Source organism: Salvelinus namaycush, chromosome 4 (genome assembly GCF_016432855.1).
Source record: "Salvelinus namaycush isolate Seneca chromosome 4, SaNama_1.0, whole genome shotgun sequence".
Taxonomy (NCBI): domain Eukaryota; kingdom Metazoa; phylum Chordata; class Actinopteri; order Salmoniformes; family Salmonidae; genus Salvelinus; species Salvelinus namaycush.
In genome coordinates, this window is record NC_052310.1 from 75948430 (window position 1) to 76092608 (window position 144179).

The window sequence follows — 144179 nt, forward strand, 5'->3', positions numbered from 1 at the left end:
TCCTTGGTACAGTAATATATTCAGCTCTAATATTGCTGCAATAGTTATCAGTGTTTAATGCTGTACACAATACAACACTTGTTGGTGTTATATAATATAAATGACATACAGTGCATTCGGAAAGACTCCTTGACTTTTTCCACATTTTGTTACGTTACAGCCTTATTCTAAAATTGATTAAAAAAATAAATAAAGCCTCATCAATCTACACACAATACCCCACAATGACAAAACGAAAACAGGTTTTTAGAATGTTTGCAAATGTATAAAAAATAAAAAAACATACCTTATTTACATAAGAATTCAGACTCTTTGTTATGATACCCGGCATTGAGGTCAGGTGCATCCTGTTTCCATTGATCATCCTTGAGATGTTTCTACAACTTGATTGGAGTCCACCTGCGGTAAAGTCAATTGATTGGACATGATTTGGAAAGGCACACACCTGTCTATATAAGGTCCCACAGTTGACAGTGCATGTCAGAGCAAAAACCAAGCCATGAGGTCGAAGAAATTGAGAGAGAGTTCCGAAACAGGATTGTGTCGAGGCACAGATCTGGGCAAGGGTACCAAAAAATGTCTGCAGCATTGAAGGTCCCCAAGAACACAGTGGCCTCAATCATTCTTAAATGGAATAAGTTTGGACCCACCAAGACTCTTCTTAGAGCTGGCCAAACTGAGCAATCGGGGGAGAAGGACCTTGGTCAGGGAGGTTACCAAGAACCTGATGGTCACTCTGACAGAGCTCCAGAGTTCCTCTGGAGATGGGAGAACCTTCCAGAAGGACAACCATCTCTGCAGCCCTCCACCAATCAGGCCTTTATGGTAGAGTGGCCAGACGGAAGCCACTCCTCAATAAAAGGCACATGACAGCCCGCTTGGAGTTTTCAAAAAGCACTTAACCTGTTTGGCGTGCAAGCCCGACACCGGTACACTTATGACAACAGCCAGCTCAAAGTGCAGGGCGCGAAATTCAAAAGATATTTTTTTTTAATATTTAACTTTCACACATTAACAAGTCCAATACAGCATATGAAAGGTACACATCTTGTGAATCAAGCCAACATGTCCGATTTTTAAAATGTTTTACAGGGAAGACAAAATATGTAAATCTATTAGCTAACCACGTTAGCAAAAGACACAACTTTTCTTACTCCATCAGGTTTTTACTCCATCAGTAGCTATCACAAATTCGACCAAATAAAGATATAAATAGCCACTAACCAAGAAACAACTTCATCAGATGACAGTCTGATAACATATTTATTGTATAGCATATGTTTTGTTCGAAAAATTTACATATTTCAGGTATAAATCATAGTTTACATTTCAGCTACAATCAGAAATTGCACCGAAAGCAGCCATAATATTTACAGACACCAACGTCAAATACCTAATTACTCATCATAAAACATTTCTGAAAAATACATAGTGTACAGCAATTGAAAGACAAGCATCTTGTGATTCCAGACAATATTTCCGATTTATCAAGTGTTTTACAGCGAAAACACAATATAGCGTTATATTAGCTTAGCACAATAGCAAACATAACAACAGCATTGATTCAAGGCAAAAATAGCTATAACGTATAAACCACCAAAATATATTAATTGTTTCACTAACCTTCTCAGAATTCTTCAGATGACAGTCCTGTAACATCATATTACACAATGCATATAGAGTTTGTTCGAAAATGTGCATATTTAGCGGCACAAATCGTGCTTAGACAATGAGAATAGTGTCCATAACGTCAATCAATCTGTCCGGCGCCATCTTGTAAAGGCACCTTTTCTTATCGAATACTATTCATAAACTTGACTAAAAAAATACAGGTTGGACAGCAATTGAAAGACAAATTAGTTCTTAATGCAATCGCTGAATTACATTTTTTAAATTAACCTTACTGCGCAATACAGGCTGCGATAACGCAAGGCTACACTGCAGGAAATGGCGTCTTATGCATTTGACATTTTTCAACAGAACAATGAATTATCAGCATAAATAGTTCTTACTTTTAGATGAACTCCCATCAGAATCTTGGGAAATGTGTCCTTTGTCCAAAAGAATCGTTGCTAGGTTGGAGAACGTCGTCTTCAACGTTGCAATTAGCAATAAACAATAGCCATGTGGGCCAGAGATACCCAACTTCCTAAAACGTCACGAAAATAAATACCCGAAAATCGCAATATACTGACATAAACTGATATAATTCGGTTTAAAATAACAACATTACGATGTCTTCAACACCTATATCGAATAAAAACAGAGCCGGATATATCTAGGAGATAATACGGGAGCTTCTAAAATGACATGCCAAGACCCTTCCTGTGTCAGAGCGAAGAGTGGAAAGATGGGACACTTCGGTTCCAAGCAATTTATAACCTTTGGGACCTACGTAGAAACTCCATTTCAACTCTCCCTATTCGCTGACACCCAGTGGAAGGCGTATGCAGTGCATCTCAACCAATAGAGGACAGGCAAATTAATACACAGGTCTCAGAACAGCCAGCAAAATTCTGCATTATGACATACACATAGGAAAATTGCTCTAAGTCCAGTTCTGTTTCACCCACAGATATAATTCAAACGGTTTTAGAAACTAGAGAGTGTTTTCTATCCAATAGTAATAATAATATGCATATTGTACGAGCAAGAATTGAGTACGAGGCCTTTTTGAAATGGGCACCTTTTATCTGGCTACTCAATACTGCCCCTTGAGCCCAAAGAGGTTAAAGGACTCTCAGACCATAAGAAACAAGATTATCTGGTCTGATGAAACCAAGATTGAACTCTTTGGCCTGAATGCCAAGCATTTTGTCTGGAGGAAACCTGGCACCATCCCTACGGTGAAGCACGGTGGTGGCGGCATCATGCTGTGGGGGTGCTTTTTTTTCATGCTGTGGGGATGTTTTTCAGCGGCAGAGACTGGGAGACTAGTCAGGATCGAGGCACGATAAACGGAGCAAAGTACAGCGAGATCCTCGATGAAAACCTGCTCCAGAGTGCTCAGGACCTCAGACTGGGGTGAAGGTTCATCTTCCAACAGGACAACGACCCTAAGCACACAGCCAAGACAACACAGGAGTGGCTTCGAGACAAGTCTCAATGTCCTTGAGTGGCCCAGCTAGACCCAGACTTGAACCCGATCTAAAATCTCTGGAGGGACCTGAAAATAGACGTGCAGCGACGCTCCCCAGCGACGCTCCCGACAGAGCTTGAGAGGATCTGCAGAGAAGAATGGGAGAAACTCCCCAAATACAGGTGTGCCAAGCTTGTAGCGTCATACCCAAGAAGACTCAAGGCTGTATTCGCTGCCAAATGTGCTTCAACAAAGTACTGAGTAAAGGGTCTGACTACTTAGTGGAAAGAAAAAGTATGCAAAACCTTTGGAAATACCTGGATTTCTGCATAAATTAGTCATACAATTTGATCTGATCTTCATCTAGGTCACAACAATAGACAAACACAGTCTGCGTAAACTAATAACACACAAACAATTATACGTTTTCATGTCTTTATTGAACACGCCGCGTAAACCTTCACAGTGCAGGGTGGAAAAAGTGTGTGAACCCTTGGATTTAATAACTGGTTGACCCTCCTTTGTCAGCAATAACCTCAACCAATCGTTTTCTGCTGTAGTTGCGGATCAGACCTGCACAACGGTCAGAAGGAATTTTGGACCATTCCTCTTTACAAAACTGTTTCAGTTCAGCAATATTCTTGGGATGTCTGGTGTGAACTGCTCTCTTGAGGTCATGCCACAGCATCTCAATCGGGTTGAGGTCAGGACTCTGACTGGGCCACTCCAGAAGACGTATTTTCTTCTGATGCCATTATGTTGTTGATTTACTTCTGTGTTTTGGGTCGTTGTCCTGTTGCATCACCCAACTTCTGTTGAGCTTCAATTGGCGGACAGATAAGTAAAATGTTAGGCTGTCTACTTTTTACTTAACACTTAAAGCATTGTTGGTTAAGGGCTTGTAAGTAAGCATTTTACTGTAAGGTCTACACCTGTTGTATTCGGCAAATAACATTTGATTTGATTTGACATTCTCCTGCTGCAAAATGTCTTGATAAGCTTGGGAATTCATTTTTCCGTCGATGATAGCAAGCTGTCTAGGCTCTGAGGCAGCAAATCAGCCCCAAACCATGATGCTCCCTCCACCATACTTTACAGTTGGGATGAGGTTTTGATGTTGGTGTGCTGTGCCTTTTTTTCTCTACACATAGAGTTGTGTGTTCCTTCCAAACAACTGAACTGTAGTTTAATCTCTCCACAGAATATTTTGCCAGTAGCGCTGTGGAACATCCAAGTGCACTTTTGCAAACTTCAGATGTGCAGCAATGTTTTTTTTGGACAGCAGTGGCTTCCTCCGTGGTGTTCTCCCATGAACACCATTCTTGTTTAGTGTTTTACGTATCGTAGACTCGTCAACAGCGATGTTAGCATGTTCCAGAGATTTCTGTAAGTCTTTAGCTGACACTAGGATTCTTCTTAACCTCACTGAGCATTCTGCGCTGTGCTCTTGCAGTCATCTTTGCAGGACGGCCACTCCTAGGGAGAGTTGCAACACTGCTGAACTTTCTCCATTTATAGACAATTTGTCTTACTGTGGACTGATGAACATCAAGGCTTTTAGAGATACTTTTGTAACCCTTTCCAGCTTTATACAAGTCAACAATTCTTAATCTTAGGTCTTCTGAGATCTCTTTTGTTCGAGGCATGGTTCACATCAGGCAATGCTTCTTGTGAATAGCAAACTCAAATTTTGTGAGTGTTTTTTATATGGCAAGGCAGCTCTGACCAACATCTCCAATCTCGTCTCATTGATTTGACTCCGGGTTAGCTGACTCCTGACTTCAATTAGCTTTTGGACAAGTCATTGGCCTAGGGGTTCATTAGCCTAGGCTAATGGCCTACACTGTGAATGTTTAAATTATGTATTCAATATAGACAAAAAAATACAATAATTGGTGTGTTATTAGTTTAAGCACACTATGCTTGTCTATTGAAGATCAGATCAGATTTGATGACCAATTTATGCAGAAATCCAGGTAATTTCAAAGGATTCACATACTTTTTCTTGCCACTGTATATAAATGTGATATTTCAGGGGGGTTTTATTCATACATTTGCAAAATTCATAAGGCACTCGCACATCTGAGCTATCTTATCTCAAAACCTGAATATGAATAACTTTGCTGTAAATGTGCAGCAAAGTTATTTAGGCCCAACAAGTGGCAGTAGTTGTTGAAGCATCCTCTGAAGCCCCCTCCTGCTGTTTAAATACCAGTCACTGGCATTTTCTACAAGAAATCTGCCTCCAGAAATAAAAGCTTCTCCGAAGTGGGTGTGACACCTACTCCCGTTACCTGCTGCACTGCTGCTTGGATTCCACCTGGTGATCTGTACACCGTCTGCCCTGGCCTCTCACCCCCTGTCTAGTACAGGTAACCCTCCACACTCACCCCTCTCTCCCGAGCTTTCACTCGCCTCCAGCACACAAGCACTGTTGGGGCGAGTGACTCTGAACTTACAATGGCTAGCCCCAAGTCATTATATATACTGTATATTTTTTTTCTTGTGCATTTTGTTATTTGCCTCATGACTCATGACATTTTGCTATTTGCCTCATACTTTGTTGACTACAAACTTTCTTTACCCAACCGTGGGACAGACTGTTTGTTCCCACACTCGGGACTCTGACTCTCTATTGGTTACACAGACTTTTGGCCTCCCATCCCATTCTAACCACCTCTTGCTGGCTTTGTATTCATGTTACCTGATGAAATTGCTGTACAATATGATCTTGTTGCCATCTGATGCACATTCAGATGTCATAAATCAGCAATGCAGAGCTCTCCCTGTCCTCTGCCATGCCTTGATTGTATTACTGTTGATGATATCTGGAAATGTGCATGTACACCCTGGCCCATCTACTGTTGCTTGCTGCAATTCTGACTTGTGCTCTGATATCTGCTTCACTGATTTCTGCTCTCGTAAAAGCCTGGGTTTTCTGTTTGTTAACACTAGAAGCTTATTACCTAAAATTGATCAATTGAAAGTGTGGGTTAACTGCTCCAATCCAGATGTGTTGGTCATTACTGAGACGTGGTTAAGGAAGAGTGTTTTGAATACTGATGTTAACCTTTCTGGTTATAACCTTTTTTGGCAAGACAGATCTTCCAAAGGTGGGGGAGTGAAAATCTTTACCAAGGATCACCTTCAATGCTCGGTTGTCTCCACCAAGTCTGTCCCCAAACAATTTGATTTGCTGGTTTTAATCATTAAACTTTCAAATAACTCTTTGTTGACTGTTGCTGGGTGCTATCGTCCTCCATCAGCACCGGCCTGTACCCTACCTGCCCTAAGCTCTCTCCTGGCCCCTTACACTAAGTCTGAATTTGTCCTGCTAGGTGACCTAAACTGGGACATGCTTAAACCACCTGACCAAGTCCTAAAGCAATGGGACTCCCTAAATCTTTCTCAGATTATTACCAATCCCACAAGGTATGACTCCAAGTACCCAGAAAAGGCTACTCTCCTCTATGTTATCCTCACCTATATCCCTGATAGGTATGAGTGTGGTGTTTCTTTAATGACCTTAGTGATCACTGTTTTACAGCCTGTGTTCGTAATGGCTGCTCAGTGAAATGACCTGTCCTGATTTGCCATAGACGCTTGCTAAAAAAACTTTAATGAGCAAGCCTTCCTTCATGAACTGGCCTCTGTAAAATGGTATAGAATCAGCTTGATCCCCTCTATCAAAGACGCTTGGACCTTCTTTTTTGATATTTTCAGTGGTATTGTTAACAAACACGCTCCCATAAAGAAAATGAGAATTAAAAACAGGTTCAGCCCCTGGTTGGACCGTAATCTTGCAGAGTTACTCCCTCTCAAGAATTGCATTTGGCTAAAGGTTCGGCACACGCATACTCAGGCTGACTGGCTATCGTTCAGGCAATTGAGAAATAAGTGCACTCAGGCTATCCGGAAGGCCAAAGTTAGTTACTTTAAGGAGCAGTTCTCTCTCTGTGGGTCTAACCCCAATAAGTTCTGGAAAATGGTTAAAGACCTGGAGAATAAACGCTCCTCCTCACAGCTGCCCATGTCCCTTAATGTTGATGTGGTTGTTACTGACAAGAAGCACATGGCTGAGCTCTTTAATCACCACTCCAATAAGTTAGGATTCCTATTTGACTCAGCCATGCCTCCTTGCCTGTCCAACATTTCTTAATCTCCCACCCCTTCTAATGCGACTATCCCCGATGCTTCTCCCTCTTTTTCCTCTGCCCCGCTACAAAGTTTCTCCCTGCAGGCAGTCACTGAGTCTGAGGTGCTAAAGGAGCTCCTTAAACTTGACCCCAAAAAGTAATCTGGGTCAGATGGTTAAGATCCTTTCTTCTTTAAGGGGTCTGCTCCTATCATCGCCAAGCCTATCTCCAACCGTTTTAACCTGTCTCTCCTTTCTGGGGAGGTTCCCGTTGCTGGAAGGCAGTCACGGTTTGTCCTTTAAATAAAGGGGAGATCAAGCTGATCCTAACTGTTATAGGCCTATTTCTATTTGCCCTGTTTATCAAAAGTGTTGGAAAAACTTGTCAATAATCAATTAACTGGCTTTCTTGATGTCTATAGTATTCTCTCAGGTATGCAATCTGGTTTCTGCTCAGGTTATGGATGTGTCACTGTAACCTTAAAGGTCCTCAATGATGTCACCATTTCCCTTGATTCTAAGCAATATTGTGCTGCTATTTTTATTGACTTGGGCAAAGCTATTGATATGGTAGGACATTCCATTCTTGTGGGCTGGCTAAGGAGTATTGGTGTCTCTGAGGGGTCTTTGGGCTGGTTTGCTAACTACCTCAAAGAGTGCAGTGTATAAAGTCAGAATCTGCAGTCTCAGCCACTGCCTGTCACCAATGGTGTACCCCAAGGCTCAATCCTAGGCCCCATGCTCTTCTCAATTTACATCAACAACATAGCTCAGGCAGTAGGAAGCTCTCTCATCCATTTATATACAGATGATACAGTCTTATACTCAGCTGGCCCCTCCCCTGATTTTGTGTTAAATGCTCTACAACAAAGCTTTCTTAGTGTCCAACAGGCTTTCTCTACCGTTAACCTTGTTCTGAACACCTCCAAAACAAAGGTCATGTGGTTTGGTAAGAAGAATGCCCCTACTCCCACAGGTGTTATTACTACATCTGAGGGTTTAGAGCTTGAGGTAGTCACCTCATACAAGTACTTGGGAGTATGGCTAGACGGTGCACTGTCCTTCTCTCAGCACATATCAAAGCTGCAGGCTAAGGTTAAATCTAGACTTGGTTTCCTCTATCGTAATCGCTCCTCTTTCCTATTTATAGATAGGCAGGTAAGGGTGCTCTCGAGCGGCTAGATTTTCTTTACCATTCGGCTATCAGATTTGCCACCAATGCTCCTTATAGGACACATCCCTGCACTCTATATACCTCTGTAAACGGGTCATCTCTGTATACCTGTCGCAACACCCACTGGTTGATGCTTATTTATAAAACCCTCTTAGGCCTCACTCCCACCTATCTGAGATACCTGCTGCAGCCCTCATCCTCCACATACAACACCCGTTCTGCCAGTCACATTCTGTTAAAGGTCCCCAAAGCACACACATCCCTGAGTCGCTCCTCTTTTCAGTTCGCTGCAGCTAGTGACGAACGAGCGGCAGCAAACACTCAGACTGGACAATTTTATCTCAATCTCTTCATTCAAAGACACAATCATGGACACTCTTGCTGACAGTTGTGACTGCTTTGTGTGATGTATTGTTGTCTCTACCTTCTTGCCCATTGTGCTGTTGTCTGTGCCCAATAATGTTTGTACTATTTCTTTGTGCTGCTACCATGTTGTGTTGCTACCATGTTGTTGTTGTTATGTTGTCTTGCTACCATGCTGTGTTGTCATGTGTTGCTGCCTTGCTATGTTGTCTTAGGTCTCTCTTTATGTAGTGTTGTCTTTCTTGTTGTGATGTGTGTTTTGTCCTATATTTATATTGTATTTATTTATTTATTTTAATCCCAGGCCCCTGTCCCCGCAGGAGGCCTTTTGCCTTTTGAAAGCCTTTATTGTTCTTAACTGACTTGCCTAGTTAAATAAAAAAAATAAAAAAAGACCCACTAGTGCTAAAGAACAATCTGTAATGTTCACAACCACTTTCAACTCGCGAAAAATGGGAGATGCTGTCAAGAAACACTGGCATGTTTTATCATCGGACCCAGCTTTTCCACCTGAATTTATGAATCCACCACTTATTGTATATAGGAGAGGTCGCAATTTATGAGATAAATTGGTCCATGCCAACTGCCAGCCTCAAAAGAAAATCAGCCAGGCTCTTTTACGCCCTCTTCCGAATGGTAGCTATAAATTCAGAGGTTGCGCACAGTGCAACGATATAATGAAGTGTAAATAGTTCTGCCACCCACATACAGGAAAACGGTTATAAATAAATGACATTATTACATGCTCCACCACCCATGTTATTTACATTATTAAATGTCCATGTGGGCTCTGCTGTGTAGGTAAAACCTCCCGTTCTCTCAAACAGAGAATCTGTGAACATGAAGTTCAATTAGGAGAAATTAGAGGAATTATCCAGTCGCAGTACATTTGAATGACCTAAAACATGACATTTCTACCTTTAGATTTTGTGGCATAGAGAAAGTTAAGATATCAGGATATCAAGATAACCCTCCAGACATTATTTCCTAAAGGTCTTAATGATGAAATGCCTACGTGTGTTATGTTGTAAATTTTAACATGAATTATGCCCCTATTTCAGATGACTCTGACGTCTTTCTTGCGCTGTACCCAATGATTTATGAAAACTTTCTTGGTAGGTCTATGTCCTCATTGTGGTTTTACAGACGTGTTTAATACATTTTATGTACACACTTTATTCGAATATTGATGAAATGCATATTGTTATATTTGGTAGCACTTATTTATTTTCCCTCGACTCCAACTCCATTCGTTGCGTGGAACGGATGTGGGTGGGGCTAGGTCTACATAAGGGTGCTAATTTTAAAAAACTCACAAAAGTTCTGATGAAGGCCGTGAGGCCGATAAGTAAAGCTTATTAAAGATTAGTGATACTATCAAGAGCAGTGTGCGGGTTTCCTCTTTTTTCTTTTCTCATTTTATTCATTCGTTTGTAAAAATTTCTACAAACCAGTTTTTGCTTTGTCATTATGGGGTACTGTGTGTAAATTGACAAGGATTATTTTAAAATAAATTCATTTCAGAATAAGATTAACGTAACACAGTGGAAAATGTCATGGAGTCTGAATACTTCTGAATACTTTCTCGAATGCACTGTACAGTGTATTTTGTGATAATTGCGTTGTTTGCTCTATAACCCATTTGTTCATACACCACGTGATATACAATAAGGCCATACAACAAAAGGACAACCGACACACAGTGGCAGAATAAATTCAACTGCGCATACGTTTGTTTAATCCCAAAACCGGAGAGCAACATCTGTCAGGTGCATGCAATATTTGCTTTGACTAAAAACAGCTATCACCTGCTGCATGTGTAACGGATGTGAAATGGCTAGCTAGTTAGCGGGTACGCGCTAGTAGCATTTCAATCAGTTACGTCACTTGCTCTGAAACCTAGAAGTAGGGTTGCACCTTGCTCTGCAAGGGCCGTGGCCTTTGTGGAGCGATGGGTAACGATGCTTCGTGGGCGACCATTGTTGATGTGTGCAGAGGGTCCCTGGTTCGCGCCCGTGTCGGGGCGAGGGGACGACGTAAAGTTATACTGTTACATTGATGCTGTTGACCCGGATCACTGGTTGCTGCGGAAAAGGAGGAGGTTGAAAGGGGGGTGAGTGTAACGGATGTGAAATGGCTAGCTAGTTAGCGGGTACGCGCTAGTAGCATTTCAATCATTTACGTCACTTGCTCTGAAACCTAGAAGTAGGGTTGCACCTTGCTCTGCAAGGGCCGCGGCTTTTGTGGAGCGATGGGTAACGACGCTTCGTGGGTGTCAGTTGTTGATGTGTGCAGAGGGTCCCTGGTTCGCACCCGTGTCGGGGCGAGGGGACGGTTTAAAGTTATACTGTTACACATGGTCAAACAAGTTAATGTTTTCGACAGTTTACTAAACAACTACTGATTTAGAACCACAGAGTTACCACAAGTCAACTCAAAGACAACAGGAGCACCGCTATTCCAGCACTATTTCAATTTAAACATCATTAAATCAATAAGGCTATATATGCTTAGTTTAATACACTGAAAGCAAACTTAAATATACCACAAACAATTTAGCCCAATCAATATTGCTAAATATCATGTGAATCTTCATGGTACTGATTTCTGTGTGTGTATTCACACAGTAATTAAAAAACATTTTTAGACTCAAACCCTACTTGTAGAGTAGTTGAACATGCCATCCTCTCTTTCATGTTCGCAAAACGATCTATGGCTCTCTCATACAGTACACATGTGAAACTGCAATATATATTTTTTTAAATAAACATGTTTTTCTCTTCACATGTGAAAAGGTGGTGTTAACATGTGAAATTTAAGCTCAACATATGAACAGTTATTTCACATGTTTTTTTTATACTGGTGATTAAATAGGCCTTCTTATCCATAGATACCACCTTTAACTTTTAATGATCACTTCACTCCATATTGTTACATAAACATAGCCAATGAAATGTACTTTATTCTTTGTAATGGATGACTACCAAGTGATGAGAGTGCTGGAAATACAGAACAAACACAAGATCCTCCTCATTCTAGGAGTACATGGCCTGGATAAGGTTTACAGCAAGCATAGTAAAAACTCTGAAATTCCTTTTTTCTTACACTTTGTTTGAATGTTTGCCTTCTCCTTACATTTTCTAAAACAAGGCACACAATACTTTTCCAACAAATACAGTATTACTAAGTAAACCCCAGAAATATTGCTAGAATGAAGACTCTCACTATCTTGATAAACAGTGGACATGTCTCCTCAATCACCACTTAATGACACACTATAAACCCAAAACGATTTCTGTACATGTACATTGAAAGTGAATTGAGAATGCTTTTCCTTACCTTGTGGATGGCTTGCTGATGCTGTAGCCTAACTGAGATCACCAGTGGACTTGCTTTCTGTTTTAACAAATTAAGTCACCCCCCTGAGTTACTCTTTAACCATTGAGTCACTGAGTATTCTGTGGTGATCCAGAGTCTTTTCCCACATGAAAAATACTACAGTTTACTATAGCATACTACAGTACTTACTATAGAATTCTATAGTAAACTGTAGTACACTGTAGTATCCCTCAATCATGTATAGTACGTACTATATAATGTTGTAGAATACTACACTAAATACTACAGTATTATCCACACAAAAAACTGTAGTAAATACTACAGTAATGTCCAAAAACACTACAGTCTGCAAAAACACTACACTTGTTTAACTATAGTAAATACTACAGTATTCAATTTACATATACCCTGCCCATTCCCCTCCCCCAAATCACATTTTGTGCCACCCAGGTTATAGAAAAAAGCAGAAGTGCTGAACTGTCCATGCAGACCCCAGTCCTACCGACATACAGGTTATGGAAAATTAGCTCTTTCAGTATTTCTCCAGTAGGTTTCTTGAAGAAGAAAACCTTCACTTCTATATCAAAGATAACAAAACAAAAACACCTGTCACGGGTGTCGTCGTCGGATGAGGAGTAATCTGACCAAAGCGCAGCGTGGTAAGTGTTCATGCTTTTTATTTAAACTGAACACTATAACAAAAATAACAAAGAGAATGAACGAAACCGAAACAGTCCTGTCAGGTGCAGAAACACAAAACAGAAAATAACTACCCACAAAACACAGGTGGGAAAATGCTACCTAAGTATGGTTCCCAATCAGAGACAACGATGGACAGCTGTCCCTGATTGAGAACCATACCCGGCCAAAACAAAGAAATACAACAAATAGAAAAATGAATATAGAATGCCCACCCAAATCACACCCTGACCAAACCAAAATAGAGACATAAAAAGCCCTCTAAGGTCAGGGCGTGACAACACCATAGTAAATATTACAAATAAGTCTGCAAAAACACTACAGTAAATATTACAGTATACTACAGTCTGTAAAAACACAACAGTAATTACTATAGAGTACAGTGCCTTCAGAAAGTATTCAGACCCCTTGACTTCTTCCAAATTTTGTTACGTTATAGCCTTATTCTAAAATTCATTACATTTTTTGCTCATCAATCTAAACACAATACCCCATAATGACAAAGCAAAATCAGGTTGTTAGAACATTTGGCAAAATACGATTGGCATTCAAGCCAAAGAGTCGAATCTTGGAGATGGTTGTCCTTCTATAAGGTTCTCCCATCTCCACAGAGGAACTCTAGAGCTCTGTCAGAGTGACCATCGAGTTCTTGGTCCCCTCCCTGACCAAGGCCCTTGCTCAGTTTGGCCAGGCGGCCAGCTCTAGGAAGAGTCTTGGTGGTTCCAAACTTCTTCCATTTAAGAATGATGGAGTCCACTGTGTTCTTGGGGACCTTCAATGCTACAGACATTTTTTGGTACCCTTGCCCAGATCTGAGCCTCAACACAGTCCTGTCTCTGACCTCTATGGACAATTTGCTTCGACCTCATGGCTTGGTTTTTGCTCTGACATGCACTGTCAACTGTGGGACCTTATATAGACAGGTGTGTGCCTTTCCAAGTCATGTCCAATAAATTGAATTTACCACAGGTGGACTCCAATCAAGTTGTAGAAACATCTCAAGGATGATCAGTAGAAACAGGATGCACCTGAACTCAATTTCGAGGCTCATTGCAAAGGGTCTGAATACATATGTAAATAAGGTATTTCTGTTTATATATATTTTTTAAATTTGCTAAAATGTCTAAAAACCTGTTTTCCGCTTTGTCAATATGGGGTATTGTGTGTAGATTGCTGAGGATTTTTTATTTATTTAATCCATTTTAGAACGTAACAAAATGTGGAAAATGTCAAAGGTTTCTGAATATTTTCTGAAGGCACTGTATACTACAGTCTGTAAAAACACTACAGCAATTACTATAGCATATACTACAGTTTTCTTTTACTACAGTATTTATACTATAGTTAAGTGCAAATACTACAGTACACTACAGTACACTTTAGTCCGCAAAACACTACAGTGAATAGTATGGTATTTATAACAGAGGCTGCTGGGAGGAGCTACATGAGGATGGGCTCATTGTAATGGCTGGAATGGAATAAAGCCATTACAACGAGCTTGTCCTCCCATCGCTCCTCCCACCAGCCTCCTCTGATTTATACCATAGTATACTATTTGCTCTTTTCATGTGGGTTGTACTTGCTGATAAATAAATGGGTCAGAGCAGAAGACCACCCGGTTGTCCTTGTGCCCAATGTACAGTAGCTACTCAAAACATGACCCAAGCAGGAGTTTGGTTTTGACAAGAGGAAACCAGAAAATTGTGTCAAAGCCAGGTTTTCTATATCTTGGGTTGGAGTCACAACGTGTGTAAGAAGAATACAGCATGTTTGTGTATATCTGTGGTAGGAGTGTTATTGAAAAATTCCACACGTTCTTGGTTCATTGCTGCAAACCTTTATAGGAAAAGGTCAACATTATAGTTTGGCTACCCCCTCTGAATATCTATTGTACTTACATCAAAAAAACACTTTGTTGTCAGCGCCCTAAAAAGGTTTATATCACGCATTTTATTTATCGATATAATACCTGCCAATGTCAGCTTATGTCAACCACTACATGTTATGCATTACTTATTAAATAATTTGTAAAATAGCCCCAGAAGGGCCCCAATAAGTGTCACACAAAATTGTTATAATAATAACTGTCAAAAATCTGACTCTTTTTGCTGAAACAATACTGCCACCAAATGAATTGTTTTGGTAACTTCACTTGTGGCAAATTATACCACAATTAAAATGGCAGGCCTAAATCCCTTATTGATAAAATTATTGTAATATAAAATTGGGTTATGGTGGATTATGTTAATAGTTTAGGGTGGATTATGTTATTTTGTCTTTATCACTAATCTAGATATTATGACTCAGAAACATTAATTTAAAGCCTACACGTGACAAGCAGGATATTCTCTGTAAAATTGTTCTTTGAATAGACAGGCCCACTCTCAACATTGTATCAACAACAATCTTCTAGGGCGGAACAGCAAGTGAAGGAGGGGTGTTGCTATATATTTATTTATTTGGTCATTTTTTTTAGACAGATCATATTCCCTCTCTCATATCTTCTTAATTCCCAACTTTATGACACACTATTAACCCAAATACTGTATTTTTGTACAAGTACATTGAAAGTGAATTGAGTGAATTCTACAGCAATCTTCTAGAGCGGAACAACAAGTCGAGGGGAGGGGTTACTGATCTTCTAAAAAGCTGTCGCTGTCCCCTGTCACTTTCAGCACACCCCACAATACTGTATATATCGCTCGGTGTTCTATCGATCAGATGGCCAATGAAGACAGTTTCCCCGATTTGAAGACGTTCTCTCCGATTTGCAGAGTTCGTTCTCACAGTGACACTTCTGGTTTCAGGTCGAGAATATTGTTCAGACTGCGAGGCGCACGTTCAGGTGAGTATTTCAATAGCCTACACGCGCCAAATATGTATAACCTCGTCCATATTTCGCAAATTTTGTTTTGTTTGCTTAAGTTTAAATAATCGTTAATTATTGCAGTCAAAATGAAAAAGATAGAACTTAATGAAACACACTGAAAATGGTTGTACCACAGATGAAAGCAGAGTTAGTTAAAAGTGTATTTGGAAGAAATTGAATGGCAGGGCTTGACATGCATAGGATTCATAATTCAAGTTTTTGAATGCATTATGCTACACCTCTCTGTGATCAAATGAGGATATGCAGTCATTTTCATTGTGGCTTTATTATTATTATTATATATTTACATACAGTTGAAGTCGGAAGTTTCATACACTTAGGCATATGTTTTTCAACCACTCCACAAATTTCTTGTTAACAAACTATAGTTTTGGCAAGTCGGTTAGGACATCTACTTTGTACATGACACAAGTCATTTTTCCAACAATTGTTTACAGACAGATTATTTCACTTATAATTCACTGTATCACAATTCCAGTGGGTCAGAAGTTTACATACACTAAGTTGACTGTGCCTTTAAACAGCTTGGAAAATTCCAGAAATGATGTCATGGCTTTAGAAGTTTCTGATAGGCTAATTGACATAATTTGAGTCAATTGGATGTGTACCTGTGGATGTCTTTCAAGGCCTACCTTCAAACTCCGTGCCTCTTTGCTTGACATCATGGGAAAATTAAAAGAAATCAGCCAAGACCTCAGAAAAGAAATTGTAGACCTCCACAAGTCTGGTTCATCCTTGGGACCAATTTCCAAGTGCCTGAAGGTACCACATTCATCTGTACAAACAATAGTACGCAAGTATAAACACCATGGGACCACGTAGCCGTCATTGCTCTGGAAGGAGATGCGTTCCTAGAGATGAACGTACTTTGGTGCGAAAAGTGCAAATCAATCCCAGAAAAACAGCAAAGGACCTTGTGAAGATGCTGGAGGAAACAGCTACAAAAGTATCTATATCTACAGTAAAACGAGTCCTATATTGACGTAACTTGAAAGGCCAATCAGCAAGGAAGAAGCCACTGCTCCAAAACCACCATAAAAAAGCCAGACTACGGTTTGCAATTGCACATGGGGACAAAGATTGTACTTTTTGGAGAAATGTCCTCTGGTCTGATGAAACACAAATAGAACTGTTTGGCCATAATGATCATCGTTATGTTTGGAGGAAAAAGGGGGAGGCTTGCAAGCCGAAGATCACCATCCCAACCGTGAAGCACGGGTGTGGCAGCATCATGTTGTGGGGGTGCTTTGCTGCAGGAGGGACTGGTGCACTTCACAAAATAGATGGCATCATGAGGCAGGAAAATTATGTGGATATATTGAAGCAACATCTCAAGACATCAGTCAGGAAGTTAAAGCTTGGTCGCAAATGGGTCTTCCAAATGGACAATGACCCCAAGCATACTTCCAAAGTTGTGGCAAAATGGCTTAAGGACAACAAAGTCAAGGTATTGGAGTGGCCATCACAAAGCCCTGACCTCAATCCTATAGAAAATGTGTGAGCGAAACTGAAAAAGCGTGTGCGAGCAAGGAGGCCTACAAACCTGACTGTTACACCAGCTCTGTCAGGAGGAATGGGCCAAAATTCACCCAACTTATTGTGGGAAGCTTGTGGAAGGCTACCCGAAATGTTTGACCCAAGTTAAACAATTTAAAGGCAATGCTACCAAATACTAATTGAGTATATGTAAACTTCTGACCCACTGGGAATGTGATGAATGAAATAAAAGCTGAAAGAAATCATTCTCTCTACTATTATTCTGACATTTCACATTCTTAAAATAAAGTGGTGATCCTAACTGACCTAAAACAGGGACTTTTGACTCGGATTAAATGTCAGGAATTGTGAAAAACTGAGTTTAAATGTTTTTGGCTAAGGTGTATGTAAACTTCCGACTTCAACTGTAAATATATATATATATAATTGTTTAAACATGCAAGGCATCTGATGCTCCCCATTGTAATTCCAGTCACAAACTTCAACTTTAAAACACCTACGTTTATGTTTTCTATCTAATATAGGCAGGCCTCGACCTAAAAAGATCAACAATGTGTTGTTGCTGATTAACAATCAATCATGAAAATATGATTTCCCTTATACAGTGGTGTAAAGTGAACAAAAATACTACTTAAGTCATTTTTTGGGGTATCGTAACTATACTTTACTATTTATATTTTCGACTACTTTTACTTTACTACATTCCTAAAGAAAATATTGTACTTTTTACTCCACACGTTTTCCTTGACACCCAAAAGTACTTGTTACATTATTAATGCTTAGCAGGACAGCAAAATAATGAAATTCATGCACTTATCAACCGAACATCACTGGTCATCCCTACTGCCTCTGATCTGGCGGACTCACTAAACCGACATGCTTTGTTTGTCAATTATGTATGAGTGTTGGAGTGTGCCCGTGGCTTTCCATAAATTAAAAATTAAATAGTGCCATCTGGTTTGCTGAATACAAGGAATTTGAAATTATTTATACTTTTATTTATACTTTTGATACTTAAGTATATTTTAAACCAAACACTTTTATACTTTTACTCAAGTAGAATTTTACTGGGTGACTTTTACTTTTACTTGAGTCATTTTCTATTAAGGTATCTTTACTTTTACTCAAGTATGACAGTTGGGTACTTTTCCCACCACTGCCCTCATGTTTTTCAATGAATGGATGTACTTGATATCATGAACTGACAATGACAAAGATAGCATAATGAGATCACGTTTCCAAGAGAGAAGTTGCTGAGGCCCCTTCTCTAGAATGGCCCTTACATAGAACTAAGGTGCCCAATGCTGCAGTGGTTTCCTGTTGTCATTTCTGCAAAGTGCACAGACCTTCAAAGAGCTATAATGCCTCTAGTCTTGATGTCCTATGGAGCTGTGTTCCTCTGAGGTTTAATAGGCTCTGGTGAGAAGGGGCTGTTCATCGTCACAGTAAAGGCCATGTTCTTTATTCCACATAGATTATTTCCTATAGAAGAAGGACTTTGTTTGTGAGATATTCCATATCGTTCAGAAGTGCATTATGAACACCATATCCGTATTATTTCTTAACTGTCACAGCTGTGTGGGTTTAATGTTCACATATTTCACATTGATGTGGTCATAAGGTTCTCATACAGTACGTACAATGTCAAGGCTTTCGCAAACAATTTACTGACATTAGTCCCCAGCTTTACCATGCCTCCTCTATCAAATGTCACATCAGTACATTATGTCTACTGACAGTCCACTTCCTGTCATCAGTCAACTTTGTTTTCCACTTCCGTCCATCTGCCCTTTCAGAGTAGTCTAGTTAAGTGGATCTTGAATTCATGCATGCTACAGTACAGCTGTAGGATCTTAATTTGAGCCAGTTTGCTACAGCAGGAAAAGAATCCTGCAGCAACAGGAAATGTGAATGATTATGTGGATTATACATTTTGTAGGGGTTGATACATTTTTCCTAAGGGAAAATCAAGTCAGAAATGTCTAAATGTAAATTACAAACTTCAGAAGTCCTTTTAAACCTCAAATACACAACATGTTTTAAATGTCCTGCATTGCAGGTAACTCCTCCTGCAACAGGGTGTTTAATTTAAGATTCTACATCTGTATATTATCATAGTCTGTATCTAGCCAAAGTCTGCCGATTGGTGTCTGTGTGATATTGCCTTGCCTTGTTAATAAAATAACTTGAAACTAAATTATCTAGATCACATTACCTAGAAATATTTTGCAGACAAAAGTTGTGTTGTGTATTGCCATCATTCATTCTTTGCACTTTATTGCAGCAGGAAGTGTGATAGCACATGTAGAGTAATGGCAGGAAATGCTGGCTATTGTCTGGTAGTTTCTCAAATAGCCACAAGAGGGGGGGAAAGCTCCTAGAAGGCCAGCATCCCAGAGTAGCCTCTTCACTGTTGACGTTGAGACTGGTGTTTTGCGGGTACTATTTAATGAAGCTGCCAGTTGAGGACTTGTGAGGCGTCTGTTTCTCAAACTAGACACTCTAATCTACTTGTCCTCTTGCTCAGTTGTGCACCGGAGACTCCTACTCCTCTTTCTATTCTGGTTAAAGACAGTTTGTGCTGTTCTGTGAAGGGAGTAGTACACAGTGTTGTACGAGATCTTCAGTTTGTTGGCCATTTCTCGCATGGAATAGCCTTCATTTCTCAGAACAAGAATAGACTGCCGAGTTTCAGAAGAAAGTTTTTTGTTTATAGCCATTTTGAGCCTGTAATCGAACCCACAAATGCTGATGCTCCAGATACTCAACTAGTCTAAAGAAGGCCAGTTTTATTGCTTCTTTAAATCAGCACAACAGTTTTCAGCTGTGCTAACATAATTGCAAAAGGGTTTTCTAATGATCAATTAGCCTTTTAAAATGATATACTTGGATTAGCTAACACAACGTGCCATTGGAACACAGGACTGATGGTTGCTGATAATGGGCCTCTGTACGCCAATGTAGATATTCCATAAAAAATCTGCCATTTCCAGCTACAATAGTCATTTACAACAATGTCTAAACTGTATTTCTGATCAATTTTATGTTATTTTTATGGACCAAAAATTTGCTTTTCTTTAAAAAACAAGGACATTTCTACGTGACCCCAAACTTTTGAACGGTAATGTATATTAAAGCAATAAGGCACGAGGTGGTGTGGTATATGGCCAATATACCATGGCTATGAGTTGTTCTTAAGAGTGCCTGGATACAGCCTTTAGCCATGGTCTGTTGGCCATACACCACAAACTCCTGAGGTGTCTTATTGCTATTATAAACTGGTTACCAATGTCATTAGAACAGTAAAAATAAATGATTTGTCATATCCGTGGTATACGGTCTCATGTACCACAGCTTTTAGCCAATAAGCATTCAGGGCTGGAACCACCCAGTTTCTCAATATATATACAGTATGTGGTCTTCTAATAAATATAACAGTACAGGGCCACACATCACCACAATAAAGGCCTACATGGAAATGATCTAGTTAATATACCATTTATATATTGTTTTGCTTAATAAGAACTTGTCTTGAAAGCGTAATCTTTGTCTCTCATTTGAGTACCTCTGACCTTTCCAACTCAGAGTTGTTACGCTCTCTCAAATAATAATGGAAGGGGTTTCCGACTCTTAGAGAAGCTCTGGGAAGTAATGATTTGTTGTGATCATTATAGGTTTTTGCCCCTTCAGAATCAGTGAGGGGTTGAATACTGTTCCTCCCTACACTCAATTAGTCATGTAATTACACTGTAAGGGAGCTAGGCAGTGTAGCACGCTGTGCACATTGTACCCTTTCTGGACAATACTCCCAAAATAGACATTCAGTTTGAATTTGACACTCCAAATTACTATGTATCACACTTTCTGTGCCCTTTACTACTGCCTGTGTTTAACACAATGCAGCTGGTCATAATTGTGTTTCCAACATATCCAGCATTGCATTCAATCATAGCCAGGTCATTAACAATATACAGTACCAGTCAAAAGTTTTAGAACACCTAGTGATTCCAGGGTTTTTCTTTAGTTTTACTATTTTCTACATTGCAGAATAATAGTGAAGACATTAAAACTATGAAATAACACATATGGAATCATGTAGTAACCAAAAAAGTGTTAAACAAATCAAAATATATTTTATATTTGAGATTCTTTAAAGTAGCCACTCTTTGCCGTGATGACAGCTTTGGGCTCTCTTGGCATTTTCTCAACCAGCTTTATGAGGTAGTCACCTGGAATGCATTTTAAATAACAGGTGTGCCTTTTTAAAAGTTAATTTGTGGAATTTCTTTCCTTCTTAATGCGTTTGAGCCAATCAGTTGTGTTGTGACAAGGTAGGGGTGGTATCCAGAAGATAACCCTATTTGGTAAAATGCCAAGTCCATATTATGGCAAGAACAGCTCAAATAAGCAAAGAAAAACGACAGTCCATCATTACTTTAAGACATGAAGATCAGTCAATACGGAACATTTCAAGAACTTTTAAAGTTTCTTCAAGTGCAGTCGCAAAAACCATCAAGCGCTATGATGAAACTGGTCTCATGAGGACCGCCACAGGAAAGGAAGACCCAGAGTTACATCTGCTGCAGAGGATAAGTTCATTAGAGTTACCAGCCTCAGAAATTGCAGCCCAAATAAATGCTTCAGAGTAACAGACACATCTCAACATCAACTGTTCAGAGGAGACTGCGTCAATCAAGCCTTCATGGTCGATTTGCTGCAAAGAAACCACTACTAAAGGACACCAATAAGAAGAAGAGACTTGCTTGGGCCAAGAAACACAAGCAATGGACATTAGACTGGTGGAAATGATGATCTCTAAATGTGTGGTTCCCACTGTGAAGTATGAGGGAGGAGGTGTGATGGTGTGGGGGTGCATTGCTGGTGAAACTGTCTGTGATTTATTTAGAATTCAAGGCACACTTAACTAGCATGGCTACCACAGCATTCTGCAGCGATACGTCATCCCATCTGGTTTGCGCTTAGTGAGACTATCATTTGTTTTTCAACAGGACAATGACCCAAAACACACCTCCATGCTATGTAAGGGCTATTTGACCAAGAAGGAGAGTGATGGAGTGCTGCATCAGATGACCTGGCCTCCACAATCACCCGACCTCAACCCAGTTGAGATGGTTTGGGATGAGTTGGGATGAGTTGACCACAGAGTGAAGGAAAAGCAGTCAACAAGTGCTCAGCATATGTGGGAACTCCTTCAAGACTGTTGGACAAGCATTCCAGGTGAAGCTTGTTGAGAGAATGCCAAGAGTGTGCAAAGTTGTCATCAAGGCAAAGGGTGGCTACTTTAAAGAATCTAAAATCTATTTTGATTTGTTTAACACTTTTTTGGTAAATACATGGTTCCATATGTGCTATTTCATAATGTTGACGTCTTCACTATTATTCTACAATGTAAAAAATAGTCAAAATAAAGAAAAACCCTTGAATGAGTAGGTGCGTCCAAACTTTTGACTGGTACTGCATATCATGTAAATGATTCTCAGACTACATTCTGAGAGAGTTTGTACTGTAGCAGTCTTGTTGGTTTCTCAACAAGGCTAACTGGTCTGGTAAGGTAGTATCAGTGAACATCAAAACATGCTATGTTTGTGTGTTAATTACTATGGTTACAACTGGATTAGTTAAGGTAACCCCATTTTCTGGGAAAGTACAACCCTTCACAAGGACCTGTAGTCACTGCAGTGTTGGTAGAGTGGAGCCAAGGGAAGTGATCTTCCTCTGACACTAATCAATCTCTAGACTGGGAAGGAACTGAAAGTGAAAGAGGGGTAATCTAAGCAGTTGGCCATAAAAATATAATTAGAACGTGATACAGTATCTCTATGCAGGCAGCTGTGTGGGTGCAGATGGCTGCCTCTAACTAAGATCAGTTCAGAGTGATTCCGACTGAAGCGCAATATTAATTTGTCTCTAGCTGACTGGGACTATTTCAATGCCGCTGAACAACATCACATAATTCCCTTCCCCTGAAATGATCTTCCCTCAGATGTCGATCATATCCGCTCATCGATTTGAGCACTTGGCTGATATTCATTCCAGATCCATTCCATTCCTGTTACATTGTCAATATTTTGGAGTCATATCCTCATCTTGAGTTGTGATGATCAACACATATAGAGGGAAGCTTCTGGAATAAAGAGTTCAAACTTAAATATCTCCTCTGTTTTGAATGGCCTGCCATTATGAAGTATTCTGTCTCCCTGCATAACGTTACAGTAAATAAGTATTTTTGAGCCTGTACCTCAGGCAGCAACATGAGAAGACATGTATTCCTGGCTTTACCCCCACTGACCTGTGGGGGAGGCAGGGAAACACCTCGAACATCTTCCTTGCTCATCTTTCCAAGCCTAAAGTGCTCCCTGAATGCAAAATCGTGGCCCTGTGAGACGGCGATGCCAAAAGACTCAGCATCAAACACACAAAGGGTCACTTTGTAAGAGGGGTCTTTCATCACTGATTTCCATGCTGCCCTGGTTATCTTTGTAACCAGGGTAGCAGTCTGGGTTTAGTACAGTGTGACAGTATATGAAGTAACAGACCAGTCTGGGTTTAGTACAGTGTGACAGTATATGAAGTAACAGACCAGTCTGGGTTAAGTACATCATCACTGATTTCCATGCTGCCCTGGTTATCTTTGTGAGAGGGGTCTTTCATCACTGATTTCCATGCTGCCCTGCTTATCTTTGTGAGAGGGGTCTTTCATCACTGATTTCCATGCTGCCCTGGTTATGTTTGTGAGAGGGGTCTTTCATCACTGATTTCCATGCTGCCCTGCTTATCTTTGTGAGAGGGGTCTTTCATCACTGATTTCCATGCTGCCCTGGTTATGTTTGTGAGAGGGGTCTTTCATCACTGATTTCCATGCTGCCCTGGTTATGTTTGTGAGAGGGCTCTTTCATCAGTGATTTCCATGCTGCCCTGGTTATGTTTGTGAGAGGGGTCTTTCATCACTGATTTCCATGCTGCCCTGGTTATGTTTGTGAGAGGGGTCTTTCATCACTGATTTCCATGCTGCCCTGGTTATGTTTGTGAGAGGGGTCTTTCATCACTGATTTCCATGCTGCCCTGGTTATGTTTGTGAGAGGGCTCTTTCATCACTGATTTCCATGCTGCCCTGGTTATGTTTGTGAGAGGGCTCTTTCATCAGTGATTTCCAATCTGCCCTGGTTATGTTTGAAAGCCGATAGGATATTTTCCCTTATGTTTTTCAGTTGCTTATAAAAGGTTTATTTTGCTTTGATGTCTTTATAGATATATAGTTATGACTCGTCATCATGGGTCTGCATCTATTCTGCGGCCACACACTTTGTCCAATGACCATGGGTTATAAGTTCCAACATGGTAAAACTCAACCTTTAATACGGTACGGTGTGACTTTAAGTTACACAACAACCTGACTGTGCCAGGTCAGTGGCTCACTGTGTTTATCATTCCTTAAAGAGTCTAAAAATAAAAAGTTGTTTCCGCTGTCACTTTCAAAACTATGTAAATGAAATTTCCATCCCAGTCGAGCTGACCTAGTTATCAAACAGTAACCCAGCTCAGTTAATGTCACACTGTTGGTCATTAATATCCGCAAGACCAAAAGGACATAGAGGATATTGTCAACATAACTTGTAATAATGCTGTTCACACAATAATGATTAAATACATTCAATTACATCATGTGTTGAAACACTGGCAGAAATTTAACATGGACTTTGACTCTGAAATATGACCTATGTGAGTATTGGGTATATGCAGCTCCTTTAATAATGCAGTTCAGTTGTAGCACCATCAGGGAGAGTTAGCAGGGCACAAGTTTGCACCTTGTTCGGATTGCTATAATTTACTTGACGTTCTAAATTAGTCATCAAGCTTGTTAGGGGCCAAAAAGGGCTAAGGACTTGTTAGGACCATAAAGGGCTAAGGATTTGTTAGGACCATAAAGGGCTACGGATTTGTTAGGACCATAAAGGGCTACGGACTTGTTAGGACCATAAAGGGCTACGGACTTGTTAGGACCATAAAGGGCTACGGACTTGTTAGGACCATAAAGGGCTACGGACTTGTTAGGACCATAAAGGGCTACGGACTTGTTAGGACCATAAAGGGCTACGGACTTGTTAGGACCATAAAGGGCTACGGACTTGTTAGGACCATAAAGGGCTAAGGACTTGTTAGGACCATAAAGGGCTAAGGACTTGGCAGCTTTTGGAAGCCTTGGAGGCCTCTTCTCATCTCAACCCCCATGGCTCTTTAGCTACTAGCTACCTTATCAGGTGCTGGTTCCTGGGAGACTAGACAGGTTGTGAGTGAAATACATAAGTGGCAGCACTTGGAGTCGTTATCTTGTCAATAGCCGAACAATAATCTAGGACACCAGGAACTAAAATCTTGCATTATTGCGTAAGATTCTTGATTAGGTTACTTGCATCTGTCCATGAGAGATTATCCTAACAATGAAATGTACTATTACCTGCCCAGGCTTCATACTGTATGCTTGCTCAGTTCTATAGTGCAATGCCATTACAGCCTTCTTATAGACTCCTGGCTGAGCCAGAGATCTAAATACCCTCAAGTGTTTTTTCTCTGAAAGCCCACTCTGAAGTGTCTGCTGCCAGAGAAGAAAATATCAGCTACTATGACTCATTCCTTTTAGAACGTTGGCTAATTTCAACACTGCGCTTCAAAATAGACTGAACTGTTTTTTTCAGAGATTTTCCACACAGCCCTTAAAACCCACTTGTTCACCGACTTCAACCTCACATAACTTTCCATTCTGCCTCTGAACGTCGTGATGCGTATTGACACATGGAGTCTGGAGTGCAGAGAGAATATATTTTTTTTTAGGTGAATAGCAGTAATGAAATTAGTCTGGCTTTAATGATGGTTGCAGAGCCCCCCCCCCCTCTCTCCATCTTCCTCCCTGTGGCCTCAGGTTGCAGCTAAAAGCCTCAGTGGACAGGGAGGCTCCATTTGATGGTTCCAGACTGGCTCAATCAAGCCTTGCTAATGGAGGTAATGGTTGTTGTGTCCCCTGACTGTGCTCACTGGGCTGCTTCATGTACAGGAGGTTGTTGGCCCCTTAATTGGGGAGAACAGGCTCGTTGTAATGGCTGGAGCGGAATCAGTGGAATGGTATCAAATACATCAAACATGGTTTCCATGTGTTTGATGCCATTCCATTTGCTCCATTCCAGCCATTATTATGAGCCGTCCTCCCCTCAGCAGCCTCCACTGGCTTCATGGTCAGGTCCACTGCAGAGAGGCATGCAGCAAGGAACACTGATGAACATTAGAGAGCCAGCTCCCTGCACAGGAAGGGTTAGAGGGAGAGAGGGAGGGAGGTAAAGAGAGAGAGAGAGGAGGAGGAGAGAGGGAGGGAGAGATAGAGGGAGGGAAAGAGGAGGAGGAGAGAGGGAGGGAGGGAGAGATAGAGGGAGGCAAAGAGAGAGGGCTAGGAGGAGAGCGAGAGGGAGGGAAAGAGGGAAAGAGAGTTATGAGGAAAAGAAAGGATCAGCTCACAAGGGTGATCATTTTCTTCCAGTCATGGAGCATGCTCGTGAGTCCCCTTTAGTCTGTGTGTCTGTGTCTGTGTCTGCGTGTCTATGTTTCTGTGTGTCTTTGTTTCTGTGTGTGTCTATGTTTCTGTGTGTGTCTATGTTTCTGTGTGTGTCTATGTTTCTGTGTGTTTCTGTGTGTGTCTATGTTTCTGTGTGTTTCTGTGTGTCTATGTTTCTGTGTGTGTCTGTGTTTCTGTGTGTGTCTGTGTATTTGTGTGTGTCTGTGTTTCTGTGTGTATTTGTGTGTGAGAGAGAATTTATTGTCTTTGTGATTGTTGTGTGTGTGCTGTTACAGTAGTTGGTAGTAGGAGTTCTCTAAATGTTCTATGTTGGATACATTGCCCCTGGACTATACATGTAGAGGGTTGCCTAGAGACGGTTGGGATTGCTATCTACCCTACTAATTGAGGGGAAACCTTTTGACTTTCCCTCTGTGTATTCAGATCAGCTGTTTAGGGAACACTGCCAGGCAAAAACCCATTCCTGTAATGTCATTTTGTTGGATTAGAGTTGTTTAAATAACTTAGCTTGTGCCTAAATTGTTTAAAAACCTGGTTTGTTTTGTACTTATTTGATTATTTAAAGATACACATAAAGCCTTATCACTTAGAGATTACCTCTAAGAATATTATATTCATCATCTCATAACATATTATATAGTCACAGCTAGTGACAGGGTAGTCACAGCTAGTGACAGGGTAGTCACAGCTAGTGACAGGTTAGTCACAGCTAGTGACAGGTTAGTCACAGCTAGTGACAGGTTAGTCACAGCTAATGACAGGTTAGTCGCAGCTAGTGACAGGGTAGTCGCAGCTAGTGACAGGTTAGTCACAGCTAGTGACAGGGTAGTCGCAGCTAATGACAGGTTAGTCACAGCTAGTGACGAGTTAGTCATAGCTAGTGACAGGGTATGAAGTAACAGACCAGTCTGGGTTTAGTACATTGTGACAGCATATGAAGTAACAGACCAGTCTGGGTTTAGTACAGTGTGACAGCATATGAAGTAACAGACCAGTCTGGGTTTAGTACAGTGTGACAGCATATGAAGTAACAGACCAGTCTGGGTTTAGTACAGTGTGACAGCATATGAAGTAACAGACCAGTCTGGGTTTAGTACAGTGTGACAGCATATGAAGTAACAGACCAGTCTCAGTCCAAACAGTGCAAATAGCCAAAGTAACTGTAAGAATCGTGAAAGTCAATGACACTAAGCCGACGGTTTTGAGCCAATCCACATCTTTAATGTACAACACATCAATAAGCTTAGCAGCATGTCTGAACAAGAACAATTGGATTCTAATTGAGGAAAATCAGATCTGTCATTTGCTACAGATAGTGGTAGCGATTTTTCAATGAAGACAAACAGTCCGACATCGTCATGGTTTATTTTGATGTGGATGAGCAATGGGTGGGTAGACCTCTGTCTCTGGCTGTCTGCTGCTGCTCTCCTCTCTCTCATATTGAACCTTTATGTGATCATCAGCCCCGATGTCGCTGCACTGTGAAATATAATGCTCTCGATTCGCTCTGCAATGAGCTATTTATAAATAGCCTAGATTTCAAAATAAGAGCCATCCAGACCAGGGAAAATAAGCTACTTACTGACAGGATGATGCATTGAATTGTATACAGTACATACAACATTTCAGTGTAGGAAATGAAGTGGTCCAGTAATGAGAGATACCTGCTATCCAAACAAAGTAACAAAGTAACTGATATCAGTTTCAATAATAGTTTGCTTGTGGAGAAGGTCAAATCTAATCTGTGTATAAAGTAACCCATTCTGATATGTCAATGTTAAGGTTTTCTCAACATACTGTACAATACCATACATACAGTATTTGTATGTAATCACTTTTGATTTGTGTATGTAAAATTATATGAAAAGTTGAGGTTGCAGCATACTTTGAATTGTCCGACAATGGTGAGACAATTCAAACTATGGTGCAAATTGCACATCCAAAACATACAATTGTTTCAATTTTATGACATAAAAAAAAAAAAAGTGTTTCATACATAACTACCATCAAGTCTCTACCACTGGGATGAGGACATGCTTGTACCTCTCTGTCTCATATTATGATAGTCATTTTTGCCTTTTACCTGTGGCTAGCTATGGAATGGCATGCAGCAGTGGTATGTATCATTTCTTAAAAACCTCCATAACAGATCATATTAGCTGGGTCCATCACATACATTCACATCAATGTGTACTGTACTGCAGCCGGTAATCTGAATGTACTCAGTGACTAACAACTACTAACAACATCCCATTATTTCCCAGTGCTTGATAGAGAAGCTAGACCTTTGCTCTTCAGATCTAATTACCTGTATGGACAAATGGCCCTGTCTGCTCCACTTAATCTATATGCAGAACAGATCCTATAGTATATCTGAATGTATCAAATGTTGTTATGAAAATATTCGCCTTAATGTAGACTACATCAAAGACAAAGTATGATACTCTCTACTCTACAATACAGATTAGAAGTATGGTTTTACTGTCATTTTAGACAGATACAGTCTAGGTAATATAAAACACAGTTTACCAACACTTTGGAACGCACCTCGAAGTTTGAGGTTAATAAAGAAATCATCTAAAAAGAGGAAGAACTAAGAACCACCACATAAACAATAATTACCTTTGATTTTTGCTGAGATTGCTGGTTAATCATTTATGACTCTTTCCCTTTTTCCTCCACTTGAACATCCTGTTACCTTTTTGATCAATGAGTGAGGTATACTGTAACAACATAAAGACATATATACATTAGTCAATGAGTGGGGTATACTGTAACAACATAAAGACATATATACATTAGTCAATGAGTGAGGTATACTGTAACAACATAAAGACATATATACATTAGTCAATGAGTGGGGTATACTGTAACATCGTAAAGACATACAGTACCAGTCAAAAGTGTGGACACGCCTACTCATTCCAGGGTTTTTCTTTATTTTTACTATTTTCTACATTGTAGAATAATATTGAAGATATCAAAACTATGAAATAGCACATATGGAATCATGTAGTAACCCAAAAAGTGTTAAACAAATATATTTTAGATTTGAGATACTTCAAAGTAGCCACCCTTTGCCTTGATGACAGCTTTGCACACTCTTGGCATTCTCTCAACCAGCTTCATGAGGAATGCTTTTCCAACAGTCTTGTGGTCCAACTCATCCCAAACCATTTCAATTGGGTTGAGGTCAGTTGATTGTGGAGGCCAGGTCATCTGATGCAGCACTCCATCACTCTCCTTCTTGGTCAAATAGCTCTTACACACCCTGGAGGTGTGTTTTGGGTCATTGTCCTGTTGAGAAATAAATGATAGTCCCACTAAGCGAAACCAGATGGGATGACGTATCGCTGCAGAATGATGTGGTAGCCATGCTGGTTAAGTGTGCCTTGAATTCTAAATAAATCACAGACAGTGTCAACAGCAATGCACCCCCACACCATCACAACTCCTCCTCCATGCTTCACAGTGGGAACCACACATGCGGAGATCATCCGTTCACCTACTCTGCATCTCACAAAGACACGGCGGTTGGAAAAATCTCAAATTTGGATTCATCAGACCAAAGGACAGATTTCCACCGAATGAATGTCCATTGCTCGTGTTTCTTGGCCCAAACAAGTCTATTCTTCTTACTGGTCTCCTTTAGTAGTGTTTTCTTTGCAGCAATTTGACCATGAAGGCCTGATTCATGCAGTCTCCGCTGAACAGTTGATGTTGAGATGTGTCTGTTACTTGAACTCTGTGAAGCATTTATTTAGGCTGCAATTTCTGAGAATGATAACTCTAATGAACGTATCCTCTGCAGCAGATGTAACTCTGGGTCTTCCTTTCCTGTGGCGGTCCTCATGAGAGCCAGTTCCATCATAGCGCTTGATGGTTTTTGCGACTGCACTTGAAGAAACTTTCAAAGTTTTAGAAATTTTCTGTATTGACTGACCTTCATGTCTTAAAGTAATGATGGACTTCGTTTCTCTTTGCTTATTTGAGTTGTTCTTGACATAAATGTACTTACCAAATAGAGCTATCTTCTGGATACCACCCCTACCTTGTCACACGCATTAAGAAAAAAGAAATTCCACAAATTAACTTTTAAAAAGGCACATGTGTTAATTGAAATGCATTCCAGGTGACTACCTCATGAAGCTGTTTGAGAGAATGCAAAGAGTGTGCAAAGCTGTCATCAAGGCAAAGAGTGGCTACTTTGAAGAATCTCAAATCTAAAATATATTTTGATTTGTTTAACACTTTTTTGGTTACTACATGATTCCATATGTGTTATTTCATGGTTTTGATGTCTTCACTATTATTCTGCAATGTAGAAAATAGTAAAACTAAAGAAAAACCCTTGAATGAGTAGGTGTGTCCAAACTTTTGACTGGTACTGTATATCCATTATCCATTTCCCTTCCTACTATTGGACCTTCTTCGTAATGAATAACTAGGATTATACTGAGTAGCAATTGATACTAGAATAGTGATTAGGCCATACAGAACTACCTTTCACGTATTGAAACAATATACTTTTTGTACGGATTATAACCTAGTATTTAAAGTATTTACCTAGTGATTTGTAAAAGTAGGCTATGTGTTGCCAACATCTCCTATCAATAGATTAAGGAACTGAAGGAAGGCACCGGGGATAAGTAGTGAGGCTGTATTAGCATTGATAGATTCATAGGGCTGTATTTGGGTTCTTGTGGAGAGGTTGAGTGGTAGAGGATCTAGTCTGCCATATGCACTTAGACTGCACTTTGGTTATAGTCATTAGTGATTTCCTCCCTATGCCACGGCAGGCTTGCATCTCAAGAGCAATGTGCCACTTTACTTAAAGCTGACTGCCAATGCTTTGATAATATAAGGCTAATGTTATGTTTCTCTATGTACTTTGGGACATTTTGGTAAGACTTTTCTTAAAGATTTTGCCTTTTACCTAAAGATTTGTCCGTACCTTTTTGCCGTTAAATTGATTGATGGTGTGGTTTCTAGAATATCAATGTTGACAGAATGTTCATTGAACAGTAGATGTCAGCCTTGCACCTAAACCAAACAGTCTGCAAAGGTCAATGGATTTTTACAACCTCTCTCAGATACTCTGTATTTATCAACTCACCATAGACCCTACTGTGTACATACATTCATGTCATTAATCATGATTATAATGATCCCTCTTGTCAATATTACAATAGTTATTTAAATGAGCTTCTATATATAGTAGTTTGCACATTACAATGTATCTACACTCACAGTTTCCCTATATGTACAATGGCAATGCTCTTACTCAACATGTAGGCTGTAATCAGTGTGTGCGACAGTGCTGGATGGAATATATATCCATGTATATCCATGTTTTGGTATGTAAAAGTATTTTATCTCCTGATAACACACATCACACAGCTAGAGTGTCAGCTGAGCCCCTGCCATAGGGCCCCTGCGACTACTATGACATCAGAATGGTATCGCCCATGTCAAAAGCTGGAGTTCACTGCAACAGAGATACACTCAGGGGTTGAGCCTCATGCCTCGAAAGGAAATAGAGCCAGCCATCTTTGGTGTATTTTTAAGTGGTGTGAACAAGCTCAGGGCCGGTGATCTTTTAGTTTAGTATTAGCTTTTAGGGCCAAAGTAACAGCATATGCTCATTGTACAGTGCTGCCTTTGTGTGCTGTAATAACAGAGATACTGTACACGGTTTAGTAGGACGGTTTAGGAGGTGGGAGGACGAGGAGATGGGTTATGGTGAGGCGTTCACAGTGTAGCTGCCTGTGACAAAATGCTCAGGGAGGGTCTGGAGGCAGGAGAGGGCTGGTTTCCGTCAGCTCTGGGCAGGAATTGGAGATCTTTCCTGAGAGGGCCCCACCCACTGACCATAAAGCTCACTCAGGGCTTTGTTCTTCTTCTCAGGAAACCGTAGCCTAAGAGGAACAATTCAGATGGCTGTAACAGTGTAAGAAAGTTTTGCAGGTAGCCATAATATGTAGATTTAAGATTTCCATTGGCCAAATATAGTATTAAACTAACTTTCTATTCAGTTTTCAAAGACCTGTTTGAAGATGTGTGTTGATTTTATATGTATTACTAAGTTACTAAAACTATGCCATGATTATTTGGATTTTAGAAATGTATGTTTGCAAACATCAAACTGCCATGAATTTCAAGATCTTGAACACTGGAATGATATTGTGGTGTCAGTAACTGTGTGTTAGAAAAATGTCTCTAAACTGTATGGATGAAATCCTGGAATCTACATCTCAGTTGAAGGCTGTTGGGGAGGTAGGCTACAGAGACTTCCTCCCCTCGACCTCTGACGGGTAGTAGACTCATCTGCATAAAGGAATGACAGGCATTCTTGAGCTGAATCAGTGGTTTTGAGACCCAGCGGGTTTTTTCAAGAGTTTTATCACAACAATTGTCTACTGCCTGAAGTAGGTGAAATGAACTTTAGGATTAGGCGATGGCTACGATTTTGTGGTGAAAAAAAAAGTTCCTCGGGGACCGCGTGATTGTTGCTTTTTCGGTCAATTGAAGACAGAATGGGCCAGACGTCTGTCTCTACCTTGTCTCAAAATGCGAGCGGTGGTGAGTCTGCTTTCCTCGTTCAAGCCCGTACCGCTATCTTATTGTTTAGGAAGTCGATGTCTGACAATTTTCACTCGTTATATAATTTTTTCTAACTTTACCCCTATTGAAATGTAGCTTTTCAACAAGTTTGAGTTGGTTTGCCGGAAAGGATTTGTCTTATTTTCCATCACTCCAATGTCCTCGTGCATATGCAGCTACATCATTGCAGCTGATTCTGAATACATGTACATGTAACAAGCTGCTGGAAGTAATTGTCTTCCATCAGGCGAAACGAAAGTAACATTTACTTTTACAAGAATCGGATATCACTAACGGTTACGTTTTGGTCATCAGTGATGGACTCAACAATTACTAATATTTGAACCCTGTTTAATATAGACACAACTAAATGACAATGCAAACTGGAAGACATGCAAAACATTGATTGTAGTGAACTAACCCTAACCCGTAAAAAATCGAGTACAACACAGCTCTGGCTCGGCGGACGTACGTGTTGTACTCGATTTTTTTTTACCGCGCAATAACAGTTCACTATTGAACAAACAATCAATGTTTTGCACTTCAATCTGGCCCGCGAGACAAAAAAAAAAAATACAAATATTTATAATCGAACCCGGGTCTGTAGTGTCACTTCAAGCACTGCGTTAAAGTGCCTTAGACCGCAGTGCCACTCATGAGGCCCCAGCAAACTGATTTTAACAAATAATTGGTCACCCAAAAAATGTGGCCTTCCGTTGAATTTCACAATCTCGATGTGGCCCTTGAGCCAAAAAGTTTGCCCACCCCTGGGCTATAGCGCTATCAACTACATCTTTAATGGAAGTGATACTGATCAACACATCTGTTGTCTTTTCAAAAGAGAGCAGGGACATATAGGTTTGGTGAACAAGCTATCCTACACAAAAGTAACCTAACCTTGACTGAGACCTAAGAGCTTATGCCTTAAGGCTATTTAGCCCAGTGGGATAACACAGTAGTCTTGCCGACAACCTAACCTGGGTTCAATACCCAGTCGGTCACACATGCCCAAGCAAACAGACATTACTGTATTGATGTCAAAGTTGGTATGTGAGTGGTGTTGAATAATGGTCTGTATTGGCACAGTTAATGCAGTGGGAGATGTTCAACAGGGTGGATCAGGGATGCAACTTCTGTAGTATACTAACCACAAAGCTTACTTAAAGGCCCAGTGCAGTCAGAAATGCACTGTTGCGCCTTCTTCACCACACTGTCTGTGTGGGTGGACCATTTCAGTTTGTCTGTGAGGTGTACTCCAAGGAACTTACAACTTTCCACCTTATCCACTGCTGTCCCTTCGATGTGGATAGGGGGTTGCTTCCTCTTCTGTTTCCTGAAGTCCACGATCATCTCTGTTTTGATGACGTTGAGTGAGAGGTGGTTTTCCTGACACCACACTACGAGTGCCCTCACCTCTTCCCTGTAGGCCGTCTCGTCGTTGTTGGTAATCAACCCCACTACTGTTGTGTCGTCTGCAAACTTGATGATTGAGTTTGAGGCGTGCATGGCCACGCAGTTGTGGGTGAACAGGGAGTACAGGAGGGGGCTGAGCACGCACCCTTGTGGGGCCCCAGTGTTGAGGGTCAGCGAAGTGGAGATGTTGTTTCCTAACTTCACCACCTGGGGGGCAGCCCGTCAGAAAGTCCAGGACCCAATTGCACAGGGCGAGGTTGAGACTCAGGGCCTCCAGCTTGCTGATGAGCTTGGAGGGTACTATGGTATTGAATCACAGTAAAGTACTTAATTGTTACCCAGAAACAATTTGATATTGAGAAAAAACAACAACAATAACATTACTAACAAGTTAATGCATGCCTGACTTTTCACTTCTCCAGGGCCTGAGTAAGCTTATAATGCAGCCACATTGGGGCTTCCGAGTGGCGAAGCGGTCTAAGGCACTGCATCTCAGGGCTAGAGGTGTCACTACAGACCTTGGTTCTATTGCAGGCTGTATCACAACCAGCCGTGATTGGGAGTCCCATAGGGCGACGCACAATTGGCCCAGCGTCATCTGGGTTAGGGTTTGGCTGGGGTAGGCCGTCATTGTAAATAAGAATTTGTTCTTAACTGACTTACCTGGTTAAATAAATAAAACATAACCTAAGGTGTTATAGTTATGAGTTTACCTTGCAAGGCAAGTATTCTCTTTAACAAAATTGTTCTCTCCCTGTTCTCTTCCTGTTCTCTTCCCTCCTATAAGCAATCATAGTCCATCATTTTCACTATTCGTAATAACAATGTCAGCTTTTCACATGTTTGGTCAATTACACAAAATGTGAGAAAATTCTTATATGTCAAATAGCATGTGATCTTAAAAACCTTGGCGTTTAAGTGTGTAAGCCGTCCACAGTGACTGGATAAACCCTCCCCAGTGGCTTCAACTGAGGAAACCTCTCCCTATTTCCCCTTGACCAAATGTTTTTCTTGTTGCCCGTGGCACATAAAGAAAGACAATGGGAAAAACATCTGGTGAGCAAACAGCATGGCTGATCGCATTTAAAGCAAACAGATGGATGTGAATTAATGCTTTTTGATTCGGTGTGTAGTTTCATCATATGTTATTCGGCTACTCGAAGTTCTGTTTTTCGAAGGCCCAAACAGTATTGGTGTTTTTGCTTATGAGACTCTTTTCCAATGACGTCATCACAGAACTAGAATCCCGTCAGTATGAGTCACAGCCTGGAGTTTACAAAAAGTGTTTACTAAACTGTATGGCAAGTGCATCAGTAAACACATAGGACCGGACATGTGTTTTGACCCTCCTAATGTAGCATTGTGGAAGTATCAATTTCATACTATTCATGATTTCTGTGTACTCCATCTGTGATGTTTATTTTGGCTGATTCTCTAGATACCTCATAAACATTAATTATCAGCCTGACTGAGGCATGCTGGTCCTTTTTTGAAAGTCTTATAGGCCTTTTGTTTTCTCTGAAATGTCTTGATTGGTGTCTCATTACAGCTGAAGCTGATATAGAACTACTGATGACATGTAAGTCATCTCAAATCTTAGATGGATTCTGTATAGTCCCAGTCATTCATTTGTCTATGGAGGAAATTTACACAGACAGCCCAATTCCACATTTTTTTTCTTCACTAATTGGTCTTTTGACCCATCAGATCAGTTATTTTGCCAATAATTGGGAAAAAGATCGGAATTGGCTCCCTGTGTAAACGCAGCAATAGACAAATGTAGTGGAGCGGGTCGAGAGTTTCAAGTTCCTTGGTGTCCACATCACCAACAAACTATCATGATCAAAACACACCAACACAGTCATGAAGAGGGCATGACAACATCTTTTCCCCCTCAGGAGACTAAAAAGATTTGGGTCCCCAGATCCTCAAAAACTTCTACAGCTGCACCATCTATTCTAGAGCATCCTGACAGGTTGCATCACCGCCTGGTATGGCAACTGCTCGGCATCCGACCGTAAGGCACTACTGAGGGTAGTGTGTACGGCCCTGTACATCACTGGGGCCAAGCTTCCTGCCATCCACGACCAATAGTGGCTTGCGAAATTATTCAACCCCTTGGCATTTTTCCTATTATGTTGCCTTACAACCTGGAATTAAAATGGATTTTGGGGGGGTTGTATCATTTGATTTACACAACATGCCTACCACTTTGAAGATGCAAAATATTTTTTTATTGTGAAACAAACAAGAAATAAGACAAAAAAACAGAAAACTTGGGCGTGGATAACTATTCACCCCCCCAAAGTCAATGCTTTGTAGAGCCACCTTTTGCAGCAATTACAGCTGCAAGTCTCTTGGGGTATGTCTCTATACGCTTGGCACATCTAGCCACTGGGATTTTTGGCCATTCTTCAAGGCAAAGCTGCCCCAGCTCCTTCAAGTTGGATGGGTTCCCGCTTGTGTACAGCAATCTTTAAGTCATACCACAGATTCTCAATTGGATTGAGGTCTGGGCTTTGACTAGGCCATTCCAAGACATTTAAATGTTTCCCCTTAAACCACTCAAGTGTCGCTTTAGCAGTATGCTTAGGGTCATTGTCCTGCTGGAAGGTGAACCTCCGTCCCAGTCTCAAATCTCTGGAAGACTGAAACAGGTTTCCCTCAGTAATTTCCCTGTATTTAGCGCCATCCTTCAATTCTGACCAGTTTGCCAGTCCCTGCCGATGAAAAACATCCCCAAAGCATGATGCTGCCACCACCATGCTTCACTGTGGTGATGGTGTTATTGGGGTGATGAGAGGTGTTGGGTTTGCGTCAGACATAGCATTTTCCTTGTTGGCCAAAAAGTTCAATTTTAGTCTCATCTGACCAGAGTTCCTTCTTCCATATGTTTGGGGAGTCTCCCACATTCCTTTTGGCGAACACCAAACATGTTTGCTTATTTTTTTCTGGCCACTCTTCCGTAAAGCCCAGCTCTGTGGAGTATACGGCTTAAAGTGGTCCTATGGACAGATACTCCAATCTCTGCTGTGGAGCTCTGCAGCTTCTTCAGGGTTATCTTTGGTCTCTTTGTTGCCTCTCTGATTAATACCCTCCTTGCCTGTGAGTTTTGGTGGGCGGCTCTCTCTTGGCAGGTTTGTTGTGGTGCCATATTCTTTCCATTTTTTAATAATGGATTTAATGGTGCTCCGTGGGATGTTCAAAGTTTCAGGTATTTTTTATAACCAACCCTGATCTGTACTTCTCCACAGCTTTGTCCCTGACCTGTTTGGAGAGCTCCTTGGTCTTCATAGTGCCCCTTGCTTAGTGGTGTGGCAGACTCTGGGGCTTTCAGAACAGGTGTATGTATATATACTGAGATCATGTGACAGATCATGTGACACTTAGATTGCACACAGGTGGACTTTATTTAACTAATTATGTGACTTCTGAAAGTAATTGGTTGCACCAGATCTTATTTAGGGGCTTCATAGCAAAGGGGCTGTATACATATGCACACACCACTTTTCAGTTTTTAACTTTTTATAATTTTTTCATTTCTTTTCAATTTTTTCAGTTTCCTTTCACTTCACCAATTTGGACTATTTTGTGTATGTCCATTATATGAAATCCAAATAAAATCCATTTAAATTACAGGTTGTAATGTAACAAAATAGGAAAAACACCAAGGGGGTGAATACTTTTGGAAGGCACTGTATATACTAGATAGTATATACCTAGTATATACAGGTATATACTACCTATATACAGGTATATACTACCCCCCCCCCCCCCAATTACCTCGACTAACCTGTACTCCTGCACATTGACTCGGTACCGGTACCCCCTGTATATAGCCTTGTTATTGTTATTTTATTGTGTTACTTTTTATTAAATTTTTTACTTTAGTTTATTTTATTTTGTAAATATTTTCTTAACTCTTTTTCTTGAACTGCATTGTTGGTTAAGGTGTCGTAAGTAAGCATTTCACGACAAGGTCTACACCTGTTGTGTTCGGCGCATGTGACAAAGAAAATTTGATTGATTTGATGTATGACTGGGGCTATTCTGAGGTGCCATTTTCTGTGACTCATATGGCTCCAAGCCATTCTCCTTGGGCAATGCAAGAGCCGAGGACTATTCACTTTTTTTCTGCATCTGTGTCCCTAAACCATTTTCTCCCCTGTCCAGCAGCTGTTTGAATTATTGTTGTCCTGCAGTACGTTGTTTGATACTGTGTGTGAGTTATACCTCCACCTCAACATGAAAGCTGCTGCCTGGACTATAACAGAGATTAACGCTGCACAATTTTAGGCTTTGTATACTGAATGTGCTAGCAGATCCACATGACAACACATAATTTATTATGTTGTTCTCCTAGCAGATGGGCATTTATCTGTATATGGCCTAGATGTTTGTGCTGTCAGTGCAGTCTCAATCATTGTTTGGTTGGTTTAGCACCATCAATTAATTCACAAGACAATCCAAACAAAAATTGAGAAGGGCTACTGTTTCCTCTGTCAATGAAGTTAGCTTGTCTAAGAATGGAAGAAAGGTGACATGACAGTAGTGACAGCGGAATGCCCATCTGCTAGGAGAACAACATTATTAATGACTTGATGTCATGTGGATATAAAGCTGTGTCCTAAATCAGTTCTTCCTAATAGTCAACCTCTCTAAAACTCTCCACTAAGCAGCAACAAGTGAAGCCACTGTCCATTTTCTCCCAGGCAGTTCTAGTCTTTTTATTGAAGAGTCTAATGGTGATAATTGTGAACATTAGTGATTTTCCTGCCATTAACCACACAAAGAACCTGCTGTAACGTTCCCATTGTTCTTAGTTTATATCAATCTGGAAATTAAACCATGGTATCGGAAGTTTGGAGTGCAGCTGGCCCCTCATGGGCCACACCTCTTTCATATTTGTTTGTTAGCTTGATTAATTGAGGCTACATGTGATAACTGCGGAAGGACATTATGAGTCCTTCTATAGGCTTAACCCAAAATGCCCCAAACAGTTTGGCGTAGCTGTTTGGAGTATTGAGTGTCATTCTGGGAAATTTGTAGGACCTGATTAACAACTACTTCAGTGTCCACTGTTTTGTCCCTCCCTTATGCTAGGGAAAAATATATTTCTAATAAAACTTTGATTTGCATCAGAAATTAACATTCACTTAAAATTCCTTGTCAGAGTTGAGGAGCAAAGTCTGATAGGAAGGTATTAACTGATCTACTGTAGTGGTGTATGATATGTTCCTGCACTATTCAATGCTCATCACCTAAGGCCTTTTTAATATTGAATGTCAGGCCTCAGGCAAGAACTTGTTATCCCTGCTGGTCTGGTCATTCATGGGAATAATCATTAGTTATCATGGTTGTGTGTTTTTATTTATCGTATCAATGTTTGGTAACTGCCATCTGCAATGATATATATATATATATAGTTGTATAGTTATCTGTTTTTATATAGCTAATCAGTTTTTATATGGGTAGGATGTTTAAACTTGGAACTGGAGCTCTGTTGGAAAGATGATTAGAAATTGGAAATTATATGTCGCCTGTGTAAACACAATTTGGGCTATAAAGCTGCCTGATCGCTTTAAATGTTGTTTTCATTGCAATGACATAACAAGGTATTATTAGCCTTAGAATGATGGACAATTATGTCGTGTTCAAATCAAAACCCTGCGCTCAAACAGTGTCACAAAAGCTTGTTAGACTTAAACAAGCTCAGCTGAAATGGAGGTGTTAGCTCAAGCTGTTGGAAATCACACTTGCCTCATGCTGTACTTCTCTTCACATTGAAACTCTTGCCATATATAACCACTGTCTGAGACATAATGATTATTTCTTTAGCTTGTTACCGGTCATTTGTTCACTCAATGTCATGCAGACATGATACAGTTCAGACCTATCAAATACATCTGTCTTCGATTCTACTCTATATACATATTATTTTTTTGTAATTTATCAGATGCTCTTATCCAGAGCAACTAGGGTTAAGTGCCTTGCTCAAGGGCACATCAACAGATTTTTCAGCTGGGTGATTCAAACCACCAACCTTTCAGGTACTGACCCAACACTCTTAACCACTAGGCCACCTGCCAGATGTATTCTACTAGGTTCTATAGATGTGTTCTACTAGGTTCTGCTCTATAGACATATTCTACTCTATATATGTATTCCAGTAGGTTGTACTCTATAGATGTATTCTACTAGGTTGTACTCTATAGATGTATTCTACTAGGTTCTACTCTATAGATGTATTCCACTAGGTTTTACTCTACAGATGTATTCCAGTAGGTTCTACTCTATAGATGTATTCCAGTAGGTTCTACTCTATAGATGTATTCTACTAGGTTCTACTCTATAGATGTATTCTACTCTATAGATGTATTCTACTAGATTCTACTCTATAGATGTATTCCAGTAGGTTCTACTCTATAGATGTATTCCAGTAGGTTCTACTCTATAGATGTATTCCAGTAGGTTCTACTCTATAGATGTATTCCAGTAGGTTCTACTCTATAGATGTATTCCAGTAGGTTCTACTCTATAGATGTATTCTACTAGGTTGTACTCTATAGATGTATTCTACTAGGTTGTACTCTATAGATGTAGTCTACTAGGTTGTACTCTATAGATGTATTCTGCTAGGTTCTACTCTATAGATGTATTCTACTAGGTTCTACTCTATAGATGTATTCTACTAGGTTCTACTCTATGGATGTATTCTACTAGGTTGTACTCTATAGATCTACACTACTAGGTTCTACTCTATAGATGTATTCTACTAGGTTCTACTCTATAGATGTATTCTACTAGGTTCTACTCTATAGATGTATTCTACTAGGTTGTACTCTATAGATGTATTCCAGTAGGTTCTACTCTATAGATGCATTCCACTAGGTTCTACTCTATAGATGCATTCCACTAGGTTGTACTCTATAGATGTATTCCACTAGGTTGTACTCAATAGATGTATTCCAGTAGGTTCTACTCTATAGATGTATTCTACTAGGTTCTACTCTATAGATGTATTCTACTAGGTTTTACTCTATAGATGTATTCTACTCTATAGATGTATTCTACTAGGTTGTACTCTATAGATGTATTCTACTAGGTTGTACTCTATAGATGTATTCTACTAGGTTGTACTCTACAGATGTATTCCAGTAGGTTCTACTCTATAGATGCATTCCACTAGGTTCTACTCTATAGATGTATTCTACTAGGTTGTACTCTACAGATGTATTCCAGTAGGTTCTACTCTATAGATGCATTCCACTAGGTTGTACTCTATAGATGTATTCCACTAGGTTTTACTCTATAGATGTATTCTACTAGGTTCTACTCTATAAATGTATTCTACTAGGTTCTACTCTATAGATGTATACTACTAGGTTCTACTCTATAGATGTATTCCAGTGGGTTCTACTCTATAGATGTATTCCAGTGGGTTCTACTCTATAGATGTATTCCAGTGGGTTCTACTCTATAGATGTATTCCAGTAGGTTCTACTCTATAGATGTATTCCAGTAGGTTCTACTCTATAGATGTATTCCAGTAGGTTCTACTCTATAGATGTATTCCAGTGGGTTCTACTCTATAGATGTATTCCAGTGGGTTCTACTCTATAGATGTATTCCAGTGGGTTCTACTCTATAGATGTATTCCAGTGGGTTCTACTCTATAGATGTATTCCAGTGGGTTCTACTCTATAGATGTATTCCAGTAGGTTCTACTCTATAGATGTATTCCAGTAGGTTCTACTCTATAGATGTATTCCAGTAGGTTCTACTCTATAGATGTATTCCAGTAGGTTCTACTCTATAGATGTATTCCAGTAGGTTCTACTCTATAGATGTATTCCAGTGGGTTCTACTCTATAGATGTATTCCAGTGGGTTCTACTCTATAGATGTATTCCAGTGGGTTCTACTCTATAGATGTATTCCAGTGGGTTCTACTCTATAGATGTATTCCAGTAGGTTCTACTCTATAGATGTATTCCAGTAGGTTCTACTCTATAGATGTATTCCAGTAGGTTCTACTCTATAGATGTATTCCAGTAGGTTCTACTCTATAGATGTATTCCAGTAGGTTCTACTCTATAGATGTATTCCAGTAGGTTCTACTCTATAGATGTATTCCAGTAGGTTCTACTCTATAGATGTATTCCAGTAGGTTCTACTCTATAGATGCATTCCAGTAGGTTCTACTCTATAGATGCATTCTACTAGGTTCTACTCTATAGATGCATTCTACTAGGTTCTACTCTATAGATGCATTCTACTAGGTTCTACTCTATATATGCATTCCACTAGGTTGTACTCTATATATGCATTCCACTAGGTTGTACTCTATATATGCATTCCACTAGGTTGTACTCTATAGATGCATTCCACTAGGTTGTACTCTATAGATGTATTCTACTAGGTTCTACTCTATAGATGTATTCTACTGGGTTGTACTCTATAGATGTATTCTACTAGGTTCTACTCTATAGATGTATTCTACTAGGTTGTACTCTATAGATGTATTCTACTAGGTTGTACTCTATAGATGTATTCTACTAGGTTGTACTCTATAGATGTACTCTACTAGGTTGTACTCTATAGATCTACACTACTAGGTTCTACTCTATAGATGTATTCTACTAGGTTCTACTCTATAGATGTATTCTACTAGGTTCTACTCTATAGATGTATACTACTAGGTAGAGGTCGACCGATTATGAATTTTCAACGCCGATACCGATTATTGGAGGACCAAAAAAAGCAGATACTGATTAAATCGGCTGATTAAAAAAAATATATATATATTTTTTTGTAAATGTTTAAATAATGCAAAAACACAGTGTTGGAGAAGAAAGTAAAAGTGCAATATGTGCCAACGTTTAAGTTCCTTGCTCAGAACATATGAAAGCTGGTGGTTCAATATTCGCAGTTCTTCAATATTCCCAGTTAAGAAGTTTTAGGATGTAGTTATTATAGGAATTATGACTCGTCGACTATTTCTCTGTATACCATTGGTATTTCATATACCTTTGACTATATGTTCTAATAGGCACTTTAGTATTGCCAGCCTAATCTCGGGAGTTGATAGGCTTGAAGTCATAAACAGCGCTGTGCTTCAAGCATTGCTAAGAGCTGCTGGCAAACGAAGTAAAGTTTGAATGAATGCTTACGAGCCTGCTGCAGCCTACCACCGCTCAGTCAGACTGCTCTATCAAATATCAAATCATAGACTTAATATAATAAACAGAAATACGAGCCTTTGGTCATTAATATGGTCAAATCCTGAAACTATAATTTCGAAAAAACAAAAGTTTATTCTTTCAGTGAAATACGGAACATTCCATATTTTATCGAACGGGTGGCAACCCTAAGTCTAAATATTGCTGTTTGCTTATTTTTTTCTTTAAGCAATGTATTTTTTCCGGCCACTTTTCCGTGAAGCCCAGCTCTGTGGAGTGTACTGCTTAAAGTGGTCCTATGGACAGATATTCCAATCTCTGCTGTGGAGCTTTGTAGCTCCTTCAGGGTTATCTTTGGTCTCTTTCTTCCCTCTCTGATTAATGCCCTCCTTGCCTGGTCCGTGAGTTTTGGTGGGCGGCCCTCTCTTGGCAGGTTTGTTGTGGTTCCATATTCTTTCAATTTTTTAATAATGGATTTAATGGTGCTCTGTGGTATGTTCACAGTTTTGGATATTTTTTTATAACCCAACCCTGATCTGTACTTCTCCACAACTTTGTCCCTGACCTGTTTGGAGAGCTCCTTGGTCTTCATGGTGGCACTTGCTTGGTGGTGCCCCTTGCTTAGTGGTGTTGCAGACTCTGTGGCCTTTCAGAACAGGTGTATATATACTGATTAGAGGTCGACCGATTATGATTTTTCAACGCCGATACTGATACCGATTATTGGAGGACCAAAAAAAGCCGAAACCGATTAATCGGACGATTTTTAAATGTATTTATTTATTTGTAATAATGACAATTACAACAATACTGAATGAACAGTTTTATTTTAACTTAATATAATGCATCAATCAAATCAATTTAGCCTCAAATAAATAATGAAACATGTTCAATTTGGTTTAAATAATGCAAAAACAAAGTGTTGGAGAAGAAAGTAAAAGTGCAATATGTGCCATGTAAAAAAGCTAACGTTTAAGTTCCTTGCTCAGAACATGAGAACATATGAAAGCTGGTGGTTCCTTTTAACATGAGTCTTCAATATTCCCAGGTAAGACGTTTTAGGTTGAGGTTATTATAGGAATTATAGGACTATTTCTCTCTATACCATTTGTATTTCATATACCTTTGACTATTGGATGTTCTTATAGGCACTTTAGTATTGCCAGTGTAACAGTATAGCTTCCGTCCCTCTCCTCGCCCCTACCTGGGCTCGAACCAGGAACACATCGACAACAGCCACCCTCGAAGTATTGTTACCCATCGCTCCACAAAAGCCGCGGCCCTTGCAGAGCAAGGGGAACAACTACACCAAGTCTCAGAGCAAGTGACGTTTGAAATGCTATTAGCGCACACCCCGCTAACTAGCTAGCCATTTCAGATCGGTTACATCAGCCTAATCTCGGGAGTTGATAGGCTTGAAGTCATAAACAGCGAAATGCTTGAAGCATTGCGAATAGCTGCTGGCAAACGCACAAAAGTGCTGTTTGAATGAATGCTTACGAGCCTGCTGCTGCCTACCACTGCTCAGTCAGACTGCTCTATCAAATATCAAATCATAGACTTAATTATAACATGATAACACACAGAAATACGAGCCTTACGTCATTAATATGGTCAAATCCGGAAACTATAAAATCCGGAACCGTTCCGTATTTTATCTAACGGGTGGCATCCATAAGTCTAAATATTCCTGTTACATTGCACAACCTTCAATGTTATGTCATAATTACGTAAAATTCTGGCAAATTAGTTCGCAACGAGCCAGGTGGCCCAAACTGTTGCATATACCCTGACTCTGCGTGCAATGAATGCAATAGAAGTGACACAATTTCCCTAGTTTAATATTGCCTGCTAACATGAATTTCTTTAAACTAAATATGCAGGTTTAAAAATATATACTTCTGTGTATTGATTTTAAGAAAGGCATTGATGTTTATGGTTAGGTACATTTGTGCAACGATTATGCATTTTTTGCAAATGCGCTTTTGTTAAATCATCCCCCGTTTGGCGAAGTTGGCTGTCTTTGTTAGGAAGAAATAGTCTTCACAGTTCGCAACGAGCCAGGCGGCCCAAACTGCTGCATATACCCTGACTCTGTTGCACAGAACGCAAGAGAAGTGACACCATTTCCCTAGTTAAAAGAAATTCATGTTAGCAGGCAATATTAAATAAATATGCAGGTTTAAAAATATATACTTGTGTATTGATTTTAAGAAAGACATTGATGTTTATGGTTAGGTACACATTGGTGCAACGACAGTGCTTTTTTCGCGAATGCACTTGTTAAATCACCCGTTTGGCGAAGTAGGCTATGATTCCATGATAAATTAACAGGCACCGCATTGATTATATGCAACGCAGGACAAGCTAGATAAACTAGTAATATCATCAACCATGTGTAGTTAACTAGTGATTATGTTAAGATTGATTGTTTTTTATAAGATACGTTTAATGCTACCTTGGCTCCTTGCTGCACTCGCATAACAGGTAGTCAGCCTGCCACGTAGTCTCCTCGTGGAGTGCAATGTAATCGGCCAAGATTGGTGTCGAAAAATGCAGATTACCGATTGTTATGAAAACTTGAAATCGGCCCTAATTAATCGGCCATTCCGATTAATCAGTCAACCTCTAATACTGAGATCATGTGACAGATCATGTGACACTTAGATTGCACACAGGTGGACTTTATTTAAATAATTATGTGACTTCTGAAGGTAATTGGTTGCACCAGATCATATTTAGGGGATTCATAGCAAAGGGGCTGTATACATATGCATGCACCACTTTTCAGTTTTTTATATTTTTGAATTTTTTCATTTCATTGACATTTTTTCAATTTCCTTTCACTTCACCAATTTGGACTATTTTGTGTATGTCCATTATATAAAATCCATTTAAATTACAGGTTGTAATGAAACAAAATAGGAAAAACACCAAGGGGGGTGAATACTTTTGCAAGACACTGTATATGTCTAGGTTATACTCTATAGAGGTATACTATTAGGTTATACTCTATAGCTCTATACTACTAGGTTGTACTCTGCGCACACTGTACATAGATTTTTCTATTGTGTTATTGACTGTACGTTTGTTTATGTGTAACTCTGTGGTGTTGTTTTTGTCGCACTGCTTTGCTTTATCTTGGCCAGGTTGCAGTTGTAAATGAGAACTTGTTCTCAACTGGCCTACCTGGTTAAATAAAGGTGAAATAAAAAATAAAGAAATAAAATATATTCTACTAAGTTGTACTCTGTAGATTTATACTACTAGGTTCTACTCTATAGATGTATGTATAAGGTTGTGTGTGACTGAATGAACGGAGTGAACAAGGATGATCTGATCAATTGAAATGCCATTATCTTTCTGCTTGTCTTTTCCTTGTGACTGTTCCTTACCTTGAACCAAATTATGTTTTAGTTCAAGGTAATGTCATATTGAAAGAAATAAGGTCACATTTTACAGCCTAGGAATCTGAAAGCAACCTAGATCAGCAGTGGGTTGTTTACATAGAGATATATAGAGGACTCTAGTGCCCAAATGCCAGAGCATGGGCAGGGCCATTGAGGACTGTCTCCATTTTAAAGTAGTCAACTGGATGGGACTTCCTATGGGTTAAGGAAGGATCACATTATAATCATGAGCAAACATTCCAAAACTGAAATTGGCAGTAAATCACCAATCTTGGCATTATACCTGTTCAAACAACACACTCCAGGTGGCAGTATACACCCTTTCAGTTTGTTTACCAACTCATAGAAGTAGTAGAATAAGAAAATGGATTACTTCAAAATGAAGATGGCCTCATTGGCGCTGCCCATGCTCTCACAGACACTATAATGGGACGAATACAATGTTGCATCCTCTAACTATCTCTATGGTTGTTTACAGGCAGGTGAATTGACTGCTCACTAGATCTTGGGGGAGTGTCCTTGGGAGGGAATGTGGGTGTGTTCCTCTCAGACTGGTGTGGAGGAGTGCTGCTTAGTCTCCATGTCTGACCCCTCACACAGCATAGAACCACTAATGAAATCTATCATAAGGTGGCGGTCACAAGGTTCCTGGTAATGACGTTGTTAGGGAAAAGATACCCTAGAGGGCTATACAACAAAGCAGAATCAATGAGTTAGCCAGCTAACTCTGATAAACAACCAGAAATAACCACTTATTTTCTGGTTAATTTAGAATGCTAATCTTAGAGATGTGCTTTTGGTTGTTGAGTCAAGTAGATCATGTCCATTTCAAGCTTATCTTTCTAAAAAAAAAAAAAAGTTATTTCTGAATATTTTGGCAAGTAAGCTGGCTAACTCATCGATCCTGGTTTGTAGTATTCCCCTCTGGTCTCGCATGATCTTTGGAGAGCCAATCCTCCTGAGGTAATAATGTTAACCTATATAGCCTTTTTTGATGCTCAAGTTGTCGCCTCCAGAAATCGACCTTTGAACCTACCTTCTGCTTTTGAATACTTGAGAACATTTTACTTACATTTTACTTACAGGCATCATCATTTTGCACTGAACAACAGTGAACAGCACTGAACAGCAAATCAAACAATGAAGTATAAAGTGTAACAGAGACGTTGGTGTGCTGTAAGTACCATGGCTTGAATTTTTGACACTTCCTGATTCTCAAGCACATTATTTTACACTGTCTTGTCGATGTTTCCTTTGTTTCAATGGGAACCTTCCATGTTTTGCTGTGTCAATGGGAACCTCCCATGTTTTGCTGCGTCAATGGGAATCTCCCATGTTTTGCTGTGTCAATGGGAACCTCCCATGTTTTGCTGTGTCAATGGGAACCTCCCATGTTTTGCTGTGTCAATGGGAACCTCCCATGTTTTGCTGTGTCAATGGGAACCTCCCATGTTTTGCTGTGTCAATTGGAATCTTGCATCTTTTTCTGTGTCAATGAGAACCTCCCATGTGTTGCTCTTGTGTTTCCTTTATTTGGACAGGCCTTCATCCACTTCCCCTCCATCAGACAGAGACCAACGGTTTCATAATCATTAGTTCTGCTTATTTACAGCTACTTGGACATTAAATTGAACTGAGCTTGCATTGTTCTCGAGATGGTCTGGGATTCTATCCCACAATGTGTTCAAACACCCCTTTATTCTTTCCTTCAGTTTGAATGAATCAGTTGTATGGTATTAACAGTCCTGAGCAAGGATCTGCTCTTTCAGCAATCAAAACAAACATCAAACAAACTGTAATACTAATAATAAATTGCCTTTGTGGAGCGCTTTTCACTTACAGGCGGAAATTGCAAAGTTATTTACATTCAGAGCAACCATTTAAAGAAAAAAACTTTATTAAAAAGGCTTAAAAAAAACATTAGGCGAGAAATTAAAAGATAGCTAGTGGCCTACAGTAGTACTATACAAGATACATTAAATAATACAGGAGGCAACAAGGACAAAATAATAGACCTTGAAACTAACGGACATGACCAACAGACAACACAACGTAGATCACATTAAGCTGAAGACAGTTTGAAGAAGTGATTCTTGAGTTCCAGTGCCGGTGGCCGATACCGTAGAACGTGTCTTTGGGACTGCAAGGAGACTGGATTGAACGTGTTTGCGGCTGAGGAGTTCACTGAGGTATTAGGGACCAGAGGCACTGAGGGTTTTGAAGACTAACATGAAGATGTTGAAGTTGTTTCTGGATGAGTAGCCAGTGGAGAGAGACTAGAATGTGGGTGATGTGGACAGACCTCTGGGTTCCTGCAAGGACCCTGGCAGCGTTGTTCTGCACAAGATGCAGCCTGTGCATGCTTTTTGAGGGGAGACCACCAAGGAGGGTATTGCAGTTGAGTCGGGAGGTGAAGAAGGAATTCACCAGTTTTTCCAGATTAAATTTGAAAGAACAGGACGGAGCCGGGTGATGTTTCTGAGGTAAAATTAAAAAAAAATTGTGGTCAGAGAAAGTGAGGGAGGGGTCCAGTAACAATCCAAGGTTGGAGACAGAGGAGGACAGTGGGATGGAGTGGCTGCCAAGGGTAAGGGTGGTGAAGGAACTGGTTGTGGTGTGATGGTGTGGGCAGATGAGGACTGCTTCTGCTTTAGTGTTGAGTTGTAGGAAGTTGTCATCCAGGCCTTGATGTCATCCAGACAGCTGCTGAGGGTGTTTCTGAATGAGAGGGAGTCCGGGGTTGTTTTATGTAGATACAGTGCATTCTGAAAGAATTCAGACCTCTTGACTTTTTCCACATTTGGTTACGTTACAGCCGTATTCTAAAATGGATTAAATTGTTTTTTCCCCCCTCATCAATCCGCACACAATACCCCATAATGACAGAGCAAAAACAGTTTTCTTGAAAATTTTGCACATATATTAAGTAAAAACAGAAATATCACATTTACGTAAGTATTTACTCAATACTTTGTTGAAGCACCTTTGGCAGTGATTACAGCATTGAGTCGTCTTGGGTATGGCGCTACAAGCTTGGCCCACCTGTATTTGGGGAGTTTCTCCCATTCTTCTCTGTAGATCCTCTCAAGCTCTGTCAGGTTGGATGGGGAGCGTCGCTGCACAGCTATTTTCAGGTCTCTCCAGAGATGTTCGATCGGGTTCATGTCCGGGCTATGGCTGGGCCACTCAAGGACATTCAGAGACTTGTCCCGAAGCCACTCCTGCGTTGTCTTGACTGTGTGCTTAGGGTTGTTGTCCTGAACGTTCAACCCAGTCTGAGGTCCAGAACGCCCTGGAGCAGGTTTTCATCAAGGAACTCTCTGTACTTTGCTCCATTCATCTTTCCCTTGATCCTGACTAGTCTCCTAGTCCCTGTCGCTGAAAAACATCCCCACAGCATGATGCTTTCACCACCATTCTGTATTTTATTTTTTATTTCACCTTTCTTTAACCAGGTAGGCTAGTTGAGAACAAGTTCTCATTTACAACTGCGACCTGGCCAAGATAAAGCAAAGCAGTTCGATACATACAACAACACAGAGTTACACATGGAATAAAAAAACATACAGTCAATAATACAGTAGAAAATAAAACGAGTCTATATACAGTATGTGCAAATGAGGTAGGATAAGGGAGGTAAGGCAATAAATAGTCCATGGTGGCGAAGTAATTACAATACAGCAATTAAACACTGGAGTGATAGATGTGCAGAAGATGAATGTGCAAGTAGAGATACTGGGGTGCAAAGGAGCAAGATAAATAAATAAATACAGTATGGGGATGAGGTAGTTGGATGGGCTATGTACAGGTGCAGTGATCTGTGAGCTGCTCTGTCAGCTGGTGCTTAAAGCTTGTGAGGGTGATATGAGTCTCCAGCTTCAGTGATATTTTCACTGTGCTGTAGGGATGGTGCCAGGTTTGCTGTAGCTGTAGCTTCACTGTGGGGATGGTGCCAGGTTTCCTCCAGACATGACACTTGGCATTCAGGCCAAAGATTTCAATCTTGGTTTTATCAGACCAGAGGATCTTGGTTCTCATGGTCTGAGAGTCCTTTAGGTGCCTTTTGGCAAACTCCAAGCAGGCTGTCATGGGCCTTTTACTGAGGAGTGGCTTCCGTCCGGCCACTCTACCATAAACACATGATTGGAGGAGTGTTGCAGAGATTGTTCTCCATCTGGAAGGTTTTCCCATCTCCACAGAGGAACTCTGGAGTTCTGTCAGAGTGACCATCGGGTTCCTGGTCACCTCCCTGACCAAGGCCCTTTTCCCCGATTGCTCAGTTTGGCCGGGCGACCAGCTCTAGGAAGAGTCTTGGTGGTTCCAAACTTCTTCTATTTAAGAATGATCTGTGTTCTTGGGGACCTTCAATGCTGCAGACAATTTTTGGTCCACTTCCGCAGATCTGTGCCTCAACGCAATCCTGTCTTTGAGCTCCACGGACAATTCCTTCCACCTAATGGCTTGGTTTTTGCTCTCACATGCACTTTCAACTGTGGGACTTTATATAGACAGGTGTGTGTCTTTCCAATTCATGTCCAATCAATTTTATTTAGCACAGGTGGACTGCAATCAAGTTGTAGAAACATCTCAATGATTAGCAATGGAAACAGGATGCACCTGAGCTCAATTTCGACTCTCATATCAAAGGGTCTGAATACTTATGTAAATAAGCTATTTTTTTAATATTTTTTTTATACACTGCTCAAAAAAATAAAGGGAACACTAAAATAGCACATCCTAGATCTGAATGAATGAAATATTCTTATTAAATACTTTTTTCTTTACATAGTTGAATGTGCTGACAACAAAATCACACAAAAATTATCAATGGAAATCAAATTTATCAACCCATGGAGGTCTGGATTTGGAGTCACACTCAAAATTAAAGTGGAAAACCACACTACAGGCTGATCCAACTTTGATGTAATGTCCTTAGAACAAGTCAAAATGAGGCTCAGTAGTGTGTGTGGCCTCCACGTGCCTGTATGACCTCCCTACAACGCCTGGGCATGCTCCTGATGAGGTGGCGGACGAGGTGAGGTGGCGGAACTCCTGGACAGTCTGTGGTGCAATGTGGCGTTGGTGGATGGAGCGAGACATGATGTCCCAGATGTGCTCAATTGGATTCAGGTCTGGGGAACGGGCGGGCCAGTCCATAGCATCAATGCCTTCCTCTTGCAGGAACTGCTGACACACTCCAGCCACATGAGGTCTAGCATTGTCTTGCATTAGGAGGAACCCAGGGCCAACTGCACCAGCATATGGTCTCACAAGGGGTCTGAGGATCTCATCTCGGTACCTAATGGCAGTCAGGCTACCTCTGGCGAGCACATGGAGGGCTGTGCGCCCCCCCAAAGAAATGCCACCCCACACCATGACTGACCCACCGCCAAACCGGTCATGCTGGAGGATGTTGCAGGCAGCAGAACGTTCTCCACGGCGTCTCCAGACTCTGTCACGTCTGTCACATGTGCTCAGTGTGAACCTGCTTTCATCTGTGAAGAGCACAGGGCGCCAGTGGCGAATTTGCCAATCTTGGTGTTCTCTGGCAAATGCCAAACGTCCTGCATGGTGTTGGGCTGTAAGCACAACCCCCACCTGTGGACGTCGGGCCCTCATACCACCCTCATGGAGTCTGTTTCTGACCGTTTGAGCAGACACATGCACATTTGTGGCCTGCTGGAGGTCATTTTGCAGGGCTCTGGCAGTGCTCCTCCTTTCACAAAGGCGGAGGTAGCGGTCCTGCTGCTGGGTTGTTGCCCTCCTACGGCCTCCTCCACGTCTCCTGATGTACTGGCCTGTCTCCTGGTAGCGCCTCCATGCTCTGGACACTACGCTGACAGACACAGCAAACCTTCTTGCCACAGCTTGCATTGATGTGCCATCCTGGATGAGCTGCACTACCTGAGCCACTTGTGTGGGTTGTAGACTCCGTCTCATGCTACCACTAGAGTGAAAGCACCGCCAGCATTCAAAAGTGACCAAAACATCAGCCAGGAAGCATAGGAACTGAGAAGTGGTCTGTGGTCACCACCTGCAGAACCACTCCTTTATTGGGGGTGTCTTGCTAATTGCCTATAATTTCCACCTTTTGTCTATTCCATTTGCACAACAGCATGTGAAATGTATTGTCAATCAGTGTTGCTTCCTAAGTGGACAGTTTGATTTCACAGAAGTGTGATTGACTTGGAGTTACATTGTGTTGTTTAAGTGTTCCCTTTATTTTTTTGAGCAGTGTACATTTGCAAACATTTATTTTTTATTTAATCCATTTTTGAATACGGGCCTAAGATGAAGCTTTGAGGGACACCACAGGTGATCGTGGTGGGTTCTGACTTGTCATTTCCTATGACAACATATTGTGTGCATTTGGAAAGGTAGGAGGTGAACCAGTGTAGGACGATACTGTCGAGACCTATCTTTTCCTTCAATCGACCCAGGAGGATGCTGTGGTCAACCGTGTGGAGGCGGCACTGAGGTCAAGGAGGATGAGGATGTTCGGAAGTCCACTGTCAGCTGACATGAGGAGGTTGTTTACCACGCTGATGAGGGCCATTTCTATGGCCTGGACGATACCAGTATTGCAATATTTTTCCATGGCAAAACTGAAAACACGAAGCAGACCAAACTTTTTGATCCTTAAAAACCTGCCTTATGTAAAATATTGTGTGATATAGCTTGGAAAATAAATAATTGTGAATTTGGATGATGTTTGTTTCCAACATTTTTCCTAGAGAAGTTAAATCTACTTTGTGTTTTGTTACATTGCCACGATACTAAAATGTATCGCAATACAGATATCGTCCCGGTCCTAGCTGTTTCTCTACATTGGTTAGGCCTGAAACCGGATTGTAAATTCTCATAGTCTGAGTTTACATAGGCGATGATTGCACTTCTTGTGGTGTTAATCTTTTTGAAGAAGTAGGTGGAGAATCTTCCGCAGTCCTCTGTGGCAGTACTCTGTGGCAGTACTCTGTGGTAGTGTCTGTGGCAGTCCTCTGTAGTAGTCCTCTGTGGTAGTCCTCTGTGGCAGTTCTCTGTGGCAGTCCTCTGTGGTAGTCCTCTGTGGTAGTCCTCTGTGGTAGTCCTCTGTGGTAGTCCTCTGTGGTAGTCCTCTGTGGTAGTCCTCTGTGGCAGTCCTCTGTGGCAGTCCTCAGTGGTAGCAGTGTTGTATGTACAGTGTGAATTAATGGTGCAGATAAAACATTCAGCAGCCATGGGCCATAGAACCTCCCTATTCCTGAAAAGTGAGGCATGAGTAAATGCCACACCTTATCTTTCCCCTCCAGCCTCAGAGTTTCCGGTCTGTTTCCATTCCCCGGGCTTCTTACTCTCAAACAGGAAAGAGAAGAATTAGGGAAGGACAAGAATCTGGTCCCTAAGCAAGTGAATCACTGTGAAAACCCTGATGCAGCGCTGTATCAGAAGACTTCATTTTCTACCCTAGTACAGCACTGTATGAGAAGACTTCATTTTCTACCCTAGTACAGCACTGTATGAGAAGACTACATTTTCTACCCTAGTACAGCACTGTATGAGAAGACTACATTTTCTACCCTAGTACAGCACTGTATGAGAAGACTTCATTTTCTACCCTAGTACAGCACTGTATGAGAAGACTTCATTTTCTACCCTAGTACAGCACTGTATGAGAAGACTTCATTTTCTACCCTAGTACAGCACTGTATGAGAAGACTACATTTTCTACCCTAGTGCAGCACTGTATGAGAAGACTACATTTTCTACCCTAGTGCAGCACTGTATGAGAAGACTACATTTTCTACCCTAGTGCAGCGCTGTATGAGAAGACTACATTTTCTACCCTAGTGCAGCGCTGTATGAGAAGACTACATTTTCTATCCTAGTGCAGCGCTGTATGAGAAGACTACATTTTCTATCCTAGTGCAGCGCTGTATGAGAAGACTACATTTTCTATCCTAGTGCAGCGCTGTATGAGAAGACTACATTTTCTACCCTAGTGCAGCGCTGTATGAGAAGACTACATTTTCTACCCTAGTGCAGCGCTGTATGAGAAGACTACATTTTCTATCCTAGTGCAGCGCTGAATCAAAAGACTACATTTTCTACCCTAGTGCAGCGCTGAATCAAAAGACTACATTTTCTACCCTAGTGCAGCGCTGTATGAGAAGACTACATTTTCTACCCTAGTGCAGCGCTGAATCAAAAGACTACATTTTCTACCCTAGTACAGCACTGTATGAGAAGACTACATTTTCTACCCTAGTGCAGCGCTGAATCAAAAGACTACATTTTCTATCCTAGTGCAGCGCTTTATGAGAAGACTACATTTTCTATCCTAGTGCAGCGCTGTATCAAAAGACTACATTTTCTATCCTAGTGCAGCGCTGTATCAAAAGACTACATTTTCTATCCTAGTGCAGCGCTGTATCAGAAGACTACATTTTCTATCCTAGTGCAGCGCTGAATCAAAAGACTTCATTTTCTACCCTAGTGCAGCGCTGAATCAAAAGACTACATTTTCTATCCTAGTGCAGCGCTGTATGAGAAGACTACATTTTCTACCCTAGTGCAGCGCTGTATGAGAAGACTACATTTTCTACCCTAGTGCAGCGCTGAATCAAAAGACTACATTTTCTATCCTAGTGCAGCGCTTTATGAGAAGACTACATTTTCTACCCTAGTGCAGCGCTGTATGAGAAGACTACATTTTCTACCCTAGTGCAGCGCTGAATCAAAAGACTACATTTTCTATCCTAGTGCAGCGCTTTATGAGAAGACTACATTTTCTATCCTAGTACAGCACTGTATGAGAAGACTACATTTTCTACCCTAGTGCAGCGCTGTATGAGAAGACTACATTTTCTACCCTAGTACAGCACTGTATGAGAAGACTACATTTTCTACCCTAGTGCAGCACTGTATGAGAAGACTACATTTTCTACCCTAGTGCAGCGCTGTATGAGAAGACTACATTTTCTACCCTAGTGCAGCGCTGAATCAAAAGACTACATTTTCTATCCTAGTGCAGCACTGTATGAGAAGACTACATTTTCTACCCTAGTGCAGCGCTGAATCAAAAGACTACATTTTCTACCCTAGTGCAGCACTGTATGAGAAGACTACATTTTCTACCCTAGTGCAGCGCTGTATGAGAAGACTACATTTTCTACCCTAGTGCAGCGCTGAATCAAAAGACTACATTTTCTATCCTAGTGCAGCACTGTATGAGAAGACTACATTTTCTACCCTAGTACAGCACTGTATGAGAAGACTACATTTTCTACCCTAGTGCAGCGCTGTATGAGAAGACTACATTTTCTACCCTAGTGCAGCGCTGAATCAAAAGACTACATTTTCTATCCTAGTACAGCGCTGTATGAGAAGACTACATTTTCTACCCTAGTACAGCACTGTATGAGAAGACTACATTTTCTACCCTAGTGCAGCGCTGAATCAAAAGACTACATTTTCTACCCTAGTGCAGCGCTGAATCAAAAGACTACATTTTCTATCCTAGTACAGCGCTGTATGAGAAGACTACATTTTCTACCCTAGTGCAGCGCTGAATCAAAAGACTACATTTTCTATCCTAGTGCAGCGCTGAATCAAAAGACTACATTTTCTATCCTAGTGCAGCGCTTTATGAGAAGACTACATTTTCTATCCTAGTACAGCACTGTATGAGAAGACTACATTTTCTACCCTAGTGCAGCGCTGTATGAGAAGACTACATTTTCTACCCTAGTGCAGCACTGTATGAGAAGACTACATTTTCTACCCTAGTGCAGCACTGTATGAGAAGACTACATTTTCTACCCTAGTGCAGCACTGTATGAGAAGACTACATTTTCTACCCTAGTACAGCACTGTATGAGAAGACTACATTTTCTATCCTAGTGCAGCGCTGTATGAGAAGACTACATTTTCTACCCTAGTACAGCACTGTATGAGAAGACTACATTTTCTACCCTAGTACAGCACTGTATGAGAAGACTACATTTTCTACCCTAGTGCAGCGCTGTATGAGAAGACTTCATTTTCTACCCTAGTGCAGCACTGTATGAGAAGACTACATTTTCTACCCTAGTGCAGCACTGTATGAGAAGACTACATTTTCTACCCTAGTGCAGTGCTGTATCAGAAGACTTCATCTGTTATTTTGCTCTGCTATGGAGATTATAATTTGTTTTGCAAAGAGGAGAAATTACTAAATGCACCAAAGTTGGGATAATCGTTGACAGAATTATTGGCTTAGAAAGTCAAATTAAAGTACAGTTTATTACTGATATGTACTGAAGTGAATATACCATTGTTCAATATCCACTATTTCTAATTTTGTGTTCAGTGATTCTTGAAGCCTTATGTTCCACATAGTAATGAACAGTAAATATGTTCATTATTTCTGATCAGGTGTTCTTGTGTGATTCCCCACAGTTGACGGACTGGAAAAATGTTCTCTTGCCAGCTGTGATGTTGTGGTGGGCAGCACCCAGACTCCTCCACTTAAGCAGAAGGGGAAGCTCTCCACTATAGGGAAGATCTTCAAACCCTGGAAGTGGCGCAAGAAGAAAACCAGCGACAAGTTTCAGGACCTATCCATATGTATGTCTGATGTAGCCTCGTCACATACTGCTTCATTATGCTGTAGCCAAGTCTTTCATCGTTGTCATTCCACATGTTTTCATGTATTATGCTGTAGCCAACTCTTCCATCGTTGTCATTCCACATGTTTCCATGTATTATGCTGTAGCCAACTCTTCCATCGTTGTCATTCCACATGTTGTCATGTATTATGCTGTAGCCAACTCTTCCATCGTTGTCATTCCACATGTTGTCATGTATTATGCTGTAGCCAACTCTTCCATCGTTGTCATTCCACATGTTGTCATGTATTATGCTGTAGCCAACTCTTCCATCGTTGTCATTCCACATGTTGTCATGTATTATGCTGTAGCCAACTCTTCCATCGTTGTCATTCCACATGTTGTCATGTATTATGCTGTAGCCAACTCTTCCATCGTTGTCATTCCACATGTTGTCATGTATTATGCTGTAGCCAACTCTTCCATCGTTGTCATTCCACATGTTGTCATGTATTATGCTGTAGCCAACTCTTCCATCGTTGTCATTCCACATGTTGTCATGTATTATGCTGTAGCCAACTCTTTCATCGTTGTCATTCCACATGTTGTCATGTATTATGCTGTAGCCAACTCTTCCATCGTTGTCATTCCACATGTTGTCATGTATTATGCTGTAGCCAACTCTTCCATCGTTGTCTCTTCCACTCTTCCATCGTTGTCATTCCACATGTTGTCATGTATTATGCTGTAGCCAACTCTTTCATCGTTGTCATTCCACATGTTGTCATGTATTATGCTGTAGCCAACTCTTCCATCGTTGTCATTCCACATGTTGTCATGTATTATGCTGTAGCCAACTCTTCCATCGTTGTCTCTTCCACTCTTCCATCGTTGTCATTCCACATGTTGTCATGTATTATGCTGTAGCCAACTCTTCCATCGTTGTCATTCCACATGTTGTCATGTATTATGCTGTAGCCAACTCTTACATTGTTGTCATTCCACATGTTGTCATGTATTATGCTGTAGCCAACTCTTTCATCGTTGTCATTCCACATGTTGTCATGTATTATGCTGTAGCCAACTCTTCCATCGTTGTCATTCCACATGTTTTCATGTATTATGCTGTAGCCAACTCTTCCATCGTTGTCATTCCACATGTTGTCATGTATTATGCTGTAGCCAACTCTTCCATCGTTGTCATTCCACATGTTGTCATGTATTATGCTGTAGCCAACTCTTCCATCGTTGTCATTCCACATGTTGTCATGTATTATGCTGTAGCCAACTCTTCCATCGTTGTCATTCCACATGTTGTCATGTATTATGCTGTAGCCAACTCTTCCATCGTTGTCATTCCACATGTTGTCATGTATTATGCTGTAGCCAACTCTTCCATCGTTGTCATTCCACATGTCATGTATTATGCTGTAGCCAACTCTTCCATCGTTGTCATTCCACATGTTGTCATGTATTATGCTGTAGCCAACTCTTCCATCGTTGTCATTCCACATGTCATGTATTATGCTGTAGCCAACTCTTCCATCGTTGTCATTCCACATGTTGTCATGTATTATGTTGTAGCCAACTCTTCCATCGTTGTCATTCCACATGTTGTCATGTATTATGCTGTAGCCAACTCTTCCATCGTTGTCATTCCACATGTTGTCATGTATTATGCTGTAGCCAACTCTTCCATTGTTGTCATTCCACATGTTGTCATGTATTATGCTGTAGCCAACTCTTCCATCGTTGTCATTCCACATGTTGTCATGTATTATGCTGTAGCCAACTCTTCCATCGTTGTCATTCCACATGTTGTCATGTATTATGCTGTAGCCAACTCTTCCATTGTTGTCATTCCACATGTTGTCATGTATTATGCTGTAGCCAACTCTTCCATCGTTGTCATTCCACATGTTGTCATGTATTATGCTGTAGCCAACTCTTCCATCGTTGTCATTCCACATGTTGTCATGTATTATGCTGTAGCCAACTCTTCCATCGTTGTCATTCCACATGTTGTCATGTATTATGCTGTAGCCAACTCTTCCATCGTTGTCATTCCACATGTTGTCATGTATTATGCTGTAGCCAACTCTTCCATCGTTGTCATTCCACATGTTTTCATGCCAAACATGACATGAAACTTGTGCCATTCGCTATCCCCTCACATGATTAACATCCCCACAAAGTTTTAATCTATTGGTTTGCATCTTGCGTGACTGCCATGACGGGCAAGCTACATAGTGTATACCCTAACTAAAGTACATCTTGTGGTTTTGACATTTATGTAAAAATTTGAAGCTTGATTAAAAGACTATCAGCAGGCTAGGGGCAGGTTTGACAGGAGTGAGTGTAATCATGGGTTTAATTTCTCAAGCATCCTCCACTGTTTCTGTACTATGTATGATGTGACACAGAACTAAATGAAGTGATATCTGATCATCATATGCAATCATGTTGAGCTATTCATGTCATACTAGACCTGGCTTCAAATAGTTTGTTTTATTTCAAATAGTTTGACCATTTGATTGAGCCTGTCTGAATGCCTGGGTGGGATAGCTGGGTGGAATAGCTATTTAAAGAAAACAATACTATTGGAACCCAATTCTGTCGTCTGTCATAGCTGTCTGGCTAGTAGTAGGAAGGCCTTCTCAAGTTCATCTCTTGGTGTGATAATTGACTTTTGAACACAAATGCTGTTATTATTATTATTTTTTACATAATTTACATATTTAATGGTCTACTTTCCCTACTGCATCATGGCTCCATGACCCTAAGCTGTCCATCTGTCACATGGTCTGTTCTAATTTTATTCCTCTGTGTCATTTTTCCTGGACTTTTATTTCATCCCTGACGTACATATAGTGCGTGTGTGTGTGTACACACTGGGTAATATCCTACCCTGTCATTGCAAAGATCACAGAATGAATGACTGCATCTGGCCAATGATTAACTCTGCCTTGCTCATCTCCATAGTTCTGGAGAGGAAAATCTCCACGAGGCAAAGTCGAGAGGAGCTGATAAGACGAGGAGTCCTCATTCCGGATCAAGGTGAGAGTTATGGTGGGAAAATGAATGTAATTAACAGTGTGCATTTGTTAAAGGCCCTGTTTCCCTCTGTGGCATTGTCATGCCAAAAACCACTCTCACAAGAGCTGCTGTCCTCTACTAACAATTTACCTGCATCAACAAGTTTGTGTTTTTATAACCAGTGGAAAACTCCCTGATGTTAGCTGTTGCTACGATGGGGAAGAAACCCAAACTTCAGTACCATCTACGTTGTTTGTCCTCCTGGTAGTCACTGAAGAGCAAGAGTAATGAGGCCCAGGAGAGGACCCTGTTGCTGCCCTCACTAACACCCCCCTCCCCCTACATTGTTATATTCTAATGTAACATTACCTAAAATCTGCAAGGATGAAAAATGACATTTTGTACTTAACTTCTCTGGGATAGGTGGCAGTATTTTCACGTCCGGATGAAAAGCGCGTACAAAGTAAACTGCCTGATACTCAGGCCCAGAAGCTAAGATATGCATATTATTAGTAGATTTGGATAGAAACCACTCTGAAGTTTCTAAAACTGTTTGAATCATGTCTGTGAGTATAACAGAACTTATTTGGCAGGTGAAACCCCGAGGACAAACCATTCTGATGTTTTTTTTTAGGTCACTCTTTTCAATGGGATTTCATTGGGAATCCAGATTTCTAAGGGACCTTCTTGCAGTTCCTATCACTTCCACTGGATGTCAACAGTCTTTAGAAATTGGTTGAGGTTTTTCCTTTGAGAAATGAAGAAGTAGCACTGTTCAGAATGAGGGTAGATAGAAGTGTACTCTTTATTAGAGGCGCATGACCTGAAAGCTCGCTACACTTTGTTTTCCTCCGGTATTGAACACAGATCATACCGTCTTAAATTTTATCGATTATTTACGTAAAAAAATACCTAAAGTTGTATTAGGAAAGTAGTTTGAAATGTTTGGACAAAGCTTACAGGTAACCTATGAGATATTTTGTAGTCACGTTGCGCGAGATGGAACCAGTGTTTTTCTGGATCAAACACGCCAAATAAATGGACATTTTGGATATATATCGACGGAATTAATCGAACAAAAGGACCATTTGTGATGTTTATGGGACATATTGGAGTGCCAACAGGCTCGTCAAATGTAAGGCATAAATTATATCTTTATTTCTGTGTTTTGTGTCGCGCCTGGAGGGTTGAAATATGATTGTCTGTGTTTGTTTGCTGGGGTGCTATCCTCAGATAATAGCGTTGTTTGCTTTCGACGTAAAGCCTTTTTGAAATCTGACACGTTGGCTGGATTCACAACAAGTGTAGCTTTAATTTGGTGTATTGCATGTGTGATTTCATGAAAGTTAAATTTTTATAGTAATTTATTTTGAATTTGGCGCTCTGCATTTTCACTGGATGTTGGCCGGTGGGACGCTAGCATCCCACATATCCCAGAGAGGTTAAGGGAGTTAATCTCATGGTAAACGTAAATGTCTCAAGCCAGAAGCCTCCTTCTTGTATTTCTCGTATGTACTGTATACTGAGTGGATGTAAAATAGTAAAATAGCTTCATATCACCCCCTGCTAACTGTTAAATGTTTCCTTAGGACCAGAGGACCCAGTGAACCCTGAGACTCTAAATGGCCACGCCACGCTTAGTCTGGGGTCAGAGGAGGTCAAAGTTGACATAGAGTCTCCTGAAACGCCTTCAGAGGAGAAGACCGAAGAGTCAGAGAATTCTGAAGACAAAGCAGGTATACTGGAATGCTTTTAACATGTTTGTCTGCAAGCAGGCCAAAGCTAAATGAAATGGCATGGTCTAAATCCATTCAGTGATTGATTGAATAATGTGTCCACTAGCGTTTCCTATTTTGGCTTTGACCTCCAAGCATGAGTCTGAACAGAGCAATAACCCATCCACTGATGGCCAATATTACCCTGTTAGACCTGCAGGAGTATTGCCATCTGAAGCTTTTAAAGTGTTGTGGGGGTTTCTCAATTCAATTTGTATTGGTTTTTCCATCCCATATCCATTAAGATGTCTCCATCGCTGTTAATCTTTTAGCAGATGGCTGATCGGCACAAGGCTGCACACTCCAGCAGAATGTATCCAGATACACCTTCTATGTTAAATCCCCTTGATGCTTGGATAGAGAAATGAAAGAGTAGAGACACCTATTCTTAAGACCTGCAGGTCAAAGGAGTCTGTCACTTCTGCAATGATCAAATGCCTTCTGTACTCTACTGATCATACCACTGGAGCCAGAGCTCTGGCCTCTTCAGATCAATAGTAAGCCACTCCACTGCTCCCCACTTAAGACCAAAGACAAACTGGAATGACCGGCTAGATCTCTCTCCAACGACACATTCAGAGTGGTTCAGCTGGTCAATGCAGGTCAGGAGAACTGATTCAATTGAGTTCTCAGTTCATTACAGAGCCATTTGGCGCCCTGTCAGGGCAGATACCCAGACTGTGCCTCATCTACAGTGCCCGAGCACTGAGGGCACTGCCTGGCAATAATAATGTGCTGCTTTACTGAATGCATCGAGAGCATGGTCGTGTCAGCTCAGATGAGTAAGAATGTGGAGAGAAATTCTCCTATGTTGACCACATAAGATATACTTTATTAGTCCATACTAGATGGACATTTGTCCCCTCCGATATAAACACACACGTTAGGTTGGAGGTCAAGTCACATCATAAAGGTTTGTTAGACCTTTCTTCATACCTCCGATATACAGGGGCTTGCGAAAGTATTCACCCCCCTTGGCATTCTTCCTATTTTGTTGCCTTACAACCTGGAATTAAATTTTCCTGCTGGAAGGTGAACCTCCGTCCCAGTCTCAAATCTCTGGAAGACTAAAACAGGTTTCCCTCAAGAATTTCCCTGTATTTAGCACCATCCATCATTCCTTCAATTCTGACCAGTTTCCCAGTCCCTGCCGATGAAAAACATCCCCACAGCATGATGGTGTTCTTATCTAACCAGAGTATCTTTTCAAATCAAATTTTATTTGTCACATACACATGGTTAGCAGATGTTAATGCGAGTGTAGCGAAATGCTTATGCATCTAGTTCCGAACATGCAGTAATATCTAACAAGTAATCTAACCTAACAATTTCACAACTACCTTATACACACAAGTGTAAAGGAAAGAATAAGAATATGTACATAAAAATATATGAATGAATGATGGCCGAACGGCATAGGCTAGATGCAGTAGATGGTATAGAGTACAGTATATACATATGAAATGAGTAATGTAGGGTATGTAAACATTATATAAAGTGGCATTGTTTAAAGTGGCTAGTGATACATTTATTACATAAATGTTTCCATTATTAAAGTGGCTAGAGTTGAGTCAGTATGTTGGCAGCAGCCCCTCAATGTTAGTGATGGCTGTTTAACAGTCTGATAGCCTTGAGATAGAAGCTGTTTTTCAGTCTCTCGGTCCCCGCTTTGATGCACCTGTACTGACCTCGCCTTCTGGATGATAGCGGGGTGAACAGGCAGTGGCTCGTGTGGTTGTTGTCCTTGATGATCTTTTTGGCCTTGCTGTGACATCGGGTGGTATAGGTGTCCTGGAGGGCAGGTAGTTTGCCCCCGGTGATGCGTTGTGCAGACCTCACTACCCTCTGGAGAGCCTTGCCGTTGTGGGCGGAGCAGTTGCCGTACCAGGCGGTGATACAACCCGACAGGATGCTCTCGATTGTGCATCTGTAAAAGTTTGTGAGTGTTTTTGTTGGCAAGCTGAATTTCTTCAGCCTCCTGAGGTTGAAGAGGCGCTGCTGCTCCTTCTTCACCACGCTATCTGTGTGGGTGGACCATTTCAGTTTGTCCGTGATGTGTACGCCGAGCAACTTAAAACTTCCCACCTTCTCCACTACTGTCGGGTCAATGTGGATAGGGGGCTGCTCCCTCTGCTGTTTCCTGAAGTCATCTGCTTTGTTTTGTTGACATTGAGTGTGAGGTTATTTTCCTGACACCACACTCCGAGGGACCTCACCTCCTCCCTGTAGGCCGTCTCGTCGTTGTTTGTAATCAAGCCTACCACTGTAGAGTCATCTGCAAACTTGATGATTGAGTTGGAGGCGTGCATGGCCACGCAGTCATGGGTGAACAGGGAGTACAGGAGAGGGCTGAGAACACACCCTTGTGGGGCCCCAGTGTTGAGGATCAGCGGGGTGGAGATGTTGTAACCTACCCTCACCACCTGGGGGGTGGCCCATCAGGAAGTCCAGGACCCAGTTGCACAGGGCGGGGTCGAGACCTAGGGTCTCGAGCTTAATGACAAGTTTGGAGGGTACTATGGTGTTAAATGCTGAGCTGTAGTCGATGAACAGCATTCTTACATAGGTATTCCTCTTGTCTCCCACATGCCTTTTGGCGAACACCAAAAGTGTTTGCTTATTTTTTTCTTAAGCAATGGCTTTTTTCTGGCCACTCTTCCGTGAAGCCCAACTCTGTGGAGTGTACTGCTTAAAGTGATCCGATGGACAGATACTCTAATCTCTGCTGTGGAGCTTTGCAGCTCCTTTAGGGTTATCTTTGGTCTCTTTGTTGTCTCTCTGATTAATGCCCTTCTTGTCTGGTCTGTGAGTTTTGGTGGGCGGCCCTCTCTTGACAGGTTTGTTGTGGTGCCATATTCTTTCCATTTTTTAATAATGGATTTAATGGCTCTCCGTGGGATGTTCAAAGTTTCGGATATTTTTTTATAACCCAACCCTGATCTGTACTTCTCCACAACTTTGTCCCTGACCTGTTTGGAGAGCTCCTTGGTCTTCATGGTGCCGCTTGCTTGGTGGTGCTCCTTGCTTAGTGGTGTTGCAGACTCTGGGGCCTTTCAGAACAGGTGTATATCTACTGAGATCATGTGATGCTTAGATTGCACACAGGTGGACTTTATTTAACTAATTATGTGACTTCTGAAGGTAATTGGTTGCACCAGATCTTATTTAGGGGCTTCATAGCAAAGGGGGTGAATACATATGCACGCACCACTTTTCAGTTTTGAATTTTTTTTGAATTTTCTTTTCACTTCATCAATTTGGACTATTTTGTGTATGTCAATAACATGAAATCCAAATAAAAATCAATTTAAATTACAGGTTGTAATGCAACAAAATAGGAAAAATGCCAAGGGGGTGAATACTTTTGCAGGGTTTGAATACTTTTGCAGGGTTTTGCAGGACCTTTCTTCATTCCTCCGATATGCACATAATGCACCGACTTTATGTTCCCCACTTTTACGATTATTAGTGAGACTGTGTCTGTCTGACTCCATCCATCTGGGGGTTGGTAAATGACAGGAGAGGTTGCTCTGCTCCCCCTCCTCTACCCTCGTAGTGACAAATGAAAACAAAGCTACTCCAAATGGGTACCAGGCCAGAACGAACCAGGCCAGAATGCGGGAGGCCCCCCAAAAAAGCCCTACCACTGCACCTCCCAAATCAGCTGGTGGGGTTACAGCAGGGCGCAGGGACGGGACCACGGGCGGTAAAAAGCTGGCCAAAAGCACAGGCAAGCAAGCTTCTGCTCTGTCCCACAAACAAAACCATCGAAACAATTACCGTGGGAGCGGTGAGTATCAGTGGTGCTGGTTGGTTGGGAGAGAGAAGCCTGTTTGCATGCAAAACCCGTCTTCGCATGTGGAAGGCCTCCCTCCGTCCATCAGTCCATCCATCCTTGTCCCCCCTCAGGAATGAATGGTAGTGTCCATACTAGAATAGGCTGAGGATTTACAGTAGTTGAAAGGTTGTTTTTTTCTTGTAGTAAAAAGGGAAGTGAGAAGAGTGTGTACAGAGTGTTGCCTGCAAATACTTTTACACAGCAGAGCACTACAATGAGACAATGTGTCCCATTTGTGTTCCCCTGCTTGCTGTCTGCCTGCTGCCTACCTGCTGCCTTCCTACTGCCTTCCTTCTGCCTGCCTGCGCCTGTCTGCTGCTTGCCTGCCTGCCTGCTGCCTTCCTGGTGCCTGCCTGCCTGCTGCCTACCTGCTGTCTGCCTGCTGCCTGCCTGCCTGTCGCCTGCCCTCTGTCTTTCTTCTGCCTCTGAGAACCCTTGCTCATGTGGTTTCTTTTTGTCTTTGGTGCATGAGGATCTGGTTCATGGAGCGTTTGGTTCCCCAGGTCCTGCGTGGCCATTTTGTGTTTGTGTGTGTCTGGTTGTATGTGTGTATTTGTCTCTGTCTGTCTGTGTGCCAGCGTCTGTGCACATGTCTCATTTGACCCCATTAGAATAAACTATGCTACTCAGGGCCAATAGTGTTGCATGTGATGGGCATGCCTGCCAAACTTGTTTTTTTATTAGTTTCTGTAAAGAAATGCCATATTTTGGCCTCTCCATATTTCTGTTTTATGTCCATTGTTATCCTCTGGCTATAGTAATCTTTAAGTTCGCATTGTCCTCTTGTTGAGTGACAGTTTTTTGAGTTCGCATTGTCCTCTTGTTGAGTGACAGTTTTTTGAGTTCGCATTGTTCTCTTGTTGAGTGACAGTAGTTTATTGAGTTCACATTGTTCTCTTGTTGAGTGACAGTAGTTTATTGAGTTCACATTGCTCTCTTGTTGAGTGACAGCAGTTTATTGAGTTCACATTGTTCTCTTGTTGAGTGACAGCAGTTTATTGAGTTCACATTGTTCTCTTGTTGAGTGACAGCAGTTTATTGAGTTCACATTGTTCTCTTGTTGAGTGACAGTAGTTTATTGAGTTCACATTGTTCTCTTGTTGAGTGACAGTAGTTTATTGAGTTCACATTGTTCTCTTGTTGAGTGACAGTAGTTTATTGAGTTCACATTATTCTCTTGTTGAGTGACAGTAGTTTATTGAGTTCACATTGTTCTCTTGTTGAGTGACAGTAGTTTATTGAGTTCACATTGTTCTCTTGTTGAGTGACAGTAGTTTATTGAGTTCACATTGTTCTCTTGTTGAGTGACAGTAGTTTATTGAGTTCACATTGTTCTCTTGTTGAGTGACAGTAGTTTATTGAGTTCACATTGTTCTCTTGTTGAGTGACAGTAGTTTATTGAGTTCGCATTGTTCTCTTGTTGAGTGACAGTAGTTTATTGAGTTCGCATTGTTCTCTTGTTGAGTGACAGTAGTTTATTGAGTTCACATTGTTCTCTTTTTGAGTGACAGTTTATTGAGTTCACATTGTTCTCTTGTTGAGTGACAGTTTATTGAGTTCACATTGCTCTCTTGTTGAGTGACAGTAGTTTATTGAGTTCACATTGTTCTCTTGTTGAGTGACAGTAGTTTATTGAGTTCACATTGCTCTCTTGTTGAGTGACAGCAGTTTATTGAGTTCACATTGTTCTCTTGTTGAGTGACAGTAGTTTATTGAGTTCGCATTGTTCTCTTGTTGAGTGACAGTAGTTTATTGAGTTCACATTGTTCTCTTGTTGAGTGACAGTAGTTTATTGAGTTCGCATTGTTCTCTTGTTGAGTGACAGCAGTTTATTGAGTTCACATTGTTCTCTTGTTGAGTGACAGTTTATTGAGTTCACATTGCTCTCTTGTTGAGTGACAGCAGTTTATTGAGTTCACATTGTTCTCTTGTTGAGTGACAGTTTATTGAGTTCACATTGCTCTCTTGTTGAGTGACAGTAGTTCATTTGGTTTTGAATAGCTTCTGTATATCTACCAAATGGTGTATCCACAATACAACCTCTATCCACAATACGGCCTGTATCCGCAATACGGCCTCTATCCGCAATACGGCCTGCATCCGCAATACGGCCTGCATCCGCAATACGGCCTCTATCCGCAATACGGCCTCTATCCGCAATACGGCCTCTATCCGCTATACGGCCTCTATCCGCAATACGGCCTGCATCCGCAATACGGCCTGCATCCGCAATACGACCCCTATCCGCAATACGACCCCTATCCGCAATACGACCCCTATCAGCAATACGACCCCTATCAGCAATACGACCTCTATCCGCAATACGACCTTTGGAGCACCTTAAATGAAATTTGAGGTAAAAAGGCAAATTCCCACTTCCATCATTCACTGAATCAGATTGCTCAATCAGATTAGCAAATTTAGGCATGACATGCCAGCAACAAACGCTGACACTACACATTCAAGTATATCTGACAAAATTATGAAAGACAAGTAATATTTAACTCTGTAAAGTGAGTGTGGAAGAGGTGAACAAATTATTGTTGTCTATCAAAAATGACAACCCACTGGTGGTCTGACAACTGGGAAAGAAAATTACTGAGGATAATAGTGGACGATATTGCCACTCCCATTTGCCATATCTTCAATTGAAGCCTACTATAAAGTGTGTGCCCTCAGGCCTGGAGGGAAGCAAAAGTCAATATCTCACCTAAGAACAATAAAGGCCCTTTAACTGGCTCAAATAGCCGACCAATCGGCCTATTACCAAACCTTAGTAAACTTTTTGAAAAAATGGTGTTTGACCAGATGCAATGCTATTTTACAGTAAACAAATTGACAACAGACTTTCAGCACACTTATAGGGAAGGACATTCAACAACCACAGCACTTACACAAATGACTGATGATTGGCTGAGAGAAATTTATGTTAAAAAGATTGTGGGGGCTGTTTTGCTAGACTTCAGTGTGTCTTTTGACATTAACGATCATAGTCTGCTGCTGGAAAACATATGTGTTATGGCTTTACACACCCTGCTATATTGTGGATAATGAGTTACTTGTCTAACAGAACACAGAGGGTGTTCTTTAATGGAAGCCTCTCCAACATAATCCAGGTAGGACATTTGAACTAGGATTAAATGTCAGGAATTGTGAAAAACTGAGTTTAAATGTGCAGGTGAAGTCGGCAGTTTACATACACCTTATCCAAAGACATTTAAATTAAGTTTTTCACAATTCCTGACATTTAATCCGAGTAAAAATGTCCTGTCTTAGGGCAGTTAGGATCACCACTTTGTTTTAAGAATGTGAAATGTCAGAAAAATAGTAGAGAGAATGATTTATTTCAGCTTTTATTTCTGTCATCACATTCCTAGTGGGTCATAAGTTTACATACACTCAATTAGTATTTGGTAGCATTGCCTTTAAATTGCTTAACTTGGGTCACAAGTTTCAGGTAGCCTTCCACAAGCTTCCCACAATAAGTTGGGTGAATTTTGGCCCATTCCTCCTTACAGAGCTGGTGTAACTGAGTCAGGTTTGTAGGCCTCCTTGCTCGCACACGCTTTTCCAGTTCTGCCCACAAATGTTCTATGGGATTGAGGTCAGGGCTTTATGTTGGCCACTCCAATACCTTGACATTGTTGTCCTTAAGCCATTTTGCCACAATTTTGGAAGTATGCTTGGGGTCATTGTCCATTTGGAAGACCCATTTGCGACCAAGCTTTAACATCCTGACTGATGTCTTGAGATGCTGCTTCAATATATCCACATAATTTTATTTTCTCATGATGCCATCTATCTTGTGAAGTGCACCAGTCCCTCCTGCAGCAAAGCACCCCAACAACATGATGCTGCCACACCCGTGCTTCACGGTTGGGATGGCGTTCTTCGGCTTGCAAGCCTCCCCCTTTTTCCTCCAAACATAACGATGGTCATTATGGCCAAACAGTTCTATTTTTGTTTCATCAGACCAGAGGACATTTCTCCAAAAAGTACAATCTTTGTCCCCATGTGCAGTTGCAAACCGTAGTCTGGCTTTTTTATGGCGGTTTTGGAGCAGTTGCTTCTTCCTTGCTTAGCGGCCTTTTAGGTTATGTCGATATAGGACTTGTTTTACTGTGGATATAGATACTTTTGTACCTGTTTCCTCCAGCATCTTCACAAGGTCCTTTGCTGTTGTTCTGGGAATGATTTGCACTTTTCGCACCAAAGTACGTTTATCTCTAGGAGACAGAACGCGTCTCCTTCCTGAGCGGTATGACGGCTACGTGATCCCATGGTGTTTATACTTGCGTACTATTGTTTTACTGATGAACGTGGTACCTTCAGGCATTTGGAAATTGCTCCCAAAGATGAACTAGACTTGTGGAGGTCCACCATTTTTTTTCAGAAGTCTTGGCTGATTTATTTTGATTTTCCCATGATGTCAAGCAAAGAGGCACTGAGTTTGAAGGTAGGCCTTGAAATACATCCACAGGTACACCTCCAATTGACTCAAATGATGTCAATTAGCCTATCAAAAGCTTCTAAAGCCATGGCATTATTTTCTGGAATTTTCCAAGCTGTTTAAAGGCACAGTCAACTTAGTGTATCTAAACTTCTGACCCACTGGAATTGTGATACAGTGAATTGTAAGTGAAATAATCTGTCTGTAAACAATTGTTGGAAAAATGACTTGTGTCATGCACAAAGTAGATGTCCTAACTGACTTGCCAAAACTGTAGTTTGTTAACAAGAAATGTGGTGTGGTTGAAAAACGAGTTTTAATGACTCCAACCTAAGTGTATGTAAACTTCCGACTTCAACTGTATGTGGTAGTAGAGTAGGAGCCTGAGGGCACACACTTAATGGGTTGTGAAATATGTTGTGAATGTTTTGTCATGTTTTTAAAATTGTATAACTGCCTTAATTTTGCTGGACCCCAGGAAGAGTAGCTGCAGCCTTAGCAGCAGCTAATGGGGATCCATAATAACTACAAATACAAATACCTCTATCCACAATACGACCTCTGTCAACAATACGACCTCTGTCAACAATACGAACTCTGTCCACAATACGAACTCTGTCCACAATACGAACTCTGTCCACAATACGAACTCTGTCCACAATACGAACTCTGTCCACAATACGAACTCTGTCCACAATACGAACTCTGTCCACAATACGAACTCTGTCTACAATACGAACTCTGTCCACAATACGAACTCTGTCCACAATACGAACTCTGTCCACAATACGAACTCTGTCCACAATACGAACTCTGTCCACAATACGAACTCTGTCCACAATACGAACTCTTTCACAGCCACTAATAATCTTACCCTGACCCTGGCCGTGACCCCACTCTCCGAGAGTGTCTCAAGGAGAGGGAGGGAGGGAGAGTTGGGATATGCAAAAAATGCGTGCCTATAATACACCCAAATTATTATTATTATTATTATTATTATTATTATTATCTTACTCTTCTATTTCTATCACATGACCATAACATTCTATAGAACGTATATATATATTTGTTATATCATTGACTGTTAATGTTCCAGATTTAAACAAAAGGCTCATGTCTGAAGTCCCTAGGCTCGTCATTTAAAATGACAGCAAAAACAAAAGCGCATAAAATACAACAGGACATCAGCCAGTTTTTGCTGTTGTTTAAAATAAACCTAATGAAGTTTCCTCTCCTCTTAGCCAAATCCTCTCATCCTAAGAAAACTGGAGGCACATCCAAGACCACTGCCCAGTCCTCATCCTCCTCATTGTCCACACCGTGTACCAGAAAGATCTCGAAGGACAGGCCTGCCAATCCAACCGGGACAGAGAAGACCAACAAGCGCGAGCTCCAACTAGCAACTGACCCTTCCCGCTTCTCTGGAGCCCCCAAGGCCTCCCCAGACACAGACAGCCTACCAGGTGAAAGATGGCTCACGGGTCCTGGGGATGGGAACCAGGGGGGTAAGGAGGATCCCTCTTCTGGCCCAGATGGCAGGCCTGCTGCTCAGGATGACTCCTCTCTGCCTGGGGTGGATAAAGACAATGCCTCAGGTGCTGGCCCTCAGGACCCTGGAGAGAAAGCGCCCCTTGTCAACAGCACCACTGAGGACACTTCCTTCACTGAGTCTCAAAACGAGAGCTCCACGGAGGAAGCCCTGGGGACTGGGAAAGATGGAGGTGACCATGAGCAACAGTCGGCGGACGAAGACCATGACTTAGAGAAAAATCTGAGGTATGTCTCTAGTGCAGAAAAGCCATTTTATGGGGTTTCAGACAGAGAAAAAACAGCACAGAAAATGTTATTGTTCAGCAATGCCACAAAGCCACTTCATAAGGGTATGAACAACAGAATTAGAATGACATTTATATTGTATGAACATTCTTGCAGACAAAACCATATAGTTGAAGTTTCATTATTTTTGAAGTATGTTCCCAGGCTGTACTGTGGTATTCTGCTAGCTACTGTACTCCAAACACCTACTGGAGCAGCTGAACAGATGCTTGCTGAAAATCTATATTGAGGCATGGCAATGTTCGTTCATCATCTCAGAGAACGACATTTATCAGAAAAGGTTGAGAGTTTTGAGACGCATCTGATTTAAGCATGGCCTTGTTAATCATGAGCATCCTGCTACAGATGTAGGGTCTTAATTTGATCACCCTGTTACTTGAGAACTTTCTTACAATGCAGGACATTTTAAACTTATAGTGTACTTGAGGATTAAAAAGTATTCTGAAGTTTGTAATTTCCACTTAGAAATGTCAGACTTGATTATCCCTTACGAAAGATGTATCAACCCCTACAAAAATGTCCATTAATTATAATCCACATAATATTTCACATTTCCTGTTGCTGCAAGATTTTTTTCCTGCTGTAGCAAACTGGCTCAAATTAAGATCTTACATCTGTATGCGGGAAACACACTCCGTCATATTGTACATGCAGGAATGGAAGGGAAACTAGTTCTAGCTGTCTCCTGCTACAAGGCTTTTGAGTTGTGCACTTTGGGTCCATATAGCAGGTCTGAGTTCATAAAGTGAAGCAGACCTGGGTCAAACGCAGAAATATTTCAAAGTATATGAGGTACACTTGATGTAGCTTGAATTCTGCACTTTTGGGATCATTCCATTGGTTCTATCAAACCAGGCCAATTAAATCAAGCGCATTTCAAGTATTTGAAAGTAGTTGAGTTATATATTTGACCCAGGCTGGTAGTAACTGAAGAAAATAAAAGGGTGTCTTACATCATGATTGCTCTTGCGAAACTTTGGAATGAAATTAGGTGGTATTGGTGGGAAAGCTCTTTACCGCAATCACGATTACCATAATAATACAGTATCCTTTACAAAACTCCATTGAAGGCATGATGTAAGTCGTACTGCACGTGTAAATGGATCAGACAGTTCCAACAGGATTACGGGATGGAGCATGGTGTGACAACCTACCCAATAACAACATTGTTCCCTCATTGTCAGTGTTTTCCAGCTTGAGATGGTTAGCAGCATTGGGAGTTAAACAGTACTGCAGATTCAGAAGACAGCACAGCAGTGTAAAAAGCTATTCTGTGTGGAATATTGTACTGTATAATTTACTGATATACACTTATTCTCCCAGAGAAGCTGGATCATTTCCCAGGGGTATTGCACTTGGTCATGCGTGGGATGTTCCCCAATGCTGGAAGGGGGGCTTGAGTGAAAAGTTTGGGAACCCCTGCTGTAAGTCACAGAACCCTGTCTGTGATGTATGCCTTCAACCATTGGAAAGAGGATAGTTTATCTTGCATGATGCCAGGTTCATGAGGAAAAACCTTTTGGGAAAGAAAAGGCCTGTTTTCACCAGCGTTTTGGTCTATACACCCTTCATCTGATTTTTTAATCGCCGTTTTCCATTATGCAACAAGGACAACAATGGACATGATAAATCAATCAATAGACAAGAATCAATCAAGTAAGAACGCTTTATCAGAGTTTTGATGATATGATTCCAGGCCTACCAATGGGATTGGTGAGAAGCTCCACAGTGTTAACCTGGAGAGCCCAGAGGTTACAGTCATCCCAGACAGCACTACGGAGTCTGACTACCACTCCACAGTCAGCGACTCCGACTCAGATGGGCCCATCCTCTACCGAGACGAAGAAGAGGACGAGGATGACGAGGACGAGTATACCACAAGTAAGGAATCCGTCGCAGATATAGAAGCTTACAGCTAATTGTATTCTAGCCTTTAGTCAGTCAGTCTTCATTTATGCTGTACAGCCTTTGCAACAAATTAATCCATAGCCACTAGTGCACTCACTGCAAAAAGTGAAATCTAAGCAAGCATAAATATCTTATATTGAGGGATAATTCACTTCAAATAAGTGTTGTTCTTTTCTTACCAAGCTAAATTATCTTACGGCAGATCTTTTTGCTTATTTTATTTTATTAACCAAGATATTTGAATCGTCTTAAGGTAAAATATCTTGAAACATTTCTTAATTTTGCTTATTTTAATTAACAACAACAAATTATCTGCCAATGATGTGAGATAATTTAGCTTGGTAAAAAAACAAAAAAAACATTTTAAGTGAATTATCCCTCTATAAGATATTTAGGCTTGCTTAGATTTCACTTTTACAGTGCTAGAAATAAGGAAAACACCCTTGAAACAAGACTAGAAACAAGGACTAGACACATGGACTAGAAACAACCAAAACACAGTTGAAAACAATGTCACTTCTTGTGTTTCTTTCTGGGAGGTTTTATATGTACTATTATATGTACTGCACAGAACACTTTCCTACAGTATAAAACTGGGGGGCTAGCTGGATTTACATGATTATTATTGGTTTTGTAGGCTCTCTAGCCAGTAAGATCCGCCGCAGGGACACCCTGGCCATCAGACTTGGCAACCGGCCCAGCAAGAGAGAGCTGGAGGAGAAGAACATCCTGCCTCGCACCTCTGAGACCGAGAGGCAGGAACTCCGCCAGCAGATTCACTCCAAGCTAGTGAGGTACAGAGTACACCCCTGGAGTCATGCACATATACACACACAGACACACACACACCGGTGTTTCCGCTGCACTCATTTTCCTGTGGTGCTGCGCAACGGCAAAATCATTGCCGCCACGCAACAATGGAACATGAATTCCTGTGAAAACAAAATAAACAATTAATAGAAAAATCGAAAAACCCCATAGTAGAATAGTTCATCTATTTACCTAGTCGGCTATATAAATCTATTTACCTAGTCGGATAAATAAATATTCCTCTCGTGGTGCATTCATGTTATAAGTGCCACAAGGAGGGAAACATGCATTCTGACAAGTAGTCAATGCACAACAATTCTTGCAATCGTGAAAACAACAGTTTTTAATGGCTTTTGTTTGGGAATCCCAGCTTTACATTCCTACTTTATTTATTTCTCAACTCATAAATATGCACGGAATACGCCATTTTAAACCTGGGGTTTTTAACAGACACATGGTTACACATTACCACTCCGCAATTCACAGTGTGCATAGGGGAGAGTGGGGCTAAATGTAACACTGGTTAGTTGTAGGCCTCTACCTCAAAATAATTTATTTGGAATGACATAAAAAATTGTGATGAGAGATAATATTTTTTGTTGAGCAAGAGTAGTGGAAACAGGGTAAGTGTTGGGGGAAAAATTGTGACATGAAGTGGTTTCTGTGAGAAGTACAGGCAGGGGGCTTTTTACCCCAGGTGGCAAGTTACCCTAAGTTACCCTAACAGGTAGGCCTACATTATATTCAGTGTTTATGCAAGTTTTTTGGGACATAAAATGAATCAATATGATAATAACTAGTTAAAAGATCACATTTGAGATCTGGCTAATGATTAGCCCAATAGGGTAAATGCAGATAGGCAAACCCATGCTTCAGCCTATTTATTTGTGCTTGGCAGCATCAGTTGGGCTAAAGGTGATAATGTTTATTGCTAATAGCATAGCTGGTAATATGGACCATGCATAGGCTATATACTGTACAAGGCCCAATATGTTAAAATCATTTTACTAATGTGTTATTGGGCTAATTTCTGGAGGTGGAAATTCTATTTTAGATGGTGTCAGCATAATTATTTGAATTAATCCTTTTAAAAAGTCACCAGAACTGAGCTCCTCAGTCCTTCTACATAAAAATTATAGGAGGGACCCACCCCCCTCCGCAACCTTTTCCCCTCGCAACCTTTTCCCCTCACTCCTTTTTCCCCCACTGCTACACATGTTTCCAGAGGAAACACTGACACACACCACTGTCTGAAGCAGCAGTAGGTGTCTCTAGCTTTGGTATCCACCACTCCAGAAGACCCGGCATGCCTTGCTGTGGGTATAACCCGAGGCTTCTTCTAAGATTCCACTCATCAGTGGGGGGTTGATAACATTACCCTGGGCTATTAAAGTTGTGGATAGAATAATGAGTTGTGATGGAGCCAAGTCTCCAAAACCTACAGTATGTGTTTGTCATCAAGATTGTATCTAATCTGAAATAACTGTTCTGGTGTGAGATTCCTGAAAATTTGGTAGCACTAAAATCATCTTTCATCTAAGGGACTTAAAATTATCCTAGTGCTACAAAGCTTTTGGGTAACAAATCACAGTGGTGTTGTCTCACTTCCTTCTCCCTCTCTGTCCCTCACAGACGACTTAGTCAGAGGCCCAGTACTGAGGAACTGGAGCAGAGGAACATTCTGAAACGTGAGTGATCACAGACGGACAGCACCACAGACGGACAGCACCACAGACAGACAGCACCACAGACTGCACCACAGACTGCACCACACTGGCCCCAGTCAGACAAGAACAAACTGGTCCCAGTCAGACCACAGACAGACATGACCACACTGGCTCCAGTCAGACCACAGACAGACAGGACCACACTGGCCCCAGTCAGACCACAGACAGACAGGACCACACTGGCCCCAGTCAGACCACAGACAGACAGGACCACACTGGCCCCAGTCCCTGTTTGTCTTTGGTCATTATAGATCAGTTCAGTTCCACATGACCTTAATAGGCTGATGACGTTATCCCATTCACTCAAAGGTTGATGCTAGACTAGTGGTCCTCTAGTTTGCAATGCCAGGATAGTTGGTTCGATTCCCGGGACTACCTCAATCTAGCCATTAATATGGCCGGCTCATAATAAGTTGTTATTCTGGATTGTGCATCAAGGTCTAATGTTGCATTGCAGTGGAGGCTGCTGAGTGGAAGACGGCTCATAATAATGGCTGGATTGAGGTAGTCCCGGGAAAAATGCATGTGCGCATGACTTTCATCCAAAGCGACTAACAGAACCTAGAGTATATAGTTAGGTTTTCATAAGGAGACGGTGTATGCATTAGCCTTACAGGTTTTCATAAGGAGACGGTGTATGCATTAGCCTTACAGGTTTTCATAAGGAGACGGTGTATGCATTAGCCTTACAGGTTTTCATAAGGAGACGGTGTATGAGTTAGCCTTACAGGTTTTCATAAGGAGACGGTGTATGAGTTAGCCTTACAGGTTTTCATAAGGAGACGGTGTATGAGTTAGCCTTACGGGTTTTCATAAGGAGACGGTGTATGAGTTAGCCTTACGGGTTTTCATAAGGAGACGGTGTATGAGTTAACCTGTAAGGCTTTCATAAGGAGACGGTGTATGAGTTAGCCTTACGGGTTTTCATAAGGAGACGGTGTATGAATTAGCCTTACGGGTTTTCATAAGGAGATGGTGTATGAATTAGCCTTACGGGTTTTCATAAGGAGACGGTGTATGAATTAGCCTTACAGGTTTTCATAAGGAGACAGTGTATGAATTAGCCTTACGGGTTTTCATAAGGAGACGGTGTATGAGTTAGCCTTACGGGTTTTCATAAGGAGACGGTGTATGAGTTAGCCTTACAGGTTTTCATAAGGAGACGGTGTATGAATTAGCCTTACAGGTTTTCATAAGGAGACGGTGTATGAATTAGCCTTACAGGTTTTCATAAGGAGACGGTGTATGAATTAGCCTTACGGGTTTTCATAAGGAGACGGTGTATGAATTAGCCTTACAGGTTTTCATAAGGAGACAGTGTATGAATTAGCCTTACGGGTTTTCATAAGGAGACGGTGTATGAGTTAGCCTTACGGGTTTTCATAAGGAGACGGTGTATGAGTTAGCCTTACAGGTTTTCATAAGGAGACGGTGTATGAATTAGCCTTACAGGTTTTCATAAGGAGACGGTGTATGAATTAGCCTTACAGGTTTTCATAAGGAGACGGTGTATGAATTAGCCTTACGGGTTTTCATAAGGAGACGGTGTATGAATTAGCCTTACAGGTTTTCATAAGGAGACGGTGTACACTACCGGTCAAAAGTTTTAGAACACCTACTCATTCCAGGGTTTTTCTTTAGTTTGACTATTTTCCACATTGCAGAATAATAATGAAGACATCCAAACTATGAAATAACACATATGGAATCATGTAGTAACCAAAAAAGTGTTAAACAAATCAAAATATATTTTATATTTGAGATTCTTCAAATAGCCACCCTTTTCCTTGATGACATCTTTGCACACACTTGGCGTTCTCTCAACCAGCTTCATGAGGTAGTCACCTGGAATGCATTTCAATTAACAGGTGTGCCTTGTTAAAAGTTAATTTGTGGAATTTCTTTCCTTCTTAATGCGTTTGAACCAATCAGATGTGTTGTGACAAGGTAGGGGTGGTATACAGAAGATAGCCCTATTTGGTAAAAGACCAAGTCCATATTATGGCAAGAACAGCTCAAATAAGCAAATAGAAACGACATTCCATCATTACTTTAAGACATGAAGGTCAGTCAATATGGAATATTTCAAGAACTGAAAGTTTCTTCAAGTGCAGTCGCAAAAACCAGCAAGCGCTAGGATGAAATGAGGACCGCCACTGGAATGGAAGACCCAGAGTTACCTCTGCTGCAGAGGATATGTTCATTAGAGTTACCAGCCTCAGAAATTACAGCCCAAATAAATGCTTCAGAGTTCAAGTAACAGACATCTCAACATCAACTGTTCAGAGGAGACTGTGAATCAGGCCTTCATGGTCGAATTGCTGCAAAGAAACCACTACTAAAGGACACCAATAAGAAGAAGAGACTTGCCTGGGCCAAGAAACACAAGCAATGGACATTAGACCGGTGGGAATCTGTCCTTTGGTCTGGAGTCCAAATTGGAGATTTTTGGTTCCAACCTTCGTGTCTTTGTGAGACATGGTGTGGGTGAACGGATAATCTCCTCTGTATTTCCCACCGTAAAGCTTGGAGGAGGAGGTGTTATGGTGTGGGGGTGTATTGCTGGTGACACTGATTTATTTAGAATTCAAGGCACACTTAACCAGCATGGCTACCACAGCATTCTGCAGCAATACGCCATCCCAGCTGGTTTGGGCTTAGTGGGACTATCATTTGTTTTTCAACAGGACATTGACCCAAAATACCTCCAGGGTGTGTAAGGGCTATTTTACAGAGAAGGAGAGTGATGGAGTGCTGCATCAGATGACCTGTCCTCCACAATCCCCGACCTCAACCAAATTGAGATGGTTTGGGATGAGTCGGACCACAGAGTGAAGGAAAAGCAGCCAACAAGTGCTCAACAACTCTGTTGGAAAAGCATTCCAAGTGAAGCTGGTTGAGAGAATGCCAAGAGTGTGCAAAGCTGTCATCAAGGCAAAGTGTGGCTATTTGAAGAATCTCAAATGTAAAATATGCTTTGATTTGTTTAACACTTTTTTGGTTACTACATGATTCCATATGTGTTATTTCATAGTTTTGATGTCTTCACTATTATTCTACAATGTAGAAAATAGTAAAACTAAAGAAAAACCCTTGAATGAGTAGGTGTTCTAAAACTTTTGACCGGTAGTGTAGAAATTAGCCTTATAGGTTTTCATAAGGAGAGGTTGTATGTGAATGAATTAGCCTTACAGGTTTTCATTAGAAGACATTGTATGTGAATGAATTAGCCCGGCTAGAATCCAAGACTAAGGTGAAGTTGTTCTTCTGGCTTGGATAGTTGTGTATCAAAGTCTATTGGTGCATTGCTGTAGAGGGTGCTGAGTGGTGGACGGCTCATAATAATAGCTGGAACGGAGCAAATGGAATGGCATTAAACCATGTGTTTGATGTATTTGATACCATTCCACTGAAACCGCTCCAGCCATTACCGCGAGCCAGTTCTCCCCAATTAAGGTGCCACGTACCTCCTGTGGTCCATTGATATGGAGGGGGGCCAGTTATCGACTGATGGCCCATCTGCTTGCCCAGTTTATTGGTTAGTAAATCAATGTGGGGAAACACATTGCGCCAGATTGAGCATGACCAGTCAAAATAAAACAATTTGAGAGGACAACATCTTGAGCTCTTATTGTGCCAGACAGTTAAAACATTGTTGGTCAGAGAATGGCAGGATAAAAGTCAATAGGAATGTGTTCTTTACAGATCTAGAATCTTAACTTGATCACCCAGTTGCAGTAGAACTTAGTGCATATTAGGTTTTAAAAGGCTTCTGAAGTTTGTAATTTCCACTTTGAAATTTCTGATTGATTTTCCCTTACGAAAAATGTATCAACCCCTAGAAAAGTGTCTATTAAGTGTAATCCACATGAGGATGCACATTTTCTGTTGCTGCAGGATTATTTTCCTGCTGTAGCAAACTGGCTCAAATAAAGATCCTACATGTATGTTTACCTGATCATTCTCTATATCTGCTAGAAGCTAACTTTGTTCTAATCAAATCAAACTTTATCTGAAGTGCATCGGAACACTTCACAGAAAAATCCTAATACCAGTTGATGAATAGGCACAAACATGTTCCTGTAATACGGTCAATGTTCACATGGAGACTTCCTGTCTATTAAACAGGAAGCAGTGAAAGGGGGCCATTTTGTTGTTGTCATCTTGCTTTCGGTGTTACTGCATTATTTATGAGATCTTTATGGTGGAATCATAATACATGTGGCTAAGAGAGAGAACCGTTAACTGGCTGTTGCCTTATTGAAAGCAGATGAGTAGCCCTCCAGCGGAACCGCTAACGGCGAAGGTCGCATAGCCTCTCAGGGACGCTATGCACATCTGTTAGACTCTCAACAACTACCTGTTGAAGAATAGAACAATGGTCTATGCTGGGCTCGGGTTTAAAGGGTTGACTATGTATGGTTAACAAAATACAACTCTAAAATCAAAGTTTGTAAGATGTTTTCAGACCTCAAAAGCAGACTTCTGTTGAGATAATTCCATATTCCAGGACATCTGTTTTGTAGATGTAGCCATAAGGCACACTCCAACATCAATTGGAAAGATAAGCACCGTATAATTTCCAGATCTATCTTTTCCATCCATTTGTAGATGACCACATTGCTTAATTAATAATCGCTATATTGGGTAGTAAAGTACCACCCCAGCCTACTTACAACTTCTTTTTAATTTCACTGCAGAGACAAATGATGCTGATCAACATGAAGCCATACAAGAGATTAAAAGGAGGCTCTCCCGAAAGGTACTGTCATTTATACTATGTTTAGGTAAGCCTGCTGAATGTCTGCATCTCATTGATTTTATGTCTGATGACTTGTGTTGATATTTGTGGTACACATATCCATCTGGTGGACATAACCGGAACTGAATAAACTGGAACCAAACACATTTCAAACTCATTCACTGAATTACCAGATAACGTCTTAGTTTCTGAATTACCAATAAAATGTCAATCTCATTGACTGAATTACCAAACAATTTCTTAATTTATGAATTACCAAACAAATGTCAAACTCATTTAGGGTTATACAATGTGAGGGGGTGCACACATGGTCACATTCAGAACCCACATTGAAGGTGGAGGCAGATTATTGTGTTTATTCCATTGTTTAAAAAAGTATAATAGAAAATAACAAACTCATAATTTTAGAGTTTTTTGACAAGCCAAAATACAGCAACTGTATGACTCAGTTGCCACAGTGCATACTGTAGGGCATTCCAGCTCTGTGTGAGAAGCATGCCTCAGTGTAGTATCAGGCTGCTTGAAATTCCTCAGATTGCTCGCCCCTGTGGTGGCAGGGGGAAGAGGGAATTTTCCAGGGTTAGGCCAACACTGCTTGACCTTAGATATAATGAGAACTGGAGTGTAGTTTCAACACAATGCTCCTGTATGGCATTGTGGAAGGACTTAAACTCTTCCAACAACTCTCTATCCATCTCCCATGCCGCAGCTGTCTTGTCTAGAAGTCACACTTTACAGTTGTCAATCACTGGCTACTTACACTGAGTATGCCAAACATTAGGAACACCCCCTCAAAACAGCTTCAATTCGTCAGGGCATGGACTCTACAAGGTGTCGAAAGCGTTCCACAGGGATGCTGGCCCATGTTGACTCCAATGCTTCCCACAGTTGTGTCAAGTTGGCTGTATGTCCTTTGGGTGGTGGACCATTCTTGATACACACCAAGCAACGTTGCAGTTCTTGACATATACTGATGCACCTGGCACCTACTACCATACCCCGTTCAAAGGCACTTCAATCTTTTGTCTTGGTCTTTCACCCTCTTAATGGCACACATACACAATCCATGTCTCAATTGTCTCAAGGCTTAGTCCTTCTTTAACCTGTCTCCTCCCCTTCAGCCACACTCACTGAAGTGGATTTAACAAGTGACATCAATAAGGGATCATAGCTTTCACCTGGATTCACCTGGTCAGTATGTCATGGAAAAAGCAGTTGTTCCTAATGTTTTGTCCACTCTGTATATTTCGTGTGTGTTTGTATAGTTGAGTGTGAGGCCGACAGTAGCAGAGCTGGTGGCTCGGCGGATTCTGCGCTTCAATGAGTACGTGGAGTGCACAGATGCTAAGGACTATGACCGTCGCGCAGACAAACCCTGGGCCAGGCTCACGCCAGCTGACAAAGTGGGTTCCAGACTCCTACTGTATAATGTTATTGCTAAAGCGACTAAAACACTTGACATTCACAATGCCATTAAATACTTGGAATAAGAGAGGTTATAAAAAGGCATAATTAAAAAACTTTTTGTTAGCATTTTCTTCCTCATGTATTCCAGCTACCTGAACAATGCTATAAATATATTATTCACAGATAATGAGTTATCTACCATTTCATCTTCAGTTAAATTAAATATGTTGCCTGTCTGAAGCTATTGATGGTCTGATAGTTTGACAATGAATCCATAAATTTGACAATTAATCTATGAATCCCTCAGGCTGCTATCCATAAAGAACTGAATTTGTATATTCCCTCAGGCTGCTATCCATATAGAACTGAATGTTTATATTCCCTCAGGCTGCTATCCATATAGAACTGAATGTTTATATTCCCTCAGGCTGCTATCCGTAAAGAACTGAATGTTTATATTCCCTCAGGCTGCTATCCATATAGAACTGAATGTTTATATTCCCTCAGGCTGCTATCCATATAGAACTGAATGTTTATATTCCCTCAGACTGCTATCCATATAGAACTGAATGTTTATATTCCCTCAGGCTGCTATCCATATAGAACTGAATGTTTATATTCCCTCAGGCTGCTATCCATATAGAACTGAATGTTTATATTCCCTCAGGCTGCTATCCATATAGAACTGAATGTTTATATTCCCTCAGGCTGCTATCCGTAAAGAACTGAATGTTTATATTCCCTCAGGCTGCTATCCGTAAAGAACTGAATGTTTATATTCCCTCAGGCTGCTATCCGTAAAGAACTGAATGAGTTCAAAAGCAAAGAGATGGAAGTTCATGAAGAGAGCAAGCAATTTACCAGGTAATGACAACTTGAACGTTATTGATCCCCAGCCATTACACTTCATTATGAGTCACACAAGATAATAAACTGCTGTTTGATTTAGGCCTAGTAACAGTGTGCTATAAGGTGCAGACTGCAGTTCTGATCCAACAGTGTCTGTTTCCCTGTGCCTTGGCAGATTCCATCGGCCCTGAGGCATTTCTCTCTCCAGTGGGGGTGCTGGTCGGCGGCCGGCACTGCCTAAAGACTCTCTCTCTCCGCTGCGGGCTTCACCATCGGGCTTTTCCCCGGAGCCTGGGGCCTGGATGCCCCTAGGCACGGACACATGGACACCGTCTCCCAGGGCCAACCTGTCTCCAGCTCTACAGATCAATAGAGGTTGATTACATTGGGCCACACCTGCTTACACAGACCAGACTGGGCTTTAGTGCTGTGTGAAAAGTGACGGAGAGAGAGGCCAGTATCCATGAAGGACAAAACTGTTGCACTTTGTAACACAGCACTGATTTCATTACCCACATACTTTTTGGCTTCCCTAAAGCACCTTAACAGGCCTTGACCAAGTCCCCATGGACTGGAAGGGAAATGGTTTTGCAACTATGACAATGTTGTAGGTTAGGCAAGTCCAGCCAAAGGTAACAGTAATCAAATCAATGTTTATTTGTGATATGCACAGGATATAACGTAAACCGTGCAATGCAATGCTTACTTGCAAGCTTCCTCAACAGTGCAATGACAAATATAACCAAATCAGACACATAGTCCTTAACTTAACGTAATCATGGAAGTGCATGGCAAGGTGTTAGGAAGAAATGGTTACGTTTACCGCCACGTGGTCTTGATGGTGGAAATTAAGGTGTTTGGGTCTTGTTTTAAGGGGTGATTGTTGATGCTGATCTCAAAGTGGCTGGGACAACATGAATTTTGCCTAGATAGTAAGGAATATGTATCGTTACTGTTTTTGTCATGTTTTCTGGAACACTTACCATTATTGAGCATATCTTTTACAGAGACAGAGCAGAGTGAACCCTATTGATCTATGTAGGCTATTCTTCCATTCTCTCTTTCCAAATTTAGAGCAAGTTCAGAACACATTGGTCTGCCCTTCAGATTGGTTGAGCTGTTAATAATGGATGGTCTGTGTAGTTTGAAAGTATATGATAAATGTTAGTATTTTACGGTCCCAGATGAATCCATTGAGCTTTTTTCCTGGTCATAAAATGTGAAGCATTTCTTTGATATTTCTGTGATGAGGTGCACCAATCAATTTACATTCATTTCAGACTGCTAAGGTCAGCTGTAGAATATAGGAGGGGAACCATAGTATTCATGCCAATGTTTTTCTCATTCTATGGATTTTTTGTACATAATGTATATCAGATGCATGATCACAAGTTTACTGCCAATTACCCGATAGATTTTTACATGTGATGTGATGTACAGGATTAGTTTCGTATTGATGGCGCTATGTGCTGTTCATATGTGAGTACTGTATCTTTGAATTATGCCTGTACATAATATTCATGTATATACAGTACCAGTCAAAAGTTTGGACACACCTGCTCATTAAAGGGTTTTCTTTATTTTTACTATTTTCTACATAGTAGAATAATAGTGAAGACATCAAAACTATGAAATAACACATATGGAATCATGTAGTAACCAAAAAAGTGTTAAACAAAATCTAAATATATTTTTGATTTTATATTAATCAAAGTAGCCACCCTTTGCCTTGATCACAGCTTTGCACATTCTTGGCATTCTCTCAACCAGCTTCATGAGGAATGCTTTTCCAACAGTCTTGAATGAACCAAAAATCTCACATTTAGACTCATCAGACCAAAGGACATATTTCCATCGGTCTGATGTCCATTGCTCATGTTTCTTGGCCCATGCAAGTATCTTCTTCTTATTGGTGTCCTTTAGTACTGGTTTCTTTGCAGCAATTCGACCATGAAGGCCTGATTCACGCAGTCTCTTCTGAACAGTTGATGTTGAGATGTGTCTATTACTTGAACTCTGAAGCATTTATTTGGGCTGCAATTTCTGAGGCTGGTAACTCTTATGAACTTATCCTCTGCAGCAGAGGTAACTGTGCGTCTTCCTTTCCTGTGGCAGTCCTCATGAGAGCCAGTTTCATAGCGCTTGATGGTTTTTGCGACTGCAATTGAAGAAACTTTCAAAGTTCTTGGACTGTCGTTTCTCTTTGCTTATTTGAGCTGTTCTTGACATAATATAGACTTGGTCTTTTACCAAATAGGGCTATCTTCTGTGTACCACCCATACCTTGTCACAACACAACTGATTGGCTCAAATGCATTAAGAAGGAAAGAAATTCCACAAATGAACTTTTAACAAGACACACCTGTTAATTGAAATGCATTCCAGGTGACTACCTCATGAAGCTGGTTGAGAGAATGCCAAGAGTGCAAAGCTGTCATCAAGGCAAAAGGTGGCTACTTTGAAGAATATTAAATATATTTTGATTTGTTTAACACTTTTTTGGTTACTACATATGTGTTATTTCATAGTTTGGATGTCTTCATTATTATTCTGCAATGTGGAAAATTGTCCAAATAAAGAAAAACCCTGGAATGAGTAGGTGTCCAAACTTTTGACTGGTACTGTACATGTATTGCCACTCCCATATCCATCATGCATATAGGAGGTCTATATGTGCATTATATGCCTCTAAATTGCTTTATTGTTCCGTTGTTGATCACATACATAGATACCATTTATGCGAACCATCAACGGTGTATGCTCAGGAAGAAGATGCCATAACCCTTCAGTATTAGCTACATAGAATAAAAGTGACCCCATGGCCACTGAAATGGTGTAATATGTTGACTTAGGGCTCTATTCAATCAGATCTGCTTAAAAATTTAAAAATTCACACTGAATTCACACACTGCAGTGAAATGTGTTGTTTTACAGGGTCAGTCATAGTAGTACAGTGCCCATGGAGCAAATGAGGGTTAAGTGCCTTCCTCAAGGGCATATCGACAGATTTTTCACCTTGTTGACTCGGGTATTTGAACCAGTGACCTTTTGGTTACTTGCCCAACGCTCTAACTACTAGGCTACCTGCAAAAGCTTCTAATAACCTGTTTTTGCTTTGTCATTATGGGGTAGTGTGTGTAGATTGATGAGGGAAAAAAGTAATTTAATCAATTTTAGAATAAGGCTGTAACGTAACAAATGTTGAAAAAGTCAAGGTGTTTGAATACTTTCCGAATGCACTGTATATATTTATATATAAAAATATGTATGTGTATATATGTGTATGTGTATATATATGTGTGTGTGTGTGTGTGTGTGTATATATATACAGAGTTGAAGTTCAGAAGTTTACATACACCTTAGCCAAATACATTTAAACTCTGTTTTTCACAATTCCTGACATTTAATCCTAGTAAAAATTCACTGTCTTAGGTCAGTTAGGATCACCACTTTATTTTAAGAATGTGAAATGTCAGAATATTAGTAGAGAGTGATTTATTTCAGCTTTTATTTCTTTCACATTCCCAGTGGGTCAGAAGTTTACATACTAATTGAGTGTATTTGGTAGCATAACCTTTAAAATTGTTTAACTTGGGTCAAACGTTTCAGGTAGCCTTCCACAAGCTTCCCACAATAAGTAGGGTGAATTTTGGCCCATTCTTCCTGGCAAAGCTGGTGTAACTGAGTCAGGTTTGTAGGCGTCCTTGCTCGCACATGCTTTTTCAGTTCTGACCAAATATTTTCTATAGGATTGAGGTCAGGGCTTTGTAATGGCCACTCCAATACCTTGACTTTGTTGTCCTTAAGCCATTTTGCCACAACTTTGGAAGTATGCTTGGGGTCATTGTCCACTTGGAAGACCCATTTGTGACCAAGCTTTAACTTCCTGACTGATGTCTTGAGATGTTGCTTCAATATATCCACATAATGTTCCTGCCTCATGATGCCATCTATTTTGTGAAGTGCACCAGTCCCTCCTGCAGCAAAGCACCCCCACAACATGATGCTGCCACCCCCGTGCTTCAGGGTTGGGAGGGTGTTCTTCGGCTTGCAAGCTTCCCCCTTTTTCCTCCAAACATAACAATGGTTATGGCCAAACAGTTCTATTTTTGTTTCATCAGACCAGAGGACATTTTTCCAAAAAGTACGATCTTTGTCCTCATGTTCAGTTGCCTGGCTTTTTTGGAGGTTTGGAGCAGTGGCTTCTTGCTGAGCAGCCTTTCAGGCTATGTCAATATAGGACTCGTTTTAATGTGGATATAGATACTTTTGTACCTGTTTCCCCCAGCATCTTCACAAGGTCCATTGCTGTTGTTCTGGGATTGATTTGCACTTTTCGCACCATGGTACGTTCTTCTCTAGGAGACTGAACACGTCTCCTTCCTGAATGGTATGACGGCTGCATGGTCCCATGGTGTTCATACTTGCGTACTATTGTTTGCATAGATGAACATGGTACCTTCAGGGGTTTGGAAATTGCTCCCAAGGATGAACCAGACTTGTGGAGGTCTACAATTTTCTTTCTGAGGTCTTGGCTGATTTGTTTTGATTTTCCCATGATGTCAAGCAAAGAGGCACTGAGTTTGAAGGTAGGCCTTGAAATACATCCACAGGTACACCTCCAATTGACTCAAATCATGTCAATTAGCCTATCAGAAGCTTCTAAAGCCATGACATCATTTTCTGGAATTTTCCAAGCTGTTTAAAGGCACAGTCAATTTACTGTATGTAAACTTCTGACCCACTGGAATTGTGATACAGTGAATTATAAGTGAAATAATCTGTAAACAATTGTTGGAAAAATGACTTGTGTCATGTACAAAGTAGATGTCCTAACCGACTTGCCAAAACTATAGTTTGTTAACAAGAAATTTGTGGAGTGGTTGAAAAACGAGTTTTAATGACTCCATCCTAAGTGTATGTAAACTTCCGACTTCAACTGTGTGTATATATATATATACACTGTGTTTCACCATCATTGTGTATAGTTTTGTGTATTGACAGAACAAACCATGAAAACACAAGTTTATATTATTATTTTTTTTGTCGGACTGCTTCTGTCCCATTGTACATAATCGATTTAAAGTGGTCAGGATCCAAATGTTGTAGAAGTGTGTTTGTGTTGAATATCATCTGTGCAGTGGAAAGTACTTTGTCTGCCTGGCCTTAGTCCACCTTGCAGTCAACTGTGAAGTCATTGAATGGTTCAATAAAAAGCTAAGCAGGAGAGGTGCACTCAGTTCCAATGGCATGTCTTTGTCTCTGGTCCTTGGCCATTGATCACAGTTGAAAAGCACCTCTGTGGATCTAGGCAGCAGCAAGTGCCAAAAGCAAAACGTTCAGTCTCTTAGAAGGGTCAAAGTGACAGGCAGGACCCTTGAACAAAGACCACACGTCTCAAATAATATTAATTGTGTAATATTTTGAAGCAGCATATCTCTGTGAGGGAAATATGAGTAGCTAATATGTTTGTGGAAAAAACTGTATGTGAACATCTACTGGAGTGGGTTACTGGCCAGCCTTTTGTGACAACTGCTAAATCCACATTTTATGGAAACAGATGGTTTAAAACTCACTTAAATGTCTAATTTTACTAGAAGTATCCTAAGGTAGATGGAGTATGTCAATTTGTATCACTTTCCATTGGGTTACAGCAATAAAACTCGGATGGGGTTGGGGTTTATTGGTTTCAGGTTAATGTGGGAGAAGCAGTCAAACAGACATTGCCTGCACTTACATTAGTGTACATATGTCACATTTTCCACTGGTTGCCAAGCTCAGCAATATAACATCATCATACGGTACACAGCCAGGTGACTTCCTGTTTACAGCCATGAACAACAACAGAGTGGGTGAGCTCATTTTGCACAGCCGGGGCACCCTGAACTATGTAAGCGGCGAAGGCAGAGTTTGCCGTTGTAATCGAATGCTGTAGACCCGGGGGCGGCAAATGTTGGTCACTAACTAAAACACGACAAATAATGACAAACTGTCAGACAGATCAAATAAGCAAGACTTGCTTCTCAGACACAGCCATGACACTTCCAATTGTCTATAATGCAAATGGCTGTTAATGTTTGTCAATCAATGATTAGAAGTTGGTTTGTATCCACCACCCCTGATAGCTGACCTTGTCGTCGATGGTCAGTGTACACCGCCGGGCCCCTAAAGCCCTGTTTATACCTGGTTCTAACATGCGTCCTTTGTTCTGATCTTGTCAACATTCTGATTGTGCGCACATTTTTAGGCAGGTGTAGATGATTAAGTCTCATTGTGATCAGATCTTAAGGTAGTCAGGGATCCATTGTGTCTGGATATCTTACAAGTGTAGATGGTTTTAGACAGTGAAACCATTTAAATCATCATTATCCCGTCTTCTAAAATCTTTGCCCTGTGACGCCATTGACTTATGGCATCAATATATGTCTTAAAATGAATAATTAAATATTATTTTAGAATATGTCAAATAATTTGCATACGGGGGGACCCGATATCTGATTACAATGCTGGCACAATGGAGGGAAATGAGACACATTTGTGCAACAGATACAATGTGGGCACAATCAGAATGTGGACTATATCAGGACAAAGGTTGCATTTTAGCACCAGATATAAACAAGGCTTTAATTGCAGTCCCCCCCCCCCCCCCCCCCCCGCAGTCCCCAACAACCAGATGTTCCGGTTTTCAGGAGAAATGGAAATAATGGAGAGAGCCTGTGACGCAACTTTTTTTTCTTCTCGTCAAGACCAGAATATAGGGCATGGTTTCCCAAACATGGTCCTGGGGACCCCAAGGGGTGAACATTTTGGTTTTAGCTCTAGCACTACACAGCTGATTCAAATAACTAATTGTCAAGCTTTGATCATTTGAATCACCTGTATAGTGCTAGGGCAAAAAACAAAAGATGCACCCAGGGGGGTCCCCAGGACTGAGTTTGGGAAACGCTGCTCTAAGGGATCTAGCTTCAGGCGTTTATTTTACGCCTGTTATGTTACGCTATGCAAAACAAGCTCGCCCAATTCAAAACTGTCTCTATTGCCTGGGTCGTTCCACCAATTCAGTGCCTTTTGAAGAGCGTAACTTGGTAAAAAAAAAAAATTGATTTCACCTAATTAACATCCTGTCATAAAGAGCATATGTTCAACTTAATAAAAAAAGAGTTTTCCCATCTCAAAGGGTTAAATAAAAAATATACTATAAGTTCCTATTAATGCCAAATAAAGTAACAGGGTTGACCATAAATGGGTTGACCCTAACAGGGTTGACCTTAACAGGCTTGAACGTAACAGGGTTGACGATGATCTTAAATCAGCCATAAATCCCCTTCTGAAAGGGGGAATGGAAGCTTGTTGTGTGCAACAAGGAGTGGCAATTATTGAGAATTCAGAGTGGTTAAGTGGGTTAAAATCTTCCTGAAAGTCAGAGGGTGCAGGGAGGGACACTTTAGCAAGTCTTTCATCTTCTTTTTTTTAAAGATGTGAAATATCAGAATAATAGTAGAGAGAATGATTTATTTCAGCTTTTATTTCTTTAATCACATTCCCAGTGGGTCAGAAGTTTACATACACTCAATTAGTATTTGGTAGCATTGCCTTTAAATTGTTTAACTTGGGTGAATTACCAGTCTGATGACTTTTGTTGATATTTGTGGTACACATATCCATCTGGTGGACATAACCGGAACTGAATAAACTGGAACCAAACACATTTCAAACTCATTCACTGAATTACCAAACAATTTCTTAATTTATGAATTACCAAACAAATGTCAAACTCATTTAGGGTTATACAATGTGAGGGGGTGCACACATGGTCACATTCAGAACCCACATTGAAGGTGGAGGCAGATTATTGTGTTTATTCCATTGTTTAAAAAAGTATAATAGAAAATAACAAACTCATCATTTTAGAGTTTTTTGACAAGCCAAAATACAGCAACTGTATGACTCAGTTGCCACAGTGCGTACTGTAGGGCATTCCAGCTCTGTGTGAGAAGCATGCCTCAGTGTAGTATCAGGCTGCTTGAAATTCCTCAGATTGTTCGCCCCTGTGGTGGCAGGGGGAAGAGGGAATTTTCCAGGGTTAGGCCAACACTGCTTGACCTTAGATATAATTAGAACTGGAGTGTAGTTTCAACACAATGCTCCTGTATGGCATTGTGGAAGGACTTAAACTCTTCCAACAACTCTCTATCCATCTCCCATGCCGCAGCTGTCTTGTCTAGAAGTCACACTTTACAGTTGTCAATCACTGGCTACTTACACTGAGTATGCCAAACATTAGGAACACCCCCTCAAAACAGCTTCAATTCGTCAGGGCATGGACTCTACAAGGTGTCGAAAGCGTTCCACAGGGATGCTGGCCCATGTTGACTCCAATGCTTCCCACAGTTGTGTCAAGTTGGCTGTATGTCCTTTGGGTGGTGGACCATTCTTGATACACACCAAGCAACGTTGCAGTTCTTGACATATACTGATGCACCTGGCACCTACTACCATACCCCGTTCAAAGGCACTTCAATCTTTTGTCTTGGTCTTTCACCCTCTTAATGGCACACATACACAATCCATGTCTCAATTGTCTCAAGGCTTAGTCCTTCTTTAACCTGTCTCCTCCCCTTCAGCCACACTCACTGAAGTGGATTTAACAAGTGACATCAATAAGGGATCATAGCTTTCACCTGGATTCACCTGGTCAGTATGTCATGGAAAAAGCAGTTGTTCCTAATGTTTTGTCCACTCTGTATATTTCGTGTGTGTTTGTATAGTTGAGTGTGAGGCCGACAGTAGCAGAGCTGGTGGCTCGGCGGATTCTGCGCTTCAATGAGTACGTGGAGTGCACAGATGCTAAGGACTATGACCGTCGCGCAGACAAACCCTGGGCCAGGCTCACGCCAGCTGACAAAGTGGGTTCCAGACTCCTACTGTATAATGTTATTGCTAAAGCGACTAAAACACTTGACATTCACAATGCCATTAAATACTTGGAATAAGAGAGGTTATAAAAAGGCATAATTAAAAAACTTTTTGTTAGCATTTTCTTCCTCATGTATTCCAGCTACCTGAACAATGCTATAAATATATTATTCACAGATAATGAGTTATCTACCATTTCATCTTCAGTTATATTAAATATGTTGCCTGTCTGAAGCTATTGATGGTCTGATAGTTTGACAATGAATCCATAAATTTGACAATTAATCTATGAATCCCTCAGGCTGCTATCCATAAAGAACTGAATTTTTATATTCCCTCAGGCTGCTATCCATATAGAACTGAATGTTTATATTCCCTCAGGCTGCTATCCATATAGAACTGAATGTTTATATTCCCTCAGGCTGCTATCCATATAGAACTGAATGTTTATAATCCCTCAGGCTGCTATCCATAAAGAACTGAATGTTTATATTCCCTCAGGCTGCTATCCATATAGAACTGAATGTTTATATTCCCTCAGGCTGCTATCCATAAAGAACTAAATGTTTATATTCCCTCAGGCTGCTATCCATATAGAACTGAATGTTTATATTCCCTCAGGCTGCTATCCATATAGAACTGAATGTTTATATTCCCTCAGGCTGCTATCCATATAGAACTGAATGTTTATATTCCCTCAGGCTGCTATCCATAAAGAACTGAATGTTTATATTCCCTCAGGCTGCTATCCGTAAAGAACTGAATGTTTATATTCCCTCAGGCTGCTATCCATATAGAACTGAATGTTTATATTCCCTCAGGCTGCTATCCATATAGAACTGAATGTTTATATTCCCTCAGGCTGCTATCCATATAGAACTGAATGTTTATATTCCCTCAGGCTGCTATCCATATAGAACTGAATGTTTATATTCCCTCAGGCTGCTATCCGTAAAGAACTGAATGTTTATATTCCCTCAGGCTGCTATCCATATAGAACTGAATGTTTATATTCCCTCAGGCTGCTATCCGTAAAGAACTGAATGTTTATATTCCCTCAGGCTGCTATCCATATAGAACTGAATGTTTATATTCCCTCAGGCTGCTATCCATATAGAACTGAATGTTTATATTCCCTCAGGCTGCTATCCATATAGAACTGAATGTTTATATTCCCTCAGACTGCTATCCATATAGAACTGAATGTTTATATTCCCTCAGGCTGCTATCCATATAGAACTGAATGTTTATATTCCCTCAGGCTGCTATCCATATAGAACTGAATGTTTATATTCCCTCAGGCTGCTATCCATATAGAACTGAATGTTTATATTCCCTCAGGCTGCTATCCGTAAAGAACTGAATGTTTATATTCCCTCAGGCTGCTATCCGTAAAGAACTGAATGTTTATATTCCCTCAGGCTGCTATCCATATAGAACTGAATGTTTATATTCCCTCAGGCTGCTATCCGTAAAGAACTGAATGTTTATATTCCCTCAGGCTGCTATCCGTAAAGAACTGAATGTTTATATTCCCTCAGGCTGCTATCCGTAAAGAACTGAATGAGTTCAAAAGCAAAGAGATGGAAGTTCATGAAGAGAGCAAGCAATTTACCAGGTAATGACAACTTGAACGTTATTGATCCCCAGCCATTACACTTCATTATGAGTCACACAAGATAATAAACTGCTGTTTGATTTAGGCCTAGTAACAGTGTGCTATAAGGTGCAGACTGCAGTTCTGATCCAACAGTGTCTGTTTCCCTGTGCCTTGGCAGATTCCATCGGCCCTGAGGCATTTCTCTCTCCAGTGGGGGTGCTGGTCGGCGGCCGGCACTGCCTAAAGGCTCTCTCTCTCCGCTGCGGGCTTCACCATCGGGCTTTTCCCCGGAGCCTGGGGCCTGGATGCCCCTAGGCACGGACACATGGACACCGTCTCCCAGGGCCAACCTGTCTCCAGCTCTACAGATCAATAGAGGTTGATTACATTGGGCCACACCTGCTTACACAGACCAGACTGGGCTTTAGTGCTGTGTGAAAAGTGACAGAGAGAGAGGCCAGTATCCATGAAGGACAAAACTGTTGCACTTTGTAACACAGCACTGATTTCATTACCCACATACTTTTTGGCTTCCCTAAAGCACCTTAACAGGCCTTGACCAAGTCCCCATGGACTGGAAGGGAAATGGTTTTGCAACTATGACAATGTTGTAGGTTAGGCAAGTCCAGCCAAAGGTAACAGTAATCAAATCAATGTTTATTTGTGATATGCACAGGATATAACGTAAACCGTGCAATGCAATGCTTACTTGCAAGCTTCCTCAACAGTGCAATGACAAATATAACCAAATCAGACACATAGTCCTTAACTTAACGTAATCATGGAAGTGCATGGCAAGGTGTTAGGAAGAAATGGTTACGTTTACCGCCACGTGGTCTTGATGGTGGAAATGAAGGTGTTTGGGTCTTGTTTTAAGGGGTGATTGTTGATGCTGATCTCAAAGTGGCTGGGACAACATGAATTTTGCCTAGATAGTAAGGAATATGTATCGTTACTGTTTTTGTCATGTTTTCGGGAACACTTACCATTATTGAGCATATCTTTTACAGAGACAGAGCAGAGTGAACCCTATTGATCTATGTAGGCTATTCTTCCATTCTCTCTTTCCAAATTTAGAGCAAGTTCAGAACACATTGGTCTGCCCTTCAGATTGGTTGAGCTGTTAATAATGGATGGTCTGTGTAGTTTGAAAGTATATGATAAATGTTAGTATTTTACGGTCCCAGATGAATCCATTGAGCTTTTTTCCTGGTCATAAAATGTGAAGCATTTCTTTGATATTTCTGTGATGAGGTGAACCAATCAATTTACATTCATTTCAGACTGCTAAGGTCAGCTGTAGAATATAGGAGGGGAACCATAGTATTCATGCCAATGTTTTTCTCATTCTATGGATTTTTTGTACATAATGTATATCAGATGCATGATCACAAGTTTACTGCCAATTACCCGATAGATTTTTACATGTGATGTGATGTACAGGATGAGTTTTGTATTGATGGCGCTATGTGCTGTTCATATGTGAGTACTGTATCTTTGAATTATGCCTGTACATAATATTCATGTATATACAGTACCAGTCAAAAGTTTGGACACACCTGCTCATTAAAGGGTTTTTCTTTATTTTTACTATTTTCTACATAGTAGAATAATAGTGAAGACATCAAAACTATGAAATAACACATATGGAATCATGTAGTAACCAAAAAAGTGTTAAACAAAATCTAAATATATTTTTGATTTTATATTAATCAAAGTAGCCACCCTTTGCCTTGATCACAGCTTTGCACATTCTTGGCATTCTCTCAACCAGCTTCATGAGGAATGCTTTTCCAACAGTCTTGAATGAACCAAAAATCTCACATTTAGACTCATCAGACCAAAGGACATATTTCCATCGGTCTGATGTCCATTGCTCATGTTTCTTGGCCCACACAAGTATCTTCTTCTTATTGGTGTCCTTTAGTACTGGTTTCTTTGCAGCAATTCGACCATGAAGGCCTGATTCACGCAGTCTCTTCTGAACAGTTGATGTTGAGATGTGTCTATTACTTGAACTCTGAAGCATTTATTTGGGCTGCAATTTCTGAGGCTGGTAACTCTTATGAACTTATCCTCTGCAGCAGAGGTAACTGTGCGTCTTCCTTTCCCGTGGCAGTCCTCATGAGAGCCAGTTTCATAGCGCTTGATGGTTTTTGCGACTGCAATTGAAGAAACTTTCAAAGTTCTTGGACTGTCGTTTCTCTTTGCTTATTTGAGCTGTTCTTGACATAATATAGACTTGGTCTTTTACCAAATAGGGCTATCTTCTGTGTACCACCCATACCTTGTCACAACACAACTGATTGGCTCAAATGCATTAAGAAGGAAAGAAATTCCACAAATGAACTTTTAACAAGACACACCTGTTAATTGAAATGCATTCCAGGTGACTACCTCATGAAGCTGGTTGAGAGAATGCCAAGAGTGCAAAGCTGTCATCAAGGCAAAAGGTGGCTACTTTGAAGAATATTAAATATATTTTGATTTGTTTAACACTTTTTTGGTTACTACATATGTGTTATTTCATAGTTTGGATGTCTTCATTATTATTCTGCAATGTGGAAAATTGTCCAAATAAAGAAAAACCCTGGAATGAGTAGGTGTCCAAACTTTTGACTGGTACTGTACATGTATTGCCACTCCCATATCCATCGTGCATATAGGAGGTCTATATGTGCATTATATGCCTCTAAATTGCTTTATTGTTCCGTTGTTGATCACATAAATAGATACCATTTATGCGAACCATCAACGGTGTATGCTCAGGAAGAAGATGCCATAACCCTTCAGTATTAGCTACATAGAATAAAAGTGACCCCATGGCCACTGAAATGGTGTAATATGTTGACTTAGGGCTCTATTCAATCAGATCCGCTTAAAAATTAAAAAATTCACACTGAATTCACACACTGCAGTGAAATGTGTTGTTTTACAGGGTCAGTCATAGTAGTACAGTGCCCATGGAGCAAATGAGGGTTAAGTGCCTTCCTCAAGGGCATATCGACAGATTTTTCACCTTGTTGACTCGGGTATTTGAACCAGTGACCTTTTGGTTACTTGCCCAACGCTCTAACTACTAGGCTACCTGCAAAAGCTTCTAATAACCTGTTTTTGCTTTGTCATTATGGGGTAATGTGTGTAGATTGATGAGGGAAAAAAGTAATTTAATCAATTTTAGAATAAGGCTGTAACGTAACAAATGTTGAAAAAGTCAAGGTGTTTGAATACTTTCCGAATGCACTGTATATATTTATATATAAAAATATGTATGTGTATATATGTGTATGTGTATATATATGTGTGTGTGTGTGTGTGTGTATATATATACAGAGTTGAAGTTCAGAAGTTTACATACACCTTAGCCAAATACATTTAAACTCTGTTTTTCACAATTCCTGACATTTAATCCTAGTAAAAATTCACTGTCTTAGGTCAGTTAGGATCACCACTTTATTTTAAGAATGTGAAATGTCAGAATATTAGTAGAGAGTGATTTATTTCAGCTTTTATTTCTTTCATCACATTCCCAGTGGGTCAGAAGATTACATACACTCAATTAGTATTTGGTATTATTGCCTTTACATTATTTAACTTGGGTTAAACTTTTCGGGTAGCCTTCCACAAGCTTCCCACAATAAGTTGGGTACATTTTGGCCCATCCCTACTGACAGAGCTGGTGTAACTGATTCAGGTTTGTAAGGCCTCCAGAATCACAGTTCTGCCCACAAATTATTTATAGGTTTGAGGTCAGGGCTTTGTGATGGCCACTCCAATACCGTGGCTTTGTTGTCCTTAAGCCATTTTGCCACAACTTTGGAAGTATGCTTGGGGTCATTGTCCATTTGGAAGACCCATTGCGACCAAGCTTTAACTTCCTGACTGATGTCTTGAGATGTTGCTTTAATAATCCACGTCATTTTCCTTTCTCATGATGCCTCATGAAGTGCACCAGACCCTCCTGCAGCAAAGCACCCCCACAACATGTTGCTACCACCCCCGTGCTTCACGGTTGGGATGGTGTTCTTCGGCTTACAAGCCTCTCCATTTTTCCTCCAAACATAACGATGGTCATTATGGCCAATCAGTTCTATTTTTGTTTAATTAGACCAGAAGACATTTCTCTAAAAAGTACGATCTTTGTCCCCATGTGCAGTTGCAAACCGTAGTCTGGCTTTTTTATGGCGGTTTTGGAGCAGTGGCTTCCTCCTTGCTGAGCGGCCTTTCAGGTTATGTCGTAATAGGACTCGTTTTACTGTGGATATAGATACTTTTCTACCTGTTTCCTCCAGCATCTTCACAAGGTCCTTTGCTGTTGTTCTGGGATTTATTTGCACTTATCGCCCCAATTACGTTCATCTTTCGTAGACAGAATGCTTCTCCTTCCTGAGCGGTATGACAGCTGCGTGGTCCCATGGTGTTTATACTTGCATACTATTGTTTGTACAGATGAACGTGGCACCTTCAGGCGTTTGAAAATTGCACCCAAGGATGAACTAGACTTGTGGAGGTCTACAATTCTTTTCCTGAGGTCTTGGCTGATTTGTTTTGATTTTCCCATGATGTCAAGCAAAGAGGCACTGAGTTTGAAGGTAGGCCTTGAAATACATCCACAGGTACACCTCCAATTGACTCAAATCATGTCAATTAGCCTATCAGAAGCTTCTAAAGCCATGACATCATTTTCTGGAATTTTCCAAGCTGTTTAAAGGCACAGTCAATTTACTGTATGTAAACTTCTGACCCACTGGAATTGTGATACAGTGAATTATAAGTGAAATAATCTGTAAACAATTGTTGGAAAAATGACTTGTGTCATGTACAAAGTAGATGTCCTAACCGACTTGCCAAAACTATAGTTTGTTAACAAGAAATTTGTGGAGTGGTTGAAAAACGAGTTTTAATGACTCCATCCTAAGTGTATGTAAACTTCCGACTTCAACTGTGTGTATATATATATATATACACTGTGTTTCACCATCATTGTGTATAGTTTTGTGTATTGACAGAGCAAACCATGAAAACACAAGTTTATATTATTATTTTTTTTGTCGGACTGCTTCTGTCCCATTGTACATAATCGATTTAAAGTGGTCAGGATCCAAATGTTGTAGAAGTGTGTTTGTGTTGAATATCATCTGTGCAGTGGAAAGTACTTTGTCTGCCTGGCCTTAGTCCACCTTGCAGTCAACTGTGAAGTCATTGAATGGTTCAATAAAAAGCTAAGCAGGAGAGGTGCACTCAGTTCCAATGGCATGTCTTTGTCTCTGGTCCTTGGCCATTGATCACAGTTGAAAAGCACCTCTGTGGATCTAGGCAGCAGCAAGTGCCAAAAGCAAAACGTTCAGTCTCTTAGAAGGGTCAAAGTGACAGGCAGGACCCTTGAACAAAGACCACACGTCTCAAATAATATTAATTGTGTAATATTTTGAAGCAGCATATCTCTGTGAGGGAAATATGAGTAGCTAATATGTTTGTGGAAAAAACTGTATGTGAACATCTACTGGAGTGGGTTACTGGCCAGCCTTTTGTGACAACTGCTAAATCCACATTTTATGGAAACAGATGGTTTAAAACTCACTTAAATGTCTAATTTTACTAGAAGTATCCTAAGGTAGATGGAGTATGTCAATTTGTATCACTTTCCATTGGGTTACAGCAATAAAACTCGGATGGGGTTGGGGTTTATTGGTTTCAGGTTAATGTGGGAGAAGCAGTCAAACAGACATTGCCTGCACTTACATTAGTGTACATATGTCACATTTTCCACTGGTTGCCAAGCTCAGCAATATAACATCATCATACGGTACACAGCCAGGTGACTTCCTGTTTACAGCCATGAACAACAACAGAGTGGGTGAGCTCATTTTGCACAGCCGGGGCACCCTGAACTATGTAAGCGGCGAAGGCAGAGTTTGCCGTTGTAATCGAATGCTGTAGACCCGGGGGCGGCAAATGTTGGTCACTAACTAAAACACGACAAATAATGACAAACTGTCAGACAGATCAAATAAGCAAGACTTGCTTCTCAGACACAGCCATGACACTTCCAATTGTCTATAATGCAAATGGCTGTTAATGTTTGTCAATCAATGATTAGAAGTTGGTTTGTATCCACCACCCCTGATAGCTGACCTTGTCGTCGATGGTCAGTGTACACCGCCGGGCCCCTAAAGCCCTGTTTATACCTGGTTCTAACATGCGTCCTTTGTTCTGATCTTGTCAACATTCTGATTGTGCGCACATTTTTAGGCAGGTGTAGATGATTAAGTCTCATTGTGATCAGATCTTAAGGTAGTCAGGGATCCATTGTGTCTGGATATCTTACAAGTGTAGATGGTTTTAGACAGTGAAACCATTTAAATCATCATTATCCCGTCTTCTAAAATCTTTGCCCTGTGACGCCATTGACTTATGGCATCAATATATGTCTTAAAATGAATAATTAAATATTATTTTAGAATATGTCAAATAATTTGCATACGGGGGGACCCGATATCTGATTACAATGCTGGCACAATGGAGGGAAATGAGACACATTTGTGCAACAGATACAATGTGGGCACAATCAGAATGTGGACTATATCAGGACAAAGGTTGCATTTTAGCACCAGATATAAACAAGGCTTTAATTGCAGTCCCCCCCCCCCCCCCCCCCCCGCAGTCCCCAACAACCAGATGTTCCGGTTTTCAGGAGAAATGGAAATAATGGAGAGAGCCTGTGACGCAACTTTTTTTTCTTCTCGTCAAGACCAGAATATAGGGCATGGTTTCCCAAACATGGTCCTGGGGACCCCAAGGGGTGAACATTTTGGTTTTAGCTCTAGCACTACACAGCTGATTCAAATAACTAATTGTCAAGCTTTGATCATTTGAATCACCTGTATAGTGCTAGGGCAAAAAACAAAAGATGCACCCAGGGGGGTCCCCAGGACTGAGTTTGGGAAACGCTGCTCTAAGGGATCTAGCTTCAGGTGTTTATTTTACGCCTGTTATGTTACGCTATGCAAAACAAGCTCGCCCAATTCAAAACTGTCTCTATTGCCTGGGTCGTTCCACCAATTCAGTGCCTTTTGAAGAGCGTAACTTGGTAAAAAAAAATATTGATTTCACCTAATTAACATCCTGTCATAAAGAGCATATGTTCAACTTAATAAAAAAAGAGTTTTCCCATCTCAAAGGGTTAAATAAAAAATATACTATAAGTTCCTATTAATGCCAAATAAAGTAACAGGGTTGACCATAAATGGGTTGACCCTAACAGGGTTGACCTTAACAGGCTTGAACGTAACAGGGTTGACGATGATCTTAAATCAGCCATAAATCCCCTTCTGAAAGGGGGAATGGAAGCTTGTTGTGTGCAACAAGGAGTGGCAATTATTGAGAATTCAGAGTGGTTAAGTGGGTTAAAATCTTCCTGAAAGTCAGAGGGTGCAGGGAGGGACACTTTAGCAAGTCTTTCATCTTCTTTTTTTTAAAGATGTGAAATATCAGAATAATAGTAGAGAGAATGATTTATTTCAGCTTTTATTTCTTTAATCACATTCCCAGTGGGTCAGAAGTTTACATACACTCAATTAGTATTTGGTAGCATTGCCTTTAAATTGTTTAACTTGGGTGAATTACCAGTCTGATGACTTTTGTTGATATTTGTGGTACACATATCCATCTGGTGGACATAACCGGAACTGAATAAACTGGAACCAAACACATTTCAAACTCATTCACTGAATTACCAAACAATTTCTTAATTTATGAATTACCAAACAAATGTCAAACTCATTTAGGGTTATACAATGTGAGGGGGTGCACACATGGTCACATTCAGAACCCACATTGAAGGTGGAGGCAGATTATTGTGTTTATTCCATTGTTTAAAAAAGTATAATAGAAAATAACAAACTCATCATTTTAGAGTTTTTTGACAAGCCAAAATACAGCAACTGTATGACTCAGTTGCCACAGTGCGTACTGTAGGGCATTCCAGCTCTGTGTGAGAAGCATGCCTCAGTGTAGTATCAGGCTGCTTGAAATTCCTCAGATTGTTCGCCCCTGTGGTGGCAGGGGGAAGAGGGAATTTTCCAGGGTTAGGCCAACACTGCTTGACCTTAGATATAATTAGAACTGGAGTGTAGTTTCAACACAATGCTCCTGTATGGCATTGTGGAAGGACTTAAACTCTTCCAACAACTCTCTATCCATCTCCCATGCCGCAGCTGTCTTGTCTAGAAGTCACACTTTACAGTTGTCAATCACTGGCTACTTACACTGAGTATGCCAAACATTAGGAACACCCCCTCAAAACAGCTTCAATTCGTCAGGGCATGGACTCTACAAGGTGTCGAAAGCGTTCCACAGGGATGCTGGCCCATGTTGACTCCAATGCTTCCCACAGTTGTGTCAAGTTGGCTGTATGTCCTTTGGGTGGTGGACCATTCTTGATACACACCAAGCAACGTTGCAGTTCTTGACATATACTGATGCACCTGGCACCTACTACCATACCCCGTTCAAAGGCACTTCAATCTTTTGTCTTGGTCTTTCACCCTCTTAATGGCACACATACACAATCCATGTCTCAATTGTCTCAAGGCTTAGTCCTTCTTTAACCTGTCTCCTCCCCTTCAGCCACACTCACTGAAGTGGATTTAACAAGTGACATCAATAAGGGATCATAGCTTTCACCTGGATTCACCTGGTCAGTATGTCATGGAAAAAGCAGTTGTTCCTAATGTTTTGTCCACTCTGTATATTTCGTGTGTGTTTGTATAGTTGAGTGTGAGGCCGACAGTAGCAGAGCTGGTGGCTCGGCGGATTCTGCGCTTCAATGAGTACGTGGAGTGCACAGATGCTAAGGACTATGACCGTCGCGCAGACAAACCCTGGGCCAGGCTCACGCCAGCTGACAAAGTGGGTTCCAGACTCCTACTGTATAATGTTATTGCTAAAGCGACTAAAACACTTGACATTCACAATGCCATTAAATACTTGGAATAAGAGAGGTTATAAAAAGGCATAATTAAAAAACTTTTTGTTAGCATTTTCTTCCTCATGTATTCCAGCTACCTGAACAATGCTATAAATATATTATTCACAGATAATGAGTTATCTACCATTTCATCTTCAGTTATATTAAATATGTTGCCTGTCTGAAGCTATTGATGGTCTGATAGTTTGACAATGAATCCATAAATTTGACAATTAATCTATGAATCCCTCAGGCTGCTATCCATAAAGAACTGAATTTGTATATTCCCTCAGGCTGCTATCCATATAGAACTGAATGTTTATATTCCCTCAGGCTGCTATCCATATAGAACTGAATGTTTATATTCCCTCAGGCTGCTATCCATAAAGAACTGAATTTGTATATTCCCTCAGGCTGCTATCCATATAGAACTGAATGTTTATATTCCCTCAGGCTGCTATCCATATAGAACTGAATGTTTATATTCCCTCAGGCTGCTATCCATATAGAACTGAATGTTTATATTCCCTCAGACTGCTATCCGTAAAGAACTGAATGTTTATATTCCCTCAGGCTGCTATCCATATAGAACTGAATGTTTATATTCCCTCAGGCTGCTATCCATATAGAGCTGAATGTTTATATTCCCTCAGACTGCTATCCATATAGAACTGAATGTTTATATTCCCTCAGGCTGCTATCCATATAGAACTGAATGTTTATAATCCCTCAGGCTGCTATCCATATAGAACTGAATGTTTATATTCCCTCAGGCTGCTATCCATAAAGAACTGAATGTTTATATTCCCTCAGGCTGCTATCCGTAAAGAACTGAATGTTTATATTCCCTCAGGCTGCTATCCATAAAGAACTAAATGTTTATATTCCCTCAGGCTGCTATCCATAAAGAACTGAATGTTTATATTCCCTCAGGCTGCTATCCATATAGAACTGAATGTTTATATTCCCTCAGGCTGCTATCCATATAGAACTGAATGTTTATATTCCCTCAGGCTGCTATCCATATAGAACTGAATGTTTATATTCCCTCAGGCTGCTATCCATATAGAACTGAATGTTTATATTCCCTCAGGCTGCTATCCGTAAAGAACTGAATGTTTATATTCCCTCAGGCTGCTATCCGTAAAGAACTGAATGTTTATATTCCCTCAGGCTGCTATCCATATAGAACTGAATGTTTATATTCCCTCAGGCTGCTATCCATATAGAACTGAATGTTTATATTCCCTCAGGCTGCTATCCATATAGAACTGAATGTTTATATTCCCTCAGACTGCTATCCATATAGAACTGAATGTTTATATTCCCTCAGGCTGCTATCCATATAGAACTGAATGTTTATATTCCCTCAGGCTGCTATCCATATAGAACTGAATGTTTATATTCCCTCAGGTTGCTATCCATAAAGAACTGAATGTTTATATTCCATCAGGCTGCTATCCATAAAGAACTGAATGTTTATATTCCCTCAGGCTGCTATCCATATAGAACTGAATGTTTATATTCCCTCAGGCTGCTATCCGTAAAGAACTGAATGTTTATATTCCCTCAGGCTGCTATCCATATAGAACTGAATGTTTATATTCCCTCAGGCTGCTATCCATATAGAACTGAATGTTTATATTCCCTCAGGCTGCTATCCGTAAAGAACTGAATGTTTATATTCCCTCAGGCTGCTATCCATATAGAACTGAATGTTTATATTCCCTCAGGCTGCTATCCATATAGAACTGAATGTTTATATTCCCTCAGGCTGCTATCCGTAAAGAACTGAATGTTTATATTCCCTCAGGCTGCTATCCATATAGAACTGAATGTTTATATTCCCTCAGGCTGCTATCCATATAGAACTGAATGTTTATATTCCCTCAGGCTGCTATCCGTAAAGAACTGAATGTTTATATTCCCTCAGGCTGCTATCCGTAAAGAACTGAATGTTTATATTCCCTCAGGCTGCTATCCGTAAAGAACTGAATGAGTTCAAAAGCAAAGAGATGGAAGTTCATGAAGAGAGCAAGCAATTTACCAGGTAATGACAACTTGAACGTTATTGATCCCCAGCCATTACACTTCATTATGAGTCACACAAGATAATAAACTGCTGTTTGATTTAGGCCTATGTTACGTTCCCCAGTTTCTGTGTTGTATTTGAGTGTGTGTGTTTCAGGAGATGGCTTCCTGGAAGCCTCCCCAACCAACTGATTGGTCGACCCCAGGCTAATTGATGATTGGAGCTGACTCCGCCCCCTCGTCAAGAAGCAGCTGACTCTAATCACCATTGCCACCTGAAGATATAAAGCCAGTGTTCTGTTCAGGAGAGAGGAAAGAGAAATGATTTGAGGTTAGAGGGAGATTGAATGTTTTAGAGAAATGATTGGAGGTTAGAGGGAGATTGAATATGTTGGAGAAAAGATTAGAGGGAGATTGAATGTTTTGGAGAAATCATTAGAAAGAGTTCTGTGTTTGTTGCTTTGTCAAAGCTTCTTTAGTGGCCTGAGTTAGTTTACTCAGTTTTGTTGTAAAGTGTTTGTGAAATTGTTAATAATTATTCTGTTTCATTTGTTCCCAGGGGGGAAGGGGAAGGCACTTAGGGAGTGCTTAGGCAAGATGCCCGAGGGCATACATATACCCGTAGTATATTCAATGTCTAGGCACACTAGGTAAGACCTGGGCGGACCACCCCCTGTATTTTGGTTAGGGCACCAGGTGGTGCTAAGTTAGGAAAGTTAAGTGGGTAGGCAGGTTAGATAGGAGAGGGGGAGCTTTGATATTTACTTTCTTTCCTTTGGTTCCGTCCAGCCCCTTTTCCCCATATTACCGTGTAGGAAATAAATCCTAGTAACGGTAAATTCTGCCTTTGTCGTCCTTTCTCGCACCTACGGTCCATACCTCTTTCGCTTCACGGAGAGTTGAGTTGCAGCAGGGAGTTGCGTTCCCTCTTTTTAGAGGTGTGCGTAACAGCCTAGTAACAGTGTGCTATAAGGTGCAGACTGCAGTTCTGATCCAACAGTGTCTGTTTCCCTGTGCCTTGGCAGATTCCATCGGCCCTGAGGCATTTCTCTCTCCAGTGGGGGTGCTGGTCGGCGGCCGGCACTGCCTAAAGGCTCTCTCTCTCCGCTGCGGGCTTCACCATCGGGCTTTTCCCCGGAGCCTGGGGCCTGGATGCCCCTAGGCACGGACACATGGACACCGTCTCCCAGGGCCAACCTGTCTCCAGCTCTACAGATCAATAGAGGTTGATTACATTGGGCCACACCTGCTTACACAGACCAGACTGGGCTTTAGTGCTGTGTGAAAAGTGACAGAGAGAGAGGCCAGTATCCATGAAGGACAAAACTGTTGCACTTTGTAACACAGCACTGATTTCATTACCCACATACTTTTTGGCTTCCCTAAAGCACCTTAACAGGCCTTGACCAAGTCCCCATGGACTGGAAGGGAAATGGTTTTGCAACTATGACAATGTTGTAGGTTAGGCAAGTCCAGCCAAAGGTAACAGTAATCAAATCAATGTTTATTTGTGATATGCACAGGATATAACGTAAACCGTGCAATGCAATGCTTACTTGCAAGCTTCCTCAACAGTGCAATGACAAATATAACCAAATCAGACACATAGTCCTTAACTTAACGTAATCATGGAAGTGCATGGCAAGGTGTTAGGAAGAAATGGTTACGTTTACCGCCACGTGGTCTTGATGGTGGAAATGAAGGTGTTTGGGTCTTGTTTTAAGGGGTGATTGTTGATGCTGATCTCAAAGTGGCTGGGACAACATGAATTTTGCCTAGATAGTAAGGAATATGTATCGTTACTGTTTTTGTCATGTTTTCTGGAACACTTACCATTATTGAGCATATCTTTTACAGAGACAGAGCAGAGTGAACCCTATTGATCTATGTAGGCTATTCTTCCATTCTCTCTTTCCAAATTTAGAGCAAGTTCAGAACACATTGGTCTGCCCTTCAGATTGGTTGAGCTGTTAATAATGGATGGTCTGTGTAGTTTGAAAGTATATGATAAATGTTAGTATTTTACGGTCCCAGATGAATCCATTGAGCTTTTTTCCTGGTCATAAAATGTGAAGCATTTCTTTGATATTTCTGTGATGAGGTGAACCAATCAATTTACATTCATTTCAGACTGCTAAGGTCAGCTGTAGAATATAGGAGGGGAACCATAGTATTCATGCCAATGTTTTTCTCATTCTATGGATTTTTTGTACATAATGTATATCAGATGCATGATCACAAGTTTACTGCCAATTACCCGATAGATTTTTACATGTGATGTGATGTACAGGATTAGTTTTGTATTGATGGCGCTATGTGCTGTTCATATGTGAGTACTGTATCTTTGAATTATGCCTGTACATAATATTCATGTATATACAGTACCAGTCAAAAGTTTGGACACACCTGCTCATTAAAGGGTTTTTCTTTATTTTTACTATTTTCTACATAGTAGAATAATAGTGAAGACATCAAAACTATGAAATAACACATATGGAATCATGTAGTAACCAAAAAAGTGTTAAACAAAATCTAAATATATTTTTGATTTTATATTAATCAAAGTAGCCACCCTTTGCCTTGATCACAGCTTTGCACATTCTTGGCATTCTCTCAACCAGCTTCATGAGGAATGCTTTTCCAAAAGTCTTGAATGAACCAAAAATCTCACATTTAGACTCATCAGACCAAAGGACATATTTCCATCGGTCTGATGTCCATTGCTCATGTTTCTTGGCCCACGCAAGTATCTTCTTCTTATTGGTGTCCTTTAGTACTGGTTTCTTTGCAGCAATTCGACCATGAAGGCCTGATTCACGCAGTCTCTTCTGAACAGTTGATGTTGAGATGTGTCTATTACTTGAACTCTGAAGCATTTATTTGGGCTGCAATTTCTGAGGCTGGTAACTCTTATGAACTTATCCTCTGCAGCAGAGGTAACTGTGCGTCTTCCTTTCCTGTGGCAGTCCTCATGAGAGCCAGTTTCATAGCGCTTGATGGTTTTTGCGACTGCAATTGAAGAAACTTTCAAAGTTCTTGGACTGTCGTTTCTCTTTGCTTATTTGAGCTGTTCTTGACATAATATAGACTTGGTCTTTTACCAAATAGGGCTATCTTCTGTGTACCACCCATACCTTGTCACAACACAACTGATTGGCTCAAATGCATTAAGAAGGAAAGAAATTCCACAAATGAACTTTTAACAAGACACACCTGTTAATTGAAATGCATTCCAGGTGACTACCTCATGAAGCTGGTTGAGAGAATGCCAAGAGTGCAAAGCTGTCATCAAGGCAAAAGGTGGCTACTTTGAAGAATATTAAATATATTTTGATTTGTTTAACACTTTTTTGGTTACTACATATGTGTTATTTCATAGTTTGGATGTCTTCATTATTATTCTGCAATGTGGAAAATTGTCCAAATAAAGAAAAACCCTGGAATGAGTAGGTGTCCAAACTTTTGACTGGTACTGTACATGTATTGCCACTCCCATATCCATCATGCATATAGGAGGTCTATATGTGCATTATATGCCTCTAAATTGCTTTATTGTTCCGTTGTTGATCACATACATAGATACCATTTATGCGAACCATCAACGGTGTATGCTCAGGAAGAAGATGCCATAACCCTTCAGTATTAGCTACATAGAATAAAAGTGACCCCATGGCCACTGAAATGGTGTAATATGTTGACTTAGGGCTCTATTCAATCAGATCCGCTTAAAAATTTAAAAATTCACACTGAATTCACACACTGCAGTGAAATGTGTTGTTTTACAGGGTCAGTCATAGTAGTACAGTGCCCATGGAGCAAATGAGGGTTAAGTGCCTTCCTCAAGGGCATATCGACAGATTTTTCACCTTGTTGACTCGGGTATTTGAACCAGTGACCTTTTGGTTACTTGCCCAACGCTCTAACTACTAGGCTACCTGCAAAAGCTTCTAATAACCTGTTTTTGCTTTGTCATTATGGGGTAATGTGTGTAGATTGATGAGGGAAAAAAGTAATTTAATCAATTTTAGAATAAGGCTGTAACGTAACAAATGTTGAAAAAGTCAAGGTGTTTGAATACTTTCCGAATGCACTGTATATATTTATATATAAAAATATGTATGTGTATATATGTGTATGTGTATATATATGTGTGTGTGTGTGTGTGTGTATATATATACAGAGTTGAAGTTCAGAAGTTTACATACACCTTAGCCAAATACATTTAAACTCAGTTTTTCACAATTCCTGACATTTAATCCTAGTAAAGATTCACTGTCTTAGGTCAGTTAGGATCACCACTTTATTTTAAGAATGTGAAATGTCAGAATATTAGTAGAGAGTGATTTATTTCAGCTTTTATTTCTTTCATCACATTCCCAGTGGGTCAGAAGATTACATACACTCAATTAGTATTTGGTATTATTGCCTTTACATTATTTAACTTGGGTTAAACTTTTCGGGTAGCCTTCCACAAGCTTCCCACAATAAGTTGGGTACATTTTGGCCCATCCCTACTGACAGAGCTGGTGTAACTGAGTCAGGTTTGTAAGGCCTCCAGAATCACAGTTCTGCCCACAAATTATTTATAGGTTTGAGGTCAGGGCTTTGTGATGGCCACTCCAATACCGTGGCTTTGTTGTCCTTAAGCCATTTTGCCACAACTTTGGAAGTATGCTTGGGGTCATTGTCCATTTGGAAGACCCATTGCGACCAAGCTTTAACTTCCTGACTGATGTCTTGAGATGTTGCTTTAATATATCCACGTCATTTTCCTTTCTCATGATGCCTCATGAAGTGCACCAGACCCTCCTGCAGCAAAGCACCCCCACAACATGTTGCTACCACCCCCGTGCTTCACGGTTGGGATGGTGTTCTTCGGCTTACAAGCCTCTCCATTTTTCCTCCAAACATAACGATGGTCATTATGGCCAATCAGTTCTATTTTTGTTTAATTAGACCAGAAGACATTTCTCTAAAAAGTACGATCTTTGTCCCCATGTGCAGTTGCAAACCGTAGTCTGGCTTTTTTATGGCGGTTTTGGAGCAGTGGCTTCCTCCTTGCTGAGCGGCCTTTCAGGTTATGTCGTAATAGGACTCGTTTTACTGTGGATATAGATACTTTTCTACCTGTTTCCTCCAGCATCTTCACAAGGTCCTTTGCTGTTGTTCTGGGATTTATTTGCACTTATCGCCCCAATTACGTTCATCTTTCGTAGACAGAATGCTTCTCCTTCCTGAGCGGTATGACAGCTGTGTGGTCCCATGGTGTTTATACTTGCATACTATTGTTTGTACAGATGAACGTGGCACCTTCAGGCGTTTGAAAATTGCTCCCAAGGATGAACCAGACTTGTGGAGGTCTACAATTCTTTTCCTGAGGTCTTGGCTGATTTGTTTTGATTTTCCCATGATGTCAAGCAAAGAGGCACTGAGTTTGAAGGTAGGCCTTGAAATACATCCACAGGTACACCTCCAATTGACTCAAATCATGTCAATTAGCCTATCAGAAGCTTCTAAAGCCATGACATCATTTTCTGGAATTTTCCAAGCTGTTTAAAGGCACAGTCAATTTACTGTATGTAAACTTCTGACCCACTGGAATTGTGATACAGTGAATTATAAGTGAAATAATCTGTAAACAATTGTTGGAAAAATGACTTGTGTCATGTACAAAGTAGATGTCCTAACCGACTTGCCAAAACTATAGTTTGTTAACAAGAAATTTGTGGAGTGGTTGAAAAACGAGTTTTAATGACTCCATCCTAAGTGTATGTAAACTTCCGACTTCAACTGTGTGTATATATATATATATACACTGTGTTTCACCATCATTGTGTATAGTTTTGTGTATTGACAGAGCAAACCATGAAAACACAAGTTTATATTATTATTTTTTTTGTCGGACTGCTTCTGTCCCATTGTACATAATCGATTTAAAGTGGTCAGGATCCAAATGTTGTAGAAGTGTGTTTGTGTTGAATATCATCTGTGCAGTGGAAAGTACTTTGTCTGCCTGGCCTTAGTCCACCTTGCAGTCAACTGTGAAGTCATTGAATGGTTCAATAAAAAGCTAAGCAGGAGAGGTGCACTCAGTTCCAATGGCATGTCTTTGTCTCTGGTCCTTGGCCATTGATCACAGTTGAAAAGCACCTCTGTGGATCTAGGCAGCAGCAAGTGCCAAAAGCAAAACGTTCAGTCTCTTAGAAGGGTCAAAGTGACAGGCAGGACCCTTGAACAAAGACCACACGTCTCAAATAATATTAATTGTGTAATATTTTGAAGCAGCATATCTCTGTGAGGGAAATATGAGTAGCTAATATGTTTGTGGAAAAAACTGTATGTGAACATCTACTGGAGTGGGTTACTGGCCAGCCTTTTGTGACAACTGCTAAATCCACATTTTATGGAAACAGATGGTTTAAAACTCACTTAAATGTCTAATTTTACTAGAAGTATCCTAAGGTAGATGGAGTATGTCAATTTGTATCACTTTCCATTGGGTTACAGCAATAAAACTCGGATGGGGTTGGGGTTTATTGGTTTCAGGTTAATGTGGGAGAAGCAGTCAAACAGACATTGCCTGCACTTACATTAGTGTACATATGTCACATTTTCCACTGGTTGCCAAGCTCAGCAATATAACATCATCATACGGTACACAGCCAGGCGACTTCCTGTTTACAGCCATGAACAACAACAGAGTGGGTGAGCTCATTTTGCACAGCCGGGGCACCCTGAACTATGTAAGCGGCGAAGGCAGAGTTTGCCGTTGTAATCGAATGCTGTAGACCCGGGGGCGGCAAATGTTGGTCACTAACTAAAACACGACAAATAATGACAAACTGTCAGACAGATCAAATAAGCAAGACTTGCTTCTCAGACACAGCCATGACACTTCCAATTGTCTATAATGCAAATGGCTGTTAATGTTTGTCAATCAATGATTAGAAGTTGGTTTGTATCCACCACCCCTGATAGCTGACCTTGTCGTCGATGGTCAGTGTACACCGCCGGGCCCCTAAAGCCCTGTTTATACCTGGTTCTAACATGCGTCCTTTGTTCTGATCTTGTCAACATTCTGATTGTGCGCACATTTTTAGGCAGGTGTAGATGATTAAGTCTCATTGTGATCAGATCTTAAGGTAGTCAGGGATCCATTGTGTCTGGATATCTTACAAGTGTAGATGGTTTTAGACAGTGAAACCATTTAAATCATCATTATCCCGTCTTCTAAAATCTTTGCCCTGTGACGCCATTGACTTATGGCATCAATATATGTCTTAAAATGAATAATTAAATATTATTTTAGAATATGTCAAATAATTTGCATACGGGGGGACCCGATATCTGATTACAATGCTGGCACAATGGAGGGAAATGAGACACATTTGTGCAACAGATACAATGTGGGCACAATCAGAATGTGGACTATATCAGGACAAAGGTTGCATTTTAGCACCAGATATAAACAAGGCTTTAAAAACAAAAGATGCACCCAGGGGGGTCCCCAGGACTGAGTTTGGGAAACGCTGCTCTAAGGGATCTAGCTTCAGGCGTTTATTTTACGCCTGTTATGTTACGCTATGCAAAACAAGCTCGCCCAATTCAAAACTGTCTCTATTGCCTGGGTCGTTCCACCAATTCAGTGCCTTTTGAAGAGCGTAACTTGGTAAAAACAAATATTGATTTCACCTAATTAACATCCTGTCATAAAGAGCATATGTTCAACTTAATAAAAAAAGAGTTTTCCCATCTCAAAGGGTTAAATAAAAAATATACTATAAGTTCCTATTAATGCCAAATAAAGTAACAGGGTTGACCATAAATGGGTTGACCCTAACAGGGTTGACCTTAACAGGCTTGAACGTAACAGGGTTGACGATGATCTTAAATCAGCCATAAATCCCCTTCTGAAAGGGGGAATGGAAGCTTGTTGTGTGCAACAAGGAGTGGCAATTATTGAGAATTCAGAGTGGTTAAGTGGGTTAAATCTTCCTGAAAGTCAGAGGGTGCAAGGAGGGACACTTTAGCAAGTCTTTATTCATATAGCAAAATCTATTTTATTGAATTGTCCATGTGGTCTATATTAAATTGAACTTAATTTAACATAACAGCCTTATTAGTGTGTAACAGTATAACTTTAGTACGTCCCCTCGCCCCGACCCGGGCGCAAACCAGGGACCCTCTGCACACATCAACAACGGTCGCCTACGAAGCATCGTTACCCATCGCTCCACAAAGGCCGCGGCTTTTGCAGAGCAAGGGGCAACACTACTTCTAGGTTTCAGAGCAAGTGACGTAACTGATTGAAACGCTACTAGCGCGTACCCGCTAACTAGCTAGCCATTTCACATCCGTTACAAGTGCACAATTTCTACTTAGAATATCAAAGGGGCAGAAAAGGCACTATTTTTGTGGAACGACCCTATTTCCAAACTGTGCCTTCCATGTCTACAATGGGAAGAGCCAATAGTAGCAGACTTGGCAGATTGGTTATTGACCTCTTTTAGCAGCAGAATGCCCTGCCATGTGGGAGGATGTCATACTGATAAGTAAACTGTAACCAGTGGAGAATCCTAAGAGACAACGTCCATATTGTACACCCTTCCCTTGAAATAGTGAAACTCTTTCTACTAACTCCCCTATCAAATCTGTTTTGATCAAAACAGCGTACCCTTCTATCGTCAGAGGCGCCAGGCCTGTAATAGAAGATTTCATGGATATTTAGAAAAAATCTGCCTGTTGTTTACTAGCCTGGCTGACGCGACTCACATGGTACACAGCTAAGGAGAGCCGTGACGCACAAGTCCAGGGATCATCAACTAAATTCAGTGCAGGCTGATTTTTTCTTGAGCGGATGTTCAGGGGGGCAGAACATAATTAGAAATAATTTGTAGACTGCAAATTGACCACAAGAAACTCAAACAGATGTAATATTAATAAATCATCATTTAAAACCTTGCTTACATTTGTATATGATCACGTGCCTATTATGCATGGGAATACTTTGAAACAGAATGCCCAAAATAAAATCACTTCGAGGTGATTTGCTGGCGCTTTGACAGTCTAATGTCCAACAACGCAGGGAACCACTTTAGATACGCTTTAGCCGACATCCGTTTTGATGATGTAAGAGGTGGAACTGCATTAGAGCTGTAAAATCCACAAGCGGCTCCCTGCATTATACCTGGACATTGCCATTGGCTTCACGGAGTCGCATTAAGAGAAATCCCATGCAGCCTTGTTTACAAGTACAAACACTGGAATGTGAAATGTAATCTACACCTCGATTAGGCTGATAAAAAGCGTCATTATTTTGTTTAATGATTTTCAATGTGAGTCATTATTTCTATATAGCCTACACTTTCTATTTCTGAACTTCTAACGCTAGTGAGACGGATGTGGATTCATGACAATGATCATAAGAGCAGCTGCTCACCGATTTGACAGTTCCAATGCAGTTCCACCCCCGACACCAGCAAAACATCAGCCATGCAGGTGTCGGCTATCGCTGGTAAACACTTGATCTGGTTGAATATAGGCTTTAGACATTCATTAGGATGTAACGTATATTGATGAAATATATATATATATATACAGTATATATTCTGAACAAAAATATAAACGCAACATGCAACAATTTCGGTTAGGACATCTACTTTGTGCATGACACAAGTCATTTTTCCAACAATTGTTTACAGACAGATTATTTCACTTATAATTCACGGTATCACAATTCCAGTGGGTGAGAAGTTTACATACACTAAATTGACTGTGCCTTTAAACAGCTTGGAAAATTCCAGAAAATGATGTCATGGCGTTAGAAGCTACTGATAGGCTAATTGACATGATTTGAGTCAATTGGAAGTGTACCTGTGGTCTGAACAGTGTTGCCAACTTAGTGACTTTGTCGCTATATTTATCGAGTATTCAGACCCCTCTAGCTACACATTTTCAAAAAAGCGACTAGTGACAAATCTAGCGACCTTTTCTGGTGTTATTGGAGACTTTTGGAGACTCTGACGTGAAAGCACATATCGTTCTTAGCCTTCTCAACGACGTGTTTCCTTACCTTTGATGAACTTCATCAGAATGCAGTCCTAGGAATCCCAGGTCCACAATAAATGCTTGATTTGTTCGATAATGTCCGTTATTTATGTCCAATTAGCTACTTTGGTTAGCGCGTTTGGTAAACAATTCCAAAGTCACAAAGCGTGTCCACTATAATGTGACGAAATGTCCAAAAGTTCCATAACAGTCAGTAGAAACATGTCAAACGATGTACTGAATCAATCTTTAGAATGTTGTTAACATACATCTTGAATAACGTTCCAACCGGAGAATTAGATTGACTTCAGTTGAGCGATGGAACGGAGCTGCCTATCACGTGAACGCGCGTGGTCAAAGCATGGTCAGCTCGTGGCAGTGGTGACTAATTCCTGTCTCCTTTGTCCCCCCTTCACATTAGTCATCAGACAAAGACTGTTGACATCTAGTGGAAGCCGTAGGAAGTGAAAACTCATCAATATCTCGCTGTAATTTCAATGAGAGCTTGGTTGAAAATCTGCCACCCCAGAAGAAATCCAAACAGGAAGTGGAACTTCTCAGGTTTTTGCCTGCCATATGAGTTCTGTTATACTCACAGACATAATTCAAACAGTTTTAGAGACTTCAGAGTGTGCAAATATTAGCAACTATGACTGAGGAGCAGGCCGTTTACTCTGTGCACCTGTAACGGCTGTCGTCCTCTTCTTCCTCTGAAGAGGTGTAGCAGGGATCGGACCAAGACGCAGCGTAGTTCGTGTTCAACATGTTTAATAAAAGACGATAAACATGAACACTACACAAATACAAAATAACAAACGTGGCAAAACCGAAACAGTCTATCTGGTGCAGAGAACACAAAGACAGAAGACAACCACCCACAAACCCCAACACAAAACAAGCTACCTAAATATGGTTCCCAATCAGAGACAATGACTAACACCTGCCTCTGATTGAGAACCATATCAGTCCATACATAGAAACGGACAAACTAGACACACAACATAGAATGCCCACCCAGCTCACGTCCTGACCAACACTAAAACAAAGAAAACACAAAATAACTATGGTCAGAACATGACAGCACCTTTCATCCAAGCTACTCAATACTGCCCCTGCAGCCATAAGAAGTTAAAAAACAAAAATAAAATAAAAAACAAAAAACGAAGTAACTCCACCAGAGTGTCTCTTTTGGGTCACTGTTGCCGTTCCCAAGCCCGGATAAAGGAGGAGGGTTGGAATTGTGACATAAAAAAACAAGAATCGACAAGAAAGTTCATTTGTAGTTCTAAACATATTTAGGGTGTTTTTTACTCACTTTTTGTCTCCCACGACGTTACTCCTCCCTTCTACAGCGTCCATCACAATTACATGCAGATGGTCAATTATGCAAATTAGGTGATGATGTCATTTAGCGACTTCTAGCGACTTTTAGGACAGCCAATAGCTACTTTCCTTACTGAAGAGTTGGCAACACTGCCTGTGGATGTATTTCAAGGCCTGCCTTCAAACTCAGTGCTTCTTTGTTTAACATCATGGGAAATCCAAATAAATCAGCCAAGACCTCAGAAAAAAAGTTGTAGACATCCACAAGTCTGGTTCATCCTTGGCAGCAATTTCCAAATGACTGAAGGTACCACGTTCATCTGTAGAAACAATAGTACGCAAGTATAAACACCATGGGACCACGCAGCCGTCAGGAGGGACTTGTGCACTTCACAAAATAGATGGTATCATGAGGCAGGAACATGATGTGGATATATTGAAGCAACATCTCAAGACATCAGTCAGGAAGTTAAAGCTTGGTCGCAAATGGGTCTTCCAAATGGAAAATGACCCCAAGCATACTTCCAAAGTTGTGGGAAAATGGCTTAAGGACAACAAAGTCAAGGTATTGGAGTGGCCATCACAAAGCCCTGACCTAAATCCTCTAGAACATTTGTGGGCAGAACTGAAAAAGAGTGTGTGAGCAAGGAGGCCTACAAACCTGACTCAGTTACACCAGCTCTGTCAGGAGGAATGGGCCAAAATTCCCCCAACTTATTGTGGGAAGCTTGTGGAAGGCTACCTGCAATGTTTCACCCAAGTTAAACAATTTAAAGGCAATGCTACCAAATACTAATTGAGTGTATGTAAACTTCTGACCCACTGGGAATGTGATTAAAGAAATAAAAGCTGAAATAAATCATTCTCTCTACTATTATTCTGATATTTCACATCTTAAAAAAAAAAGTGGTGATCCTAACTGACCTAAGACAGGGAATTTTTACTAGGATTAAATGTCAGGAATTGTGAAAAACTGTGTTTAAATGTATTTGGCTAATGTGTATGTAAACTTTCAACTTCAACTGTATGTTATGAAGTAAGCTGTTGGTAGCCCATGTGCTAATCATTTGGTCTATTTTCACCTCTTAATGTTCGCCTAATGTTACTGTTCTGACTCGGTGGTACTGCACATGTAGCCTATAACCTGTTTCTGAGAAATGTAATCTATTGTAAGAAGTTTCATTGTCTGCTTATATGCCCCTTCATTTATCCTACTGTTCTGACTTGGTGTACAGGGGAAATACTGTAAGAGCAGCCCATGTACTGCATTCAGTCACTGTACATTTCAAAAGTGCTCAGCACATAGTTATATTGACTACGTCCGTCGTCGCTCGCTTATTAATGTCTTAATCGAAATTACGGCATGCCTCTTATCTGCTCATCATTCCCTTATGCTATAGTTTGTACATCTCATTTGTCAGTAGAAACCACATTTTTTTAAGCAAGTCAGCCATATCAGCTATGTTTGTTAAATAGGAAGTAAACAAGGCTGAATTGTTTCGCTGCCAGACAAGGCTCCGCTGATATGCAGGTGTAGCGGTGGTAAGGATTCACTCCATGGTGCTGGAAAGAAAGCTCTGCTGTTGGGACAGCTTAATGTGGGCCCTAACAGTTTGTGGGCACCACTTGTCGCCGTTATAGTGCAATTAATGTATTGTTTAGTTTTGTGTTGTGTAGTGTCTTTGCTGGCACTTTTTTTGTTGTTGAGTTTGCCACACCAAGATTTACATGCTAAAATCGCCACTGGAGACTGGAAGGGCAAAGGGGCATGTGCTCTGCACAGGTAAGTCCCCATCTGTGCATGTATCTGGTTGTATTGTTAGGGGGCAGCGCTCGGGGGCTGTGTGTGGTTGTCCATGTGGGTGTTTGAGTGAGAAAGACTGTGGCGAGAACCAAATCAGTAAAAAGCAAAGCCCCCTTCATTATCGACGCATCGTGCCGACAAAGAGCCTTGCCAGACTCTGAAGGCAGGAAGAAAGCTTGGTGTTAGCCAGACTGTGTACTCCCCTGCTTCTGAAATTGCAACAATTTGTTGAGGTGGAGATTGAAGAGTGAAATTGAATTTAAAAATAACTGTGGCCTGACTTGATCATTTCAATTATTGTATGAATTATTTCACAACTATAGAAAGTTTTATTTTACCTTCTAGACCAGGGGTGGGCAAACTTTTTGACTCGCGGGCCACAATGGGTTCTAAAATTTGACAGAGGGGCCGGGCCAGGAGCATTTGGAGGGAGTGTTTGGGCCGGATATACTAAAGCATTAAATGTAGTGTGTGCAAACCTCATAGCACAGTAAGAACACTACAACCCAATTTATTAACTGTCTTTCAAATGTGAAAAATAGCCCTTATCAGTTAATAAATTTGTCTCAAGGAATATGCAAGATATGGCATTTACATACTATTTCGCAGATACCGGGATGAGGAAATGTAAATAGATTAAAATAACATACGCACTGTATGTTGACTGCTTGCTAGCATAGTTTGCATGCTTCGTGGCAAAGTGACGGCTGATATTGTACTCTTTGAAAACCGCAACAGCTTCTTGGCATATCAGACATACAGCCGTTGATCGGACTTCAGTGAAGAAGTATTTTGTTGTCCACTCCTTATTAAACACTCGGCATTCGCTGTCCACTTTCCTTCTCTTTGGTCCGCTCATTTTCACAGAAGGGCTTAATGGTGACGTGAAACGAAGTGAAAATTAAAGTGAAATAAAGAGAAATACGCGCCACTCCAACAACGGTCAATGTGTTTTGAGTGCGCCATCTATTGGGGAAACGTGGGCATTGCAGGGAAAGGGGAAAAAAAGGAGGTTTTTACTATAATTTGGACAAGTTCGGCGGGCCGGATTAAAAAGCCTAACGGGCCGTATGTGGCCCGCGGGCCGTAGTTTGCCCATGTCTGTTCTAGACTATACATTGACCTTTACGATGTTTAGTGTTTCATGGTCATTTAACGCTCTTTTAAACATGTCTGTTGGAACTGTTAGTCGGGAGCTTCATGAAATGGGATTCCATGGCCGAGCAGCCGCACCCAAACCTAAGATCACAATGCGCAATGCCAAGCGTCGGCTGGTGTGGTGTAAAGCTCGCCGCCATTGGACTCTGGAGCAGGGAAACACGTTCTCTGGAGTGTTGAATCACTCTTCACCATCTGGCAGACAAATCTGGGTTTGGCTCCGGATGCCAGGAGAACGCTACATTCCCCAGTGCATAGTGCTAACTGTACAGTTTGGTGGAGGAGGAATAATGGTCTGGGGCTGTTTTTCATGGTTCGGGCTAAGCCCCTTAGTTCCAGTGAACGGAAATCTTAAAACTACAGCATACAGTGACATTCTAGACAATTCTGTGCTTCCAAATTTGTGGCAACATTTTGGGGAAGGCCCTTTCCTGTTTCAGCATGACAATGCCCCTTGTAGAAAGCGAGGTCCATACAGAAATGGTTTGTCAAGATCGGTGTGGAAGAACTTTACTGGCCTGCTCAGAGCCCTGACCTCAACCCCATCAAACACCTTTGGGATGAATTGGAACGCCGACATCGAGCCAGGCCTAATGGCCCAACATTAGTGCCCAACCTCACTAATTCTCTTGTGGCTGATTGGAAGCAAGTCCCTGCAGCAATGTTCCAACATCTAGTGAAAAGCCTTCCCAGAAGAGTGGAGGCTGTTATAGCAGCAAAGGGAGGACCAACTCCATATTAATGTCCATGAATTTGGAATATAATGTTCAACGAGCAGGTGTCCACGTACTTTTGGTCATGTAGTGTATAACACAAACATAAAGTTGCACACAATTCTGGTAACTTTCCAAATAATACAAGGTTTTACAGAATTCTTGGTTGTAGCATTCAGGATTTTTTGTTTGTTCCTGATTCCGGTAATCGTCCAAATTTGGGGAAAGTTACCAGTACAACCGTACATAGACCACTGCTCTTCCTTCTGCAACATTTGATACAACTAGTTATAATATTCTAAACAGATGTCACGCCTGCTCCTCCTCTCTGGCGCTCGAGGGCGCCAGGCTGCCCTTCATTACGCACACCTGTCACCATCATTACGTGCATCTGCGCTCATTGGACTCACCTGGACTCCTTCACGTTTGTTGATTGCCCCTCCTATATCTGTCTGTTCCTCGGTTAGAGCCCCGTGTCAGCATTATTGTCGTTATGTTTTCCCTGTCCAGACGCTGTCCTTGTTTGTTTCTTGTCGGTTTTTTAAAAGGTTAATTCCCTGTACTTGCTTCTTGTCTCCCAGTGTCTGTCCTTACAATAGAATTGTGTAGTTCATATTTGAGTAGGAGGAGTAAACATTCCTTGACTAATAGTTATACAAATGCAATGCATGCCTACTCCAATTGAAGTTGATAAAGCTTGCCATTACATATACACCAATGCATGACAAATCCCATGCCATGAAAATAATGTCAGTGCTTTCCCATTAGCAATTGACATTTTAATTAAATGAACGACCGCACTGGAGGGAAATTAATCAAATACAAAAATGAAAGGCTAATTTCAAAGTAGGAACAAATCCAGCGTGAATATAAATAGATGGTCTTGGTAGTAATTTCAGACTAGATTAGCTAAATCTATGGTATGGTGATATACTGCCCTGAACAGGTTGCAAATTAATTTACAAGAGAAATCAATTCTTCCCCCTACTAAATACCACTATACAAGTTTGAAAGTTACTGTATTGTAGCAGGTAAATGCTATTTTTAAAGCTTGCTAAAGGAACCACAAGTCATCTTTGTGCTCCTCACAGACTTCTACTAAAGTACATTAAGGGGATCGGACCCTTTTTTTCAATTTTCGCCTAAAATGACATACCCAAATCTAATTGCCTATAACTCAGGCCCTGAAGAAGGATATGCATTTTCTTGGTACCATTTTAAAGGAAACACTTTGAAGTTTGTGGAAATGTGAAAGGAATGTAGGAGAATATAACACATTAGATCTGGTAAAATACAAAGAAAAAAACTACAAAAAATTGCATTTTTTTGGTACCATCATCTTTGAAATGCAAGAGAAAGGCCATAATGTATTATTCCAGCCCAGGTGCCATTTAGATTTTGGCCACTAGATGGCAGCAGTGTATGTGCAAAGTTTTAGACCATTGCATTTCTGTTCAAAATGTTGACTGCCCAAATGTTCCTAATTTGTTTATTAATAACTTTTCACATTCAAAACTGTGCACTCTTTTCAAACAATAGCATGGTATTATTTCACTGTAATAGTTACTGTAAATTGTACAGTGCAGTTAGACTAACAAGAAGCTTAAGCTTTTTGCCAATATCACACATGTCTATGTCCTGGTAAATCTTCTTGTTACTTATAAACTCATGCTGATCGCATTAGCCTACGTTAGCTCAACCGTCCCGCAAGGGACCCACCAATCCTGAAGGAGTTTTAAAGGATAAATTGATAACAGCATTTTGAAACAGCTCATCTGCCATATCAGCCTGCCAGTTATCTTTAGGGCATTGGCGGCCTGTGTGTAATGTTAGTGCCTTTGTGAACAACGTGAGGGAATAAACGTATCTTAGCGAAGGCCCTGCTAAATTATGTTATGCTCGCTCAATCAGCCCTAGAGCTGTTGTTATAAACCTCAGAGTGTCTTGTAGATGTCATGCACCTGGAAAATGTGATTTCACAGGCAGTAGGACTTTTTTTTAACCTCTGGCACTCTGCCCACGTCAATATGCCATCTTGGTTCAATCAGTTTTTCACCCAAACGGATGAGACAAGAAGCCTCTTTGTGAACCTGAGATTCATCTGTTCGAATGTTTTCCAATACTTAATATTGAGTTTAGAGAATCAAATCAAATCAAATTGTATTAGTTACATGTGGCGAATACAACAGGTGTAGACTTTACAGTGAAATGCTTACTTACGAGACCCTAACTGACAATGCAGTTTTAAAAAATATGGATAAGAATAAGAAATAAAAGTAACAAGTAATTAAAGAGCAGCAGTAAAATAACAGTAGCGAGACTATATACAGGGGGGTACCGGTACAGAGTCAATGTGCGGGGGCACCGGTTATTTGAGGTAATATGTACATGAAGGTAGAGTTGTTAAAGTGACTATGCATAGATAACAACAGAGAGTAGCAGCGGTGTAAAAGAGGGGGAGAGCAGAGGGGGGGGGGGGGGGGGGGGGGGGGGGGGGCAATGCAAATAGTCTGGGTAGCCCTTTGATTAGGTGTTCAGGCATCTTATGGCTTGGGGGTAGAAGCTGTTTAGAAGCCTCTTGGACCTAGACTTGGCGCTCCGGTACCGCTTGCTATACGGTAGCAGAGAGAACAGTCTATGACTAGGGTGGCTGGAGTCTTTGACAATTTTTGGGCCTTCCTCTGACACCGCCTGGTATAGAGGTCCTTGGTGGCAGGAAGCTTGGCCCCAGTGATGTACTGGGCTGTTTGCACTACCCTCTGTAGTGCCTTGCGGTCGGAGGCTGAGCAGTTGCCATACCAGGCAGTGATGCAACCAGTCAGGATGCTCTCAATGGTGCACCTGTAGAACCTTTTGAGTATCTGAGAACCCATGCCAAATCTTTTCAGTCTCCTGAGGGGGAATAGGTTTTGTCGTGCCCTCTTCACGACTGTCTTGGTGTGCTTGGACCATGTTAGTTTGTTGGTGATGCAGACACCAAGCAACTTGAAGCTTTCAACCTGCTCCACTGCAGCCCCGTTGATGAGAATGGCAAACTTAGTGATGGTGTCGGAGTCGTGCCTGGCCGTGCAGTCATGAGTGAACAGGGAGTACAGGAGGGGACTGAGCACGCACCCCTAAGGGGCCCCTGTGTTGAGGATCAGTGCGGTGGATGTGTTGTTACCTACCCTTACCACCTGGGGGTGGCCCGTCAGGAAGTCCAGCATCCAGTTGCAGAGGGAGGTGTTTAGTCCCAAGGTCTTTAGCTTTTTGATGTGCTTTGAGGGCACTATGGTGTTGAACCCTGAGCTGTAGAATAAGATGTTGAACAAACAGAGAGAGATACAACGTGAAAGGGCTGTGCTTCTTGTGTTGCAAGGAAGTGGAAAGGAACTAGTTATATGGTGATCAAGCTGGCTCTGCACGTGCGTCTGCGTGCACCATCGTGCGCATGTTGATTTCGTCTATCCCCACCAAAACCAACTGTGAACCAACAGGTCGAAACTGTAGCTTGCTGTTGCTAATTTTTGTCCTGGAGGATTAACATTGGGTGTGCTCTCTACTCCAACAATTCATCCACAGATAAAAAGGGGGAAACCTAGTTAGTTTTCTTTGATTAATCTCTTCTTCTTCTTCTGTGAATTTTATATGGCGGTTGGCAACGAACTTTATGGTTCATTACCGCCACCAACTGGACTGGAGTGTCGACCTTGCTCATCTTTCAATCACCCACGTGGGTATAATGCTCCTAGAAACCAATGAGGAAATGGGAGAGGCAGGACATGCAGCACGTTAAGTGTCTAAAATAGAACCAAGTTCATATTTTAGCGCCCGGCTACTCAGATGCCCATTGACACACGCGAGCAGTTAGGATGAGATGATTGAATAACATGTATATGCAAATTTATTGTGCAACGCTTGCGCACGCAACGTGGCCGGTTTGGTCAACACCTTATTCAACATTTTATTCATCTTATTCTTCATCATTCATAAAGGTCATGTTAACTGACTGATATTATCTCATAGAACAAAACCTATAAGATCTCTTAAACCTGTGTTCAACTTAGACCTTATTTTTAGGGTTTATCTCAAAACCCTATTCTTTCCCCATTCAACCAGAGGTAATTAATTTACGATTTTTAGGCATACAAGCTGGCCAGCTCCATTCTGACCTTGACCTAAGGCTTCAATCTGTATCGCAGAAATTCAGCGCTACAGCCCAATTGAAATTTAAAGGCAATGTTCCTGTGTTGACAGAGATTGCATTTACTGTAAACACTGCATACAGTGCTTTCAGAAAGTATTCACACCCCTTGACTTTTTCCACATTTTGTTGTGTTACAAGGTTGGACTAAAATGTATTTAATTGTCATTACTTGTCAACGATCTACACAAAATACTCTGTAATGTCAAAGTGGAAGAGAAATGTACATTTGTAAAGAATTTATGAAAAATAAAATGCAAATATAATCTTGATTACATAAGTATTCAACCCCCTGAGTCAATATATGTTAGAATCACCTCTGGCAGCAATTATAGCTGTGAGTCTTCCTGGGTAGGTCTCTAAGAGCTTTACACACCTGGATTGTACAATATTTGCACATTATTCTTTTAAAAAATCTTGAAGTTCTGTGCTTCAAATTCACAGCTCAGCTTGAATACTTATTGACTCAAGACATTTCAGCTTTTTATTAATTTGTAAAAATGTCTAAAAACATAATTCCACTTTGAGATTATTTAGGTATTGTGTGTAGGACAGTGACACAACATCTCTCTCTCTCTCTCTCTCTCTCTCTCTCTCTCTCTCTCTCTCTCTCTCTCTCTCTCTCTCTCTCTCTCTCTCTCTCTCTCTCTCTCTCTCTCTCTCTCTCTCTCTCTCTCTCTCTCTCTCTCTCTCTCTCTCTCTCTCTCTCTCTCTCTCAAAGCCAACTGACATTTACTCCTGAGGTGCTGACCTGTTGCACCCTCTACAGCCACTGTGATTATTATTATTTGACACTGCTGGTCATCTATGAACTTTTAAACATCTTGAAGAACGATCTAGCCTTAATGGCCATTTACTCTTATAATTTCCCCCAGGCCACCCCTCAGAGCCTGGTTCCTCTCTAGGTTCCTGCCTTTCTAGGGAGTTTTTCCTAGCCACCGTGCTTCTACATCTGCATTGCTTGCTGTTTGGGGTTTTAGGCTGGGTTTCTGTATAAGCACTTTGTGACATCTGCTGATGTAAAAAGGGCTGTACAAATACATTTGATTTGATTCAGTTATACGGATTTAATAGAGACCTTAACCCCCTTATGCTTAGAGACCTTATGCTTCTGTATATATTTGAGGGTTCGATTACAGGCTCAAAATGGCCAGAAACAAAGACCTTTCTTCTGAAACTCGTCAGTCTATTCTTGTTCTGAGAAATGAAAGCTATTCCATGTGAGAAATTGCCAAGAAACTGAAGATCTCGTACAACGCTGTGTACTACTCCCTTCACAGAACAGCGCAAACTGTCTCTAACCAGAATAGAAAGAGGAGTGGGAGGCCCGGGTGCACAACTGAGCAAGAGGACAAGTACATTAGAGTGTGTAGTTTGAGAAACAGATGCCTCACAAGTCCTCAACTGGCAGCTTCATTAAATAGTACCCACAAAACACCAGTCTCAACGTCAACAGTGAAGAGGCGACTCCGGGATGCTGGCCTTCTAGGCAGATTTGCAAAGAAAAAGCCATATCTCAGACTGGCCAAAAAAAAGAAAAGATGAAGATGGGCAAAAGAACGCAGACACTGGACAGAGAAAAATTTGAAAAAAAGTGTTATGGACAGACAAATCTAAGTTTAAGGTGTTCGGATCACAAAGAAGAACATTCGTAAGATGCAGAAAAAATTGAAAATATGCTGGAGGAGTGCTTGACGCCATCTGTCAAGCATGGTGGAGGCAATGTGATGGTCTGGGGGTGCTTTGGTGGTGGTAAAGTGGAAGATTTGTACAGGGTAAAAGGGATCTTGAAGAAGGAAGGATAGCACTCCTTTTTGCAACGCCATACCCTGTGGACGGCGCTTAATTGAAGCCAATTTCCTCCTACAACAGGACAATGACCCAAAGCACAGCTCCAAACTTTGCAAGAGCTATTTAGGGAAGAAGCTGGTATTCTGTCTATAATGGAGTGGCCAGGATAGTCACCGGATCTCAACCCTATTGAGCTGTTGTGGGAGCAGCTTGACCATATGGTACATAAGAAGTGCCCATCAAGCCAATCCAATTTGTGGGAGGTGCTTCAGGAAGCATGGGGTGAAATCTCTTCAGATTACCAGATTACAAATTGCTGCAAATGGAGGATTCGTTGACAAAAGCAAATTTTGAAGGACACAATTATTATTTAAATTAAAAATCATTATTTATAACCTTGTCAACATCTTGACTATATTTCCTATTCATTTTGCAACTCATTTCATGTATGTATTCATGGAAAACAAGGACATTTCTAAGTGACCCCAAACTTTTGAACGGTAGTGTATATACTTTAGAGACCTAGATATTACAGGCAACATAATAACTATGGAGAATACTTTGTAGTGAAACCTCATGATCTTGCTCCCACTATCTACTTGGCTTTATTGCGTACATATTTCCAAGCTTGGGAAAATGGAAAACATTAAGAATAACGTAATCTGGCCTCAGGGAGCCCAGTGGGACAGAAAAGGCTGCAGCATCCCAATGTGTTCAGCCCTGACACAGCAGAAATAGCATCGCCACATCCATGATTCAAACTGTAGGGGCAGCTGGCGGGGACAGCTGGTGAGGACTTACCCCAGCCAGCTAGGTGATGTTCCTGCCAATTGGCACTCATACACTTCACAGGAAACTTCCCCAGCAGTGGGGGCACCAAGACGTAATCTCTCCCTCTCTCTCCATTCAATGTTGAATCATCAATGTCCTCTCTTCCGCTCACCTGGGGATGTTTGACACAACATGAGAGAGACCATGACAGTCTGGCCCTCATCTTAAACCCTGTAACGGCAACCTAATTTTAATCAATGCAAAAATTAAATATTGGTTTGCACGACTTTCCCCCCAAAAACAAATCTGAGGGGAGGCATTACACTTTTAAACCTCTTAGATTGTTGAATTACTTTTTTAAATCATACTTTCCTCTGACAAGGTTAGCTTTAATAACAAGGTACCCGTTGCCATGTACCTCCATTTCCTTGGCAAAGAAATGCTAATGAAACCAACCAGCCATTTTTTCTGTAGGGCAACAGTAGGGCAACACATGTCAAAGTAATGGTTCTGTGTGGGTGTTTGAATGGTCAGATGTAGTGTGTGGGTGGACAATATAATGATGTGAATATTTTCAACCAGAACCAACATAACCATTACAGTTTAATAGACAATAGATGAAATGGCCAAGAATAGACAGGGCGATAACTTTCTACATGAAGAAACTAACAGGAATACTGAAGCTAAACCACTGACTTCCTGTATGTAACTAGAACTGCATGACTCTGTCCCTCCACATGTTCCCCTCAAACTGGGAGTAAAAAGAGAATTTTCAGTCCCACATCTTCAGCGAATGAAGCTATCACCCCAGAATAAAACAGATTATTGCCCCCACAATAATAATCTCACAGGGAAACACTGGATAGGTTGAAAAGCACCTCGTATGCTGCACCTTTGTGAAATTAAATCCTAACCTTTTCTGAAACCAGTCATGCAGACCTGGGTCAAATATGTATTTCAGACATTTTCAATATTTTTGCTTGATTAAGCTTCTCAGACACAATAGAAACAATGACTCTGTGCATTTTAATCAACTATGCTGGCTATAGTTGAAGGGTTGTACAAATTCAACAAAATTACTGACTAAGCCCACAGGTAACTACCTAGCCAATTATTTTATTAGAGATGTTCACCAGTTCAATACACATGCCAGAGACTCTAACATTGATTGTTTCAAACATCTTTCTGTATACCAGCACAGTGGAGTGGAACAAAACCACAACAACAAGGATTTTTTTTTAAAGAATGTCAAAATCTGGCTTATGACTGAATGCTCATAGCAGCTCAGTAGCGTCTGTTTATGTCTGTATAGGTAATTATATCATGTATTTAACCATGCACTATAAGATGTCTGCAATGGAAATAAGTAATTTACTTTTTAATGTATGTCCTGTCTGTATATTTTTTCATTTACATTTTTTGTCATTTAGCAGACGCTGTTATCCAGAGCGACTAACAAGGGTTAAGTGCCTTGCTCAAGGGCACATAGACAGATTTTTCACTTAGCCGGCTAAGGGATTCGAACCAGAAACTTTTTGGTTTTAAGCCCAATGCTTTTAACAGTTAGGATACCTGCTGCAAATCAACTCAATCAAATAATCCCAAAAGTGCAAACTCATGCCAGGCAAGATTAATCATGTGAACCTCAACTATTGACATATTCCACCCAGGTCTGTGGTCATATCGCTCTCTAGCCAGTTTTCTGGGCATTAGGCCTAATTTGATAAAAATCTGTTAAAGGAACACACTCTCAGATTGACAGAAACTGTATTCAAAAACAGTAACTGTTTAGATAGCTGTTGATAATGAGCTCTTATATGGGTGCAATGTACAGAACATTTTACAATTATCATTCTCAAACCTCACTGTCAGTTGTAACCACAAGATGATGGCGGTATAGGGAAAATTTAAATTTTGGGGGGACAAATAAGGACACCTGACCACAACCACTTTATCCCAATGTTTATTTTCTATGCAAATATCACACTGATGGGAAACTTATACATTGTTCATAAACATTGCTTCCGTGTCATGCATCTCGAGCCTCAAGCTTCTTATCAACAATGGATAAATATGGACAGCCGGACAGTAAAAACACAATGTTCTACATATTCTCAGTTGAAGTCCTTAGCCTAGGAATTGTCAGGTTTTTCCGAAGGTGGGCCACAGGATGAGATTGAAGCGCACTCGGGCTTTGCTCTCTTTCTCAGCAACAGAGAAGTAATTCAACAGATCAAAGTGACCCATATATGAACAGTATGAGTCCCGATGTTGGTTCACCAACCACTCCCACTTCCTGGTGTCCGCATAGCCTGTTCCAATGTATTTAGATTGAAGATGCTCCAACTGGCTGTGAATGTTGTCTGTCATCTTCAGGCAAATGTCTGGAGAAGGAAGGAAAATTATTTCAGTGCATATAGCTGTTATTTAGCCAATGTTACAACCTTAGCAATAGACATTTTTGTAATTTGCTTTGTATAGCCAGAAACTGTCCTTTAAACTTACTCTGCCGGTTGTCCACATGTTTGGTCCTTATGCTTTTGGAAATTTAACACAAAAAAACAGGAGAGTTTTATCAAACATATTTTTACTGCCATTATGATTTATATCACCCAACAGACGCAAAACCATGTAAACACCTGAATGAGCTTGGCTAGTACACATGCATCGTGTGCATGTATTTAGCTTACATTGTGGGTGTGTAACGGACATCACGCTGCTTGCTTAGCGAGTATCGCTTCCACCGGATTCGGCTCACACCGGATTCGGCTCAAACCAAATTCGAACCCAGGAACTGTGCCTTGCTAGCATACGAGACCACCCTACCAGTCGATCCACGTGAAAAGCTAGCTATTTGGCGGCGCAAGTGGAGACACTTCAGGCTGAGGAGTGAGTTTCACATCCCCATGTGCTACATTCACCCCTCAAACTTAGTCCAGAGCGACCGAGTGCAACTCTAGATTTGAGTCACGGCACCATCTGTTTGCGACATCACAATGCTTGCTTAGCGAGTACTACTTCCTCCTAATTTGGCTCACAACCAGGACCTCTGCCTTGCTAGAACATGTGACCGCCCTCCTGAAGCTTCATAGCAGTCGCACAAAGTGAAAAGCTAGCTATTCAGCTGCGCAAGTGGAGACACTTCAGGCTGAGGAGTGAGCTTCACACATCCCCATGTGCTATACTCTCATGCCTCAGGTGATCAACAAACCCTGAGAGCCACACACTGACCCGCCTTTTGAAGTGTGATATTAACTACGGCATAATAAGGAAAACGAGGAAAGTTCAAATGACAGTTTTCAACATTCTAGGGTGTCCAATCAAAAACGCATATGTTAATTGTGTAGATCAGAGATGGGCAACTCCAGTCCTTAGGGGCCTGATTGTTGTCACACTTTTCCTCCAGCCCCAGCTAACACAACTGACTCCAATAATAATCAACTGGCTACCTGACAGGCTCACTCTCCCATTGAACTCGTATTCTTTCCTCTGGAATCCGCAGAACATAAAAAAATAGCTACAAATATTAAAATGTATTTAAAAATGTATGGTATTGAAAAACCATCCCTTGGCTATTTCCAAATACCCTGGTATACGGTATAGCGCCCAAGCCTGTTTCGTAACCTAATACATCCAATAATAATTACTGAGCTTTGTTGACATAGCGGTGCAGGTTTCTCGTAACAACTCTTGAGGATTTTACATTTTGTGGTCGTCGTCTTAAAAGTTGTTTCTGTGGGTTGCAAAATTAGCATGACATGAGCTGAATTAAATATAAAAGGCTTTGACATTTTACAGAGATGCTTGTTTTTGTGAGAAATCTTCGAAAACAGGAAATTCGATTTAATATGAAAGCGCATACTAAAATATGACATGTCATGTCTCAAAATCTATTAGTCCATCTTACGTCCTAGCCTCTATTGTTTTAAGTGAATACCTGCAGTCAATTTGTGCAATACGTTAGGAGATAAAGCTGATCACATTCTTAATTTCACCTGTCACATTATTTCACATTGTGAAGATGACTTAGTTCCCCAGAACAGTTGAGCCAGTCAAGGGTTCATTTGTAAATAGCACAACAGGAGAAAGCAGGAGCCGGTGAGCCCATGTGTGTATTGACAGGGGTTGTGTTTTATATTGAAAATTACGTTTTTTGTTTTTGTTTCAATAGAGTGATCAGGGACGTGCAACTACAGTTTTCCTTCACAGAAAATACATTAGTGCAACATATTTGAAATAAAATAGCTTCATTTTTATCAGATGAAGTGTAATAGTATTTTGGCTGACAGCCACACAAGTAAACATGGCTTACAATGCAGAAACGATACATGGCCATCATATTTCTAATGTTTAGCCCTATCATAGAAAGAATTTAGCCAGTTACATTTCCTAATGTTTTGCTTAAAGTTAATCTTGCGTAAAAAATATATATACAGTATATATATAAATAGGCTGGCTACACAGAGAAACATACAGGAGAAAAGTAGCTACACATCATTCAGAGCGCTGTCTGCTGATAGAATGCCTGTTCATGAATTCTCAGAGTTTAGAAGTGCAAAATTAGTCTGATGCCGAGCAGAAATTACAATAACAAGAATTTTAGATCTGTGTTAACAAAACGCAGCAAGATATTACTTATGGGTTTTAAGTGGCTAAATTAATAAGGTGACAGAGCATCATATTGTGTTAGCTTTCTGCCGTGTTTGAGAAGTCAAAGCTCTTTGGATTAGTTATTTGTACAGCTGCCACTGCTATCTTGATTACCTTGCGTTTTTCTCCTCTCAGTTCTCCATGGTCTTCTCCTCCCCCCTCTTCTCCAAGCAGTCTGGCCCGTTTCCCTAGCAACTCCAGACTACACACAGACACAGCCTGTAGACATGTTGTTAGAGAGCCAGTACTGCATGCGTCAAAACTTTCTTCATTTGCACAATGTCGCTTGTTCAAATTCGCTTGTAAATGTCCAAACTCACCAAAAATGACATTCTTCAGTTTTTTCTTCAGTTTCTTGGCAATTTCTCGCATGGAATAGCCTTCATTTCTCAGAACAAGAATAGACTGGCGAGTTTCAGAAGAAAGGTCTTTGTTTCTGGCCATTTTGAGCCTGCAATCGAACCCACAAATGCTGATGCTCCAGATACTCAACTAGTCTAAAGAAGGCCAATTTTATTGCTTCTTTAATCAGGACAACAGTCTTCAGCTGTGCTAAACATAATTGCAAAAGGGTTTTCTAATGATCAATTAGCCTTTTAAAATTATAAACTTGGATTAGCTAACACAACATGCCATTGGAACACAGGAGTGATGGTTGCTGATAATGGACATCTATACACCTATGTAGATATTCCATAAGAAATCAGCCGTTTCCAGCTACAATAGTCATTTACAACGTCTACACTGTATTTCTGATCAATTTAATGCTATTTTAAATGGACAAAAAAAATAGCTTTTCTTTCAAAAACAAGAACATTTCTAAGTGACCCCAAACTTTTGAATGATAGTGTATGTATAACTTTATGACCTGGATTGACTGTCTTCATTTATTTTCGTTTGCGCTTGTTAGCATATTTAGCTAGCAGCTTTCATGGAAATTCGCTATTACTTTTTTGCATTTTATTGCCCCCATTTGTGTACTAAACCGGTAATACCATAAATCCCAGGGTGAGAAGGACTGTATGATGATATGAAAAATTCAAATCTGGAGAAATACCCTACTGATTGATTCAGAATTGTCTTTCAAGCAAAAACGACAAGAATTCAGTAGCTACAGCCTTACAATCGATAAAAACATAGCATTTTTTTTAATTTTACCTTTATTTAACCAGGTAGGCCAGTTGAGAACAAGTTCTCATTTACAACTGCGACCTGGCCAAGAGAAAGCAAAGCAGTGTGACACAAACAACACAGAGTTACACAAACAAACGTACAGTCAATAACACAAAATAAAAGAAAAATAGAAAGATCTATGTACAGTGTGTGCAAATGTAGAAGAGTAGGGAGGTAGGCAATAAATAGGCCACAGAGGCGAAAATAATTACAATTTAGCATTAACACTGGAGTGATAGATGTGCAGATGATGATGTGCAAGTAGAGATACTAGGGTGCAAAAGAGCAAGAGGGTAAGTAATAATATGAGGATGAGGTAGTTGGGTGTGTTATTTACAGATTGGCTGTGTACAGGTACAGTACAGGTAAGCTGCTCTGACAGCTGATGCTTAAAGTTAGAGAGGAAGATATAAGACTCCAGCTTCAGATATTTTTGCAATTCGTTCCAGTCATTGGCAGCAGAGAACTGGAAGGAAAGGCGGCCAAAGGAAGTGTTGGCTTTGGAGATCACCAGTGAAATATACCTGCTGGAGTGCGTGCTACGGGTGGGTGTTGCTATGGTGACCAGTGAGCTGAGATAAGGCAGGGCTTTACCTAGCAAAGACTTATAGATGACCTGGAGCTAGTGGGTTGGGTGATGGATACGTAGTGAGGGCCAGCCAACGAGAGCATACAGGTCGCAGTGGTGGGTAGTATATGGGGCTTTGGTGATAAAACGGATGGCACTGTGATAGACTACATCCAGTTTTCTGAGTAGAGTGTTGGGGGCTATTTTGTCGAGGATCGGTAGGATAGTCAGTTTTACGAGGGTATGTTTGGCGGCATGAGTGAAGGAGGCTTTGTTGCAAAAAAGGATTCCGATTCTAGATTTAATTTTGGATTATAGATGCTTAATGTGAGTCTGGAAGGAGAGTTTACAGTATAACCAGACACCTAGGTATTTGTAGTTGTCCACATATTCTAGGTCAGAACCGTCCAGAGTAGTGATGCTAGTCGGGCGGGAGAGTGCGGGCAGCGATCGGTTGAAGAGCATGCACTTAGTTTTACTAGCATTTAAAAGCAGTTGGAGGCCACGGAAGGAGTGTTGTATGGCGTTGAAGCTTGTTTGGAGGTTTGTTAGCACAGTGTCCAAAGAAGTGCCAGATGTATACAGAATGGTGTCGTCTGCGTAAAGGTGGATCAGAGAATCACCAGCAGCAAGAGCGACATCATTGATGTATACAGAGAAAAGAGTCGGCCCGAGAATTGAACCCTGTGGACACTGCCAGAGGTCCGGACAACAGGCGCTCCGATTTGACACACTGAACTCTATCTGAGAAGTAGTTGGTGAACAAGGCGAGGCAGTCATTTGACAAAACCAGTGAATTGAAAATGTTTCCCATCTATCTTTCTGTGCCTCGGCTAATTATTTGCTGCAGTTTATCACTAGATTAACTCATCAACACCAAAAATAACATTACAATGTAACCAAACTCACATGTAGGCCTACCTGGAGGTAAGCTATACTGAACAAAAATATAAACGTAACAAGTAGTGTTGGTCCCATGTTTGTTTCATGAGCTGAAATACAAGATCCCAGAAATTTTCCATAAGCACAAAAAAAAAAGTATTTCTCAAGTGAAATGTGCACAAATTTGTTTACATCCCTGTTCATGAGCATTTCTCATTTGCCAAGATAATCAATCCACCTGACAGGTGTGGCAAATCAAGAACCTGATTAAACAGCATGATCGTTACACAGGTGGACCTTGTGCTTGGGACAGGGCATAAAATGTACTTTTTGGTCCACCAGCCACAATGGCAGGTAGATCAAAAAAATATACCAGCCACTCAGACCTTTTACCAGACAAGATTACACCAACAAAACACAGAGAAATGGATGATAATGTTTTGTAATGTTTAGAAAACAAATGTATTACTAGTAAGAAGTAATGTGGTATATTGTTTTTCATTTTTGTGACCAAAATATGTTCTGTCAGAACTATGAAAACAGCTACTGCATAATTTATTTTACTATAAATGCTTGCACTGTCAGAAACCATCTCGGGGAAGCTCATCTGCGTGCTCATCGTCCTCACCAGTGTCATGACCTAACTTCAGTTCGCCGTCACAACTAACTTCAATGGGCAAATGCTCAACTTCGATGGCCACTGGCACACTGGAGAAGTGTGCTCTTCACAGATGAATCCCAGTTTCAACTGTACCAGGCAGATGGCAGACAGCATGTATGGCGTCATGTGGGTGAGTGGTTTGCTGATGTCAACGTTGTGAACAGAGTGACCCATGGTGGGGGTAGGATTATGGTATTGGCAGGCATAGGATACGGACAACGAACACAATTTTATTTTATTGATGGCAATTTGAATGTACAGAGACTGTGACAAGATCTTGAGGCCCATTGTCGTTTCATTCATCCACCGCCATCACTTTATGTTTCAGCATGATAATGCACGGCCCCATGTCGCAAGCATCTGTACACAATTCCTGGAAGCTGAAAATGTCACAGTTCTTCCATGGCCTGCATACTCACCAGACATGTCACCCATTGAGCATGTTTGGGATGCTCTGGATCAACGTGTACGACAGCGTGTTTCAGTTTCTGCCAATATCCAACAACTCATCACAGCCATTGAAGAGGAATGGACAACAGCTTGATCAACTCTATGTGAAGGAGATGTGTCACGTTGCATAAAGCATATGGTGGTCACACCAGATACTGACTGGTTTTCTGATCCATGCGCCCACCTTTTTTGAAATGTATCTGTGACCAACAGATGCATATCTGTATTCCCAGTCATGTGAAATCCATAGATTAGGGCCTAATGAATTTATTTCAATTGACTTACATTTATATTTTTGTTCAGTGTATGTTATTAGACTAGTAGCTTTCTATGTTACGTTTCAGACTTAAGATGAAATCACATGGAGACGCCCGTCAATGGCATGATAGTTGCGTGCGAGAGTAGTGAGCGTCAATTCACATACACTGTGTAGCGTTTGCCAACGTCATGAAAATCCTTAATGAACAGTTTGTATTTGTTTACTACTGTACGTATCGTATCCCTTGAGAGTTCTTGCTGTGAGTTTCTTTTGACCTTAGATGTACAGTGGCTCCCGTAGGACCTGGGCTGATAGCCTATTTGACTGATAAACCTTAGTTTACATACCAATATATGTTAAACTAAATTGTTAGTTTACTTAGCATAGGGAAGATCATAATTACTTTTCTACAAATGACCCATGCAATTTATCCGCTTATGTTACCAGCATTGCACCGCGTAGATGCGAGAAAAATATACTTGATGCACAATGATGCCATTTGAATTTAGCTTTAGTGTGCGTCTGTGTTAAGCTGTGTGTGTGTGTCTGTGTTAGTCTATGTGTGATGTGGTGTGTGTTGGTAGGGGTGCTTTGTGTGAGTGGAGATGTGTGGTGTACGTATTAAGTATCTAATTTGCATAACGCAGAAAACCTGTATTATAATTTCATGAATTGTTTCCAATTGTTACAAACTACATTTTGCATAACAATGATATGACCACCCTACCTTGAAATATTGCACAAAAATGGTTGAATTTAAGAATCTAGAAAGGTAATTTAGTGCCATTATTGACTAGGGATTAACATTCACCTGTCTGCAACTGTTGACCTTTTCTGGTAACTTGAAAATAAGATCTCAACAATTGTAAATCCTATCCTCATGAAATAAAATGTTGTGTGTTCTCTATAACATACAAAGTATAACACCAGAACCAATGTTTCATTTAGCCCCATAACACCCTACCCTAAACATTGTGGCTATACAAGGCAAGTTAGCTATGAACATTTCAATGAGGCCAAGCTAATCAGCAAGCTAGCTATTGCTATTAGCTAGGTCAGGAAGCCGGCAAACCTGGCAATAGATTTACAGACCTGAGGGGTATACTATAAAGCCATATTAATTAGTTAGCCAGCTAACTTTGCTGAACAACCAGAAAGAACTAGCTAGCTATTTATTTTCTGATTCATTATGAAAGTTAAACCTAAATGTGTTTTTGGTAACGTTAGTTGAGTCAATTATACAATTCCCGTTTCAAGCTTACATATCTTTAAAAAAATATAAGATTTTTTTTTTTTTTGCAGTTATAATATAAATCACATACAATTCTAGATATAAAACTTCCTTGTGAATGTGAACCAAGGTCTTATTGATTTTTTTGTCTGTATTTAATCCTAATTCAAATTTCATCAAATGCAAAGGCCTCCATTTTTGGGTCCATCTAATTGTCCACTGTCCATAAAATCTCGAGGCCTAACTGTCACAAGCCAAGAGAGGAAGTGATCTGTATTGGGCACTGATCTACTGTAAACTGTGTGAACCTGATGCGAAAAAGGTATGCCACCATAACCACCTATATATCAAGAATATTGATGCATAAAGCTATCGTAATTTTTATTACACGCCAACATTGATATTTATGAGAACTCATCTGAGAGGGAACTGTTGCTTCAATCATAATCACAGTAACAGAAGGCTGCTGTGATTCAACTATGAGAAATATATCTGTTTCGAGCACAGTTTCGTGATCAATTACTGTTGTCACACAGGTTGTAAAACCTTATCACAATATAAACATCACATACATTTATTGAAGGCCATGAAAGTCTTTCATTTTCACTTTGCTGAAAATAGACAATCCAATTAAAATGAGAGAGAGCGGGGCCTGTGTTGCTCTTTCAATGTGCTCGTGTTTTCTGGAGTGTCACTGAAACTGGAGTGTACTTTTGTGATGGGGACTGTGTTGCCATAGTAATGAAACATACAAGGCTCTTAGAGCAAGACGAATAATGCCAGAACTATTACCTAACTTTCCTCTGTGCCTTACAATGTTTGTACCATGTTTGTGCTGCTACCATGTTGTGCTTCTGCCATGTTGTGTTGCTACCATGTTGTTGTCGTGCTGTGTTGCTACCATGTTGTTGTCATGTTGTGTTGTCATGTTGTGTTGTTGTCTAAGGTCTCTCTTTATATAGCGTTGTAGTGTCTCTCTTGTCGTGATGGATGTTTTGTCCTACGTTTACATTTTTAATCCCAGGCCCCGTTCCCACAGGAGGCATTTTGCCTCTTGGTAGGCCCTCATTGCAAATAAGAACTTGTTAAATTGACTTGCCTAGTTAAATAAAGGTTCAATCAAATAAAATACAAATTCTCAGAATCCCATTTAACTCACTGTAGTATTTACCACCAACTAAGAGTTTCTTCTGTCTCCAAGGGAACATAATGTACACTCTTAGAAAAAAGGATTCCAAATGGGTTCTTTGGCAGTCCCCATAGGATAACCTTTTTTGGTTTCAGGTAGAACGCTCTGTGTAAAGGGTTGTACATTAAACCCAAAAGATTTCTACATGGAACCAAAAAAGGTTCCACAAAGGGTTAACATCCGAATAACCCTTTTAGGTTCTAGATAGCACCTTTTATTCTGAGAGTGTAGGAGCAGAAGATGCAGGTGTTGACTCTAAATGAACACTGATTGCCTCTCTAAATGGTTTAATTGTACTGTAAGTGCTTTTTGGAGAAATGCCAGAACTTTGAAAGGTAATACACATTCATATTTCATATATGCTCACACACTTCTGAAAAGAGATTTGGATCAATAGCCTGCCCTTCATATTCAAACATTTTACACCGTTTTATAGATTTGCTTTATGTAAATATACTTCATACTTGCAATATAAACTAAATAAAGAATACTTCATTGATATAAATTGATGCAATTGGAAAGAAACTCAGTCATGTGCTTTTTATGAGAGGCGAACAGATTCTTTGGCAACGACTAGAGTGCTTAATATAGTGCCTAGAAGGCCCTGGGTTTGGTGGGCATACAGCTTCCTTTCAGGTTCTTACAAGCTGCCCATAACACAAGTCTCTCTGTCAACAGAGAGTTCAGGATACATGGCTTAGTGCTGGACTAAGTGTGTGTGTGTGTGTGCCACTCTGACTGGAAAATTATCCTGTGCTTGGCGGTCTGCTTGAGTGGTGGGTCCCAAAACCACCAACAAGCCTGCTTCATCAGACAGAGAAGAGACTTGATCTTACCATTCAGTTGGATGTATTGGTCCAGAACCTTCTAAAAATGGTAGTGATTTCCAGTTACTCATAGTTAAAAGAATAAAAACAAATGCCATGAATTATGAGTGTGATGTACTGTAGTATCTAAAGTGCTGCAGTGGTTGAGCGATGTTCCTCAAACAAGGTGCTTTCTTCAGCCGGCAGGCACGGAGCCTGTAGGGGGGAGATTATTACAGTCTCCTCCATTATGACATACTGTACTACTGCCTTTGACATACTCCTCAGGCGGCCTCATTCAGTAGGGAAATGCAATTTTCCCCTCACTGAGATTGGGTGATGAGCTGGCTATTTCTCGAAGTGTAAAATTTGTTACGGTTCAGTACCTTCTAAAAGCAGAGTGAGAAGTGAGTGCATAGACAGTGGTTTCTCTCAGGAATAAATGTTTTTTTATATATATTTGATATAAAGATAAAGTACTGTATAATGTATCTGGAGATACAGTATATCACAAAAGTGAGTACACCCCTCACATTTTTGTAAATATTTGAGTATATCTTTTCATGTGACAACACTGAAGAAATGACACTTTGCTACAATGTAAAGTAGTGAGTGTACAGCTTGTATAACAGTGTAAATTTGCTGTCCCCTCAAAATAACTCAACACACAGCCATTAATGTCTAAACCGCTGGCAACAAAAGTGAGTACACCCCTAAGTGAAAATGTCCAAATTGGGCCCAATTAGCCATTTTCCCTCCCCGGTGTCATGTGACTCGTTAGTGTTACAAGGTCTCAGGTGTGAATGGGGAGCAGGTGTGTTAAATATGGTGTTATCGCTCTCACACTCCCTCATACTGACTGGTCACTTGAAGTTCAACATGGCACCTCATGGCAAATAAAACTCTGAGGATCTGAAAAAAATAATTGTTGCTCTACATAAAGATGGCCTGGGCTATAAGAATATTGCCAAGTGTCACGTTCTTTCAAAATCGAACCCAGAAGCAGACCAGGACAAGGAGAGTAGGAAGAAGGTGAGTATTTATTTACAAGTGAATGTGAATGGGTAGATATATCCAGGTGGCGTAGCGGGCAGCGGTGGTGAGTTGATGGGAGTAAATAGGTGGATCCAATGGGGTAGCAGAATCCTCCGACGACCAGGCGGGAATGGGGTAAATGATCCGGGTGAGTAACTGAAGACAAAACAAACGGAGGTAAGTTTAAGGCAAGCAATACGTAAAAAACAACAAAACAAATTCTATCCAACTTGAGGCTGATACTATGGCACAACATACTGTTCATGGCTAACGATCCGGCAGGGAATGGATGTCAGGTCCGGGCTTATGAAGAGGAGAGATGATGATCAGGACCAGGTGTGCAGATAGCTGATGGGATACAGGTGCGGGTAATCAGAACTCCCAACTGGCTACATTGCCCGGCAACCAGACAGGGTGCGTTCCAGGACGCCGGAAAAAACACTCCAGGACAGAACACAGGCAAAAAACCGACTCAGGAAACGGGATTCGTGACAGTACCCCCCCTCCGACGAACGCCACCGGGCGGACTACCCGGAGCGCCAGGGTGGAGGCGGTAAAAGTCACGAAGCAGGTCATCGTCAAGGATCTGACGCCGAGGAATCCAACTCCTCTCCTCAGGACCATATCCTTCCCAATCCACTAAATACTGGTACCCTCGACCCCGCCGTCTGGAGTCCATGATGCGGCGCACCGTGTAGACAGGACCACCTCCGATCATCCGAGGAGGAGGAGGACGAGGAGGAGGGGGCAACAGAGGACTGAGGAGAACCGGCTTGAGGCAGGAGACATGAAAGGTGGGATGTACTCTTAGTGTAGCAGGCAACTTGAGTCGGACCACAACAGGATTAATGATCCTCTCCACTACAAACGGACCAATGAACTTCGGTGACAGTTTCCTCGACTCAGTCCGTAGAGGAAGATCCCGTGTAGCCAACCAAACCCTATCTCCGACGGTATAAGCGGGGGCAGGAATACGGCGACGATTCGCCTGGATCTGATACCGGTCAGAAACCTTAAGGAGGGCCTTCCTGGCCCGATGCCAGGTGCGGTGGCAACGACGAATGTGGGTCTGGACAGAAGGAACCGAGAGATCCCGCTCCTGAGAAGGAAACAAGGGAGGTTGGTAACCGTACAGGCACTGGAAGGGAGACATCCCAGTGGCAGATGAAGGGAGAGTATTATGAGCATACTCGACCCAGGGTAATTGAGAGGACCAAGAGGTGGGATCAGAGGAAACAAGACAGCGCAGCGTGGACTCCATCTTCTGGTTGGCTCTCTCCGCCTGACCATTAGATTGGGGGTGAAATCCAGATGTAAGACTGACTGTAGCGCCAATGGCCAAACAGAAGGATTTCCAGACAGCAGAGGTAAACTGAGGACCACGGTCAGAAACAATGTCACAGGGCAACCCGTGGACCCTGAACACCTCCCTAACCAGGATCTCGGACGTCTCAGTGGCAGAAGGCAGCTTGGAGAGGGGAACAAAGTGGGCAAACTTGCTGAATCTATCCACAATGGTCAGAATAACCGTGTTACCAACAGAAGAGGGCAACCCCGTGACAAAATCCAGGGCCAGATGCGACCAAGGTCGCCGGGGAATAGGTAGGGGGTGAAGAAGCCCAGAGCTGGCCCGATTGGTACTCTTATTCTGCGCACAAACAGGACAAGCGGCAACAAACCTCCGGGTATCTTCTCCCATGGCAGGCCACCAAAATCGTCTGCGCAGTAGCGCCATAGTCCGAGCAACGCCAGGGTGACAAGCTATCTTGCTGGCGTGGGACCACTGAAGGACAGCAGAACGAACCGACTCAGGCACGAACAACCGACCGGGTGGACCGTTACCGGGCCCGGGCTGTGTCCGAAGGGCTGCCATCACATCCTCCTCAATCCTCCATGTAACGGCTCCCACGACAACGTTCTGGGGAAGAATCGTCTCAGTCTTGGCCCCACTCTCCTCCGTCTTGGAGAACATCCGGGACAGGGCGTCCGCCTTCCCGTTCTTCGACCCAGGTCGGAACGTCAGGGAAAAATTGAAGCGTCCAAAAAACAAAGCCCACCGGGCCTGACGGGAGTTGAGACGTTTAGCCGATTGCACGTAAGCCAGATTCTTGTGGTCAGTCCAGACCACAAACGGTTGCTCCGCTCCCTCCAACCAGTGACGCCACTCCTCCAAGGCAAGCTTCACAGCGAGAAGCTCCCGGTTACCCACATCGTAGTTTCTTTCAGCTGGAGAAAGACGACAAGAGTAGAAGGCGCAGGGATGGAGTTTACCGTCAGTGGAGCTACGCTGGGACAGGATGGCGCCCACCCCCACATCAGACGCATCCACCTCCACAACGAACTGACGGGAAGTGTCAGGTTGAGAGAGAATCGGGGCGTTGGTGAATCGGCTCTTCAAATCTAGAAATGCCCGGTCTGCCTCAGGAGACCAACAGAACTTTCTGGTGCAAGACGTCAGTACAGTTAAAGGGGCGGCCACCCGGCTGTAATCACGGATAAACCTCCGATAAAAATTCGCAAACCCCAGGAATCTCTGGAGCTGCAATCTTGTACCGGGCTGGACCCAATCCCGAACCGCCCGAACCTTCTCTTGGTCCATCTTGATCTCTCCCCTGGATATGATGTACCCGAGGAAGGACGTCGTGTGGGCGTGAAAATCACACTTCTCAGCCTTCACGAACAGACGGTTCTCCAATAACCGCTGCAGGACCTGCTTGACATGCAGAACGTGGCTAGAAAGCTCCTTCGAGAAGATGAGGATATCATCCAGGTAAACGAACACAAAAATACCAATCATATCTCTCAGAACGTCATTCACCATACTTTGGAACACAGCAGGAGCGTTGGTCAGTCCAAACGGCATCACCTGGTACTCAAAATGTCCCATCGGAGTATTGAACCCAGTCAACCACTCGTCCCCCTCTTTGATCCGAACCAAATGATAAGCATTACGTAAATCAAGCTTCGTAAAAACCGTAGCACCCTGTAAGGAATCGAAAGCCGAGCTCATCAAGGGCAGGGGATACTTGTTCTTGACCGTAATATCATTCAAACCCCGATAATCAATACACGGTCGAAGAGAGCCATCCTTCTTGCTCACAAAAAAAAATCCTGCTCCCAGAGGTGATGACGAGGGCCGAATGAGACCTGCAGCTAGAGACTCCTTGATGTAGGTCTCCAAGGCCTCACGTTCAGGTCGAGAGATACTGTATAACCGTCCCTTGGGAAAGGCAGCTCCAGGAAACAGATTAATCGCACAGTCATAAGGTCGGTGGGGAGGAAGGGACAGAGCCTTCTGTTTACTGAATACTTCACCCAACTCGTGATATGTTTCTGGAACCAGGGACAAATCAGGAGGAGCAGAGTCACTGACCTGACTGGAAACAGCAGGAGAACAGGCAGTCCTAAGGCAGTTAGCATGACACTCAATGCTCCAACTAGTTACCTTACCCGTCACCCAATCAAACGAGGGATTGTGTTCCTTCAGCCAGGGGTAACCAAGAACCAGAGGAACATGGGGCGAGGACAGAATGAAGAAGGAGATAAACTCTGAATGATTCCCCGACACCAACATCTTAACCGGTTCAGTCCTCATAGTGATCCGTGCCAGACTACTGCCGTTCAGAGTGGTTGCTTCAATG

At 41.1% G+C, this 144179-nt stretch overlaps 2 protein-coding genes, 2 long non-coding RNA genes and 1 other non-coding gene across 6 annotated transcripts; 4 read left to right on the forward strand and 1 right to left on the reverse strand.

Moving 5' to 3' along the window:
• Window positions 1–12608: 12608 nt before the first annotated feature.
• LOC120046880 lies at window positions 12609–12663 on the forward strand. Its single transcript, XR_005476864.1, has one exon. It is a non-coding gene; the product is annotated as a U7 small nuclear RNA (small nuclear RNA).
• A 2811-nt stretch (window positions 12664–15474) lies between these two features.
• On the forward strand, window positions 15475–85916 carry LOC120046833 (phosphatase and actin regulator 2-like). 2 transcript variants are annotated; one of them, XM_038992379.1, is made up of 12 exons: window positions 15475–15634; window positions 57783–57950; window positions 60914–60988; window positions 62557–62703; window positions 72272–72806; window positions 74563–74747; window positions 75412–75568; window positions 77217–77272; window positions 82012–82073; window positions 83339–83476; window positions 84268–84344; window positions 84505–85916. In XM_038992379.1, exons 1-12 carry the CDS (start codon window positions 15511–15513, stop codon window positions 84518–84520), a joined length of 1740 nt encoding a protein of 579 aa, XP_038848307.1. In that variant the 5' UTR covers window positions 15475–15510; the 3' UTR covers window positions 84521–85916. The 2 variants fall into 2 exon arrangements, with proteins under 2 accessions (XP_038848307.1, XP_038848308.1); XM_038992380.1 differs by lacking the exon at window positions 15475–15634 and adding an exon at window positions 33136–33341.
• Window positions 85917–93052: 7136 nt separating this feature from the next.
• Window positions 93053–95091, forward strand: LOC120045732. Its single transcript, XR_005476751.1, has 3 exons — window positions 93053–93235; window positions 94787–94863; window positions 95024–95091. It is a non-coding gene; the product is annotated as an uncharacterized LOC120045732 (long non-coding RNA).
• An 8481-nt stretch (window positions 95092–103572) lies between these two features.
• Window positions 103573–106937, forward strand: LOC120045733. The gene is made up of 3 exons (XR_005476752.1): window positions 103573–103755; window positions 105787–105863; window positions 106870–106937. It is a non-coding gene; the product is annotated as an uncharacterized LOC120045733 (long non-coding RNA).
• Window positions 106938–129694: 22757 nt separating this feature from the next.
• On the reverse strand, window positions 129695–130028 carry LOC120045735 (splicing factor 3B subunit 5-like). The gene has a single exon (XM_038990672.1). The coding sequence runs from the start codon at window positions 130002–130004 to the stop codon at window positions 129777–129779; it is 228 nt and encodes a 75-aa protein (XP_038846600.1). The 5' UTR covers window positions 130005–130028; the 3' UTR covers window positions 129695–129776.
• Between the last annotated feature and the right edge of the window lie 14151 nt (window positions 130029–144179).

Excerpts from the sequence above, each read along its gene's own strand:
- LOC120046833 (XM_038992379.1), top strand. The coding sequence starts at position 15,511 with ATGGCCAATGAAGACAGTTTCCCCGATTTGAAGACGTTCTCTCCGATT. Across the intron at positions 77,273-82,011 it reads GCAGAGGAACATTCTGAAAC|AGACAAATGATGCTGATCAA; the intron begins GTGAGTGATCAC and ends ATTTCACTGCAG. Across the intron at positions 82,074-83,338 it reads AAAGGAGGCTCTCCCGAAAG|TTGAGTGTGAGGCCGACAGT; the intron begins GTACTGTCATTT and ends GTGTTTGTATAG.
- LOC120045735 (XM_038990672.1), bottom strand. The coding sequence starts at position 130,004 with ATGACAGACAACATTCACAGCCAGTTGGAGCATCTTCAATCTAAATAC.